The sequence below is a fragment of the Oncorhynchus kisutch genome, linkage group LG15 (genome assembly GCF_002021735.2).
Source record: "Oncorhynchus kisutch isolate 150728-3 linkage group LG15, Okis_V2, whole genome shotgun sequence".
Classification (NCBI taxonomy): domain Eukaryota; kingdom Metazoa; phylum Chordata; class Actinopteri; order Salmoniformes; family Salmonidae; genus Oncorhynchus; species Oncorhynchus kisutch.
Genome location: NC_034188.2, coordinates 60,297,213 through 60,407,602, shown reverse-complemented (window position 1 = coordinate 60,407,602; position 110,390 = coordinate 60,297,213). Strand labels below are relative to the sequence as shown.

At 44.5% G+C, this 110,390-nt stretch overlaps 5 protein-coding genes across 9 annotated transcripts; 4 read left to right on the top strand and 1 right to left on the bottom strand.

Annotated features, from left to right (window-relative positions):
- Positions 1-4,253: 4,253 nt before the first annotated feature.
- LOC109905617 (ADP-ribosylation factor-like protein 14) lies at positions 4,254-5,600 on the top strand. Its single transcript, XM_020503097.2, has 2 exons — positions 4,254-4,836; positions 5,005-5,600. The coding sequence occupies exons 1-2, from the start codon at positions 4,522-4,524 to the stop codon at positions 5,317-5,319; spliced, it is 630 nt and encodes a 209-aa protein (XP_020358686.1). The 5' UTR covers positions 4,254-4,521; the 3' UTR covers positions 5,320-5,600.
- A 962-nt stretch (positions 5,601-6,562) lies between these two features.
- kpna4 (karyopherin alpha 4 (importin alpha 3)) lies at positions 6,563-21,360 on the top strand. The gene is made up of 17 exons (XM_020503096.2): positions 6,563-6,951; positions 9,150-9,194; positions 9,537-9,626; positions 10,075-10,104; positions 10,189-10,241; positions 10,580-10,675; positions 10,987-11,072; positions 11,260-11,346; positions 11,479-11,648; positions 15,642-15,686; positions 15,861-15,992; positions 17,436-17,564; positions 18,273-18,377; positions 18,492-18,563; positions 18,686-18,848; positions 18,984-19,078; positions 19,186-21,360. Exons 1-17 carry the CDS (start codon positions 6,883-6,885, stop codon positions 19,282-19,284), a joined length of 1,566 nt encoding a protein of 521 aa, XP_020358685.1. The 5' UTR covers positions 6,563-6,882; the 3' UTR covers positions 19,285-21,360.
- Positions 21,361-21,750: 390 nt separating this feature from the next.
- trim59 (tripartite motif containing 59) lies at positions 21,751-25,822 on the top strand. Of its 2 annotated transcripts, none has more exons than XM_020503724.2 (5): positions 21,751-21,842; positions 23,781-24,109; positions 24,230-24,451; positions 24,536-24,745; positions 24,830-25,822. In XM_020503724.2, exons 2-5 carry the CDS (start codon positions 23,798-23,800, stop codon positions 25,439-25,441), a joined length of 1,356 nt encoding a protein of 451 aa, XP_020359313.1. In that variant the 5' UTR covers positions 21,751-21,842; positions 23,781-23,797; the 3' UTR covers positions 25,442-25,822. The 2 variants fall into 2 exon arrangements, with proteins under 2 accessions (XP_020359313.1, XP_020359312.1); XM_020503723.2 differs by having other exon boundaries at positions 21,752-21,854.
- A 1,991-nt stretch (positions 25,823-27,813) lies between these two features.
- Positions 27,814-49,152, bottom strand: smc4 (structural maintenance of chromosomes 4). Of its 3 annotated transcripts, none has more exons than XM_020503088.2 (23): positions 48,971-49,152; positions 47,277-47,436; positions 46,125-46,315; positions 45,362-45,553; positions 44,220-44,396; positions 42,151-42,315; positions 39,458-39,585; positions 39,160-39,300; positions 38,779-38,929; positions 37,373-37,537; positions 36,985-37,218; positions 36,646-36,831; positions 35,702-35,863; positions 33,762-33,987; positions 33,581-33,660; positions 33,319-33,471; positions 32,047-32,173; positions 30,423-30,612; positions 29,978-30,296; positions 29,482-29,664; positions 28,868-29,100; positions 28,517-28,700; positions 27,814-28,148 (listed from the first exon to the last, which is right to left on the bottom strand). In XM_020503088.2, exons 2-23 carry the CDS (start codon positions 47,416-47,418, stop codon positions 27,990-27,992), a joined length of 3,888 nt encoding a protein of 1,295 aa, XP_020358677.1. In that variant the 5' UTR covers positions 47,419-47,436; positions 48,971-49,152; the 3' UTR covers positions 27,814-27,989. The 3 variants fall into 3 exon arrangements, with proteins under 3 accessions (XP_020358677.1, XP_020358678.1, XP_020358679.1); XM_020503089.2 differs by lacking the exon at positions 48,971-49,152 and adding an exon at positions 47,933-48,056; XM_020503090.2 differs by lacking the exons at positions 47,277-47,436; positions 48,971-49,152 and adding an exon at positions 47,027-47,264.
- Positions 49,153-50,421: 1,269 nt separating this feature from the next.
- Positions 50,422-104,752, top strand: ift80 (intraflagellar transport 80 homolog (Chlamydomonas)). Of its 2 annotated transcripts, none has more exons than XM_020503095.2 (19): positions 50,422-50,652; positions 51,005-51,088; positions 51,832-52,053; positions 55,736-55,846; positions 55,962-56,030; positions 59,555-59,664; positions 62,449-62,538; positions 62,672-62,809; positions 93,110-93,289; positions 95,143-95,336; positions 96,797-96,960; positions 97,238-97,302; positions 98,402-98,537; positions 98,712-98,859; positions 99,435-99,606; positions 103,669-103,758; positions 103,877-104,049; positions 104,149-104,272; positions 104,440-104,752. In XM_020503095.2, exons 2-19 carry the CDS (start codon positions 51,052-51,054, stop codon positions 104,548-104,550), a joined length of 2,334 nt encoding a protein of 777 aa, XP_020358684.2. In that variant the 5' UTR covers positions 50,422-50,652; positions 51,005-51,051; the 3' UTR covers positions 104,551-104,752. The 2 variants fall into 2 exon arrangements, with proteins under 2 accessions (XP_020358684.2, XP_031646546.1); XM_031790686.1 differs by lacking the exon at positions 50,422-50,652 and adding an exon at positions 50,672-50,690.
- Positions 104,753-110,390: the final 5,638 nt, after the last annotated feature.

Sequence of the window (110,390 nt, the reverse complement as noted above, 5' to 3'; positions counted from 1 at the left end):
GTTGACTGGGTAAATCCAGGTTACACTTTACGTTAAATTGATTTATAATGGTAAGTAGTTTATGAACTTAATTATTTGTTTTATTAATCTAATAAACTGTTAGAATACATTGATTCGTTTTTTTTAATCTAACAATTCACGTGCCCTGTTTTCAGCACTTCGAACTGCATTATCTATATTAAACAAAAATATAAACGCAACAATTTCAAAGATTTTGCTGAGTTACAGTTCATGTAAGGAAATCGGTCAATTGAAATAAATTAATTAGGCCCTAATCTATGGATTTCATATGACTGGGCAAGGGAGCAGCCATGGATGGGCCTGGGAGGGCATAGGCCCACCCACTTGGGAGCAAGGCCCAGCCAACCAGAATGAGTTTTCCCAACAAAAGGGCTTTATTACAGACAGAAATATTCTTCTGCAAACCACCCCCACTTTGACGTCCTGCAGGTGAAAAAGCCAGATGTTGAGGTCCTGGGCTGGATTGGATACATGTGGTCTGCGGTTGTGAGGCCGGTTGGACGTACTGCCAAATGATCTAAAACGATATTGGAGTTGGCTTATGGTAGAGAAATGAACTCATATCAAACATATCCAATCTAAAATCAAATCTAGAGTCGGCTTTCTATTCCGCAACAACGCCTCCTTCACTCACGCCGCTAAACTTACCCTAGTAAAACTGACTATCCTACCGATCCTCGACTTCGGCGATGTCATCTACAAAATAGCTTCCAATACTCGACTCAGCAAACTGGATGCAGTTTATCACAGTGCCATCCGTTTTGTTACTAAAGCACCTTATACCTAAAGCCAACACCTCATTTGGCCGCCTTTCGTTCCAGTTCTCTGCTGCCTGTGACTGGAACGAATTGCAAAAATCGCTGAAGTTAGAAGTCTCCATCTCCCTCACCAACTTCAAACATCTGCTATCTGAGCAGCTAACCGATCGCTGCAGCTGTACATAGTCTATCGGTAAATAGTCCACCCAATTTACCTACCTCATCCCCATACTGTTTATATTGATTTACTTTTCTGCTCTTTTGCACACCAGTATCTCTACCTGTACATCACCATCTGATCATGTATCACTCCAGTGTTAATCTGCAAAATTGTAATATTTCGCCTACCTCCTCATGCCTTTTGCACACAATGTATATAGATGTGTGTATATATATATATATATTTTCTACTGTGTTATTGACTTGTTAATTGTTTACTCCATGTGTAACTCTGTGTTGTCTGTTCACACTGCTATGCTTTATCTTGGCCAGGTCGCAGTTGTAAATGAGAACTTGTTCTCAACTAGCCTACCTGGTTAAATAAAGGTACAATTTAAAAATATATATCGTTTTTTTTATTATCTGGCAACAGCTCTGGTGGACGTTCCTGCAGTCAGCATGCCATTTGCAAACTCCTTTAACTTGAGACATCTGTGGCATTGTGTTGTGTGACAAAACTGCACATTTTAGAATGTCCTTTTATTGTTTAAAATGACACTGTTTAATCAGCTTCTTGATATGACATGCCTATCAGGTGGATGAATTATCTTGACAAAGCTTAAAATCCTCACCAACAGGTATGTAAACAAATTTGTGCGCAAAATTTGAGGGAAATAAGCTTATGGAAAATTTTGGTGATCTTTTATTTCGGCTCATGAAACATGGGACCAGCACTTTACACGTTGTGTTTATATTTTTGTTCAGTGTAGATAAATGGGTGTAGCCAAAACCGAAAATATATATGATTTATTATTCCCAAACCAGAAGTCGTGGATGGCAGTATTCCTGCGAAACTGAAAGCGAACCACTGCTTTTAACCAGGGCAAGGTGACCGGAAACATGACCGAATACAAACAGTGTAGCTATTCCCTCCACAAGGCAATCAAACAAGCTAAGCGTCAGTATAGAGACAAAGTAGAGTCGCAATTCAACAGCTCAGACACAAGAGGTATGTGGCAGGGTCTACAGTCAATCACAGATTACAAAAAGAAAACCAGCCCCATCGCGGACCAGGATGTCTTGCTCCCAGACAGATTAAACAACTTCTTTGCTTGCTTTGAGGACAATACAGTGCCACTGACACGGCCCGCTACCAAAACCTGCGGGCTCTCCTTCACTGCAAAACATTTAAACGTGAACCCTCTCAAGGCTGCAGGCCCATACGGCATCCCCAGCCACGTCCTCAGAGCATGCGCAGACCAGCTGGCTGGTGTGTTTACGGACATATTCAATCACTCCTTATCCCAGTCTGCTGTTCCCACATACTTTGAAGAGAGCCACCATTGATCCTGTTCCCAAGAAAGCTAAGGTAACTGAGCGAAACGACTACCGCCCTGTAGCATTCACTTCCGTCATCATGAAGTGCTTTGAGAGACTAGTCAAGGACCATATCACCTCCACCCTACCTGACACCCTAGACCCACTCCAATTTGCTTACCGCCCCAATAGGTCCACAGACGACGCAATTGCAACCACACTGCACACTGCCCTAACCCATCTGGACAAGAGGAATACCTATGTGAGAATGCTGTTCATCGACTACAGCTCACCATTTAACACCATAGTACCCTCCAAACTCGTCATCAAGCTCGAGACCCCGCCCTGGGTACTGGACTTCCTGTCGGGCCGCCCCCAGGTGGTGAGGGTAGGTAACAACATCTCCACTCCGCTGATCCTCAACACTGGGGCCCCAAAAGGGTGCGTTCTGAGCCCTCTCCTGTACTTCCTGTTCACCCATGACTGCGTGGCCATGCACACCTCCAACTTAATCATCAAGTTTGCAGACGACACTACAGTGGTAGGCTTGATTACCAACAACGAAGATGTTGGTGTGTGGTGTCAGGAAAATAACCTCACACTCAACATCAACAAAACAAAGGAGATGATCGTGGACTTCAGAAAACAGCAGAGGGAGCACCCCCCTATCCACATCGACGGGACAGTAGTGGAAAGGGTAGAAAGCTTTAAGTTCCTCGGCGTACACATCACAGATAAACTGAATTGGTCCACCCACACAGACAGCGTGGTGAAGAAGGCGCAGCAGCACCTCTTCAACCTCAGGAGGCTGAAGAAATTTGGCTTGTCACCAAAAGCACTCACAAACCTCTACAGATGCACAATCGAGAGCATCCTGTCGGGCTGTATCACCACCTGGTACGGCAGCTGCTCCGCCCACAACCGTAAGGCTCTCCAGTGGGTTGTGAGGTCTGCACAACGCATTACCGGGGGCAAACTACCTGCCCTCCAGGACACCTACACCAACCGATGTCACAGGAAGGCCATAAAGATCGTCAAGGACAACAACCACCCGAGCCACTGCCTGTTCACCCCGCTATCATCCAGATGGCGAGGTCAGTACAGGTGCATCAAAGCAGGGACCAAGAGACTGATAAACAGCTTCTATCTCAAGGCCATCAGACTGTTAAATAGCCACCACTAACATTGAGTGGCTGCTGCCATACATGTAAAAAATGTATCACTAGCCACTTTAAACAATGCCACTTAATATAATGTTTACATACCCTACATTACTCATATCATATGTATATACTGTACTCGATACCATCTACTACATCTTGCCAATGCCGTTCTGTACCATTACTCATTCATATATATTTATGTACATATTCTTCATCCCTTTACACTTGTATGTATAAGATAGCTGTTGTGAAATTGTTAGGTTAGATTACTCTTTGGTCATTACTGCATTGTCGGAACTAGAAGCACAAGCATTTCGCTACACTCACCTTAACATCTGCTAACCATGTGTATGTGACAAATAAAATTAGATTTGTAAATGGTGTAGCCTAAGCCGAAAATATATATGATTTATTATATGATTTATACTGGTGATACTAATAATGATGTTTATGTTTGAACAATAGACCGGCCTATTTATATGGGGAACTATGAAAGTTATCTCATGCTATGGTGCCTGGAATCTACACCCTCAGCCAACTTTCCCAAATGGTTTTGTTGTGATGGAGTGCTGGTCTGGCATGTTGTGGCTTCAAAGATAACTGTATGATGTAATCCACTAACCTTACAGGCTAGATAAGTACCCATGACCTACTGGTCTAAAACTGTCACTCTGACGCCATTTCCAGGAGACAGTCACTCAGGAAGGAACACAAACCCCCCTACACCCTAAAAAGGACTTCCTGCTAAGTGTGATGGTCTGAAGCAGGTGACTCTTTCAGCAGTGCAATAGTAATATAAGTCACAGAGGCTCTAACCTGAACCATCACCAGAGACATAAAAAGCTTTACCGAAAGCTGTGTAATGACTTGGGCATCTTACAACAACAGGGGGAGTGGTCTTGCTGCCTCCTCGGTGAACATAAGCCATTCTGATTTGCACCCTGCCTTTATAAGAGGGGATTCATCACAGCCTGAGCTCAGAAAAAGACAGAGCAGAGCACAAAGTAACTGTGGGCAGGGCATTGCTGCACAGAGCTGAGGCAGCAACCACAACACAAGCCAGCCTTCTTCTCCAGACAACAGGACCTGTGTTTGGGTTGAGCATGGGACTGCATGGGTCTAAACACCCTCATCAGGCTCAGATTGTGATGCTGGGCCTGGACGGCTCGGGGAAGTCCACCCTGCTCTACAAGCTCAAGTACAACGAGTCTGTCATCACCGTGCCCACCGTGGGCTTCAACGTGGAGATGCTGGAGACGGAGGCGAGGGGTCCGGGGTTGACCGTGTGGGACGTGGGAGGCCAGCAGAGGATGAGGCCCCACTGGAAGCACCACTACCCGGGCACGGAGGCCCTGGTGTTTGTGGTGGACAGCTGGGACCGCAGGCGTTTGGATGAGGCAAAGAAAGAGCTTCATCAGGTCATTATTTATTCATAAAAAAAACAACGTTTTATACAATTCAGCCTTATCCTGATGCATGAATGTCAATAAATTACAGGTCATATCCAGATCTATTTCTTGTCATATTAGGCCATGTTGTTATGGGGTATAATAATGTGTATACTGATCTTTTACATCACACAACAGGTGCTGAGGAGCGGGAGTCTAAAAAGCCTTCCTCTGGTGGTGCTGGCCAATAAGCAGGACCTCCCCGGGGCAGCAAGCCCACAGGAGATCACCCACAGGTTGGACCTGAGAAGAGTATGTGGAAATAGGGATTGGTTTGTCCAGCCGTGCTCTGGGAGGACTGGTGTGGACCTGGAGGAAGGCTTCAGAAGGGTTGCCTATATGTTGAAGACTTCACTAAAGCAGACTAAGGCAGATATAAAGAACACAGTAAAACAACTGAAACCCAAAGCCATTACGATGATGACCAAGACACAAGGCCTGGGCTGCAGCTAAGACCATTGATTATAAAACCCTATCGATGGGTGTAATAATCTCCCTTGGATTATTTTGTATTCTTCTTCTGGATTATTTTGAGCAGAGTACCTGATTTAGAATGCCCTGTGTTGGATCATTCTGACCCACTCATTCTTGAATATGGGAACAAGACTCTCCAGAACAAACTTGAGATCCCAACGTATCTAACGCTGAAAGCTATCATTTTGCACGTGTGTTGTATCAAAAACACTTTTGAACAATGTGAATTCCTGCATTTCCTTGTGAATTTTTTATTATAAATTAAAAACCACTCATTGATATTGAAGATGTTACTTTTTAAGGCAGAAATATAAACTATTGAATATTTTACATAGTCATGACCAGAATCAGATGCAATGCATTTAGCCTGCACAGTTATTTTGTAGACTAATTTATCTGGAGCAAACGGGAATCATGCAAGTATTCAAATCACAAACCCCTAATGAGAGAGCAATATACAACATTTACAGACTTCTTTGGTTTAGAAATTACAAGTTTAGACACAGGCTTATACCAAATACACTGATTGAGAGATCTCAAAAGAGTGTGTGATATCTGTGGATTAGAATGTAAACAGGTCCCAAAACAGTGCTTCCAATAATGAAAGCATGTCCCAAATATTCCATTAAAAAAGGTAGAGTTCCATTGGAATTGGCTCTGTAACATCAAATTAAATTTCAGTTCCATGTTCCACATTATAGAATCTAAGGCAGTGAGTGTTATTTAAGGGACACAACAAATTTGTAGATGAAACTTGAGAACTTTGCACTTTAGACAACTTAGTATTGCCCTGGAAATATTAAGTGTTAACTAAATGGACCTCGAGGTATGTATGCCTATACACAATGAAGCTCACTATAATGCACAACATTAAAAATAACATATTTGATGGTGTCTATCTTACTTTCGCCAATTGTAACAGTCATAGCTAACGTTAACGACCAACGTTGACTTACTGTTTTAACGTTACTAGCTATGTGCTTACAGACTATTTTGGAGGGGAAAACTATTCTGGGCATCGTTAATGTATTATTTAAATAAGTTAAATAACAGTTTTGACACCTGACTTCGGCAGTTGGTACCTAGCTACATTTCTGATTGTTGTCATAGTGACTACTGTAGATAGTTTCAGGGTCCAGAAGGCAACACAACTGGTTATTTATTAATGATGGGCAGCCCCGATATAGATAAATATATCAGTATATGACTAGTAACTGTTTAGGCCTACTAACACGTTACCAAAATGCACTGATTGACAGATCATAAAAGTGTGGGGGTCTGAACTAGCTGCGAACCACAGAGCGACCTCGTGAGGAATAATAACCTATTTCGCGAGACCAACGAGTGAGCAATAACGGGAATTCCCCGCCCTTCCACCCAGAGCGAGGCTGTGTCTCTACCACCGGCATTCCCAGTATGCACCGCGGACAGACCAACAAAAAATAGTCCGGTAACTGAAAGGCCTGAGAAAAATAACTCGAAAGGAGTAGCGGCTAGAAGATTCATTTCAAACCTTGTTAAAACATAGCTAAGATTGCTAACATGTCTGACAACGAGAAACTAGACAACCAGCGACTGAAGAATTTCAAGAACAAGGGTCGCGACTTGGAGGTGAAGTATCTGATTCCGTCGAGGGGTCCCTTTTCATATGCGCTATTTTGGGGCTGCGCTGTGTGACGTCGTTCGTAATTTTCATGGTCTGGAACTTTGCACCCAGACCAAACCAGGCCTTATCTGATCGTCAAATAGACCAAGGCCTTTCTATCAATCCATCCGATTTTCTGAACCAGAATAAAAGTAATCCACAGCACGTGAAACGACTCCCAGTTCCATCTAAACTGAACTGGTAGCTAGCTAGTCTACAGGCCGTGATAGCAATGGTACACTAACAAACACGCTGTTCTAGCTAGCTATATTTGCTATTCGACAGTCATCTGAAATGTAGTTAGGTAGCTGTCTCAGACAACCCATCCAGTTTGGAGTTGACATAGTTAACCACATGTTTTCGAGGGGATAATGTGGTTCTCTAAACGAGATTCGTATCCCCTTCGAACGACTGCGCTAGTCAGCCACCTCCGTGGTTTGGATTAGCTAACGTTAGCTAGCTAAGTATGTAGTTAGCTAGCCAGCTATAATGTACCACTCCTCCCCGGCTACAGCTTGCTAGATATGTAATGTAGTTAGCTAGCCAACCAATTTACACGCAATTATCAGATGGTATATATCATTGTAGCCCGCAAGATTTTAAAACTGGTACCGTTGGCTAGCTAACTAATGACCTCAAATAAAAAAATTACGCAGTAAAAAAACTCAACTATACTAGCTAACGATAGCTAGCTAAGTTGATCTAGCTAACGTTAGCCACCCAACTGAGTTTGTCAATTTAACTTTAGCTTCGTAGTTAGTTGTTACAAGTTGCAAATTTAATGGTAAATGTTAGCCGCTTACTAGTTGGCAGCTTCTTTAACTACAAATATTGAATTATGTTTAGTTAGCCAGTACCCGCTGTTGGTAGCTAGCTAGGTTACTAGCTAACCTGCTAGCGTAGCTCATCAAAACAATGGCGGAATGTAGCTGGTCAGGGTCCCTTTGCAGGCCTTGGCAGACCCATAACGAAAGTTATAGCCATTGTGAGGTAGACGTTAACATTACATTATACTAATCAGTGTTTACCCTAGCTTTGGAACACAACATCGGGGGGCTGTGTTTGGTTGGACTCCCAGAGTTGTGAATCCTTCTGATGGGTGGCGACGGAAAATAAACCTAACACAATATGTAGAGTTCCTAGAGATTATACACATGCCTTTATTGGCAGGAAACGTTTTTTTGGGGGGTGAAGCCCGCTATATTGTGGTAGGGTTATTTTACATCAGAATGATGCACAACTCGGGGAGTCCAACCAATATACAGACTCCCGATGTTGTCCCAAAGCTATTTCCCCCCCAGACCGTTCCGGACTTCTTCAACTTAACTACATTTTCAGTTCAAACTAGTGGAAGCTAAATTATTATAGGCAGCCGGAACAGATGATAGAGGAACACGTATCATTCTGCATCATTCTGACTAGCTAGTATTATGTTTCAGCTAGATGAGAAGAAGTGCCTGCCTCTTTTTAACGATGTAATATGGCTAGTCAATGTCAGGGGCCTTGTTTGCAGTGTAAACAAGAATATTGCTTGCATAACAACTAACATGCATAACTAGGCTATATTGCACCACCACATGATGATAGAAGTGCTGATCATATTTGAGTGATGCACTGTCTGCCACTTCACTGTGGAGTGGGAGTATAAGAAGGAAATGGGTATGGCCCTTCTAGGCAGAAAGAAGAATTTAACTTTGTACTTTCACTATATCATCAAATTATGACAAATGGCCAAAGGCCAGTATTTTATGACAGCAAATTACTTAATTTGTCCTTATAAGAAATGTAATGTCTGTCAATCAGGTGCTTGAAAATGGTCCCTCGTATTACCACCCATTATTAACATGAGCCCTTACATACAAAACACCAGTAGTTGAGATCTGTGTTAAGTCAGTCTATGTAAATGAGGTCCGTGTTGTGTGAGCTGGTGATTTCAAGCAGTGGTATGGCAGGCTTGTTCTATCACTGTGCCATCAAAGCTGTGGATGAACAATCTGACTGAACAGCTCTCACAAATACACATGATGCCGTCATCTTATCATATTGGGAGGATAAACATCTCATTTATGTTTTGCGTGTGGATCGTGGAAGTATCAACAAATAATCTGGCATACATACAGTGTATATTTGTGCTAGGCTAATGTATGGGTTTTCTCCGCTATAGACGATGAGAAGACAGAGGACAGAGGTGGTGGTGGAACTCCGCAAGGTAATTGTTCAACTTCTTTCCTTTAGTCTATGTCAGACGAGATACAAATGCATTTCAATCAGGGTATCAAAGATGAGTTTAAAGGGATACTTCGGGATTTTGGCAATAAGGCCCTTTATCTACTTACCCAGAGTCAGATGAACTTGTGGGGACCATTTTTATTTCTGTCCTGTCTGATGGTAGTTTGAAGCCAATGCTAAGTAGTGTTAGCGCAATGATTGGAAGTCTATGGGTATCTGCTAACATCTCGAAGTATCCCTTTAAATGCTTGTTTAATAGTTGAGCCTGTTGTCATGCTGATGCATGTACATTAAGACCGCTTTCTTGCCCTGCTCTCTGCAGAACAAAAGGGACGAACACCTGCTGAAGAGGCGAAACGTGCCCCACGAGGACACCTGCGAAGACTCTGATGCCGACGGAGACTTCAGATCGGTACGTTCTGATTGGCCCTCTGTCATTTTCCTCAGTGATCCTCCAGAGAGCATGGCTTTCTTTCCTTCCTTGAAGTAGTCACTGGTGTGATAGTGATTAACAGGTGATTTAGATATATGGTGAAGACCGAGTTCCTAGAACTGTTAGCTAAAAAGATATCCACATGCAATCCAAAACAAATGGGAGGGGACCTCTTGTTGCAATAAAATAGGAGGACTATTAACTGTACTGTATTCTTTTATGGTATTTTTTTTTTTAGGATTTGTAATGTACAATGTTTGGCCCGTGTTGACATTCCTCTCGGACTGATTAGTGTCTCCAGGCACTGCCTGACTAATCACCCTGAGGTGTGTCCACAATGCAAACAAACCATTCCGTTTCCCCTTGCCGTGTTTGACACAGGCAAAATAAATTGTTCCCTTACCAAGTACCTCCTTTTATCTTGCAGCAAAACACTTCTCTTGAAGCAATAGTACAAGTAAGTGCACTTCCAATTTTGAAACATTTCTTAGACATGGATTTGCTTCCACAGTATGTGATTCCCTGTGTGCTGTTGTTGCAGAATGCCACAAGTGATAACCAGGGAGTTCAGCTGAGTGCCGTGCAGGCTGCAAGGTAGGAACTCTATCCTCCTACACCCGGCTCTGCTGGTTGCCATGGTGATTCACACTCAAACATGGTTCCAAAACCAATCTCTAGAATGTTGTGGCGTGGCATGTTCTGGAGCATAGCCTTCAAATTATTTCATGGCTTCCGGCGAACATGCTAGACTTAGTTCTGTGGCATTGTCGCTGGTCTTGTGTAATCATTGTGAGATTGCGTTGTCATGCCTGGAGTCAACAGCACCGGTGTTGTGCAACAACTCAGATGTTTACATTTCACATTCCTTTTATTTTATGTTTAGCTGTGTCTTAAGTGCAAATGTGTGAATAATGGACATTTTCACCCTGCAGGAAGCTGTTGTCTAGTGACCGTAACCCTCCCATAGATGACCTGATCAAGTCAGGCATTCTCCCCATTCTGGTGCACTGTCTGGACAGAGATGACAAGTAAGCAGGGCTTTACTTTGTGTTATAATTACTCTGTGTGTTATATAATAGAAGTGGTTGTGACCTAAGCAGTGCTGCAGTGAATGTAAGCTAAGCGTCACTCCACTGAGATTGGATCTCTTTGGATGATGAAAGTATGTTGCAATGCAAATGTTTTCATAAACAGATATGAGGATTGTCAGAACCACTGACGGATGGAATAAGAACCCTTTCCATCGCACTCATTTTCCCCCTCTCTCTATCCCTCCCCTCTCTCCACCCTTTCTCTTTCTACCTCCTCCATCTCATTTCACATCTGCCTCTGTCTCCAGTCCATCTCTACAGTTTGAAGCTGCCTGGGCTTTGACCAACATTGCATCAGGAACCTCAGAGCAGACCCAGGCAGTGGTCCAGTCCAGTAAGTACCAGCTTACAATATCAGTGCCACCACTGCCAGAACATTCTGGGGGCTAAGTGGGATTTTCTATCATCATGCCTACCAGATGTTGGATTTGTAGTTTGTGCCCCTGAATGACAGATTATTTGTAGTCTTTGGTGATGGAGTTAGCTATTAAATATTAATTACAGCATTTCTTCTCCTGCAGATGCTGTGCCACTGTTCCTGAGGCTGCTGCACTCTCCTCACCAGAATGTGTGTGAGCAGGCGGTCTGGGCCCTGGGAAACATCATAGGTGAGTCTGGATCCTTCTCTGTGTGTCTGGGACCCTCTAACAATAGCGGCTGATTGTGGGAATGGCTCAGGGATTCTCTGTTTGTCTCAAGGCATCATCGGTGAGAGTTTCACAAACAATCTCTGTTCCTAGGCGACGGCCCCCAGTGCAGGGACTATGTGATCAGTCTGGGCGTGGTGAAGCCCCTGCTCTCCTTCATCAGCCCCTCTATCCCCATCACCTTCCTCCGTAACGTCACCTGGGTCATGGTCAACCTCTGCCGCCACAAGGACCCACCGCCACCCATGGAGACCATCCAGGAGGTAAGAGAACTTTCTCATCCTTCAGTCTCTTGACTGTTGATCAACTCATGATGATGATTATTTGTTTTTAGTTGTTGCCTTACATCCCTTTGCGATTTCTTTATATAATGAATTACGCTATATAAGTTGAATGAATAAAGTTGTGTAATTATTAAAGGTAGACTCAGCAACATGCTGAGAAATTTATGAAAGAACGAGATTATGCTCTAAAAATAGCCCTAAGATCCAAATTAGAGCATTAGAGGTAGGTTTACCATGTTGAGAAATAAGGTGATGAAAGAAATCAGACAGGCCAAGGCAAACTTTTTTTATTAACATAATTGGTGAAGCAAAGGGAAATTCTAAACTGATCTTGGAGAATCTAAAAAGGTTAATGGAAAAACCAGAGTAACACTGCAAAAAGACTAGAAATCATGGTGTATAACAATCTAACGCAGGATGCAGTCGACATAGCAATATCCTTCAATTCCTACTTTATTGACTCTGTCAGGATACTGACACAGAACCTCTTCACTGGTTTCTTGGGCTCAGTGCTAGTGAATGACGCTCAACCTGCCTTCATCATAAGGGAGGTTACTGAGTCAAAGGTGAACAAGGTGATTAGCTCACTAAAGAACTCTAAAGCCAAATATGTGTTTTGGTTGGACTCCACCTTTCTTAAAAACTACAAAGAGTCACTCATTGGCCCAAATTACTGAGGTCACCAACACATTTATTGGTCTCAGGGTGTTTCCAAGCGTATGGAAGTCAGCCATAATAACCGCCATCTTTAAATTGGGTGACCCTGCTGACGTGAGTAACTACAGGCCCATTAGTATACTACCTGTGCTGTCAAAGTGTGTAGCAGAACAACTGATTGCCCACCTCAACAACAGCCCCTTCACATTACACTCTTTGCAGTTTGGCTTCAGAGCTAAACACTCCACAGAAACGGCCAACTGCTTTCTTCTGTAAAATGTGAAGTCCAAGATGGACAAAGGGGGCGTTGTTGGGGCTGTGTTTCTGGACCTAAGGAAGGCTTTTGATATGGTTAACCATGAGATTCTCATCACAAAATTATCCAAGTTCAACTTTTCCCCCCGATGCCTTGAGATGGATGAAATCATACCTTGAAGGCAGAACTCAGTGTGTCAGAGTGAGCAATGAGCTGTCGCCCACTCTTAGCTATGATGTGGGTGTGCCACAAGGGTCCATACTGGGGCACCTCCTGCTCAGCCTGTACATTAATGATCTGCCTTCGGTCTGTACTGGGTCTGAAGTTCAAATGTATGCAGATGATACAGTGATATATGTGCATGCAAAGAGCAAACAACAAGCTGCACAAGAACTCACTACTGTAATGGTCCAGGTTACAAAGTGGCTCAGTGACTCGTGTTTGCATCTCAATGTGAAAAAAACTGTTTGCATGTTCTTCACAAATAGGGTCACCCAATTTAAAGATGGCGGTTATTATGGCTGACTTCCATACGCTTGGATGCTGTCCGGTCCTCTGGCAGTCTCTATGGGGGTGCCACAGGGTTCAATTCTCGGGCCGACTCTTTTCTCTGTGTATATCAATGATGTTGCTCTTGCTGCGGGCGATTCCCTGATCCACCTCTACGCAGACGACACCATTCTATATACTTTCGGCCCGTCTTTGGACACTGTGCTATCTAACCTCCAAACAAGCTTCAATGCCATACAACACTCCTTCCGTGGCCTCCAACTGCTCTTAAACGCTAGTAAGACCAAATGCATGCTTTTCAACCGGTCGCTGCCTGCACCTGCATGCCCGACTAGCATCACCACCCTGGATGGTTCCGACCTAGAATATGTGGACGTCTATAAGTACCTAGGTGTCTGGCTAGACTGCAAACTCTCCTTCCAGACTCATATCAAACATCTCCAATCGAAAATCAAATCAAGAGTCGGCTTTCTATTCCGCAACAAAGCCTCCTTCACTCAAGCCGCCAAGCTTACCCTAGTAAAACTGACTATCCTACCGATCCTCGACTTCGGCGATGTCATCTACAAAATGGCTTCCAACACTACTCAGCAAACTGGATGCAGTCTATCACAGTGCCATCCGTTTTGTCACTAAAGCACCTTATACTACCCACCACTGCGACTTGTATGCTCTAGTCGGCTGGCCCTCGCTACATATTCGTCGCCAGACCCACTGGCTCCAGGTCATCTACAAGTCTATGCTAGGTAAAGCTCCGCCTTATCTCAGCTCACTGGTCACGATGGCAACACCCATCCGTAGCACGCGCTCCAGCAGGTGTATCTCACTGATCATCCCTAAAGCCAACACCTCATTTGGCCGCCTTTCGTTCCAGTACTCTGCTGCCTGTGACTGGAACGAATTGCAAAAATCGCTGAAGTTGGAGACTTTTATCTCCCTCACCAACTTCAAACATCAGCTATCTGAGCAGCTAACCGATCGCTGCAGCTGTACATAGTCTATTGGTAAATAGCCCACCCTTTTCACCTACCTCATCCCCGTACTGTTTCTATTTATTTACTTTTCTGCTCTTCTGCACACCAATATCTCTACCTGTACATGACCATCTGATCTTTTATCACTCCAGTGTTAATCTGCAAAATTGTAATTATTTGCCTACCTCCTCATGCCTTTTGCACACATTGTATATAGACCCCCCCTTCGTTTTCTACTGTGTTATTGACTTGTTAATTGTTTACTCCATGTGTAACTCTTTGTTGTATGCTCACACTGCTATGCTTTATCTTGGCCAGGTCGCAGTTGCAAATGAGAACTTGTTCTCAACTAGCCTACCTGGTTAAATAAAGGTGAAATAAAAAAAATAAAAAAAAGATGCTACTGAGCCAGATGTCTATGTGTCAGGGGAGAAGCTCCAGGTGGTATCTGATTTTAAGTACCTTGGCATCATACTTGATTCCAACCTCTCTTTTAAAAAGCATGTGAAAAAGGTCATTCAAATAACCAAATTCAACCTAGCTAATTTCCGATTTATATGAAATTGTTTGACTACAGGAGGTATCAAAACTGTACTTCAAATGTATGATACTCTCCCACTTAACATACTGCTTGACTAGTTGGGCCCAAGCTTGCTGTACAACATTTAAACCTATTCAGTCTGTCTACAAACAGGCTCTCAAAGTGCTTGATAGGAAGCCCAATAGCCATCACTGTTACATCCTCAGAAAGCATGAGCTCCTGAGTTGGGAAAATCTTGTGCAATACACCGATGCATGTCTTGTATTCAAGATCCTAAATGGCCTGGCTCCCCCTCCACTCAGTATTTTTGTTAAACAGAAAACCCAAACATATGGCAGCAGATCCACAAGGTCTGCCATGAGGTGCCTGTATAGTTCCCTTAAGGAAAAGCACCTTTAGTAAATCTGCTTTCTCTATGAGAGCTTCCCATGTCTGGAATACACTGCCATCAGACACACACAACTGCACCACCTATCACACTTACACAAAATGCTTGAAGACATGGCTAAAGGTCAATCAGATTTGTGATCATAATCCCTAGCTGTGTGTTGCCGCTTTCCATGTTGTCTGTAGCTTGTGAGGTGTGGAAACACTTTGTTGCTTTTATGAATTTTGTTTTGCTGCTTTTTTGTTCTATGTTGCTCTGGCTGTATGCTATGTCTTGCTTGTCCTATGTTGCTCTGCGTGTGCTCACTGCTCAATGATAGTCTGTATTGTAATTGTTTTTAATAACCTGCCCTTGAAAATTAGCCGGCTGGCTAAAACCGTCACTTTTACTGAAACGTTGATTAATGTGCACTGTCCCTGTAAAAATAAAATTACCTCAAACTCCGATGCAGAAAGGTAACAGCATAGGTCAATTTCCGCAACAACTCAGCTCGACTTTTTCTCAGCCCCCCCCCCCCCCACCAAATGGCTGTTTAAACATAAATATTGTCCATTTGACACATCTCCAGTGGGAATATCCTATTCCTGTCATTTTGTTGGCATCTCTCTCACTGACTCTCTTGCTCTCTCCCTATTTTCTCCCTCAGATTCTTCCAGCTCTCTGTGTGCTGATCCACCACACTGATGTTAATGTGAGTTCCTCAATCACTGATTGTATTCAGAAAGACAACCCGATTTAGTAAAAGTTTACATTGATTTGCCCCTTTTTAATAACCACAAGCAGATATGAATGCATGATCTGTATGTTGATGAATTAGTGAATGTTTTGTTTTTGGACCTGTGACCCTGTGTGTTGACCCCTGTAGATCCTGGTGGACACGGTGTGGGCTCTGTCCTACCTGACAGACGCGGGCAACGAGCAGATTCAGATGGTCATCGACTCAGGCATTGTGCCCAACCTAGTGCCCCTGCTTAGCCACCAGGAGGTCAAAGTCCAGGTACGGAGACACAGAGATGCCTGTGGAGAAACAGATCTAGGATCAGCTTAGCCCCCCAAGTCTCATCTTCAACGAGAACTGTCCGTAGATCACCGTCTAGGATCAGCTCCATTCAACTCAGTGGGGCTCAGGAAGACAGACGCCAACCAAATGGAATGGTTGCTTTTGTAAGGAATGAGCCGTGCCAGACCATAGCTGTGTTTGCAGATGTGATTGAATCAGATAGGTGTGTAAGCAATATGGCGGTGACTTCTCTATGCTCATTAGAAGGATAGGTAGAGCCATCACCACATCACTTACCCATATCAGTTACCTTCAGGTCTGCAAACACTGAAGGGGGTGGGGCAGGGGGTTGTTTTCAGTCAGGTACTTGAAGACCTGTGCACTGCGGTGGTTAGGGTTTGGAGAAGAGCTCTTGTCCTGAGCTGCAGTGTTTTGATCTGAGATGGGTTCCTGTCTGGCCGGGTGGGTCCGTTGGGCGTCTGTAAGTCAGTTACTAGGGTTCTTTATGAGTAGTGAGTGATCCTAGGGTGGCAACACATATATTCTAAGTGATTTCAATGGGTCTTTCTCCATTCTGATTGTTTTATACTGTTCAATTCAACATCATTTCAGCATTTTCTGTATTACCTGCACTCATAATTTCCACGCTGCCAAGTAGGGCTGCACAATATGGGCAAACAATCTAGGCCTTATTTTTAACCAAATGTTGCAATTGTGATTTGACTTTCGATTTAGAGAAAGTTGGAATCGTGGAAATAGATTATTCTAATTAGAATATTAATAGTGGGCACTATAAATACAGTATTTGACGTGACATCGAATTAAATTGCCAGGGAGGAGTTATTATGACAGGGTAGGACCCAAAGTGTTTTGTTTCCTAGGGGACCCTATAATCTTTAGCTATGTTGAATGTTTTCGCTTAGTGTCTTCATGCTTTGCGTATTCCTTCTTAATTTAGAAGATACTGTTGCACAAACATGATGATTTAAGTCTACTCAGTCACTGGTAATGTCAGGCTGTATAGCTAATTACGTTTGCTCTGACTCAACTTTTTGGAAAGTGGCGCCAATTGGGATGACTCAAATAGCGAAGTAAACTATAAAAATGGACGTTAAACACGGCGTATCACATTAAACAAACAAAACATTTAAATATCGTGAAAACCCAAACCAGTCCGTGCATCAATACCAGTATATTGTAAAATGTGGTATACCGCCCAGCCCTAGCTGACCCTAGGGATCATACTGCTCAGGACTTGAATGGGTCTTACTCCTGGCCCTGATGCCTTGTCTGGTGGTCACTGTGCTAATATTCATACTCTAAACATTCTTTGGGTGGTGGTTGGTTTGCTTACTTTAGTTAGTTGCATGAATGTTTGTTGATGCTTGGAGTTGTTTGTATTGACTGCTATGTGGAACTTGATTGTGTGTTTCTCTCTAGACTGCTGCACTGCGGGCGGTGGGCAACATAGTGACTGGAACAGATGAACAGACCCAGGTGGTGCTCAACTGTGACGCCCTGGGACACTTCCCCTCTCTCCTTACACACCCCAAGGAGAAGATCAATAAGGTAACAAACACACCATAATACATACACTCTGCACCGCTTCACCTTGCCACAGCACAGCAGCTGTGTCAGTGTGACTGATCATGCTAGAAGTGATGAAATCAGAGACCTGGTGCTAGTGTGAATGCTATATGAATGACAGTGAATGGGGATATAACTATTAGTTAGGTACTCGCATCATGGAAGAGCCGGATCAAGGAGACTTCAAGAAGCTGATGGAAATTGCAGAGTTTGAGTAGATTTTGGGGTGGTCTGGGACGGTGGGTAGAGTGTGAGATGTGAGTGCGTTTGTGTGTGTAGTGTTTGTGGGTGAAGGGTAGTGGGTGCAGAAGACCCATGGGTCTCTGCTGATATCGGAGTGCATCTGAGGCCTGTCACTCAAACAGAGGCCCCTCCCTCCGTGACTGAGCCAATGATTAGGGCCTCACGACCGCCCCTACCCTGTCCCCAGCACCCCATCTCGACCAGGGGCCACAGCTCTGAGCCGGCCCCTGGAGTCTGATCTAGCTCAGTCCACACACCTTTGAATTCCATGTGTGAACTCACCATTTCTGCAGTCCTCCTGACACGCATGCATACACTCTAGCGCACACACTGACTGCTTATTCAGTCTCTGTAAGCCCTGTCTCTCGCACACTAGTAATCACACTGGAGTTGTGAGTAGAAGGAGTAGTCACACTGAGTGCTGCTGTTTCTTCTCCCATCCTGCAGGAGGCAGTGTGGTTCCTGTCCAACATCACAGCAGGCAACCAGCAGCAGGTGCAGGCTGTCATTGATGCCAACCTGGTACCCATGATCATCCACCTTCTGGACAAGGTCTGTTTTATCACTTTCACTGCTTCATTCATCTCTTCATCAGAGCTTTCTCTCGCAAAAAATGAAGCAGTGATGACTCATATTGGGGAAATATTCATTCAATTGTTTTTGCAGGGAGACTTTGGAACACAGAAAGAAGCAGCCTGGGCCATCAGCAATCTGACAATTAGCGGGAGGAAGGACCAGGTGAGCTCAACTGAGGCCTACCCACTTTACCACATACCTCACCTGACATCCATACACTCGAATAATAATATATAATGTATTTTGTAAAGCCCCAAGCTGACCCTTCTCCTCCGGTCCTGTAGGTGGCATACCTGATCCAGCAGCAGGTGATCCCTCCCTTCTGTAACCTGCTGACAGTGAAGGATGCTCAGGTGGTGCAGGTGGTCCTGGACGGCCTCAGCAACATCCTCAAGATGGCTGACGACGAGGCCGAGACCATCGCCAACCTCATCGAGGAGTGTGGAGGTCAGAGCCCAGCCCACTCAGTTACCCCTCAAGCGTCATTGTTCCTCCCAACTGTTTATGTTGAAGTATAGTGTTTGTATCTCCGTGGCTGTGTAGATTTGACTGCTTGAACCATCTCTCTTCCCTGCCCCTCAGGTCTGGAGAAGGTGGAGCAGCTCCAGAATCATGAGAATGAAGACATCTATAAACTGGCCTATGAAATTATTGATCAGTTCTTCTCATCTGATGATGTAAGTCAGAGCTCTAATATGGCCATGTCTTGGTTGGGGAAGGTACTGCATACTACATTGTGGGGGATGTCTTATTGGTATGGATTGAGTTATTGTCTCATGTTCAGATTGATGAAGACTCCAGCCTGGTTCCGGAGGCGATCCAGGGGGGAACATACGGCTTCAATTCCTCCACCAACGTGCCAACAGAGGGGTTCCAGTTCTAGAAGGCATCTCAGGAGTCTGGAGTTTTGTTTGCGATGCAGCACTCTGTTCAACATAAAACAAATTAGGAGAGAAAGAGAGCGAAAGAGTGTGAGAGAAATTAGATCCATTGTGCTTGGCTCGTGGGATCCGTGGCTGCATCTTATCTGAGAGAAAATGTGTTGATTTCGTTTGGCATTCCAGGGGAACCAGCCCAAATGAAGTTTGAGATGGCGAGTGGGTGTGAGTGAGTGGCTACATGTTGCAAAAAACAAACATCTACATCGAATGCGTTGAGACGCCAAGTAACTTCCATGTTATTGGAGCTGTCGAAAAAAAACGGAAAACTACTACAATGACGACAAAAACGCGATGTCAGCCCGGGGAGAATCAAATACTTCAAAATCAAGACATTGAGGCAACAAACACAAAAGGAAAACCAACAAAACAAGCGTAAGATGAACCATATGACAATTCTGCGGTCCTCCGACCGGAGGGGGCGCCACCTCCTGTGCGCCCATCCCCCAATCGGCCACGCCATCAGACGTGTGTGTGAATGGACCCATTGTGTATGAATGTCTGGACTCAGTGCTGAGGAGCCAGGTTCATCTCCTCCAACCAGAGGCCCTCGATGGGGCATCTCCCCCCCCCCCCCCCCGCGGCGGTGGGCAGGGCTAGAGTCCAGCGGGCGTGTGCAAGAGAATGGACGAGTGCCGTGTGTGCGTGTCTGGAGTGTGCAAGAAGACTGGATGTGAACGCATGCAGAGAGAAACAAAATACATACAACATAAGAGTAACAAAACCGAGAAGCGCAAACGAAGGAAAATACGAGAAGAAATTCTGCCTTCTAATGAGGCAGATACAAATCCCTGAAAGGAAGAACTTTGGAAATGAAAAAACATGTAATCACAAGGGTTTTGTTGTTTTTAATTTGTATTAATTGACACTGGACACCGCTAGGTGGAGCAGCGGGTGCATTGTAGTAAGATGCATTTGGTGGCTTTTCTTTTTGCATCCAGTGTGTACTTTTTTTATTTTCTGCTTTTACTTTCATTGCTTATGTGAGGTGATTAATAAGGATCATAATTCCACCTCCCCACATTAACCATACCTTTGCACCAGATCTGGGTTTGATGCTGTGAAATTCTGACATCATCATTATTGTCAACCAAATGACTTGTGTACTCCCCTAGCATGATTTAATGTTTTTTCTTTCTCTTGATGCAAAAATCACTGCTTTTGCGGTATTGTTGCCATAGCTTTGACTTATCACAAGGGGAAATTAAAAATTGCCATTTTATGTAACTTTGATTCATAACCTTTGCATGTACTAAGCTATAGCACAGTTCATTTGAGGGGTTTTTAGTTTCTTTAGGCTGTGTACACAGTGTAATTATTATTTTTTTTTTAACTGTGCTGTTTAAATGTTACCTGTCTCCCCCTACTGACTTAAGTTTCTGATTTGAAGATAAATCTGAACAGTTTTGCACATGTACTGCAGAGTGAGGGGCCTGAAGTGGTTCAAAAGGTGTGGTTAGACTCATCAGACCTGCTAACACCTTCAACGATATGCATCATCCAACCACAAGCTTTGTTTTATATTCAGTAGTAGCCATAATCAACTCACGTTGAGACATTTTTAGGGAATTTGGAGGAAAACATTTATTTTTATTTTTTAGTAGGGGAAATAATTATTCTGCCTGAGGCACCCCTGAATTGGGGAAAGGTAAGTATCGGTGATTGGACCCCCTAGCCTCGACAGGGTGGCTCAATGATACATGTTGAGCCTTATTCCTTGACTTAAGAGAACTCATGAACAAGTTTGCTGTACCTCCCAACCCCTTGCTCCTGCCCTGTTTTCCATTTAGGTACCCAATTTTCCCCCATTTTTCTTTGTGTTAATTTTTTAAAAAGACTGTAGAAATTGATTACACTTTGTGGTCATCATAACCTTCTGTTGAACATAGTTTTTTTTTTTTTTTCAGCATTCCTTGTTAGCAAATATGTGGTTTCAAAAAAATAAAAATGAAATGGTGGTTAACCTGTTGAGTTGGATCTACAGGCTAGATTGTCTTCAAGAAAATAAATAGTGAAACCCACAGGTATGGTCTGTTTTTCTTGTCTTTTAATGGTTCATGTATACTGTAGTAGGCTTATGCCTGTTGCCTCTGCAGTTTCATTGAGGATGTTCTGTCATTTGCAGCATTTCATTCTTCTTTTAATGCTGTGCTATGGTGAAAGAAGTATTGCTTTGATATGGACTTTGAAAAAAATATATAATACAAACACCAAACAATGACTACCTACATCTCATCTGCCCAGACCCGCATGCTCACGCCCCCATCCCTTTTTGTCTCCAAGCTGAGTGATGAGAAGAGAATCGTCCATCCATTGGGTGTCTCGCAACACCCCCATCGTCAGTTACTTTGTAACAGTGCACTTGATTTAAATTTGAGGCACATGATAGGAAAAAGGCTGTAAATCGCATGCGCACTGGGATAATATAGTCCGGGACCAGACCGAGGACAGGACGCGAGCAAGAGGAGGATCTTCGGCACGTATTTTCGAAGTCCGGGCATCGGTGAGCGTTTCGGTGAGCGTTTTGAAAATAAAACACACTGTACTTTGTGAAATTAAAAAGCTATGCTTTATCAATCGTGTCTATCATAAAGTTTGCAACAGTGAGTTTTTGATTTGGAAATAACAAGCGCAGTAGCCTTGCTGAAATGCAGCCCGACTAACCATCTGTCAGGCAGACTGGTATCACGGTTGTTTTCTTTCAAACGTAAACACTTCCGGCAGCATTTTTACAGTGTCTTCGGGGTTTTGTTTAAGATATTATTCATGGAAGAATTGAGTGTGCCCGAAGTCCATGTTATAGGCTATGTCTATTGTTGTACATTGTCAACAGTGCCGCACAAACAGGAAGGTAAAAAAAACACGTTTAGCCTAAATTGGGATAAATCCAAATTAATCTCAAAACACCTTTAGGCGAAATATCATTCTGGGCAGACAGCTGTCATTATCACGTTATTATTTCAGCAAGAATAGTGTCACTCCGGTGTTTGGGAGGATCACGTGAGCATCTACCTGTCTGCAATCTAACCTGAAGTGCCAGGTCTTGTACAGTTACAGTTTAGTGCAGCCTGCCACCAAAATGAGTGGGCTCTTGCAAGCCCCCACATTATCAATGTAATACATTACTAGTAGTCTTGACCTCTGGTAGGTGGAGCTGTTAGTGTTTCCAATACTTATGTTACAATTCAGGCAATTGCACTACACTAGCCAAACCGACTGTATTGTACTGTAGTTGGGCAACCTGTCCCAGGAAAACCACTCTAGTCGTTATGTAACCAGGGCTGGCTTTCAACATAAGCGGTTGCTTAGGGCCCTCTTTTTTTAGGAACTGTCTGGTTGGCAATTTACTGTTGAGAGTTAGAATAGTAGAATACACAAGGTGCATGTACGAAATGTGGTTTTGAATCCGCAGTTTAATTGTTTTGTCAGTCATTCAATAAGCCAAACAGCTAACAATTTTTAGATTAGTAAATTAGCCTAGCCAGTAATCTAAACTTGTAATAATCATTGCCGAATATTGACCGGGCACACAGGGCACATGCCCAGGGCCCCTGACCTGCAGGGAGCTCCCATTGATTTAGCTAGTCACTCTCACTCAGATATTATGGTATATGTCATGGAAAAATGTGTAGAATTGCAGGAAATTGCTTAAAACTGCAAAAATATCTCTGCCCCATTGCAAACCAAATAGAATTGCATGACATTTGTTAGAAAACTGGTCAGTTTTCTCTCAGCCCCAATGGCAAACTGTGTAGAATTGCAGGAAATGAACTTAAAAATGTAAATGTTTCTTTGCTATAAATAGGGGAGGACACTTATTTTTGCCCACTTGGTCGGGGCCTCCCAACAAAATCTTGCTTAGGACCCCCAAAAGGCTAGAGCCGGCCCTGTATATTACACTAACCATATTGCATCACCATTTGAATGAATTATTGTTCTGAAACAATTCTCATGTGGCTCTCAATGTTGTTTATCTCAGTCAACCAGCGTTATTCATTATGTGTGATGTATGCAGCAGAGCAATGTGCAAGTGGCAATAATTGTAGTGCCCTACAAACCTATACATGGGTTAGACTGAGACAGTAGAAACTGCTGATCATCCGGTCAGACTGAAATAGCTTCTAGCGGTGAGGTGGGAGTCATCCGGTGTGAAGTCGTAATCCGCTGCTGTCCAGGTTTGGAGGTACTGTTTTGGCACTCTTGTGTAAATATGCTAGAAGGCCACATAAGTATCGACCACTAAACTTTGCAGGTTGTCAGGAAGTGATTCCACCCGTGTGTAACTGTTGATGAATCATTATGATGAACTTAATACTCATCACCAGCAATTAGATTGCAAATATTAAGCCAAGTGGGTTTGGAGTCTTTGTCAGGACAAATCAAACCTTTGATCTTCACTTGATTTAGAACACTCAAGTGTTTTCCTCTCTTCCAATTACAGGCTAAACGATGCATTAAATGACAAGGGCAGCAACAAGCCAGGTACACAGAGCCTCATTGTCCCATCACCCCACCATGGATAACCTAGAAGAGGACCTGACATGTTCTGTGTGCTATTCCCTCTTTGCTGATCCTCGGGTCCTGCCCTGCTCCCACACCTTCTGTAAGTCCTGCCTGGACAACGTACTCCAAGTCTCTGCCGTCTATTCAATCTGGCGTCCGCTGCGGCTCCCACTCAAGTGCCCCAACTGCCGCAGTGTGGTAGAGCTCCCGCCAACAGGTGTTGATGCATTGCCCATAAATGTCTCCCTCCGCGCCATCATTGAGAAGGTAACCATTTGTTTAATACTTTTTGATCTTAGGGGACAGTCACAATCGGGGCATATCTTAATAGGGTACAGTATAATGAAGGGGTATATCATTTATTTTAATCCCATCGTTACCTGTCAGTTCCAGAAGGACAGCCAACCACAGCCCCCCTCCTGCCCTGAGCACCACCGACAGCCCCTCAACATCTACTGTGTCCAGGACCGCCAGCTCATCTGTGGCTTCTGCCTAACAGTGGGCCAGCACCAGGGACACCCCATCGATGACCTGCAGGCAGCCTTCATCCGGGAAAGGCAGGCACCCGCTCACCTACTGGGGAGGCTCTCAGACCACCGCTGGGCAGAGGTGATTTGTCAGTAATAATGGATTTAATGCATTTGAGCAAATGACCATTTCTGGGTAGGTAACCTAAAGTGTTATTTCCTGAAGGTGTGTGAGCTGGGGGAGCAGTTGGAGCAGGAGAAGGCCAGCTGCGAGGGCCTAGTGAGGCAGGACCGGCAGGCCGTGGAACAGTACTTCCAGGGGCTGGAGCTGGTGCTTGCCAGGAAGAAAGAGGCATTCATGGGGGCCCTGGACACCGCAAGCATGGAGGTGTCGCTGGCCTACAATCCACTCATCCAGAGGCTGAAGGAGCTGCAGGTAAGTATAGCCTGGGGTTGGGTGTTGTCATGACATCACTTCCTCAGCTTTGATTTTCTATTATGGTGCCACCCTTCCCCACAGGAGGAGCAGCTGGACTTGTTGTCTCTGGGCTCAGCTGTGGAGGATGAAGACTCCCCCCTGGTGTTCCTGGAGAAGGTGTATCTGTTCCGGGAGAGGGTGGAGGCACTGGTGAATGCCACCCTGCCCGAAGTCACATCCCTCGCTATCACCCCCCGTGCTGCTGAGTACCTGGAGCAGCACTGGGTGGGGGTGACCATCGGAGGGCTGGAGGAAGGGCCGGTGCCTCGGGTCTGCTGCTGTGCCAAGCCCACCATTCTGGAGATGGTTCTTAGGACAGAGACAGGGAGTCAACCTGGAGGCTGGGTCCATGATCTGTGGCAGCAGCTCCATCCCACTCCCCCAGTGGTGCTCCTGGGGATGCTGCTGCTGCTCCTGGCGGCAGTGTGGGTGAATCCTGTTGGCGGAGCATCTCTGGGATTCTCCTTGCTGTCCCAGCTCAGTCAGATGGTGCACGGCCTGAGTAGCGAACTGACCACCTCACTATGGGAGACAACAGGCTTCCTGTATGCACAGACAGGGGAGGTGGTGTGGAGGTACAGCTCTGCCCTCTCCACACTGGGGGAGAACACCTACCAGCAGCTGGCATCCCTCTACAAGACCCTCAGCTCCTGACTCTTCACTTCAGGAAGGACCCCAGCTCCTTGTGACATAAGGTCTTAATGTCACCTGTTACACTCCTTTGGTTGGGAATTGACACCAACTGTGCCTAGCGATTAGAACTTTCCTGATGCAGCAGGATACAGTTGACAGAAAACACAGGCGTTACTTCTGGGACTAACCCTGACCCCAGCTAAAGCTTATCACAGGAAGATACTGCCTCATGTACCAGAAAATGAAAAACCATGATATGCATTCAGAAGATTGAAAACAGTTATTTACATTTTCATTGGTTCTGGTCCCCCATGGGAATTGAATCCACAACCCTGGCATTGCAAGTGCCATGTTCTACCAACTAAGCCAGACAGGTTTGTATACACTGCTCAAAAAAATAAAGGGAACACTTAAACACAATGTAACTCCAAGTCAATCACACTTCTGTGAAATCAAACTGTCCACTTAGGAAGCAACACTGATTGACAATACATTTCACATGCTGTTGTGCAAATGGAATAGACAACAGGTGGAAATTATAGGCAATTAGCAAGACACCCCCAATAAAGGAGTGGTTCTGCAGGTGGTGACCACAGACCACTTCTCAGTTCCTATGCTTCCTGGCTGATGTTTTGGTCACTTTTGAATGCTGGCGGTGCTTTCACTCTAGTGGTAGCATGAGACGGAGTCTACAACCCACACAAGTGGCTCAGGTAGTGCAGCTCATCCAGGATGGCACATCAATGCGAGCTGTGGCAAGGTTTGCTGTGTCTGTCAGCGTAGTGTCCAGAGCATGGATGCGCTACCAGGAGACAGGCCAGTACATCAGGAGACGTGGAGGAGGCCGTAGGAGGGCAACAACCCAGCAGCAGGACTGCTACCTCCGCCTTTGTGCAAGGAGGAGCAGGAAGAGGCCTGCCAGAGCCCTGAAAAATGACCTCCAGCAGGCCACAAATGTGCATGTGTCTGCTCAAACGGTCAGAAACAGACTCCATGAGGGTGGTATGAGGGCCCGATGTCCACAGGTGGGGGTTGTGCTTACAGCCCAACACCGTGCAGGACGTTTGGCATTTGCCAGAGAAGATTGGTTCGCCACTGGCACCCTGTGCTCTTCACAGATGAAAGCAGGTTCACACTGAGCACATGTGACAGTCTGGAGACGCCTTGGAGAATATTCTGCTGCCTGCAACATCCTCCAGCATGACTGGTTTGGCGGTGGGTCAGTCATGGTGTGGGGTGGCATTTCTTTGTGGGGCCACACAGCCCTCCATGTGCTCACCAGAGGTAGCCTGACTGCCATTAGGTACCGAGATGAGATCCTCAGACCCCTCGTGAGACCTTATGCTGGTGCGGTTGGCCCTAGGTTCCTCCTAATGCAAGACCTCGTGGCTGGAGTGTGTCAGCAGTTCCTGCAAGAGGAAGGCATTGATGCTATGGACTGGCCTGCCCGTTCCCCAGACCTGAATCCAATTGAGCACATCTGGGACATCATGTCTCGCTCCATCCACCACAGACTGTCCAGGAGTTGGCCCAGGAGCATGCCCAGGCGTTGTAGGGAGGTCATACAGACACGTGGAGGCCACACACACTACTGAGCCTCATTTTGACTTGTTTTAAGGACATTACAGGCTGATCCAACTTTGATGTAGTGTGGTTTTCCACTTTAATTTTGAGTGACTCCAAATCCAGACCTCCATGGGTTGATCAATTTGATTTCCATTGATAATTGTTGTCAGCACATTCAACTATGTAAAGAAGAAAGTATTTAATAAGAATATTTCATTCATTCATTCGGATCTAGGATGTGTTATTTTAATGTTCCCTTTTTTTTTTGAGCTGTGTATAACCACGAGCCTTAAAAATACGTAAGTCAATATACCTTAACAAATGTAACATTTTCATAACCTTATGCACAGCTTTTAAGACATTCTATAGCTCTACATGAAGTTTACTGTAATAAATACTACAGGACTTACATTTTACTCCAGCTATTTAACCTTCACCAGAATATCCTTCTGTTAAATCAAGTACTGGCTTTCTGTAAGTAAACTACAATAATCGTGATACCTGTTAGAATTAAATAAAAGTGGGAGGACGGGATGAGTGGATTGAGTGTTGCTCCAGAGATACCAATTGTAGTGCATTAGCGCTTGTGAGGAAGTGGTTCAGTAGGTTCGTTGCATAACCAGTGCTTGCAAGAATTGTCAATGAGGTGCGAAATTCATATTTCTCTCTCAGCTCCTCGCTGTTGACCATATAGCCAGTCTTCATGTTTTCAAGATGGAAGACCTATAGCTCATTGTGATAGTACTTCCCCTCAAGTCTTCCAGTGCAACATGTCCCATTTAGGGTTACAGAATATTTCATTAATGAGTCAAGTTATAGTATTCAAAGACTGGTTATAAAAGATTTATTAGCTTCATCAGTAAAAAAAAGACAGCAGTGTGATAGAATAGATTAAAGCCATGGTTTTATATACATGGCGTGAAAGAACAGTAAACCGGAAAGAGAAATGCATGTTTATACATCTTACTAGGAGTGGCTAAGGGAGAAACCAGTCACTGCTGTTCTAAACTGAGATTGGCTCTTTGAAGACAATGGTTTTAGGGTTGATTCCCACGCTTTTGGTGGTGTTGTGGGTTTTGTAGATGCCGATCAGACGGTCAGCAATCTCAAACATGTTGTTCCTCAGGGAGATGATGATAAACTGAGCGTTCTTGGTTTGCTCCTGGAGAGAGAGGGAGTAGGGACATAAATTAACATTCAATCATCAAATGATAAATCAAAGGCTGTAAATCTCAAATATGTTTTTCCTGTGGTTATGTGAGTCAAGCTCTTAAAAAAGTGGCCTGGGAAGAATTAACCACCAACCGCCTAGACAGGAAAAAAAACAATGGACAAACATGCTGCCAACAGAGGGCTTTGCAAAACAGGGGATTTGTCACAATAGGCTGTACACCTTAGCACAGCTCCTTCAATCTCCCATTACACAACACTAATGATTAACATAGATGGGTTGGCCCCATGTCCCTCACTGAGTCAACTAGGAGTAGAATGGCAATTACTATTCAAAGCTGTTGCATGTGAAATACTCACATAAATGTAACAGGCCACGATGGAGACGTTCTTGAAGTCCAGGGCTGCATCAATCTCATCCATGAAGTAGAGAGGCGTGGGCTTGAAGTGGTGCAGCGCAAACACCAGGGCCAGAGAGCTCAGGGTCTTCTCTCCTCCAGACAGGTTGAAAATCTTCTTCCAGCTCTTCTTAGGGGGACGCACACTGTGGCCATGGACAGAGACAAGAGGATGAGCAAGGGTCATTCATACATTTAATGAATACAACAATAAAATTAGGAGAAAGGGGAAACCAGGTTGGAAATAGGTCAATTTCATATAGCATGGATACAAATATGTTAGAAACAATAGGATGGGCCAGTGTCTGCTGACCTGAACATGATGCCCTCAGAGAAGGGGTCCAGGCTGTCGACTAGCTCCAGCTCAGCGTCACCCCCTAGCGTCAGCATCTGGTAGTTCTCCTTCAGCTTGTTGGTGATGATGTTGAAGCCAGCCATGAACTCGTTGAGTCTCTGCTTGCGCAGGTCCTCACAGCCACGCTTGAAGTTGTCTCTCTCTGTGGTGATCTCATCCAACTCAGCCACACGCTTCAGGTACAGTTCCTCCTACAGAAGATTTTAAACAGTTATTTTCATTTCATTTGTACGGGTACATCATTGTGTTTACTTGATAGCTACCTAAACAAATAGCTAGCTAGAACAAAGTGTTAAGGTAAATTCATTAAAAAGATTAAAAGCAATACAAATAAAAGTTCTCCAGTAGGCATCTACATGACTCACAATGATTACTTTTCTCTTAGAGGGAAAGAAACTTGAGCAGACAAGAGTAAAAACATGGTGGCAAGGTGCTTGGTTAGACCTACATCTGCATTACTTTTTGGGGGGGTTTTAGGCTGGGTTTCTGTACAGCACTTTGACATCAGCTGATGTAAAAAGGGCTTTATAAATACATTTGATTGATTGACCAAGAGAGAGCTGGGTGTGTACCTTCTTCTTGTACTCTGCGATGGCTCCCAGGTTGGGCTTCATCTGGGCACAGCGGGCCTCCATTAGGGAGATCTGGTTGGTGATGACGTCAGGCCCCTTGATGGCTGCCAGGTCAGCAGGGGTCAGCGCGGGCAGCGCCTCCACTGGTTTGTCCTCAATGGCATGAAGGGAAAGCTTAGAGGCCTGGGGAGGACAGGACACGGATGGTCAGTCCTAGCTCTGAATTTGCCGATAGCTACTTGATGAAAAATGTACTTACTATGACTGATATGTGGCTGTCCCACATAACTATCTTAAGATGAATGGACCAACTAAGTCACCCTGGATAAGAACATCTAAATGACTAAAATATAAATAGCAGAAGAGGAAAAACTATGGGTCTGTCTGTCAGATGATACCAGGTAATGCAACTAACAGGATGGTTGGTAGACCTCTAGACACACCAAACCAAGCGTGAATCTCACATGCACACAAAACACAAGGCCCTGCCACCCACCTCTCTCTGCCAGTGTTTGATCTTGTTGGTGTGTTCGGTGATGGAGGTGTCTATCTGCTCCACTCGGAGGCGGACGCCGAGGGACTCCTCCTGCAGAGCGTGCTCTTGCTCCTGCAGGACCTTGATCTCCCTCACCACCCCTTGGTGCTGCTCCTGCACCTCCGGCAGTGCCGCCTCAGCCTCCTGGCAGGCTTTCATGATCTCCCCAGCCTCCTCCTCCAGCCTCGTCAGATGCTCCGTCAGGTCTACCAGGCTCTTCTCATTTTCCACCAGCTCCCCCTCCAGGCGACTTACACCCTCTTCACACTTCTTCAGGTTACTGTGGGGAGGGAGGGTACAGCAGCCATTAGGGAAAAGCTCAGATAAGCCCCAGTAGCAGAGTCACAACCAGAAGCCTTTGCCTGATGGGAGCTGAATGTGCGCGCACACGTGTATAAACACTTACCGCCCTGCGGTCTTGATGGCCACCTGGGCCTTGGTGATGGCTGAGGAGCAGTCGTCCAGCTCCTTGTTGACCTTGTCCAGTTTGTCCTGCTGGGCCTTAAGCTTGTGGCTGTTGATGTCCACAATGAGGGTGTGGAGCCTCTTCACCTCAGCCTCCACCTTCCCTGCCTTACTTGAGGCTGCCTCAAAGTCTGAGAGAGAGGAGGGGCAGAGGGAAAGTGGGAGAGAGGCGGGAAAGAACTCATTTATATGCAAGACAGGAGCGGGGTTAAGCCTCAAAGGTCTAGTGGGGGGGGGGGGCAAGTGTAAATTAGGGGTGTGCTGAGTAATCAGACAAAATCAGTATCGTAACACATATAGAGAATCTTCTGAATATGACATGACCATTTTTTGTAATTATACGTGATCGGGGAAAAGTCATTTTCAGCTGCCTGCACACATCTCACCATCACTCAGTGTGGAGAAGGGTGCAACTGCATTTGGGAATACCTGCATCTACAGGAATTTTTCTTTATACTTCTATTGGTCCATTTTTAAACTATGACTCCAGTACATAGGCGGGAGACAGTGGCGCTCCAGTACAGTTTGGTAGGCGCGTGCGAAGGACACTGCCAGCTAGTCCAAAAGGAGGACTCCAGTACACAGCAAGTGGGAACGTCACTGTGCTAGATGGCTAACAAGCAAGCTAGCACAGCGTCACCCCCACCGGCTGTGTACCGGAGTAGACACAGGTAGGGCTGTGTACCGGAGTAGACACAGGTAGGGCTGTGTACCGGAGTAGACACAGGTAGGGCTGTGTACCGGAGTAGACACAGGTAGGGCTGTGTACCGGAGTAGACACAGGTAGGGCTGTGTACCGGAGTAGACACAGGTAGGGCTGTGTCCTTCACCCCCACCTGTCGGGCACTGTTTTCCCACAGTTCTGTTATCGACGGTGAGGGCAGGTGTCCAGCAGGCGGGAGCGAAGGACCTTGTCTACTGGTACACAACAGGCAGGGACGGGGTGTACATGAAGGAACCAATGGGATGCTTGAGAGGGGCGTTCCTGCAGATACATAACTCTATTGGCGAGTTCGGCTGTCTAAAGAAATCTGTGGGGTGTAGGTTGAGCAGTGTCAGGAGAGAAAGGTTTTGCTCTTTTCGAAGGTGAAACAATACATGGGGGTAAGCAAATACCCTAAATCTGCCTGGAATAAATGCAGGCAGCAGTAGCCAGCATTTTCAGCAGTTGGGATAATTGATTTGAACAACGTGTCAATGAGTGAAGGAGTATAGCGATGCACTGAGTGATAGCGCAGTAAAGAGTACTTGGGGTACAGGCTTAACCGGCATTTAAAGTGCAAGTCCGGGTTTTCCGATCACAAGTAAATACAATTACGAGTATCAAGTGTGATAAAACAGATACAAGTATGATGAGATGTGCACACCCCTAGTTGTATGTACCAGTTGTCTCCGCAGCAAACCCATGAGAGAGAATTCCTAGTGGAGTCCGACTGGGGTTCACTGTAGCAAAGCTCAAATTGAGCCAGATCATTGTCCTGAAGACTGGAACTGACACAGAGTGTAGCCTGCAATTTCTAAGTAACTTCAACTTCATAAAGTTAGTTGTGTTTCAAAGTTCTCACCTTTCTGGAAGTCCTTCAGGCGCTTCTCCAACTGTTTCTGTTGTTTCTTGTCAGGGGCAGCTGCCTGGACATTGGCCTCCAGCTCTTTAATCTGAGGCTTCAGGTGAGCCTCCTGCTCTGCCAAGCTCTGAGCAAAGAAACAGACACGGTCAACCACAGCCTCACCTGCAATCACCAGCCTCCAGTGTTGTAGTACTCTCAACTCAAGTCCTGATTTTCATGACTTGATGTGGACTCGCCTTCCCGTGACATGTATTTGCACGTGGACTCGATAGGCTACTATGATAAGCAGAATATTAGCAGCATTGGGTGCACAGAGCAGTGAGGGTTTGGTTGTCTAGGTGAAGGGAGCAAGCGATGAGTGTGGGCGACAGGCAGGCTCCACCTCCAATCATAAGCTACACATCGCGCAAGAGACTATTGCTTCCCTGTAACCACTAGTCACCAGCCTACTATTTAGCTTTGCCTGGTTAAGAAATAAACTGCTTTACGAAAATGAAAACTAAAGCATTGAGTTTAAAAGTAAAACAGTCTTTCCCCTGCATCTCATGGCCAGGTTCAGTCTCCCTTCACTTTTCACTCTAAAAGAAAAGAAAAGAAAAACTACACAAATATCAGTCAATTACAAAAAGTACCTGAGCGCCTGTTACAATTATTGCAAATAATAATCTGGTCAATCTGACAGGAGCAATAGACAATTCCATCTAGAGAACATTTACCCCATCAAAACATTACTGATTTGACAACTATTGAACATTAGGCCTAAAAATCTAATAAAATGTGTATGAGCCTGTGTATGAAGGACTTCTGGGTTTCATAGACTATTGCATATGGCAGGCAATTATGACCATTAGGCAACAGGAGAAATCTTTGCATTACTTTCATTCTCACATTAAAATCTTCCGCCAATCCGCCAATAGTTGTTGCTGGGCACATTTCTTCTACCAAATCAAGAGGGGCTCATCTGGTAAGACGAAATACCAAATATGTCCAAATCACTAGTTTTGCTTTCCAAAGTTTCCCTGCAGATAGCGCAGTGAGTGGCACAATGTCAAATATGTAAGAGAAAAATAAAGACGGGAACTAACTGCAAAGTAAATATTTATAAAAAATGACTTCAGCCATAGGGACTCGTGACTCGACTCAGGCGTTTAGTTGCTTGACTACAACACTGCCAGCCTTACATACATTCAGCTTTACTTAAACAAGTCTGATGAACAAGAATTACACCAACGTCGAATACATTTCATATCTGTATTGTGTGTGTATAACCTGCATGCTGTTGGTGTATTTCTCCAGGGTGTTCTTCATGTCTCTGAGCTGCTGTCTGAGTCGCTGGACTTTCTCCTCCAGCTGCAGCTTCCTCTCCTGGCAGCCCTGCAGCTGCACCACCTTCTCATTCAGCTTGCTCTCCATACGGTCCAGCTGACACAAAAAGACAGTAGGTCATTAACCACAACAGAGCTTAAAGTGAGCCATAGCAGTGATTGGAGGCCAGAGAAAGCTCTAGAAGAGTGTCCAGAAGATCGCCCACCTCCTGCTGGGTGACCTCAGTGCCGATGGAGGAGCCCATCCTGCCCCGCATCACTCTCCCTCCACCTCCAGTCATGGTGCCTGAGACAGGACAGAGCATAGTGTCAGACATGTCACCCATATAAACCATCTATAGAGAAACACTGAGAAGAGATGAGCTCCAGCTCACTCGGTCTACCCACCAGCCATCTCTATGATCTGTCCCTGCATGGTGACCACCCTCCAGCGCTTGTCCTTCTGGAAGGCAAGCCGTGTTGCCTGCTCCAGGTCCTTGGCCACCAGGGTGTCCCTCAGGGCAAAGTAGAAGGCTGGCTTCATACTCTCATCCTGCACCCGCACCATGTCAAACAGACGGGGGATGTTCTCTGGGGTGGAGATGGGCCCCATCTTATTCTCCCACACCTTCATCTGAGACAGGAAGAGATTGGATGGTCCAAGTGTTAGCTACAATGTGGGACATACAAAACTCTTGGGGCAAAAAAAAAAAAAACTATTGTAGGGTGTTACATTTGAGTGTAAAGGCTTTGTATCAGTTGTCTCTGCAGCAAACCCATGACAGAGAATGCCTGGTGGACTCAAACTGGGGTTCACTTGACCAAACCTCAAATTGAGCCAAATCATTGTCCTGAAGAATTGAACTGACAGAGTGAAAAACCTCCTTTATCAACCATGCATTAGCACAAATCTATGAGTAAACCATGCGTGGGATCATTTACACACAATATGAATATTTGCTTGACAGTGTGTGTTAATTGATGCACAGCCATGACCATCTGTAAGCCAAGTGATGGAAAAATGGTCAAACATTGAACAGGGAAAATGTTGAAAATGTGAGTAATAATTCAATAATTGTTCAATTTCATTATATTTCTATTGTGAATTCATGCAACATATCTTGACAGGCTAGCTATAATCATAATATGACCACAGTGTATTTGTTAGCATAATAAATCCATATAAAGTGAAGTTACAGGCATGTGTGAAAGTGACACCATTGTTGAAATACTATAGAAGACTGAGATAACAGGAAATTGAATGAGAGAAGGCTGATATTGCTCGGTTAGAAAAATTCACACGCTGCACTCTGCAGAGTGCATTTTTAGAGATAGGTTGGATTTAAAAATAAAAACAAATTGACAGTCCAGATTGGCTTATCAGATCACATTTCCCAAAACCACATTTTTTTTTTTCGAGGATTTGAGACCTGCTTTAAAAAGGAAAACGAAGGCCATTCCGGTGCAGATCTAAGCACTATCCACCCTCAGGGTTTTGGCAACGGGAGCTTGCCAATCGGCATCACAGCCCTGGATGAGCCCATGTTTTGGATGCAATCGTCAGCAAAACACACCATCGCACCAGAGGTTGAAGTCAAGAGGGGTTTCTTTGACATGATGCCATCAATGGGTTCCCAAATACGAACGGAGCAGTAGATGGCCCACATGGGCATAAAAATAAACCATCCCAAAATGATTTCACCTATGTGAACAGAAGTTTCGACACTTAAAGGGCAGGTAATAGGTTACGCAGAAGCTGCTGCGGCCAGGTGGAACACACATCTCGTTCATTCTGCAGAACAGAAATGTTGGTCTAAACACTTCCAGGAGGGAGCTGTTGATGATGGATGGCATATTGGTGAGTATTACCTATATTTGCCATTGCCAAAGCAACTTCATTGTCGTAATGGTCCTTTATAGCCAAGTCTTCATTTTTACTGGTTAAACTGAACGAGCCAAAGAAAGCTTGTTTGTTGTACTCTGACACTAGCACCTCCATTCCAGTCTCTGAAAAATACCAATCTAAACTTTTTGTTTGTGTGGTTGCGCTGTTGTATTTTAAGGTACGACATTGTATATTCCCCACAGGCATTAAAGGATTGACCATATATGGTTAATTACGGGCTTTTCGAAATGCAAATAGCCAAGGTTGTGTACAATTACTGAGAACAATTGGTATTTATCAGTGGTTCTCTCCCATCGGTGTGCATATGATGCTTGTAGGATTGTTTGATAAATCACACTTTCTATGCGTACGAACATTCTAAATTCTGTTCGTAAGTAGTATTTTAGAATAGTTTCTACGCAATATTGATAAAGGAGGGCGCAGGTGTTTGAGTTGTCCTCACCTTGTCCAGGCCGATAAAGGTGGCCACACCGATATTCTGGGCCTTGAGGAAGTTGACACATTTCTGGGCCGTGTCGATGCTGTCCACCAGGATGTTGTCCAGAGAGCCACAGCTTGATGAGATGGCGATGTCATACTTCTCATCGATGGCCCCAAGGTCACCCTGAAGGGACAAGAACAGTCTCACTGAGTGTATAGAAGGGTGTGTGCATCTCTCAGCTGCCACATGTGTAGCCCATGTGTCAAACTCATTCCACAGAGTGCCTAGTGTCTGCCGGTTTTTGCCCCTCCCTTGTACTTGATTGATGAATTAAGGTCATTGATCAGTAAGGAACTCCCCTCACCTGGTTGTCTATGTCAGAGGTTCCCAAACTTTTATACTCAGGCCCCCCCTTCCAGCATTTGGGAAAATCCACCCCGGCACACCACGTCTATTTCTATGAGCACTTCTCATGACACAAACTGTTCACGCCCCTCTTGTTGGCGGAGTGAACTTTTTGCAGGTTTAAAGCTTATTTCATGCAATTCCACACATTGTCATGCGGTGCAGAAAAAATGTGTCCGTTTTAAAGCACATTTTCTTGCAATTCTATAAAATGTTGCCATGTCTAATGTTAAGTCATGTGATATTTGAGTGACAAACATTACAACAAAATCTATGGGCTAAAACATCTAGCCAAAAAGCTTTAGCTGACATGAGCTAGTTGATCTGGACATTTCGGACAAGTTACAGTATAAATAGTGCTACGGTCTGCAATAACAAGAGGAAAACTGCTGATGCACTACCCAATTTCAAAATTGCATACCCCCCACTAGGGGATATGACCCACAGTTTGAGAACCACTGGTCTAGGTCTTAATTGAATGTAAAAAAAACAAAACCAGCAAACATTATGGAATGAGGTCGACACCGCTGGTGTAGTCTATACATGCACATGGTCCTCACTAGTCGTCCCAGGATGCCGGAGATCTTGCCGCTCCTCTTCTGCTGCATGAGGGCGTCCAGCACCTTCCCCCGGCTGCGGTTAGAGGACAGGGAGCTCTTGGCTTCCTCCACCTTCTGCCTCAAGTCCCTCACCAGCTCCCTGGCCTGTCCGTCTGCTTGCAGCAGCTGCTCCAGCTCCGCCTCATCCTGGAACACAGAAATATATGGTCAACACTGGTAGCACACGGTTATCCAGAAACCTGAAATGCATACATCTTACTGCGACAAATCCCATAGTCCACCCCTAACCTTATGAACCCACTCAACGCTCGAGACCCTCCCACACACACACCAACGTACCTTCTTGAGCTCCTGCTCACACTGGGGTATATTGACCTGCAGCTCTTTGATGGCGGTGCGGCGGTCTCGCAGCGTGTCGGTGGTGGTCTGCAGGGACTGCTTGGCCGTGTTTAGCTGGGTCACAGCGGTGTTGTGGCGACTCAGGTAGATGTCCAGCTCAGACTGGGCCACATCCTGACAGGAGCGTGTCTCGTTCACAGCCTTACTCAGCTCCATCAGCTCCTTTTCCTTAGTCTGGGGACAGAGTCAGAGGAATAATAGCCACTCTTATGTGATCAGAAATCATAGAATACCAGGGGGAAAGGGATATCAGTCAAATCCAATTAATCAGGAATAGTGTTTCCTACTTCAAATGAGTAAGCAATTCCTGATCATGAAAGACACCCACCTCCTTCTCCTGCTGCAGGCCGCTGGTCTCCTCCTTCAGACTCGCCATCACTTCCTTCAGTTTCTCCTCCTCCTTCACCTTCTGTTTCTCCAACTCCTCCCTGCGCGCAGACGCCTCAGAGATGGTCTTCTCACTGCTGGCCGGCACGTTACGCACCTCCTCCAGCTGACCGAGAGGAAAGATGATACGCTAGGTGAGATACAACCTTAAGCCAGGAAAGACCAAAATATACAACTAGCAAACAGTTAGGAGCACCTCCATCAGACTGGAAGGCAGTCTGACCCGCACCCCTCTCCAGTGGGCAGGGTGGTGAGCGGGAGTAGGAGGCCAAGCTAGCAGGGTTAACTGTTGGTGAAGAGTGAATGTGGCTGCTGGTAGTGTTACAGAAGGCCATACTTCACTACCACACTGCAGAACACAGCTCCCCAGAGACCTGCTCTGCTCTACCTGGCCTCCACAACCCAACACCACACTGCCAAATCACAGCCACTGGTGCTGTATCATACAGGCTGCAGAACAGGGGGAGAAAAGACAGACTTGGAGCATATTGAGTGTGTGAGTGGAGAGAGCAAAAAGGGAGCCCATGGAGAGAAAAGAGCAAAAAGGGAGCCCATGGAGAGAAAAGAGCATGGGAGAAAGCAAGAGAGGCAGCAGAGCGCCAAGCAGTCATGCCTTGGAGGGTTTCGTGTTTTGAATTCACAACCCCCTAGTGGCCAACTGGAGGAGTTTCTCTTATTAAATAAATCAGGTATACCAGAAACTTCATCAATCCATTTTAATCTCAGCAATGTAACAATATTTTTTTTCTAGGGGGACCTCATGACAGAAAATCTATTTAAAAAAATCTATTCAATAGTGTGATGCACACCCTCGCCCACCCAGAGCCAATCCCAAGCAAGTTACTGGAATAAAAATGAACACGCTTGTTTTTGTGACATTGATGCAAGTAAAAATAAAATGTGTAATTACACAATATGGCAATTACTAATAAGGTCATCTGTAAATCCCTGCGCAATGCCTTCTCCGGGTCTCAGCACAACAGGCCTTGTGTTTGTATAGAGGGAAATTGTATTACGAGTGGCCGTGTTTCGCTTTGGCCAGGTGACAAAATAAACAGAATAAAAGTGAAGTGTCAGGTCATTGGTGCTGGCCTGTCTTGAGAGGACAGAGCACCATTGTGTTTGTTTAAGAGTATGACCTGTAAGTTATGTAGCACATTCGCCACAACCACAGCCTCCTAACGTATCGATTTGGAGAGCCGCCATAAGCTACACCTACACACAGAGATGGCCTAATATGATAAATGGTAAACGTTACAATAACCCCCCCCGCCCCCAAATGGAATTACTGAAGCCTCAATTACAGAGACCTGAATTATGTTCACAGCAAAAGGGACACATGCACACCTTCTCCTTGTCCTTCTCCAGTTGTTTCTGTAGTTTCTTGGTCTTACTCTTGGTGTGCTTCAGTTTCTCTCGGACCTCCACATCCTGCAGGTCCAGCTGGGTAAACTTCTCCTTCTGGCCCTCAATGTACTTGGTCAGCTTGCCTTGTTTCCTGAGAGAAATCACACAACATGGACATTATGGCAATCAAACAAATTACAGCTAATTTTGCTTTTCTGTATTGCTGGTCACCAGCAGGTCTATGAACATTCTCCATTTCATAACATTATTGCACTGAAGACTGTCACTTTACGACTATTGTGTTCATCAATGTCTTTTTGGTATCAATTTCCATGTAAGCAACAAAAGCCATGAATAACAAATGAAAAATACAAAGCCTACTTCTCCACGTTTTTCAGGTCTTGGTTCTTCTTCTCCATTTCCTCAGCGATGTTGTTGTTTTTCTCTGTGAGTTCCTTGGTGTCATCTTGGATCCTCTGCTTCTCCTCCTCTTTGTTTGCCACTCTCTTCTGGAGGTCATGGCTGACAACAAACAAACAATCACACTCTGGTCAACCAGGACATGGTTTTAACCGCATCCAACTATAGCAAACCTTCCTCCCAGATTCTTTCAAACCTGATTTCTTGTTAGTAAAAAAACACTAAATATAGCAAGCCTCTGTGTGGTTGTAATACTCACACATAGTACTGGCAGAGCTGGCTCTTTTGTTTGAAAATATCATTCTCCAGAGTGAGGAACTCCACGGCTGTGTTCTTCTCTCCCTCCAGAGCAGTCTTCTCCTTCTCCACCATTTTGACCCTGTTTAGCTGGAAAACAAACACAGTCTGTAAAATGATACAACAGGAAGACAGAGGCTATAGCACTTTGACTTAAACATTCATGCTGAATTGTCATAAGATCAATCCCTGAATACATAGGAGTTTACTTTTATTCCTTCTCAGGTGTGCTTACAATTTTGTTTTGTACTGATTGACCATGCCTGACATTCATTGATAAATTAAAGCTAAATCCTGAGCTTTCCCAACAAGTACAATTTTACTCCAGTCTAAGGTTAATTTGGCTTCAGTACCAAAATGATGCCCTTTTTATTCAGTCAAATGGCATGTGATTTGGTCAAATGTGGACAAATACAGAGTAAAAGGAAAAGATATAACTTGAATAAAGGCAGTAGTGTGATAGAATCCTAAACTGCACAATACCATCCGTAGTCTAATAAGATGAGGACAGTCAACTGGTCATGCCTCAACACAGCATTTGACCCTGTGTATGTGGTATTGCCATTATTGTTTTTTACTGTGATATCTACTGCAGGTGTTGCGTTAACAAAGGATACTACGTTTTTCACAGAGAAAAGGAAAGCTGCAAAGCATATTTTATTTATCTTGCTGCGTTTGGAAACGCAGATCTAAAATGCTTCTTATTGTAAATTCTGCTCTGCTTCGTTCCAAATCATGAATGTAAAAGGACTGAGCATTAAAGGAAGAAATTTGGGCTCCAGTTTCACTTCACCACTTGGATGAAATATCTTTGCTTTCATCTTGCTCAATCAAATTCCACCATTCACAAACCGACATTGGATCACCAGACAGCACTGAGTGATGTGTACTTTTCTCTGGTAGTTTTAGCCAATTAAGGAAGACCAAGACTAACTAGGAAATGTAGATGGCTATATCCTTTTTATGATAAACATCTGAAATGATGGCTATGCATTGTTTTTGCAAAAAACACCTTGCTTTTCCATTGTAAAGTCATTTATTTATTTTCGGCTGAATGTGTTGCACTAATGTATTTTGTGTAAAGAAAAATGACTAGTTGCACCCCCCCCCCCCCCCCCAAAAAGCACCTGGCTTTCAATTTAAAATGTCAGGTGATATGGTTTAAAAATGCAGATTTTTTTTGATGGTCTTCATTATGAAAATGCAGATTTCTGAACACTAAAGAGACCTCAGACTCAGTGGTGGACAAAGTACCCAATTGTCATACTTGAGTAAAAGTAAAGATACCGTAATAGAAAATTACTCAAGTAAAAGACACCCAGTAAAATACCATTTGAGTAAAAGTATGTTTTTAAATATACTTTAAGTATCAAAAGTAAATGTAATTACTAAAATGTGCTTAAGTATCAAAAGTATGATTCATTTCTAAATTACTTATATTAAGCAAACCATTAGGCACAATCTTTTTTTATTTTTTTTCAGATAGCTAGGGGTACACTCCCAACACTCAGACATAATTTACAAACGAAGCATTTGTGTTTAGTGAGTCCGCAAGATCAGAGGCAGTAGGGGTGACCTCTTCATAATTATGGGAATTGGACCATTTTCTGTCCTGCAAAGCATTCAAAATGGAACGAGTACTTTTGGGTGTCAGGGAAAGTGTACAGAGTAAAAAGCACAATTTTCTTTAGGAATATAACTGTCAAAAATATTAATCGTAAAGATAGCCGCCGCCGCCCCAAAACAACTTAAGTACTTTAAAGTATTTTTACACCACTGCTCTGACAACTGTAAAGCTGCATGAACCAAAAAGTCTAAATGGAAAATAATTAAATATGTTCAAGTAATAAAAACAATCACAAGACTGATCAATTAGTTAATACATTACTGTACAGGGAGAAACATGTTTTTTTTTTTGCAAACAGGCCTAATTAGTGATGTGATATTAGTGTAGCCTGCAAGAGATTTACTGAACCGGCTGGCTTCAACCGACATCCAGTATTTCACTTCAAATGAATTGCTACCCTGTTAACCTGGCTGGCACACTGTAGCTCCAACACCATACCCAAATAACAATATGTCACTAGTACTGCAATACAAATAAATATACTAACAAAATCTGGTAATTATCAGACAAACTTCACCCCCTGCTCACATAATTACTAACACATTTCTAATAAAATCTAATTCAGGGCTGTTCATCAAATGCCTTCGATTTGAAGAAAAAAAACACAAAAAAACTATCACTCTTGCATCCTGTTCTTATTTCTTCGCTCACCCCCCTATTAAAAATAATAATTAAATGACTGATTACATTGCAATCGTTTTTGGCACAACAATCAAAAATGTAACAAACAAGCATGAGGGATTAGCCTAGACACAGCGATCTCTGAGTAGAGGGTTGTGTGTGTGTGAGTGAGGGGTGGAGGGATAATTTGCTGCCTTGTAAGGAGAGGCAGGTGTCAGGCCAGGGGCATTCAGCTTGGCCAAGACACAGCATACCTCACAGTGAAACAGCCCCCTAACACACCCTATACACCCCCACAGCAGAAACCATCAATTTCAAAAACTAAAAACATGTATAAATGTATGCTTTTTTTTTTTTTTCAAGTACAACAAATGGACCAATGTCTTGTAACTGGGGTTGTTTCTCACCTTCTCTCCCCTCTGCTCGTTGAGGAGCTCCACGCGGCGGCTCAGGGTGTGGATGGGCTGCTTCAGACGGCAGGAGCCAATGATGTCCTCAAGGTATTCCAGCATGCCCTCGTCATGCTCAGTCTGCCCCTTGGGCTTCATCATGGCTATCTGCTCCACCTCACCCTGACCAATGCACAGGGAGGGAGGGACGCAAGCAAGGACACACAGTATATTATAATACTGTAGAATTTATGGTGGGAAGAAGCTATAACAACCACACACCTTGGATCAATTTCGTGTTCGAGACCACCTGATTCCCATCCTAGAATTGACATGGGTAGATGGGTGGTTTGTCCTTGAAAAGCAATGAGAGGAAAAATACACCCTCCCGCAAGCAAGTTAAAATGCAATTCAAACTAACCTGGGCTAAAACCAGAAAGAGAGCAACTTCTGTGTGAATGTCAAACAGCAATTTTGTTCTTGATGATTTGAAATAAAATGCTTGCTCTGCTCACTAAAGCATTGAGGAAACTTTGCTGGTGTTATGATAGCCCCTCATAAAAACACTGTTTTTCAACCTCTCCTTTATGATAATATATCCCGAAAGTTTATGGGCAGCCAGTCATATGGGCTTTTTGCAGTACATTTTGGAGTTGTGTATACTGTACTTCTCACACACCTTCCCAACCCACACACACCAGAGCCTCAAATAATAACTTTCACTGCACATAACTGTACCCATAACACAGACAAACCACTAGCCTACATAAAATGTTTGTCCATATCCATTACAAAATAATGCAAGGCAAAAAGGGAACAACAATCACTTAAACAACATCAATTGGAACCACTCCAATAAAAGTTTGACATTTTATGAGGTCAAGAAAGAAATACATCTGGCAAATGTAACCGGTGCCTGTGTTTTAATAACATTATTAATTTCCTCTCCATGTCATAGACAAGATGTAGTCCTTGACTTAACGGTTCTTGAAACATTTCTGAAAAACACAAGCCTAAATATTAAGATTGACCAATCTTGTTTTAATCCTGTGTTGTGTGTTGAGATCCCCCCCCCCCCCCCCCCACACACACACAATAAAAAATAAACTATACATGGGGGGAAAAAAGCTGACCAGTGCACTAAATAGGCAGCTTCCCCTGAGTGACTTTGGAGAACAAACTAAAGCTTCTTGCCTAAGTCAGAACAACCCTGTCATATTCAATGAGCTCAAAATCACTTAACATTTCAGCAGAGAGATTAAGAAAACAGCACAAATCAAGACAGGACCTACATCTTCTCACAAAATATATATCAGATATAGCACAACAACTAGTGGTTACCCAATACTCACTAGTCAATAAAAACGAGTAATCTAATTGAGCCAAGAGTTGATAGGTACTAGAAAACCAAAAGTGAATTGTGCAACAAGTAGACTGGCTTGTTCTTCAAACAACCCCTGAACACCACAGGATGTTCCAAAAATGTATTATTAAATTAAAATATAAATTTGAAAATGTATTAGTTTGGACCATGACAGACAAAAGCAGCAAATATGACCCAACACAAACAATAAAATGTAATGTCTTTGAAATACACATTGACATTGGCATTACATTCCATGAAAGGTAATTCCAACAAAACCCAAACTGAAGACCTAATCATGCACTCAAATTATAGAAATGAAGAGTGGATGCTTGATCCTGCCACACTGAAGCAGCACAGCTAATATTGGGGTCTATTCTCACACCAATATTTACGTGCTGCTATAGCGTGGCAGGTAAAGGGGGCCCAAACTGACCCGAGTCTCTACTAGACAAATCCAGGAATGTTGGATTTTTCTTAAAATACTAAAGCAGCAAATGATGGTTCGCACCTTTTCAACATTGTTTCAAACCATGATGCGCTGCTATAGCAGTCCAAGTCTTTTTCACGCTTTAACAGATCACTCAGGCATAATACCTGCTTTCCCCTGAGTGAAAGGCTGAGCAGTAAAGCTTTTACAGGATGGGATGTGTGACACAGGAGGGATCAAAGACAAGCTGAAAGGAAAACTAAAAATGAAATATAAAATAAACTACTTAATTACCTGTAAAATCAGAAATCTGTTGTGGTCCAGGTCAATGCCATGGCCACGCAGCAGCATTCCCACATCTTTAAAAGTGGCCTTCTTGCCATTGATGTGGTAGGATGAGGAATTGTCTTTGCTGGCAGTTCTGGAAACATAGAACTTGCTGTTGGGGATGACTTCGTAGTCATCTCCTTCCTGACTCGGGGTGGGGGGGGGGGGGGGCAAGAAACATCAGCTTAGACCCAGTCTTCAGAACACACTCAGGACAAAAAATGCTTAGCAATACACCCCCCCCAAAGACAGGTAAGTATCCATCTAAAAACACACACATATATATGAAAGTGAAGCCTCAACCACAGAAATGTTGCTGTTAACAAATAATGGGGGTGATAACAAGTAATAATTTAAGATGTATTTAACTTGCACATTTATCAAAACGTAAGATTCATGCGGTTTATTAACTTCAAGTAATTTTGAGACAATAGAAAATAAATTGTTGTCAAGATATGAAGGGAGGCAAAAACAGAATAGCTATAACCCCCCCCACGTTTTTAATAGAGAAATAAATACTATGCGTATAGGCTTAAAGCTGCAGTGTTAGGAGATTGTTATATTGAATTGACTGGGCTCAAAAAACTGCTGGGCTGCAAAGAGATTATTTTACATTAAATGTCAATTATGTAGTTAATTACCTTACTACACCCCCTGTGGTAGTACAATATGTTTTTAAAATCTGGAAAAGTATTTTCCTACCACTGCATGTTAATATATACAGGATTCTAGGTTTGTACAGAAACGTAGAAACAATTGTCCATCAACATTCATTTAACCACCATTAAACGAAAAAAGAAGAAAAAAAACATCCTTCCCTTTGAAGTTCTTATCAACATAAAATCACAAATAAAGAAACAATGATGGCAAAGTTTCTAATTTACTTGACTTTCAGCTTTAACTTCAAATGGCTATTCTGAGTCTTTGTTGCAGTCATTAGTGTGAAAACACTAAGCCGAATGCATACAAGACATTTATAGCGAAACCCTAAAAAAACATAGATTATTTTATCAACGACAAAACAATTATGCCCCTTTACCCAAATCGCTTTATAAAATGTAATCGTTTTGGTACAGCTGACCAAGCATAAGTGTGTGTGTGTGTGTTACCTTGTCAATAATTTTCTGAAAATGCACTTCCACAGTGCAGCTCTGCACATCCTTGTGTAGGTCAGAGCTGTGAATCAGCACAGAGAGTTTTTTGGATCTGATTTTTTGAGCCCTATAGCCGAACACAAAGAGCATTGAATCTATCACGTTGGACTTCCCACTGCCATTTGGACCAATGATACAGGAAAAGCGCTAGGGAAGGGAGAGAAAGAGAGAAATTAAGAGGGTGGGGGTAAAAATGTATTCACAATCTGTTCAAATCAAACTAAAACCATATTCACAATCCAATTTTAGACCGCTTTGACCATGTAGAAAATGCTGCTGGATTAAAATGGTGGCCCTCTAACCTCAGTGGGTGTATTTAAGAATATATGTTATTTTGCTGCACCTGTGTCCATGATGCAATAAAGAGAGCAACCATCAGATACAATTTGTTAGGGGGGGGAAGTTAGCAGAAAATCTATTTGCAGCAGACAAGACACAGCTAGATCACCACTAGTGTGAAAGACACAAGCACAAAGCAAAATGGAGTGCGAGATGCTGCAAACTAGGGAGACAACTTTATCTGGTAAATCTGATCAAATAAAAATAATCAATTAAATTACAACTATCCAAGTACTACTATCACTGAAGATAAAACCAATACAAATAAAAGTTGAGGAAATGGACAACAACCCATACTGATACAATGATTTAATCATAAAAACAATTCCTAGTGTCGTAAAAGAGCCAAAACGGGGAGTTGGTATGTTTTTTTCCGTACCTTATGGAAAGGGCCCAGAATCTGCTCGCCAGCGTAAGATTTGAAGTTCTGATTAACTATATGTGTTATCATCAAGCGAGGAGAGCCTGGTTCATTGGTCATTGCTGGGGGCGGGGGTGGAGGGATGCTACCAAGAATCTCCTCCAAACTTCGATTATCAACAGCATCGGCACCCTCCCTGGGAGCCGGATCTAGGGCAAAGAGTTGAACTTTTATTCCACAGTGCGATTCATTTCAGGTGGGGACACTGGTGTATGGGGGAGGGGTAGTGAAGCAAAAAAAACAAACAAACATATAAGCATTATAGAGCTAGTCACAGTGGAGGCATAAAGTCTCCAGAAGAAGATCGGATTCTAACTTGCACATTTAATATCTCTGTTCACAAAACTAAATTCTAACAAGAATAACTGAATCATACACGAAGGCTTGAAGTGACCCCTTTCACAAACGCTCACATTGAAACGTAAATACACAATATGCACTCACCAACGACAAATAATTCTCATAATATTTCGAACATCTGATTCCAAGTAGTTTCCCCCACACCATAACCTACTTTCCAATCCAAACAAATGAATAAAAATCTAGCTTTGCTACAAATGCACACCGATTACGGTACCATATCACAATGACAAAACGCTTGGTCTCAAGTCCATTGTTGTGCCCAGTAAAAAAATACAAATAAGCAGTAAAATATGACCATGACAATAGTTTTCGGCCAACAAACGCTCCAACCATAATACTTGCTAAATCGAGAGTAGACATGTCAAATATGGTTGTTTTCGGACAAAAATCTCTTGACAAACCATTCACCAACGTTAAATAAACCGAAAGATATAGAATCATGGTTATGATTTTCTAACAGAATCGTTCAAAAGCATTAATATCCAAAAATAAATTACCTTGCAAGTTGCGCAGGCTGGAGACAAAAGCACACACGCTACCATTATAATAATCTCAAAAATCACAAGAGACGTTTATTAATGCCTTGCTTACGTTTGAAAAACTAACCAGCAAGCTTCGTGTTATGAATAACACAACTGTGCCAGTTGGACTCAACCATCACGCACTAACATTCAACAAAACACGTTGCCATTGAGTAGACGCGCAACTTATTTAGATGCAGACACCAAAACACCCTTTGTTACTTACAATTTGTCGGCGGTGCCTCTTGGCCATTGGAGTTCGCTTCTTTAAGGGGTACGTCCAACTCGTCTTCGGAGTCATCCCGAGGCTGCGACCCTTTCCCTCTAGACTTGGAAGCAGTTGAACTTTTCGACGTTTTGGCTGGCATGATTTAGAATCTAAAGATCTAATTCAAATCACAGGAGTAAAAGTTAAATCCAGTAGGTGTTCTCTTGTCAATCACCTCTCCACAATTGATAGTCAACGTGAAGCACCGCGTTACCCCCCTTCCGTCATTTCCCCATCACAATCGGCCATTTGATCCAACCTATATTCTTTGCTATACTGAGTTACACCGTCAATTATAAAGTTGCAAATAAATGGCCAGTCTGCTGTCTGATAAGACCACAGATCTAACATCGTTTGTTTTAGTTTCTTTGCTAAATATGTATCGTTTTAAACAAATGCTATTAGTGGATATACACGAGGGTCAGAGATGCAACCATATTCTCTAATCGGAAATAGAGAATATTTGACAACTGCAATTTAACCCCCCGACGAATAAAAATGAATGAGCTGTCTAACTCGAATCTCTTCTAGTCAAATAACTTGATTATATTGGTCTAAACTGACAACATTCACCAAATTTCACTTCATTATAGAGAAATGAACTGATAAGTTACCGGACAAGTCAAGTGCGTGTAACTAAAAGACAAAAATGGTGACGTTACAGGCTGTCAGTAACGCCAACGGAGCTCAAAAGCAAAGGAAGCGGTACGGCGAACTAGTTAGCAAAAGATGGAGTTAAATGTGCAAAATAAAGTCATAGCACTGAAGTAGCCAATCAGAGTCAGAGTTACTTTATCATTAGCGCCATGTAGGCTGCACTCAGTAGTCCAAGATGACCAGCTTCAGTTGAAAGTGTAATGTTTAGTTTATTTGACAGATCGATAGTTATGTCACTACTAATCTACGATAAGGTAGCTACAATATGGCTCGCTAAATAGCAATATCACTAACGTCACTGTGTGAATAAATGTCACCTGCTGTGTATAAAAACATTTAACTGACTTAACAGTAGTCTTGTGGGGGGGTTTTCGGTAACGTTAGTGCTTCAGTTGTCCACTTGCAATCTAGTTAGTTAACGTTACCGTTATACATGGCAAATATTCATCTAGCGAACGTTTACCCTAAACTGGGAAAACGTGGAAATAGCCATCTACTGTATCGTTAGTTAGCTAACACACTATAGCTCGTTATAGACTAATGTCTGGTAATAGCTAGCTAGCGTTAGTCGGGTTAGAACACTTCGTGATTGGTTAACTAGTTAATTGTAACTAGCCAGTTGGGCTTTGTTAGCCATGATTTTCACGTCAACTGTTAGCCACGAACAAATTAACTACTAGATAGCCAACACACAATTAAGAGCACAGATGAATAGGGGAAACCGGTACTTTGCATACAAGTTAGATAGCTAGTTAGCTAACGTTACTTTGCACTGGCTCGCAAAGTTAAATAATGTTTGCTGTCGTCTGATCACTTCAAGTTATCCAATTAGCTAACTAACTCAACAACCACATGCATAACCGGCTAAAACTGCCCACAAACCTGCTGGCAAGTTACTGTAGCTAGTTAACGTTAGTTATGGTTTGATAAACTAGCGAGCTTACTAGCTGTCTTTTAGCTAACTCCTTCGTGTTCAGTTACAATGTCAGTTTTACCTTGCGGACGAAGTTCTTGTTGTAACAATTCCCTCTGTATCACCCAATATTTTCAAAAGGTTATTGGAAAACGGTTCTCGATATCTCGAAGCTAAAAAATAAAGTGATTAAAAGTCAACCCTGTGTCAAATCGTTAGCTCGCTGCAAACTCTCTCTCGTAAATGGCGCCTAAACTCTGTTGTCGAACCAAAATTCGTTACAAACTGATGCAAGGAACCATGGATCCTCATTGGTCAAAAAACAAGAAATTCAAAAATAATCTAGTTTTGAGTATCCATGAATTTAAACTTAAAACAGGTTTTTGCATTCAAGTTAACATTGTGAAGAATATAAGTAATATTTTGGTAATGATTTGGGATATTTTCATAAAATAATTTTTGAAAATAGAACGCGCCGTGACGTTTGGGCACTGTTGCCTAGTGACGACGGAAGGGTGTTGTTTACGGTACTGGTACATGTTTTGTATTTTGATTGTATTGGTTGAAGAGTCGAAAATATGTAAGGGTAATAAACAAGGGGTTATGCGTCCTATGGAAAATAATGCACTAGGTGGAAGGTGTGTGCCACGAAGCATTAGCGGAGTGGCACTCACCTTCCACGGAGTTGCATTATTTTCCAGAGAACCCATAAGAAAGTTAAAGCCCCGAGTTTATTATACCACGGCTATAATTTAACACAGACTTGCTAGTTCAGTTAACCAAACCATCAGTCCTAGCTTGCTATTTTGAAAATCGAATTAAACAATAGCAATCATTTTTTCAATTCGACTTTTGCTTTTAAAAGCAGCTCAAACATTCGTAAATGTATTTTGGCTATCTACTCGGATTTCAGAGCAATCTCGTTTGTGTGTCAGAGCGCAGAATAACTGGATAATTTACGAACGTGCAAACACCCGTTGAATATGACAGGTGTCAGTAAATGTTGGCCAAAAAATGAATTCAATTGTTGCTAGCAGCACAGTTACAGTCACTAACGCTCTAGATAACATGAAAACAGCCTAACTAGCCCTGCTCGGGCGAGTAATGTGGCCAAAGTGAGGTGTTCTCTCATTTGTGTCTGGAAGTAGCTAGCCAACGTTAGCCAGTTGGCTTGGGCGCTGACTGCCGTTGTGAGATCAGAACTCTCGGCTCAACCCTCCTCCTCCGCCAACGCTTTGAATTTACGAACGGACAATCTGACAACGCACTCAGACACACTAGAGGCAATTTACGAACGCACCCGTAGAATATGTAAGAATTAATTTCATAGCCATTTAATTATACCGTCCCTTACAGGGAACAATATACTCTCTAGAATGCCCTTCAAGTTAATCAGAAACAAGTATTAAACAATACTTGAACAAATTATTCCTTTGTAACATGACATCAAGACCTAGCAACGTAAGCCTTAGAATCTCTAGAGTTTGTTGCCAAGGAACTCTCGCGATAGTAATTTACACAGCCCTGGTACGTCAGCGAAATTAGAAAATGAGTATCTCTGCCTACGTTTCAGACCATTGCTTGCTAGCTGCATTGCTATCAGTCTATTTTTCTGGTTTTGTCGATTAGTATAATTGTTGAGGAATATATAACCGTATATGCATTAACTATTAGCGGTGGAACTACTATGGCAACTGGACATGATTAGTTGTCTGCTATCAATTGTGATAACCGTGAAGACTCAGCACGTTAGCTACAGTGAAGGTACCGTAGCAACGACAGACGCTTGTTTGACTAGAGAGGTAGCTAATTTAGCTAGCGTAGCAGCTATTCAAGTAACTATCAACTACCTAATAGTTGCTATACACGGTCAGTGCTAGCAATATGGCTTCTGCACTCCAAATAAAACATATGCAGGCATAACTTAGCTAACTAGACAACTGTGTTTTTATTTTTTGATCAGCCAGTGTTACTAGCAAACTGAGTACTGTTAGCTATGAATAGCTAGCTACTTAGCTACTCACTTTGCTAATTGTATAGCAAGCTAATACATTCTGTTTGGTAACTAACTGTTATGTCCAATTTGAATGATCGATGACAACCCTTCTGTTTACAGTGAGTGCCTAGTACCTATTTTCTGAAGACTTCACATTAGCCACCACAATGAGATTAAAGACATCATTACTCAAGGAACCAAAACATATCCTTTTCAGTTTTGTGAAAGAGAACGATACAACAGTGCTTTGACCTGATTGTTCGTTTTTTCTATTGAAAAAAAATATGGACAGTCAGCAATCATTAATGAAAAATCTGTTATGAAGTTGTGCCTCTAACATACTTGGCCTCCTTTGCTCTGGTCTAGGGGGTATGTGTCAGTTCCTCCAACTCGCTCTAACGTCATGGACCAAAGCCAAGGCTGCCTGAGACAAATGTGATATTCAGTGCACCTTGCACCACCAGACCTGGGTTCAAATACTATTTGAAAACTTTTAAATATTTTGAGTGTTTGCTCTAGCCTGTCCGGAGTGGCAGATGGGCTGGGTTTGCAGTTTTGGGACTATTTGAATGGTCCATTTGAATAGTTAATCAAGCACAGATAACCCAGGTCTGCCTGGCTCCTTTCTAAAGGCATGCTTATTGCAACCTGTATGTAGGTGAAAATGTTTTTATATGCTAATTGCTCAGACTTGTGTGTGGATCTGCCCTACCTAAATACAAAGAAAGGTTAATACAGGATCTGTGTTGATTAATTCACCTGAAAAGCAACCACTGTGGTTGAGTCTGTTGTGGTCATCAACCCTGGACCCAGAGAGTTAGGCTACAGGGTGTGAGAACGTTTGTTCCAGTTTAACGCTAACACACCTGGTTCAAGTAATTTAGATATTTTGCAGCAAGCTCTGATCTATTTCCACCTAACCATTGTCCTCCTTAACATCTGGACACATAAAGAGCTTGTGAGCTGTGTGGGCTGGACCACTGCAGATGAGCTGTACTCATGCAGTGAGGACCACCAGATCCTGAGATGGAACCTGCTGACCAGTGAGACCAGCCTGGTGGTGAAGCTGCAGGAGGACCTCTTCCCCATTGACCTGCACTGGTTCCCCAAGACGGTGGGAGGCAAGAAGCAGGCCCAGGCTGAGATCTTTGTGCTCACCAGCACTGATGGCAAGTCACCAAAGGGCTCAATAATGATGAGGAATAATAAGAGATTTTCTCGTAACAGGCTTTGATAATTTGTTTCGATAACTTTATTTATGAAGCACCTTTCATACCTAAAAGAGCTATCTGAAACACGTTTTTGGCACCGCTAACAAAGAAAATGAATGTTGCATTTTAAAGCAATGGTAGTTTCTCACATTATTCAACAAGACAGATTGATATTGAATTAGGTAGGTGATAGAGGATATGAGTCCCAAGGTACATAACCGCATTGTCTGTTTGAAATGTCTCTCATTGACCAGAGTGGTATACTACGAAGCAAGCTTCCGTTAGCTGCACATTTTAGGTCAGGCTTCATTCGTACCACAACCGTGGATATTGCCCGTCTGCCTGCATAGCAGGCGTGTAACTTGTTGCACGTGGCTCGTTGAACGCCGAGCTCTTCGTTGAGGCAATGCTGAAACATCAATCCATGGCCAAGTCGGTGCCACATTTTCAGTTGTGCCGAAATCAAAATGAAAGAAAATGTATCTTGCAAATCCAGCAGGCTTTGGTGTGAAATGGGCTTTTCGAAGTGCCATCTTTATTTTATTACTTATTGTTAATGCTGTCTTTGATGTGCTTATCAATGAACAAGCACCTTTTTCCGACTCCTGTCACTCCTTCTGTCTGTGGAACAGCTTTTTGTGTTGTGGCTATATACACTGCTCAAAAAAATAAAGGGAACACTTAAACAACACAATGTAACTTCAAGTCAATCACACTTCTGTGAAATCAAACTGTCCACTTAGGAAGCAACACTGTGACAATAAATTTCACATGCTGTTGTGCAAATGGAATAGACAACAGGTGGAAATTATAGGCAATTAGCAAGACACCCCCCAATAAAGGAGTGGTTCTGCAGGTGGTGACCACAGACCACTTCTCAGTTCCTATGCTTCCTGGCTGATGTTTTGGTCACTTTTGAATGCTGGCGGTGCTTTCACTCTAGTGGTAGCATGATACGGAGTCTACAACCCACACAAGTGGCTCAGGTAGTGCAGCTCATCCAGGATGGCACATCAATGCGAGCTGTGGCAAGGTTTGCTGTGTCTGTCAGCGTAGTGTCCAGAGCATGGAGGCGCTACCAGGAAACAGGCCAGTACATCAGGAGACGTGGAGGAGGCCGTAGGAGGGCAACAACCCAGCAGCAGGACCGCTACCTCCGCCTTTAAAGCAAAGAGGAGCACTGCCAGAGCCCTCAAATGACCGCCAGCAGGCCACAAATGTGCATGTGTCTGCTCAAACCGTCAGAAACAGACTCCATGAGGGTGGTATGAGGGCCCGACGTCCACAGGTGGGGGTTGTGCTTACAGCCCAACACCATGCAGGATGTTTGGCATTTGCCAGAGAACACCAAGATTGGCAAATTTGCCACTGACGCCCTGTGCTCTTCACAGATGAAAGCGGGTTCACACTGAGCACATGTGACAGACGTGACAGAGTCTGGAGACGCTGTGGAGAACGTTCTGGCGGATGCTTTAGTCCAGGTCTGGGAGGAGATCCCTCAGGAGACCATCCGCCACCTCATCAGGAGCATGCCCAGGCGTTGTAGGGAGGTCATACAGGCACGTGGAGTAACACACACTACTGAGCCTCATTTTGACTTGTTTTAAGGACATTACATCAAAGTTGGATCAAACTGTAGTGTGGTTTTCCACTTCAATTTTGAGTGTGACTCCAAATCCAGACCTCCATGAGTTGATAAATTTGATTTCCATTGCTAATTTTTGTGTGATTTTGTTGTCAGCACATTCAACTATGTAAAGAAAAAAGTATTTAATAAGAATATTTCATTCATTCAGATCTAGGATGTGTTATTTTAATGTTCCCTTTATTTTTTTGAGCAGTGTTCTTATAATCCATAGAAAGGTTTTGTCCCTGGCAATTTGACTGTTAAAGTCATTGGTACACTAGCAATGGCTGTTAGTTTGTGTTTCAAATGTCAAAATACTATCACGTGAAAAAAAGTATTTTGGAAGGCAAATGCGGTCTACTAAATGTGTAACGTGATAGGTACTTTAGTTTCAGTTAATATACATTTTTTTAGGGGGGATGAATAACATTTAATCAGTCATCTTCCTCAAATGAAGAGGACGCCGTCACAAGTGGGATGGTATCTGATTTAATTTGTCTTCAATTCAATGTTCAGAAACATTATTCAGGGTAAATGGAGTTAGCCTGGAGTTAGCCTGCCTGGAGCAGGATAGTTCTGAAGGATTCGTTGCCATAGAAATGTACCAGTCTAAAAGGTGAGCCACTTTCGTGGTACCAGTTATCCCGAGTTGAACTCAAGTTGACAGAAGTTACCTCGCTAACTCCTCAAAGCTGATTCAGAGCACAGGACTCTTGTTGTTCTCCTGTGTCTATATCAGCTCTAAACACACAGAGTGGAGATGTACGGCGATGGCAGGCGACGTGTGGTCACAATGTTAATGGCAGTGTAGAGTTGCATAAACACACCCACAAACTGAAGCAGCAATTTTCCCTGGCAGATCATGTAGTCATGAAAACGTTTGCATCTGTCTTTCTGGTACATAATGATTATAGTCATCATATCGGTAATATTATCACAATTGACTGCTTTTTAGAACAAGTCATTGGTTTCCTTTATGGAGAGGCAGTGTTTAAGTTTTGAATGTACTAGTCCTATATCTTAACGTACAGCAACTTCAACATTTTTGGGGGAGGGGAGGGGGGGATTGCGCAATAGTCCATTGCAGCTTGTAACGGCACATTTTTCTGGTTTCTGTTTTTAATGTCAGTGAAATTTCACATGGCTATGAAATGGTTAAATAGAAACCACAGATGTATAGCTTTGGTGTGTGTGGGGAAAATCTATAGTAACTTTTGTGGCTTTCTCCAACCTCATTTGCTGCGTGGGCCTCTGAGGCGATATGTCAAAAATGGGTTTGGTTCGTAGTACTGACAGACAGAGCAAATTCTGTGAGCAGTTTGAATGTGGCGTTTAACAGTCAGGTCGTTAATAGAAATGACATTTTTAAAAGCCTATTTTAATTCTGAGCGTCCTTTAATACAGCAGCCATGGTCGTATACACACTACCTGTTTTTCTGGGTCTGCGACATTCACATTTGTTAGGACATCCAAATATAGAAACTGGAGAGAGAAGCATCATGCTGATTTGCAGTTTTAGGCAACCAGAAATTTCATAGAACACTCTGTATTTTTTAATACGCACCGCCACAAAGTATATGGTAGGCTAGTGTCTTTGATAACTGTCTCCATGCCTGAACTCTCCCCGTCTCTAGCAGATAGGAAACTGTTTCATTTAAGCAGCAGAGAGACATCGCTTTCATTCTTCAGTTTTGTGTAAGAAATGTGTCTTCAGAAGGTTGCTACCAACCAGGACAGTGGAACAAAATACATTATGTATGAGAACCTGACTCCATTGGTTACAGTTCTTTATGTTTATCTATTTGTTTGTTTCTGTGTGTGGCCGAGTGCCCATATTCTTTGTATTTATGAACTCTCCTGACATCATGTGTTATGCTTTTAGCGTGCGTTTTGACTGTTTGTTGCATCTCAAGTGAGATTTAGAACTGGAGAGACAGTTTATACAGTATATTTCCTTCATATCTAATGGACTGTACCCGTCTTCAACCTGTCTGTTCTTTTGTCTGTCTGTAGGCAAGTTCCACCTGGCCTCTAAGATGGGCCGTATTGAGAAGAGTGTGGAGGCCCACAAAGGAGCTGTATTAGCCGGGAGATGGAACTACGACGGGACTGCTCTCATCACAGGTGAGGGGGACACAGGGTAATAAACACACACAAGAAAATGTAATACGCTGCTCAGTAACAAGTTTGTTATAACTGCTGTAGGTTGTAACTCAGATTGTTGACGTTGTTTCCTCAGCTGGGGAGGACGGACAGATCAAGATCTGGTCTAAGAGTGGCATGCTGAGGTCCACCTTGGCCCAGCAAGGTAAAATGTTTCAAACTATTCTTTCAACCACTCAGCTCAGCACTTACTGTATTTGAAAATGAATTTGCGCAGCAGACTCGCAGTGCATAGCCACAATTTGTTTTGAAACAAATGCAGCCACCAATATTGTCCCTTTTTAACAATTTCCTGTTTTGTCAGCATGGGGCCCTGTAGTTTTTGTGGTGCAGTTGCTCCACGGTGTAGTGACAACATTGCACTCTCTCTGTGTGAAGAGGTGTATGTCAGTGTGTGTGTGCTGTAGTCTTCCAGCCCAGTGTCGTCAGCATGCTTCTGTTAGACTGGCGCTTAGCTGAACTGATCAAGTGTGCTCGCATACTCCCTTAAAAGACCTTCGCTTGAAAAACTACAAAATTCGGCAATAGTTCTGTTAGTCCTTCTTGAGATGTCAAAGGTTGCAAGTTCAAATCCCCGAGCTGACAAGGTACAAATCTGTCATTCTGCCCCTGAACAGGCAGTTAACCCACTGTTCCTAGGCCGTCATTGAAAATAAGAATTTGTTCTTAACTGACTTGCCTAGTTAAATAAAGGTAAAAAAAATCAATAATAATATGTTTGGACACAGCCTACTCATTCCAGGGTTTTTCTTTATTTGACTATTTTCTACATTGTGGAATAATAGTGAAGACATCAAAACTATGAAATAACACATATGGAATCATGTAGTAACCGAAATAATGTTAAACAAATCAAAATGCCTGTGGGAACTCCTTCAAACTCCTTGGAAAAGCATTCCAGGTGAAGCTGATTGAGTGAATGCCAGGAGTGTGCAAAGCTGTCATCAAGGCAAAGGGTGGCTAAATATAAAAAGTATTATGATTTGTTTAAGACTTTTTTGTTGGTTACTACATGATTCTATATGTGTTATTTCATAGTTTTGATGTCTTCACTATTATTCTACAATGTAGAAAATAGTCCAAATAAAGGAAAACTGTTGAATGAGTAGGTGTGTCCAAACTTTTGACTGGTTCTGTATCTGCCAAGAAGAACAATTTGACATCTAACTAAGATGTTTGTGGCAGTATATCTCAAGTGAAACAATGTGCATGAAAACGAGTCGTCTCTCGTTGAATAATGACAAACATATAATTGAAGAATCCCTACTGTTGACCAATCATCAACGAAGGGGTGTGGACTTCGGGTACCGACTTCGGCTTGACTTGAGGAAAAAAAAATCACTACCCATGTGTGAATGAGGATGCACTGTGTTAATCATAGGGGGTGAGTGTGTCAGCCTGGTGCTTTTTCAAGCCGCCTGTAGGTCTCTCACACTCTGTGCCCAGGCAGAGGACCTGCTGGGGCCGGGCCAGGGACAGTTGTAATGAGGTCAAACCCATGAACACAGCCACGTGAGTTACAGAGAGAGAGAGACGGCGCTAGCGGAAATTTTGTAAACATAAGGCAACACACAGCCACCAATTAAAGTCTCACACACAGACCGCTGTGTTCATTAAGGCCCCTTCTGCTTTTTAGGGCACCTCACTGGATGAAAGAAAGAGCGAGAGCGAGAGGGATTTGATGAAAAGAGAAAGGCTTGTCACAGAGCGGTACAATACTGTTCATGTGTATTCTCTGTGCCGTGTCAGAAAAGTTTCTCCACTTAAACTGAGCTTTTGGTTGAGGACAAGCGGCATGATGCGCTGCCATTATACAGCTCTGAGAATGGTGGTTATATAGTAACCTAGATAATGTCATCACAGTACATATAGAAAGACTAGTACAGTTTGAAGCTCTACAGGATATGCCTCATGTTCTGACAATTTTTAGGCTTTCACATTTACTTCCACAGTTGGGATTTGTGTGTGTGTGTGTGTACAGTGTCTTTACAGTGTGTGTGTGTACAGTGTGTCTGTCTGTGTGTATTTAAAACTGCTGTAAACGATGCCGGTGCGACGATCTGAAAGATGGCCTTTGTGTTAATAGTGTTTAGTCCAGCCAGATGATTTAAGATGACAACCATGGAGGATTTAAGATGACAATCTGGCAGACAGAGAGAAGTGTGTGTGTGTGTGTGTTGAACTATTAGGGTGTAATGCTGCTGGATACAGTTGAAAATGCAGCCAATGCTCCAGTTCCATTTTTATTAAAGGCACCGTAAAGTTTCAAAGGTTTATTGGAGTGGAGTTTTATTAAAATCCATAAAAAAAGACTCCTAATGATCCATTTCTCTAACCAGTACTCGCATACAGATGGTTTACTTATTAATTGATTCATTGTGCCATTTTGAAATATCTTCTCAGAAGTGGCCCCCAAAAAATGTTGCCGTTGATGGTCAAACCTGGCCATCCGGATGACATGGATGCATTCTCCTGAATGAATGGGCTCTTTGCTTCCATAGAAAACTGGGCAGAGGCAGGAGCAGTTTCGCCACACGATGCACATTCTCCCTCAGTCCTCTATTTAATTTGTCTGTCTGTGTTGTTGTGAACCATGGCATTGACTGGACAGGCTTGAGAGGGAGTGAGCTGCACAGCCGCTGTTGCACGTACAGATTTGTAGAGCGCATGGAGGAACTGGTGGTGTCTCCTAACAGGTGTGGACACATCATCCACACTGCAGATGCATCTGTGCAGGTGCTGCGCCCCCTTATGCACACACACACTGCAGGAGTCACGGGTACAGCTGGGGGCCGTTGTTGTGAGTCTTGAGTGCGATGATGTAACCGTGTCCCATTTGTGTGGGGGAGGAAGAGCGAGGGAGGAGAGGACGTGTGTAGAAGAGGAGGAGGGGGGCAGAGGGAACTCGTCTCAGCCGTCTCTCATTGTCAGCCCGCGATCATGTGACCTCTTGGCATTTGAGAAACCACAAGCAGGGTTAAATGTCAGCCTGCCTCTTTCTCTCTCACACACACACACACACACACACACACACACACACACACACACACGGTTTAGGCAGGTTTCTCTTAACGCTCAGCTGTCTTGGTGTGATACACAGCCAGGTCTGCAGGATTCCAGCAAGCTTTGCACGCAAAACCCCATTCCTACAGGCTGCACGAGGTGAACCTTAAGAGTAAATATGACACTGCTGTGGTGTGGAAATTAGAAATGCAATCTCCTCCAGCTGCTGCAGTGTCTCTGTGTTTGTAAGGAACACCAAGCACTTCTCCCTCTTTGATAAGGACTGCCTCGAGGTAAACTGTGTGATAGCTAATCAATGCTCTGATGAAACCAGAGTCAACTAACTAGTGGATCTTCTACTGACAGAATGACTTTATTATATGTCATGCTGTCTGAGAAGGAGATGCAACTGGGAAACGGCCTTAAACAAGTTTCAGTTGTCATAATTTTCTGATGTTAATGGATGTGTTATGAAAATAGTATTATAAAAGTTATTGTTTAAGCACATGGACATTGTTAAGTAGTGTGATTCCTCACCTCCTGCTGTGTCTCTCTCTCTCTCTCACTCTCTCTCTCTCTCTTTCTCTTTCTCTTTCTCTCTCTCTCTCTCTCTCTCTCTCTCTCTCTCTCTCTCTCTCTCTCTCTCTCTCTCTCTCTCTTTCTCAGGGTCTCCTGTGTACTCGGTGGCCTGGGGCCCGGACTCTGATAGGATCCTGTACACGTCAGGCAGACTGCTGATAATCAAGCCCCTGCAACCTAGCGCCAAGCTCCTACAGGTACTGTGTGTGTGTGGGGGGGAGGGGGGGGCTTGAAGACCTCGCACTCCGGTGAGTATTCTTCTTGTTCATGTACATTTGTTTATTGTTTTTGGCACTGAATTGTGCCTGGGACCCTGAGTAAACACCAGAGGGTTTAGTGTGCACCCCCCTCCCCCCACCTCTTCCCTCCCTCTGAGCAGAGCAACAGCTGGCAGTGTATGGAGAAACCCCCTGCACAACTCTGTGAGCCCTACAACCCTCCCCAAACCCCCTCACCCCATCCCCCTGCTCCCTTTGGGGAGAGACAGAGTCGTGGGAGAGAGAGGGGTTTGGGGAGGCGGGGGGGGGGTGGAGATCAGGAGTTGTAGTGATAACCTTCACATGGCAGGAGGAGAAAGGAGACCATGACTGAGTTGACTCCTCCTCTCATCCTCCTTTTATGGCACGTGCCTCTGGTTATCTGTTGGTCGATACATCTCATGAGTATTGACCTACAGTGCCTTCGGAAAGTATTCAGACCTTTGACTTTTTCCACATTTTGTTACGTTCTAATTCTAAAATGGATTAAATGGGGCGTCTGGTTGCCTAGGGGTTAGAGTGTTGGGCCAGTTACCGAAAGGTTGCTGGATCGAATCCCCGAGTTGACAAGGTAAAAATCTTTCGTTCTGCCCCTGGACAAGGCAGTTAACCCACTGTTCCTAGGCCGTCATTGTAAATAAGAACTGGTTCTTAACTGACTTGCCTAGTTAAATAAAGGTAACATTTCTTTTTTTCTCATCAATCTACACACAATACCCCATAATGACAAAGCAAAAACAGGTGTTTAGTTTAAAAAAAATTAAGTATTTAAAAAAATAAATTCACATTTACATAAGTATTCAGACCCTTTACTCAGTACTTTGTTAAAGCACCTTTGGCAACGATTACAGCCTTGAGTCTTCTTGGGTATGATGCTACAAGCTTGGCACACCTGTATTTGTGGAGTTTCTCACATTCCTCTCTGCAGATCCTCTCAAGCTCTTGTCAGGTTGGATGGGGAGCGTCGCTGCACAGCTTTTATCAGGTCTCTCCACAGATGTTCAGAGACTTGTCCCGAAGTCACTCTTGCGTTGTCTTGGCTGTGTGCTTAGGGTCGTTGTACTGTTGGAAGGTGAACCTTCGCCCCAGTCTGAGCAGATTTTCATCAAGAATCTCTCTGTACTTTGCTCTGTTCATCTTTCCCTCTATCCTGACTAGTCTCCCAGTCCTTGCCGCTGAAAAACATCCCCACAGCATGATGCTGTCACCACCATGTTTCACCGTAGGGATGGTGCCAGGTTTCCTCCAGACGTGACACTTGGCATTCAGGCCAAAGAGTTCAATCTTGTTTTCAACAGACCAGAGAATCTTGTTTCTCATGGTCAGAGTCCTTTAGGTGGGCTGTCATGTTCCTTTTACTGAGGAGTGGCTTCCGTCTGGCCACTCTACCATAAAGGCCTGATTGGTGGAGTGATACAGCGATGGTTATCCTTCTAGAAGGTTCTCCCATCTCCACAGAGGAACTCTGGAACTCTGTCAGAGTGACCATCGTGTTCCTCGTCACCTCCCTGACCAAGGCCCTTCTCCCCCGATTGCTCAGTTTGGCTGGGCAGCCAGCTTGGTGGTTCCAAACTTCTTCCATTTAAGAATAATGAAGAACTTCAATGCTGCAGACATTTTTTGGTACCCTTCCCCAGGTCGACACAATCCTGTCTTGGAGCTCCAAGGAAAATTCCTTCGACCTCATGACTTTGTTTTTGATCTGACATGCACTGTCAACTGTGGGACCTTTATATAGACAGGTGTGTGCCTTTCCAAATCATGTTCAATCAATTGAATGTACCACAGGTGGACTCCAATCAAGTTGTAGAAACATCTCAAGGATGATCAATGGAAACAGGATGCACCTGAGCTCAATTTCGAGGATCTGAATACTTGTGTAAATAAAGTATTTATGTTTTTTAGTTTTAATACATTTGCAAAAATGACAACCTGTTTTCTCTTTGCCATTATGGGGTACTGTGTAGATGGAGGGGGGGGAATGATTTAATCCATTTTAGAATAAGGCTGTAGCGTAACAATGTGGAGGAAGTCAGGTCTGAATACTTTCTGAATGCACTGTGTGACTGTCCAACCTTTCCTTACTTTTTTGAAGGGGAAACTATTCTGACGATTTTTCCCAGTCCCATTCAGTATGCTGAACAATAAGCAGCACATCAGGATGTGTCAGTAAAAGTCACTTGGCTAATGTTGGGGTGTGTGAGTTAGTGTGTGTGTGTATTACAGACATGTAATGGGGTCTCTGACGGGGTCGTGTGTGTGATCTCGCACCCGTGGCGACCTGTGAAGGCTCTGCCCTGTTTCCAATTAGAGCCAAGTCCAAGCTATTACATTAACACAGAGCAGACTGGGAGGCTGTCAGAGAGAGCACCTCGCTCGACCTATAGCTCTCTCTCTCTCCTTGTCTACTAGGCTCCTTTTGATAAGAACGCTCTCCTCCCTGTATCTGCTTTGTCTTGTCTCCCTGCAGACTTCTCCTGCTTGTCCTTGACAAGAAAACCTGAGTCATATTAGCCTTCAGCCCAGCGTGTAGTATATCGATATGGACCTGCGCCCCCCCCCCCCCTTTCCTTTCCTCTCTTTCCTTCCCTGGGACTGGTTAACTGAGGTGTGATCCTGAATGTATTGGTTGGGTATGGAGAATATCACTGCTCTCGCATAAACATCTGTTCTTTCTCTGCTCCCTCATCTTTTCCTTGTCCCTCGTTCCCTTTCTCTCCCCAGTGGAAGGCCCATGATGGGATCATTCTGAAGGTGGACTGGAACTCGGTGAATGACCTGATACTGTCGAGTGGAGAGGACTGTAAATACAAGGTCAAGTGTGTCCCGTGATCCAAAAATGAACTGTGTATCATGCAGTCGCAATACTGTCTAATTGACCCTGTTCCTTCTCTCTCTCTATCTCTCTCCCACTCCTTCCCGTCATCTCCCTCCTTCCCCCTCTCAGGTGTGGGACAGCTATGGTCGTCTGCTATACACATCCTCGTCACATGACTACCCTGTGACCTCAGTGTCCTGGTCTCCGGATGGGGAGGTGTTCGCCGTGGGCTCCTTCAACACCCTGCGCCTCTGTGACAAGACCGGGGTAAGGGCTCCCCTCACCCCACCACACGTCCACTGCCAACCCCTCACACACCTCTGTGCACTGTCACTGTGTGTGTTTCAGTGTGACAAACCTGGTTCTGTAAGAGGTCCTCCATCTCTTCCCTAGTGTGTGGACGTAGATGGTGAATGCATGGTGTCTCTCTCTGTACACTTAGCTCATTAGTCTCTGTCACATGTCAGTATTAATATCTGGGGCTGATAGTGCTGTTGATGGTAAGTGGACTTGTAGTGAGCGAGTGATGGATGGCAGGTAGCCCAGATAGCCTAGTGGTTAGAGCGTTGGACTATTAAGAAGGTTGCAAGATCGAATCCCCGAGCTGGCAAGTTAAAAATCTGTCGTTCTGCCCCTGAACAAGGCAACTAAACAACTGTTCCTAGGCCGTCATTGAAAATAAGAATTTGTTCTTAACTGACTTGATTAGTTAAATAAAGGTAAAAAATGTTGTTTTATTATTCTTCAACGTATGGCCAGAAACAATAAATCTTAGCTGGATTCCTTGTTTAGTTAGAATAGAAATGTCAGTGTATTGCTCTATGAGACGTGGCCTAATGAAAACAAACAGCACAGGGCTCTGGTCCTCTGCACTGATCACCACTCATTTCATGCTACATTTTAATCTAATTAGAATCAAATGGCTTTTTTTTGTTGCACCAAAACAAATGGAGAGAGACTCAACGCAGATGTCTACACAACACCGAGGTTATGAAAGAGGTTGTGTGTGTGCGCTTGTAAACACTGTGTATTTTAGTTTGTGCATGCATGTGTGTATTCAAGGGTATTAGCTTTCACTTGTCTAGTTGTTACAGATCAGTGTGGATGAAGGAAAGTAGATGTGGAGAGGAAGGAAGCCATCTTGTTCTTCTGAGTTGAACCCTCAGTAGGACGCTATTCCATTCAAGCCTGTTACTAGCTTTTAGGGATTACGAGTCAGAAAAAAGTTAGCAGCAAGAGTACAGTAATAAGCACTATCTTCTTTTCACACTGTAAATTTTGCTTAATTTTTTTATTGAGTACACAAATCCGATAGGATTATTTGGACTAGTGAGACCACAAACTCTCTGAGCGGGTGTAATTGTGTCGAATAATGAACCTAAATCACCTTTCTTCACAATGACAATCGTGTCTCTGTGTTGTGAGTTTGTTTACGTTGTGGGTCTGTTCCATTGTTTGTCATTGCGCCACTCTGTCTTGTGGTGGGTTTGACTGTGGCACTCTCTCTCTTTCTGATGATGCGTACAGTAACTCTAACTGGAGTAAGGGTCTGTTTGCCTTCACCTCCTCCCAGGCCACAGAGGGAGAGTGTGGTGTATACTGTAGCCCGGCCCGGCCCTGGCCCGCCGTGGGAGGGTTGCTCAACACCAGGGAGAAGAAGAGAAACAAAGAGAGAGAGAAGGCCACTCAAAAGTCACTTCATAACTGCTCCTTGATAAGTTGATGAATCTGATCCCGTGTTCTGTCGGCCCAGCGGCCCTTGCTTTCAGTCTCCTGCACATTTGGTGTGTAGGCTGTGTTCCAGTACGTGCAGGGTAACTGTTGCATCCCTGCCTGTATCTGGGCTGTAGTTGGGCTGCGGTGCAGAAGGAGTTAAGCACAGTGAGGAATCTTTGCTGTTACTACCGTGACTAATGGGCAGGAGTTTCATTCTGTATCTGGTACAATGAAACCTTGCACTTTACAGAGCGCTGCCTCAGCAGGAACGGCCAAGCACGTTTAACCCCTAACCTCCAGCAGGACTTCTCTCCTCCTCTCGATCTATCTCTCTGTCACTTTTTCTTTTTTTCTTTCTCTCTATCTCGCTCTCTTTCACTCTCTCTATCCCTCCATGGGACAGATGAAGTGCATTACCCTCCTCATTATCGCAGGGCTGAGAGGAGGGGGGATACCCCATTACACGCACACACACAGATACTGAGGCACACATTAACAAAGATGCACAGATACAGACACACACATGTTGGGGCTAGTCTCAACGTCAGCCCAGGACTGAACTTGATACATTTTTCTCATGTTTTTTATTTTTATGGATAGTTGATTATCTTGATATATGTCTCTCTATTGACTTGAATAAGGGAGCAACTGTTAGGGTCTTGTCCTCAGCCCCTCTCCTCTTTAGGCATGGCAGATCTTAGATTCTCTATTAAGCACAAAGCAGTACACTGTCACTTTTTTTTTACTGGATTTGAGCACAAGAAGTGAGTGTGTGTGTGTGCCTGCGTGTGTGTGTGCCTGCGTGCGTGCGTGCATCCGTGCATGCACTCCAATGGGCCTGCGAGACAACAGTCTATTTACGAGGCACTGCAGCTGGTGTCTAGCGTCTGGACTCTGTCACGATCCCTGACACTGTGACACTCACTAACAAGTGTGACTCATTGTGCCCTCTCTCCTTCCCTCTCTGTCTTTCTCTTGCCTTCCCTTCCCACCCCCCCTTTCTCAAATCAAATCAAATGTATTCATATAGCCCTTCGTACATCAGCTGATATCTCAAAGTGCTGTACAGAAACCCAGCCTAAAACCCCAAACAGCAAGCAATGCAGGTGTAGAAGCACGGTGGCTAGAAAAAACTCCCTAGAAAGGCAAAACCTAGGAAGAAACCTAGAGAGGAACCAGGCTATGAGGGGTGGCCAGTCCTCTTCTGGCTGTGCCGGGTGGAGATTATAACAGAACATGGCCAAGATGTTCAAATTTCTCTCTCTCTCTCTTCCCCTTTCTCTCTCTCTCTCTCTCTCTCCCCCGTTCTCTCTCTCGTCTGCAGATCGGTACACAGACACTATCATAGACCCTGTTAGTGTGTGTGTGTTAGACTAATTTGTCAGAATAACAAATACAGTCTGATGATGACGCTATGCTATGATGCTATGACATCACGGTAAGATGGTAGATTGTTTTTCTGTCTTCAACGTTCCTCTCTACCATGAAGACCTCTGCAGACTCTTCCAGACAGAAACCCCCACTCCAGCTCACTGATAACCTAACGCACGCCAGACGGCGTGTTCTGTCCCATGTTGGGTCTTGTTTCAGGCCTTAATTGAAATGTTCAGAACAATCATTGGGCTATTAATACCTGCTGTTCCCAGGATGTGGTTGGGACTGAAGACGTGGCCCAGCTCTGGCCCAGTCCAGGAACCGAGAACCAGGAACCCTTCACTCCACTAATTAGCCAAAACCAATGTGCAATGGCTGTCCTGCTTCAGAAAGCCTGTACTCAATCAGGAGCGGCTGATGGCTTCTTAAAGCTGCTATTTGCCCATCTATTTGACCTCATCTGAAACAGCACTATGACATGAAGTCAGAAATGTGTTCTAAATCTGGGTTTCCTACCACCCGACACACACACACACACACATTGGAAGTGGAAAGTCTGAGGCTCCCTCTCCACTCCCATAACATCTGCCTGCCCCACTCACACAGCCATAGGAGATAAGTCGTCATAAATTGTCAAATGTATAGCTGACAGTTGCAGCGTTGTTCTGAAGGGGAGGGGGTCATGATTTGGAGTATAAAACCACTGGTATCTGGTGTAATGCAGATATTATTTTGCGCGACACGTAAAATGTCCCGAATCAATGCAAATGATGATTTAATGATTTATCGTCTCCAGCTGTGATTTTTCTGCCTGATACAATGTCAGTCTGTTGGCTCACATAGCTACACAGAAAATACGCCGTACAATGGGTTCTGATAGCGTTTGGAAACACTGTAGGAGCGTTTTTTTAGTGTAACATGGTATGATGTGGAGAATCCTATGAGGTCAGTCTGGTCTGACCTATGTCCCATTCTCTCTCTCTGTCTCTCTCTGTGTGTGTGTGTGTGTGTGTGTGTGTGTGTGTGTGTGTGTTTAATAGTCACATGTACAGGGTTGCAGGTGTGATTACTGGGTACCGTGAACGTCTTAGGCTCCAACATGCAGTACTAAGTGAAATACAATGATATAAATGGTAATAAAACAATATATAGAAGTATAAATAATACTACATACATCATAACTGTAGCAGTGATGAATAAAGACATATCTTTGGGGTGGAGGCAGAGTAAAGACTGTTGGGGGGTGGGGGAGTGTCCATAGAGGGAGCAGCATGACCATTGAAGGGGTGCGAGGAGTGAAGCAGCTTGATGGTCTGAGGGTAGAAAGTCTTGCTGTTTTTTAAATCAAATCAAATCAAATTGTATTTGTCACATACCATGTGTATGTGACAAATAACATTTGATTTGATTTGATTGTTAGCAGATGTTAATGCGAGTGTAGCGAAATGCTTGTGCTTCTAGTTCCGACAATGCAGTAATAACCAACAAGTAATCTAGCTAACAATTCCAAAACTACTACCTTATAGACACAAGTGTAAGGGGATAAAGAATATGTACATAAAGATATATGAATGAGTGATGGTACAGAGCGGCATAGGCAAGATACAGTAGATGGTATTGAGTGCAGTATATACATATGAGATGAGTATGTAAATAAAGTGGCATAGTTAAAGTGGCTAGTGATACATGTATTACATAAAGATGCAGTAGATGATATAGAGTACAGTATATACATATCCATATGAGATGAATAATGTAGGGTATGTAAACATTATATTCGAGCACAATGTTTTTGCCATAATGCTCATGTAATGCTCACAACTTAGTAATTGAAACGGGGAGAACAGGGCAGGGCTTGGGTGGCTGGGAGTCCCTGATGATCTTCTTTGCCTTCCTGAGACACCTGCTGTTGTAGGTGAAGGCAGGCAGTGTGCACCCAATGGTGCGTTTGGCTGCATGTATCACCCTCTGAACAGCCTTGCGGTCTGTGGTGGTGAAGTTTCCGTACCAGGCTGTGATGCAGCCTGACAGTATGCTCTCGATGGTGCTCCCGTAGAACACTGTGAGGGCCCTCGGGACAGGCCAAATTTCTTCAGCATCCTGAGGGTGAAGAGTCGCTGTCGTGCCTTCACCACGTTGTCCGTGTGGTTAGACCATTTCATCTTCTCTGAGATGTGTACGTCGAGGAATTTGATGTTATTGACCGTCTCCATGGTGGCCCTGTTGATGAGGATGGGGGTGTCCAGCCTGGTTCCTCCTGATATCCACAATCACAATATTTGTTTTGCTAACATTAAGGGGGAGGTTGTTTACTTGGCACCACGGTATCAGAGTGCCTCGTCATCAGCGAACTTGATGAAGGAGTTGGAACTGTGTGAGGCCACGCAATCGTGGGTATACAGGAGGGGACTAAGGATGCACCCTTGTGGGGCCCCCTTGTTGAGAATCAGTGTCAAGGAGGTAATGTTACGTACCGTCACAACCTGTGGGCGGCCCATCAGGAAGTCCAGGACCGAGTTACATAGGGAGACATTCAGACCCAGGGCCGTGAGCTTTGTATTGAGTTTATAGGGCACTATGTTATTGTAGGCCGAGCTGAAGTCGATGAACAGCATCCTCACATATGCATTCCTTTTGTCCAGGTGGGTAAGGGCAGTTTGCAGTGCAATTGCTTCGTCCGTGGATCTGTCAGGGCGGTAGGTTTGATTAGCCTCTCAAAGCACTTCATGTTGACGGAAGTGAGTGCTACTGGTTGGTAGTCGTTCAGTTTCTTTCCCCAGGTGGGCATAGCAACCGGAGCTAGGGAGAGGTTGAAAATGTCAGAGAACATAACAGCCAACTGGTCTGCACATGCTCTGAGGGCACGGCTAGGGATGCTGTCTGGGCCGGCAACCTTGAGGGTTAACACGTTTGAATGACTTACATGTGTAGCCCACGTTGTCATTGGGGGCTCTCTTCGGCAGCTCAGTGTCATTGTGCTCGAATCGTGACTAAAAGGTGTTTAACTCCTCCGGTAGGTTGGCGTTGGTGTTGTGGCTGGCTTTTCTTCTCGTAATCCGTGATAGTTAGGAGCCTCTGCCACATTCGCCTTGTGTCCAACCCGCTGAATTGCTCCTCCACTTTGTCACTTTACATGTTTAGGTCGTATTTGTACTGTTTAACCATATTTTTACCCCCAGTCACCTTGCCCTGTTTATAAGCAGCATCTCTCTTTTCCAGTTTTGATATAAGGCTGCTATCAATCCATGTTTTTTGATTCCTCATTCCCACCCCTGGGTCGCTCTCTTTTCTCTTGTCTATTTGCCATGGCCTCTGTCTTTCTCCTAACTGACTTCTTATCCCACCACTCATATTTCCTCAGTTTTATCTAGCTTGTCCTTCTTTCTCTCTAGGGAAGGTACTGTATGTGACTTTAGGTTCCCTGTGAGGTCCCTTCACTTAGACTTTTGTAAGGCTGGGATCAGTGTGTCTCCCTTCCTTTCTATAAAGTATCAGTTTCTTTTCTCCAGGCTGTACCACTCCAGTGTGCCCAGCTTGGCTGCCAGCCTCTGGCCAACGGCTGGCCTGGAAACGCTCCCTGCCGCTGGAGCGATATAAAAGGCCTCTGAACTAAACGCTGGTTTGAGTCCTGAAGCGCTCTTAGTGGAGCATGAAAAGGGCAGAGAAAACGATTGTAGATTTATTAGTCTTTTCTGCTTTATCTGTTTTCATCACATTAGCTACGATGGTTAGCGCAATGCAGATGGCGAACATGTCACTGTAAAAGTGAGAGGGCAGGCTGCACGAGTTGGACAGGGGGAAAGAAAGGGAGAGGAGAGCTGCGTGGAAAAACAGCAGATGTGGAGGGGGTTACACACTAGAGAGGGAGAGAGAGAGCGCAGTGAAACAAAGAGAGTCCTGAGTCAGCAACGGCAGAGCAGTTTTCTCCCCAGGCAACTGGGCTGGGCTCCTCCTCTCTCTCTCTCTCCCTCCCTCTTTCTGCCTGACACACTCCACATGCTCCTACTTTGTCTCCTCGATCTCCTTCTTCTCTTGCTCTCTCTCTTTCAAAAAGTCATATGCTTTATTGCCATGGCGTTTACAGGTACAACAATCTTGTTAAAGACAGTTAATTAGATAAAGTATTAAGATCACTATCAAATGAACTAAATGAGAAACAGAAAAATAGGTGAACTTACCCTCACTACACACTTTTTCTCTACCTTTCTCTTCCCCTTATGAGCCAAACTCTCTACTTTACATGTGCTCTCACTCGCTCGCTCGCTCTTTCTCTCTCTTTCTCTCTTTCTCTCTTTCTCTCTCTCTCTCTCTCTCTCTCTCGCTCTCTCGCTCTCTCGCTCTCTCTCTGTGTCTCTCTCTGTGTCTCTCTCTCTGTGTCTCTGTCTCTGTGTGTGTGCAACCAGCTGCAGTTTAGAGAGGGAGAGTTTAAGCAGTGAAATTGGCACTTTGGGTCTATCTTTACCACTAAGTCAAGACTCTCTTCCTTCACACATTTTCTCTGTTTTCTTTTAAATAATTTTTACTTCTCCTTTTAACACGTCTGGGTGAGGTTGCCTATGAAATGTTTTTGAACAAGTGGACACATTCTGGTTTTAACAGCCTCTACTTCTCAGCCAGTTAAAACAGCCATCAAATGTATGTCTCTTCAGTTTGCGTGGTAATAACACAGGCTGGCACTGCAGGCAGGTTCAAGTCCTGGTCTTAAATGAGCAGTGCAGGACAGTGGAATGCTCCATCAACCTGCATCCATGAAAAAGCAGCCTCCTATTTTCTCTTTTATAACAGCTCTCTTCGGTCACGTGTGTCTTCAGGTAAGGAGGTGGAGGGACTGGCATTACCAGGTGTTGGTTTGCTGTGCTTGGATTTTTGTTGTCACGGCTGATGGAAAAGTGTGTGTTTCAGGATCTTTTTTCAGATGATTGACTGCACTTCCGGTGTGTGTGTGTGATCGGTCAGAGTGAGAGGCACTTGTTGACATGGTATTAATCTCTTGAGTTTGGCATCAAGCTTGCCATGTTGAAAAGTGAACAGAGAGAGAGCTTGAAAAATAGTAAAAATAAGAGGGGGAGCAGCTGATGGTTTGACAAATGTAGTGTGGAACTGTCCAATATATCCTGTGAAGTTGGCTGGAGAGTGGGGCTGGGAGAATTGGTCTCCATAAACGATGGTGGTTACCCCCCTTTTCTCCTTTCTCCCATCTCCTCCCCTTTCTCCCACCCCTCCCCCTCTCTGGTGTAGGGTGAGATGTATGACATACTGAGACAGTGCCATGCCAGGCCCTCTGATAGTCATCACTCCCCACACCACTAAATTACTACCTCCACACACAAGGCAAACATGTCACACACAGAGAGAGTGGGTAGAGAGGGAAAGGGGATGTACTGGGAGGCAAGATGAGGGTAACTCGAAGGAGTGAGATGTTTTAAAAGAGAAATTAGGTATAAAAAGTTGGGAGATGCAAAGAGAAAGTGAGTGATATGTATGTATGTATGTATCTTATAGTTTGTTAGAGTGGAAGATTGAAACATTTAAGAAGTGTTATTAATATCAATGTCAATAAAAGGACCTACATTCAGCTGAATTATTAACTTGACCCTGAAAGCACATAAAGCAGCCTCCACATTTCTCCCAAGGTTTGGTGTGTACGGGTGTGAGAGATGTTGTAATTATTTGGTGCATGCTTCCGTGTGTGTGCTGAAGGCGACTGTTTATTGGTGTATCACTTAATTTTCACCCGCTTATTTACATGGCCCAGGCTCAGTGACGTAACAAGCTATTACTGGGGACCAGGGGGGGATGGAGGAGTGAGGTAAGGAAACGGGTAGGAGTGGGGGTCAATATTTCGGCTCCTCCCCAATGTTTCTCTCCTGTACTTGCATGTGTGTTTATTAGTAGGGCTGTGACGGGTTTGGAAATGTGAGATTATAGTATATTTGCCAGGCCAATGTACACGGTTACCGACAAAACAATTCTGTTTGTACACTTGTTTACATGGATATGTTTCTTTAATAAAACCTATTATAAACCAGCCATTACACTTCGTTATTATCATGGCATTTCATATTATTATTCAGGTTATTACTTATTAATACACAAATTAAGAAATGCCAGGTTGGAGAGGATCTGTCACATTTTCGTATTGACACAACATTAACGGAGTCAAAATAAAGATATGCCTACCTTGTCTATTGGCTTTTCTGCATATTGTTTTTAATACAGAAGCTATTTTGATGCACAAAACCATTCAAACAAAGTCTGAATGGAAAGCACCCGTCAATCAAAGCCACCAGCGTATGTCAGACAAACAAATATTTCTCCTTTCCTTTAAAACGTATTATTGAAACCAGAAGGGGGAAAAAAACACCTTACTGTCAAACGAGACTGAAGAGACACAGCCATTTTATGTGTCTTGTGTCTTGTGTTGTAATTTACACTGTACTATGTATTAGACCTAGATATTGTGTGTTGTACAGATATGTAAGCTATGTGTGACATTTTACATGTATGTAGTTGTGTCATTGACCAGTAATGTTCTGTATTGTTTCATGTGGACCCCAGGAAGAGTACCTTATACTTTTGCAGTGGCTAATGGGGATCCTAATAAATATCATATACCAAAGTTTATCTACATAAAAACAAGGTTAATAAAATTAAAAAATCCTAAAATTAATCTTGGCCTATTTAAACATTTGTTTTATTTTCATGATTGCCTTCATACACAGCCATTAGTTACACGGTTATTCAATTACATCACAGTCCTATTTATTAATGTGGATGCCTGTTAGTGTGTGCAGGAAAAGTATTAGGTAAAAAAGTAAGAGCCAGACATTTTATCCTTTGACAGCAGTAAATATAAAAGTGTTAGTGCTTCTCCAAGTCCTCTCCTGCCCTGCTCCCCAATATAAACATAGTGTGTGTACTAAACCAGGGTCAGTTTGGGACTGATTTCCATAGAGGGCTGCTATCAGCTGCTTTCTACACACACACACACACCTCAGTGTTACGGGGGTAATACCAGCCTGTTGGCTCCCATCTCTACCCTAAGATGGGGGATCTAATTAGAAACTGCCACGAGTGCCGCTGCTCAGGACAATTAATAACCTCTCTTGCTCTCTCTCAACAGTCTCCCAACACACACACATACACACTTTTCACACACTCATCGATGGAGTACTACACACACACACTGTATTTCACACACGAACATAATACACACACTCTGCACTTATGGGAGATGTTTCATCACCTCACCTCTGTCCTCTGCCCCCCCCCCCCCCCCCCCCAGTTCTCCAATGACTGGCCATAACTCACTCTGCTGCTGTTACTGTTGGCCGCAGGAGACTCTCAGCTGAGTGCTGCTAAATGCATAGTCAGTACTGCTGCCACTAGCTGAGTACTGCTAAACGTATATAGTCAGTAGTGCTGCTGAGTGCTGCTAAATTTATAGTCAGTACTGCTAAATGTAAATCAGTACTGCTCCCCGTAGCTGAGTGCTGCTACAGGTATATTCAGAACTGCTAAAGGTATAGTCAGTACTGCTGCCCCAAGCTGAGTGCTGCTAAAGGTATAGTCAGTACTGCTGCCCCTAGCTGAGTGCTGCTAAAGGTATAGTCAGTACTGCTGCCCCTAGCTGAGTGCTGCTAAAGGTATAGTCAGTAATGCTGCCCCTACAGTGCATTCGGAAAGTATACAGACCCCTTGACTTTTTCCACATTTTGTTACGCTACAGTCTTATTCAATTGACACACACAATTACCCCATAATAACTAAGCAAAAACAGGTTTTCTAAATGTCAAAATCTGATATCACATATGGAATCATTTAGTAACCAAGAAAGTGTTAAACAAATCAAAATATTTGAGATTCTTCAAAGTAGTCACACTTTGCCTAGATGGCAGCTTTGCACACTCTTGGCATTCTCACAACCAGCTTCATGAGGTAGTCACCTGGAATGCATTTCAATTAACAGGTGTGCTTTGTTAAAAGGTCATGTTAATATGTGGAATTGAGCCAATCAGTTTTGTTGTGACAAGGTAGGGGTGGTATACAGAAGATAGCCTTATTTGGTAAGCTTGGACACCTACTTATTCAAGGGTTTTTCTTTTCTTTTTACTATTTTCTGCATTGTAGAATAATAGGGAAGACATCAAAACTATGAAATGACACATGGAATCATGTAGTAACCAGAAAAAGTGTTAAACAAATAAAAATATATATTATATTACAACTCCAGGCTGTGTAAGGGCTATTTGACCAAGGAGAGTGATGGAGTGTTGCATCAGATGATCTGGCCTCAACCATCACCCGACCTCAACCCAATGAGGTGGTTTGGGATGAGTTGGACCGCAGAGTGAAGGAAAAGCAGCCAAGTGCTCAGCATATGTGGCAACTCCTTCAAGACTGTTGGGAAAGCATTCCAGGTGAAGCTGGTTGAGGAGAATGCCAAGAGTGTGCAAAGCTGTCATCAAGGCAAAGGGTGGCTACATTGAAGAATCTCAAATATAAAATATATTTTGATTTGTTTAATACATTTTTGGTTACTACATGATTCCATATGTGTTATTTCATAGTTGTGATGTCTTCACTATTATTTTACAATGTAGAAAATAGTCAAAATAAAGAAAAACCCTTGTATGAGTACGTGTGTCCAAACTGTATGTCCAATCAATTAAATTTACAACAGGTGGACTCCAATCAAGTTATAGAAACATCTCAAGGATGATAAATGAAAACAGGATGCAGCTGAGCTCAATTTCAAGTCTCAGCAATGGGTCTGAAGACTTATGTAAATAAGGTATTTCTGTTTTTTATTTCAATAATCCATACAAAGGATTCCAAAAAGTTACCAGCAAACCATCCAAACAAGTCAAACAATGTTTTTATTAATCCTCAGGTTGTCTAATATCTAAATAAACGATAATATTTCATACGGAGAATACTATGTTCAATAGCAAAGGAAAAGAACGAAGAGCGCGCCCTCGTTCACCCGTGCAAAAATACTACTTTTGCCTCGGCGCTCACCTTGGAAAGACTGCAAATACTTCTTCATAAAAAAAAAAAACAAGCCTAAAACCTTGTATAAAGACTGACTTCTACTGGAAGCCATAAGAACTGCAGTCTGGGAGGCAGAAATTAGATCTTTCAATAGCATTGCATTGGAAGTCATTGGGAGCTCAAAAAAAAAGAATTCCGGATGGATTATCCTCGGGTTTTCGCCTGCCATATCAGTTCGGTTATACTGAAAGACATTATTTTAACAATTTTTGAAACTTCAGAGGGTTTTCTATCCAATTAAACCAATTATATGCATATCCTAGCCTCTGGGCCTGAGTAACAGGCAGTTTACTTTGGGCACGTCAGACAGGCTGAAATTCAGGAAACTAGGCCATGTGCTGAGAGGTTAATAAATGTGCAAAAAAAATGTAAAACTGATTTTGGTTTGTCATTATGGGGTATTTTGTGTAGATTGATGAAAATGATTCATTTTAGAATTAGGCTGTACCGTAACAAAATTGGGAAAAAGTCAAGGGGTCTGAATACTTTCCGAATGCACTGTAGCTGACTACTGCTAAATGCATAGTCTGTAATGCTGCCCCTAGCTGAGTAGTGTCCCTAGCTGTGTAGTGTCCCTAGCCGAGTGGTGCTAATTGAATTCTGCTGGCGGGCACACAGCTGTGTCCTGCTGATGAGTCCCAGGAGGCCCCAGCATGTGTCTATGGTTACTGTGTTGAGGCTCCAGCATGAAACCATGTGTATATCATTACCCTCTCCCTTCCTGCCAAATATCTGACTTGTGCCACTCGATACAACCCCCAGGCCAAGGCTCTGTGTCTTTGGGAGCCAAGCCTATATTACAATGCAGAGAGATGGCCTGCTTTTCACCAGCCTATGTTTATCTCCAGCTTTCACTTCTATATACAGACTATTGTGTGTTATTATAGACCGTTTCTAAGAATGGCTTAATTTTTCACATTTAGGGGAGACTGAGAGATGGTCTCTAGGTACACAGCAGTTTGAGGCTTTATTGGGTCATTTCTTTTGACATACGGAAACGTTAGTCGGGATGTGTTATGGATGCAGTGCTATTAAGGCATTGAATTTCACTGAGGGGACGCAATCCTGGCTCCCTCTAGAATACACTGCATCACACACACTTGCTCTCTCCTTTCTTTCTTTTTCTCTCGCTCTCGCTCTCTCTCTCTTTCTCACACACACAAGCCGGGCTTCTGAATTTTTTTAACCGCGGAATACCCTCACTTTGACGATAAAGTGCCAAAGCAAAGAGCGGCAGAGAGAAAGTCATGTGAAAGGGATTCTGTGGAGACCTCTTCCAGTGATGATGAACTCTGCCAACCTGACTACTAGTTTATTTTACACAGGTCCTTCTTTATTATCTTTTTATTTATTGAACTATATGCTATCTAACTAACTACCCAACGTTTATTGTCTTGATTATTCACGTCATTCTTCGCTTAGCTACGTGGTACAGTCATTGTGCGTTCTCAATGGACATTGCTAATTCGGGGTGTTCGTAAATTCGCTCCGGCCATCTACTCCGATTTCAGAGCCCTCTCGTCTGAGTTAAAAAAAATAATAATTCACCTTTATTTAACCAGGTAGGCCAGTTGAGAACAAGTTCTCATTTACAACTGCGACCTGGCCAAGATAAAGCAAAGCAGTGCGACAAAAACAACAACACAGAGTTACACATGGAATAAACAAACATAGTCAATAACACAATAGGAAAATATATGTACAGTGTGTGTGCAAATGTAGAAGATTAGGAAGGTAAGGCAATAAATAGGCCATAGTAGCGAAATAATTACAATTTAGCGTTAACACTAGTGATGTGCAGATGATGATGTGCAAGTAGAGATACTGGGGTGCAAAAGAGAAAGAAGATCATATGAGAATGAGGTAGTCGGGTGGGCTATTTACAGATGGGCTGTGTACAGGTACAGTGATCGGTAAGCTGCTCTGACAGCTCATGCTTAAAGTTAGAGAGGGAGATATAAGTCTCCAGCTTCAGTGATTTTTGCAATTCATTCCAGTCATTGGCAGCAGAGAACTGGAAGGAAAGGCAGCCAAAGGGGGTGTTGGGTTTGGGGATGACCAGTGAAATATACCTGCTGGAGCGCATGCTACGGTTGGGTAATGCTATGGTGACCAGTGAGCTGAGATAAGACGGGGCTTTACCTAGCAATGACTTATAGATCACCTGGAGCCAGTGGGTTTGGCGACGAATATGTAGCGAGAGCCAGCTAACGAGAGCATACAGGTCACAGTGGGTGGTAGTATATGGAGCTTTGGTGACAAAACGGATGGCAGTGTGATAGACTACATCCAAATTGCTGAGTAAGTGTGTTGGAGGCTATTTGGAAATGACATCGCCATAGTCGAATATCAGTAGGATAGTCAATTTTACGAGGGTATGTTTGGCAGCATGAGTGAAGGAGGCTTTGTTGTGAAATAGGAAGCCGATTCTAGATTTAATTTTGGATTGGAGATGCTTAATGTGATTCTGGAAGGAGAGTTTACAGTCTAACCAGACACACCCTAGGTATTTGTAGTTGTCCACATATTCGAAGTCAGAACCGTCCAGAGTAGTGATGCTAGTCAGGCGGGCGGCAATCGGTTGAAGAGCATGCATTTAGTTTTACTAGCATTCTGTTATAATTTCCACCCGGCACAGGCAGAAGAGGACTGGCCACCCCTCATAGCCTGGTTCCTCTCTAGGTTTCTTCCTAGGTTTTGGCCTATCTAGGGAGTTTTTCTTAGCCACTGTGCTTCTATACCTGCATTGCTTGCTGTTTGGGGTGTTAGGCTGGGTTTCTGTACAGAACTTTGATATATCAGCTGATGTAAGAAGGGCTATAGCCAGGTGGAAAGCATGGCCAGCCGTAGAAAAATGCTTATTGAAATAATCGATTATTGTAGATTTACCGGTGGGTATGATGTTTCCTAGCCTCAGTGCAGTGGGTAGCTGGGTGGAGGTGCTCTTATTCTCCATGGACTTTACAGTGTCCCAAAAACATTTTGGAATTAATGCTACAGGATGCAAATTTCTGTTTAAAACTTCTTAAGGCTAGGCAGTATTTTGACGTCCGGATGAAAAGCGTGCCCAAAGTAATCTTCCTGTTACTCAGGCCCAGAAGCTAGGATATGCATATAATTGGTAGATTTGAATAGAAAACACTATAACGTTTTAAAACTGTTAAATTAATGTCTGTGAGTATAACAGAACTGATTTGGCAGGCGAAACCCCTAGGACAAACCATCCAGGGGAAAAAATAATTGAGGTCATAGGATTTCCCAATGGGTTTCTATGGGAAACCCTATTTAAGAGGAACCTGGTTGCAGTTCCTATGGCTTCCACTAGATGTCAACAGTCTTTAGAAATTGGTCGATGTTTTTCTTTTGAGAAATGAAGAAGTAGTGCTATTCATTCCATGTGTCACTCTGAAGGTCCCGACTATTTTGGTGCGCGTGAACAGGAACGCACTCCGTGTTAAGATAATCCCATCTTAAATTTGATCGATTATTTACATTTTAGGATACCTGAGGTTGGATAAGGAACGTTGTTTGAAATGTTTGGACCAAGTTTACAGGTAATTTATTTGATACTTTGTAGTCATGTTGGGCGAGTTGGAATAAATGAACATTTTGGGGATATAAAGAAGGAATTTATCGAACAAAACGACCATTCATTGTGTCACTGAGACATGTGGGATTGCAAAAAGAAGGTGATCTTCAAAGGTAAGGCATTTATTATATTGTTATTTCTGACTTTTGTGTTGCACCTGCCTGGTTGAAAAATGATTTTCATGTGTTTGTATGCGGGGCGCTGTCCTCAGATAATCGCATGGTCTGCTTTCGCCGTAAAGCCCTGCATTTTTAAAATCTGACACAGTGGCTGGATTAAGAAGAAGTTAAGCTTTATTTTGATGTATAACACTTATATTTCGTGAATGTTGAATATTGATATTCCTGTAGTTTAAATTTGGCTCTCTGCAATTTCACTGGATGTTGTCAAATCGATCCCGCTAAAGGGATTTGTGCGTGAAGGGATCACTAAGAGGTTACAAAAGCTAGCCTTAGCTTTCCTAACCGACTGTGTATATTGGTTCCTGACTTCCCTGAAAAGTTGCATATCGCGGGGGCTATTCGATACTAATGCAGAACGCCACAGATGTTTTTGTGCTGGTCAAGGGCAGTCAAGTCTGGGGTGAACTGCATTGGTTGACATGACTGATCAGTGGCTCAATGCTATGGATAATGGCAAATTTGTAGGTGTACTATTTTTAGATTTCAGTGCAGCATTTGATTTAGTGGATCATTAAATAATTTTGACAAAATTAATGCATTATGGTTTTAAGGAGGTAGCATTGAATTGGGTACAGTCATATCTAACTGACAGGAAACAGTCCACCTATATCTATGGTTCCTTTTCTTCCCCTAATGTGTTAAACTGTGGAATACCGCAGGGCAGCTGCCTTGGGCCACTTCTTTATTTAATATTTACCAACGACCTTCCCTATGCCTTGGTTGAAACTCTATCTACTATATTTGCAGGTGATACTACAATTTATGCAGCAAGACAATCGGTTCAACAGGTACAGCAGGCTTTACAAGGAGATTTGGAGAATGTCAGGAAGTGGGTTTGCCAAAACAAAAAACTTGTTTTAAACACCAAGAAAACCAAAGTTATGTTGGTCTGTTCAACTAGGAAAAGGCCAAAACAGCATGGGATACAATTAAGTATGGGAGGAGTACAAATTGAAGAAGTGGCAGAAACCAAACTATTGGGAGTGCAGTTAAACAACTGCTTATCATGGTCGTCTCAAATAACTAATCTATGTAATAAAAAATAAAAAATTAAAACAGCATGCATAATCAGAAGATTAGCTAAATATTTACCAGGAAAAATTCTTCAGCAAATAACACAAGCATTAATTGAGAGTCAGGTGAACTACTGTTCGGTGGTCTGGGGAAATGCATCATCAAGTGAAGTTAGGAGACTGCAGAATGCACAGAATAAAGCAGCAAGGATTGTTTTAAGGTGAAGATATGGTTCTTCTGTTGCAGTCATGCGCAGTGTCCTTGGTTGGTCATCAATCGACAAGTTAATTGAAAAAAACGTGCTTATTTTATAATATACATAATTTAAAACGGCCAAGTTCTATTCACAACGGTATTCAGTTGGTAAGAGACACATTCTGTAAATACTAGGAATAGATTGGCCACCATCTATGCGTTATCCAGACAGAAAAGAGGAATAGGAAAAAGAACAATTTCGATTTAGAGCAATACAGAAATGGAATAAATTAACTGAGCAAACTAGAAATCTTTCAATATATAAATTTAAACATTATTTTAAAACAATTTAAATGTAGTATATAGAAATATTGTGGGATTATAGTAGATGAAGAATCAATATTTTTTTAGATTGAGTATTTATTGGGTCATTATGCTAGTATTATGTATGTCAGGCATCCTCTAATGACGGGATGAGGTCAATATCCTTCCAGGATACCCGGCCCAGGTTGATTAGAAAGGCCTGCTCGCTGAAGTGTTTTAGGGAGCGTTTGACAGTGATGAGGGGTGGTCGTTTGACCGCGGACCCATTACGGAAGGGCAATGAGGCAGTCTTTTCTGAGATCCTGGTTGAAGACAGCAGAGGTGTATTTAGAGGGCAAATTGGTCAGGATTTTATCTAAGACGGTGCCCATGGTTACGGATTTAAGGTTGTATCTGGTAGGTTCCTTGATCATTTGTGTGAGATTGAGGGCTTCTAGCTTAGATTGTAGGATGGCTGGGGTGTTAAGCATATCCCAGTTTAGGTCATCTAACCGTACGAACTCTGAAGATAGATGGGGGCCAATTAATTCACATATGGTGTCCAGGGCACAGCTGGGGGCTGAGGGGGGTCTATAACAAGCGGCAATGGAGAGAGAATTGTTTCTAGAAAGGTGGATTTTTAAAGTAGAAGCTCAAATTGTTTGGGCACAGACCTGGATTGTATGACAGAACTCTGCAGGCGATCTCTGCAGTAAATTGAAACTCCACCCCCTTTGGCAATTCTATCTTGTTGGAAAATGTTGTAGTTGGGGATGGAAATTTCAGGATTTTTGGTGACCTTCCTAAGCCAGGATTCAGACACGGCTAGGACATCAGGGTTGGCGGAGTATGCTAAATCAGTGAATAAAACAACTTAGGGAGGAGGCTTCTGATGTTAAAATGCATGAAACCAAGGCTTTTACGGTTACAGAAGTCAACAAATGAGAGTGCCTGGGGAATGGGAGTGGTGCGGTGGGCTGCAGGGCCTGGGTTAACCTCTACATCACCAGAGGAACAGAGGAGTAGTAGGAAAAGTTACTGTTAAAGGCTGTAAAAACTGGTTGTCTTGTGCGTTCGGAACAGAGAGTAAAAGGAGCAGATTTCTGGGCGTGGAAGAATATGCAAGGCATAATGTACAGACAAGGGTATGGTACCATGTGAGTTGGGCAGGGCTGGATGCTCTACAGTGAAATAAGACAATAGTCACTAACCAAAACAGCAATAGACAAGGCATATTGACATTAGGGAGAGACGTATGTAGCCGAGTGATCATAGGGTCCAATGAGTAGCAATAGGTGAGTCAGGGAGCCGATTCAGTAGTCGCTACTACGCTAGGCGAGCTGGAGACATGGCGATTCAGACAGCTAGCAGGCCGGGGCTAGCAGATGGGCCTTCGGCAACGGAAGAGCCTGTTGAAACCAGCTCCGATGATTACGTTTGCGGGCCAGTTGTGATGGATCGGCGGGGCTCCATGTCGGCAGTAAATGGTCGAGGCCAATTGGCAAAAGAGGTATTGTAGCCCAAGAATTAGCTGGTGGACCTCTTCGGCTAGCCAGAAGATAGGCCTAGCTCAAGGCTAACAGGTGCTTGCTTCGGGACAGAGACGTTAGCCAGGAGTAGCCAGTCGGAATGCAGCTAGCTAGCTGCGATGATCCAGTGTAAAAGTTCAGAGCTTGTTGTAGGAATCCGGAGATGCGGTAGAGAAAAAGTAGTCCGATATGTTCTGGGTTGATATCGCGCTGTGTAGACTGGCAGGTATTGACCGAGCTGAGGCTGGCTAGAGTCCGAGTTAACTGTGAAGACCGCTAGCAGTGGCTAACTGACTACTACCTAGTAGCTGGCTTGCTGCTGATGGGGGTTCCTGTTCTAACGTATAAATATAGCAGATCCGTACCACATTGGGTGAGGCGGGTTGCAGGAGAGTATATTGAGTCCGTAGATGGAAAGTGAGATTAAAATGTATACAAAAAGAGAACAATATTTTACATGGGACAGGACGGGAAAAGACAAAACACACGTCCGACTGCTACGCCATCTTGGTTATTGTCTTACTGAATAGTTTCCTATTGCCAGGGTAAAAAGACAGAAGCAGCGTATTAAAAGACACCCATTCCTTATGTAGTGCACTAGTTTTTACCAAATGCTGAGAATAAGGTGACACTTGAGTTTTACACACAGAGATACTCTCCCCACAGGTGACTGGTTACACAAAACAACAGTGAAAAGTGGATCAGTGTGCTTGTGTGAATGTGCATTCATGCAAGCGTGTGTGTTTGTGTGTGTGTGTCTCTCTCGCTCTCTGAGACAGTGGGCAGACAGAGGGTCTGAGCGTGAGTGTGATTAAGGAAGCTCAGACTGTGCGGTGCCATGGGACATTTCAAAGCAGCTCTTTAATGGGCCTGACTCTTGGTTCTGTTTAATAGCGTGTAATTTAATGCAGTGGGCCAGGCTTTATTATAAAGAGATGTACATCATTTTACTCCCAAAGAGCCCTTGACATTTTTCCTCTCCCTCTTAAAGATTGTTTTATCTTCAGATATTGTTTTAGGTTTGGCAGACTGTTGTATGTGTGTGTTTTGTATGATGGATTGCCCTTGGAGAGGGGTGGCCAAGGGAGGGTTGGTCTGTATGGTGTCAACACCCAGCCCGCTCCCCCTTGGCGAGGTGTTCTAAAAGGGGTCAGCTCGTCCCTACGGCTCCTCTCCATAGCTGGGAGTTCCAGCTTAGATCCTCAACCCCAGCTCCTTACCTCCTCGCCCCCAGCACGACAAAGTACATCTCAGAACGCGCTGCCCTGCTCAGCCATGCCATTTCAACACAGCCCAGCACAGTCCAACCTACCAACCCAGATCACAAAACCCAACACAGCCCAATGACTACAGCCCCATCTCCAACCCCCTGTGAGGGGGGCCTGGATCACTGCAGAACGATGTTTACAACTATTCCTAATCTGCTGAGAGATTGATGGGCCCCCCTCCACCTCTCCCTCTTCCTCCTCCCCAACACATGGATTACTTTTAGCCTCTCTTTCTATTACACTACTTACAAGAATAATGACACAGCTGTGACACTAGATACAGTAATAATAACAGTGGAAAATGTGAGCATCTTTCTCCTTGTTTGTGGATGTCTGCAGAGAACAGGGCATGAGTGCTGGATTCCACGGATGTCTGTGTCTTCACACACACTTTATTGTGCTTGCTGTTTGTTTGGTGCTCCTTGCGACTGGCAGAGTTTGGGGAATAGAGAGAGAGTGTGTACAGGAAATGCTCTATGGGTCTTCTAATGGTCCGACTCCCTCAGAGTGCGTGAATCAGACGGAGATGCTATGCTGCTATTTATTAACCTCTCTCATCAACCCTGTCCAGTGGATCGACAAAATATGCTTGAGTTATGATGCCATCAAGAGTGTGTGTGTCAAATCTCATCTAATTTTATTGGTCACACACATATTTAGCAGATGTTATTGTGCATGTAGCGAAATTCTTGTGTTCCTAACTCCAACAGTGCAGTAATATCTAGCCATTCACAACAATACACACGCATCTAAAAGTAAAATAATGGATTTAAGAAATATAGAAATATTAGGACAAGCAATGTCAGAGTGGCAGTGATCATCGAATCCCTGAGCTGACAAAGTAAAAATCTGTCGTTCTGCCCATGATCAGTTAACCCAGTTCCCCAGGCGCAGAAGATGTGGATGTTGATTTAAGGCAGCCCCCCCCCACACCTGTCTGATTCAGAGGGGTTGGGTTAAATGCAGAAGACACATTTCAGTTGAATACATTCAGTTGTATTGAAGAGGTATCTGCTTTTCCCTAATGTATAATTGACTAAAATAGAGTAGAATAGTATGCAGTATATACATATTAGATGAGTAAAGGAGTATGTAAACATATATTTTTTCTTACCTTTATTTAACCAGGTAGGCTAGTTGAGAACAAGTTGTCATTTACAACTGCGACCTGACCAAGATAAAGTAAAGCAGTGCGACACAAATAACAACACAGAGTTACACATGGAATAAACAAACGTACAGTCAATAACACAATAGAAAAAAAGAAAGTGTGTATACAGTGTGTGCAAATGGCGTGAGGAGGTAAGGCAATAAATAGGCCATGGTAGCGAAGTAATTACAGTTTAGCGAATTAACACTGGAGTGATAGATGAGCAGATGATGATGTGCAAGTAGAAATACTGGTGTGCAAAAGAGCAGAAAAGTAAATTAAAACAATATGGGGATGAGGTAGGTAGATTGGGTGGGCTATTTACAGATGGGCTATGTACAGCTGCAGCGATTGGTTAGCTGCTCAGATAGCTGATGTTTAAAGTTAGTGAGGGAAATATGTCTCCAGCTTCAGCGATTTATTTTTTATTTTTTTGCAATTCGTTCCAGTCATTGGCAGCAAAGAACTGGAAGGAAAGGTGGCCAAAGTGGGTGTTGGCTTTGGGGACGACCAGTGAAATATACCTGCTGGAGTGCGTGCTACGGGTGGGTGTTGTTATCGTGACCAGTGAGCTGAGATAAGGCAGCGCTTTACCTGGCATAGACTTATAGATGACCTGGAGCAAGTGGGTCTGGTGACGAATATGTACCGAGGCCAGCCAACTAGAGAATACAGGTCTCAGTGGTGGGTGGTATGAGGGGCTTTGGTGACAAAGCGGATGGCACTGTGATCGACTGCATCCATTTGCTGAGTAGAGTATTGGAAGCCGAAGTCGAGGATCGGTAGGATAGTTTTTACGAGGGTATGTTTGGCGGCGTGAATGAAGGAGGCTTTGTTGCGTAATAGGAACCCGATTCTAGATGTAATTTTGGATTGGAGATGTTTAATATGAGTCTGGAAAGAGAGTTTACAGTCTAGCCAGACACCTAGGTATTTGTTGTCAGAACCGTCCAGAGTAGTGATGCTAGTCGGGCGGGCAGCAAACGGTTATTAAAGTGACTAGTGTTCCATTATTAAAGTGACCAGTGATTCCATGTCTATCTATGTAGTGCAGCAGCCTCTAAGGTGCAGGCTTGAGTAACCGGGTGGTATCCGGCTAGTGATGGCTGTTTAACAGTCTGATGGCCTTGAGCTAGAAGCTGTTTTTCAGTCTCTCGGTCCCAGCTTTGATGCACCTGTACTGACCTCACCTTCTGGATTGTAGCGGGGTGAACAGGCAGTGGCTCGGGTGGTTGATGTCCTTGATGATCTTTTTGGCCTTACTGTGACATCGGTGGTGTAGGTGTCTTGAAGGGCAGTCAGTGTGCCCCCGGTGATGTGTTGGGCAGACCTCACCACCCTCTGGAGAGCCCTGCAGTTGCGGGCAGTGTTGTTGTCGTACCAGGCGGTGATTCAGCCCGACAAGATGCTCTTAATTGTGAATCTGTAAAAGTTATAGGGTCTTAGGGGCCAAGGTGAATTTCTTCAGCCTCCTGAGGTGGAAGAGGCGCTGTTGCGCCTTCTTCACCACACTGTCTGTGTGGGAGGACCATTTCAGTTTGTCCGTGATGTGTACACCAAGGAACTTTAAGCTTTTCACCTTCTCCACTGCGGTCCCGTCGATGTGGATAGGGGCGTGCTCCCCCTGCTGTTTCCTGAAGTCCACGTACGCACGTTCGTGCTTGTGTGTGCACGTGTGTGTCTGTTCATGTGTATGTTGATGTGGGGGGAGTGTGTAGGGATTTACACCCCATACCTGCCCTGCCAGGTCGTCTCTCAGGAACACTGAGGCTAACTGAAGCCAGCTGGGCTCGTCAAGCAGCCAGCTAGCCAGTAGCCACACTGATTTATCATGTTAGCCAAGCTATAGGCTAGCCACAATGGGTAGCTAATAGCTATAGGTTAGCCAAATGCTAGCCACGTTGATTTATAGAATTAGCCACTCTGGCAATGTTAGACCCAAGCTAATGATAGCCTAGTGTTGGCTTAACTTAGACTTTATTATCTTCAGAGAAAGACAGCGGGTTTAAACTATGATTTAAAGAAAAACCACACGTGCACTTGCTCTCTCCCTCTTTCTCACTCTGTCCCCCTCCTTTATTCTCTCTCTCTCTTCAGAGGGCGGGAGGGCTTCAGAGGGGGAGGGCTTGGGAGATGGGGGACATGCCACCCTGCCGAAAGCGTGTTGTGAGGAGAAGCAGACCTGTCTGCAGCAGTCAGTGCAGACATATTTAATGTGCCTGATGTAATGGGGCTGAATCAGCAGATAGCTCCGCTGGGAGCCATTAGCCCAAACGTGTCATTAACCCCTTCCAGGCCCCAGCCCAGTCCCCTCTGCAGTCCCAGCCCCAAGTACTGCTCCAGGTGGAGAGGACACAGGGTAGGGGTGAATGGAGGACCAATCTCTCTCTCTTTCGATTTTTCTCTTTGTCTCTTCCTTTCTAGGTATCCCCCTTTCCTCCAACCTGCCAAAAAACTGAGGGAGAGGGTGAGGGAAGGAAAGAGAGAGAGAGAGAGAGAGAGAGAGAAGTTTGCCTCTCTGGCTGCTGCTGTAGTGAGGATGGGGGTTTGAGGAGTTACCGCCTCCTTGCCTTTCAGATCAGTTTGAAGTATTTTTTTCCCTGCAGCTCGCTGTAGCCCGTTACAGCAGTTGGGAGAAGCAGCAGGCTCACAACACCTGCCAATCTTAATGCCAAACGTATGTGCAGTGAAACGGAGAGGGAGGGAGAGACGGGGGGAGGGGAGCAGGGAGCAAATGTTCCCTAAAGAGGGTGGCGGTGTTGTCTGACTGGTCTGTTGTCTGTGTGTGGAAGAGAGAGAGGGCTTGTGTTTTAGTGAGTGACTGAGTTTATCTTCTTGTTTGTCTGTGTTAGTGTATGTATGTATGTATGCCTGCATGTGTAGGTTGTTGCGTATAGTTTGTGTTACTTTCACAAATTGTACTTGGTAGTAACACCATCCCACAGTCTTTTCTCCTCATTACAGTGCAGCTAACCCATGACCATAAGAGGCTGAAGAGTGTGTGGGTTTGTGATTTATTTGAACACACACATGTTAAATCTCTAGACAGGTGTGTATCCCTTACTCCTCTGAATGATCAAGTGTATCTGATTGGGTTGCCACCTGTGTGTGTGTGTGTGTGTGTGTGTGTGGTCAGTAGGAGGCTCTGTCTATATCTCAGGTCCACATGTGTATACATAGCAGTGTGTGTGGGGTGTATAGTGTTATTCAGCAGTGTGTGTGTATAGTGCTATGGAGCAGTGCTATACACCATACTGCTTGAATGAATGTTTACCGCCTGCTTCTGCCTACCACCGCTTAGTCAGATACTTAGATGCTTGTATGCTCAGTCAGATTATATGTAACGCAGGACACGCTAGATAATATCTAGTAATATCATCAACCATGTGTAGTTAACTAGTGACTATGATTGATTGTTTTTTATAAGGTAAGTTTAATGCTAGCTAGCAACTTACCTTGGCTTACTGCATTCGTGTAACATGCAGTCTCCTTGTGGAGTGCAACGAGAAAGAGGCAGGTCGTTATTGCGTTGGACTAGTTAACTGTAAGGGTGCAAGATTGGATCCCCCGAGCTGACAAGGTGAAAATCTGTCGTTCTGCCCCTGAACGATGCAGTTAACCCACTGTTCCTAGGCTGTCATTGAAAATAAGAATGTGTTCTTAACTGACTTGCCTAGTTAAATAAAGGTATAATTTTTTTTTTGTATATTTAAAATAAAATTAAAATCTGCAAATCGATTTCCAATTGTTATGAAAACTTGAAATCGGCCCTAATTAATCGGCAATTCCGATTAATCGGTCGACCTCTAGTGTGTGGTGTATAGTGCTATGGAGCAGTGTGTGTGTATAGTGCTATGGAGCAGTGTGTGTGTATAGTGCTATGGCACAGTGTGTGTAGGGTGTATAGTGCTATGGAGCAGTGTGTGTGTATGGTGTATAGTGCTATGCAGCAGTGTGTGTATAGAGCTATGGATCAGTGTGTGTGTAGGATGTATAGTGCTATGGATCAGTGTGTGTGTAGGGTGTATAGTGCTATGGAGCAGTGTGTGTGTATGGTGTATAGTGCTATGGAGCAGTGTGTGTGTATGTATGGTGTATAGTGCTATGGAGCAGTGTGTGTGTGTGTGTGTGTATAGTGCTATGGAGCAGTGTGTGTATGTATGGTGTATAGTGCTATGGAGCAGTGTGTGTGTATGTATGGTGTATAGTGCTATGGAGCAGTGTGTGTGTGGTGTATAGTGCTATGGAGCAGTGTGTGTGTATGTATGGTGTATAGTGCTATGGGGCAGTGTGTGTGTATGTATGGTGTATAGTGCTATGGAGCAGTGTGTGTATAGTGCTATGCAGCAGTGTGTATGTATGGTGTATAGTGCTATGGAGCAGTGTGTGTGTGTATGGTGTATAGTGCTATGGAGCAGTGTGTGTGTATGGTGTATAGTGCTATGGAGCAGTGTGTGTGTATGGTGTATAGTGCTATGCAGCAGTGTGTGTGTATAGTGCTATGGAGCAGTGTGTGTGTATAGTGCTATGGAGCAGTGTGTATGGTGTATAGTGCTATGGAGCAGTGTGTGTAGGGTGTATAGTGCTATGGAGCAGTGTGTGTGTATGGTGTATAGTGCTATGGAGCAGTGTGTGTGTGTGTGTGTGTGTATAGTGTTATGCTGCTGTGTGCTGCCTGTGTGTAAGAGCCAGGGGTCTCTACCTCTCTCTTTCCCCCCAGACCTCAGCAGAGCTTCACGTCATGTCTGTCACCTTTCCTCTGGCCACAAAGCTGCCCATTATAGACTGGGCTCAGTGACCAGAGCAGACACTTACCAGCACCCCTCCGCCTTTCTCCTTCACAGAGCTCTACCCTTCTCCTGCTACCCCCCCCCCCCCATGTTTCCAGTGTGATTGTGAATATGTCCTAGGTGGTCCAGTGTTCTCCAGGAGAGAGCAGAGTGGTTGGAGCAGGGCCAGGATCATCCCTTTTGGCTCCTATAAAACTAGTCAGCAAATCTGCTGCTGACTGATCCGCCTCCATCGCTCCTCTCATCCCCTTTCAGCCCTTATATCCCTCCTCTCATCCTTCTCTCCCTTTCCCTCGCTCCTCTCTCACCCCTTTCACTCATCTCCCTATGGCTGAAGCTCTCTGGTTGTCTATGGCTGAAGCGCTCTTTGGTCGTCTATGGCTGAAGCTCTCTTTGGTCGTCTATGGCTGAAGCTCTCTTTGGTCGTCTATGGCTGAAGCTCTCTTTGGTCGTCCATGGCTGAAGCTCTCTGGTCTTCTATGGCTGAAGCTCTCTTTGGTCGTCTATGACTGACGTGCTTGATGGTTTTCTATGGCTCCCTTTGGTCGTCAATGGCTGATGCGCTCGACGGTTGAATATGGATGAGGCTCTATGTCTATGGCTGCAGGTCTCTATGGTTGTCTATGGCTGCAGGTCTCTATGGTTGTCTATGGCTGCAGGTCTCTATGGTTGTCTATGGCTGCAGGTCTCTATGGTTGTCTATGGCTGCAGGTCTCTATGGTTGTCTATGGCTGCAGGTCTCTATGGTTGTCTATGGCTGCAGGTCTCTATGGTTGTCTATGGCTGCAGGTCTCTATGGTTGTCTATGGCTGCAGGTCTCTATGGCTGTCTATGGCGGCAGGTCTCTATGGCTGTCTATGGCTGAGGCCTTCCTGACACTGAACTCTGGTTGAGAGCAGAGAGTCCTGGAGTGGAGCTCTGTGGCCCAGAGGTGAACCAGCACTGCTCCAGGTCTGGACAGGTCCTGATTTACTCCTGCAGTCTGGAGACAGTATGTCGACAGAGCTGTGCTGTGGAGTGGACCCCTGGATCTTAAAGAGGGCCATAATTGGACTGTGCTTTTGGGAAACGCTTGCTACAGTACTACCTAATGCTGACACCTTTTGGGAGAGGGAGTTACGAAAGAGAGAGAGAGATAGTGGGTTTAATTCTGGGGAAAGATAAAGTTAGAGAGAGGAGAGTGAAAGGGAGGTTTTTCATGGTGTGGGGGAGGCAGGTAGGAAGAGGTAGAGTAGCCTCTTCTCTCAGGACAGCTACAGGACTCCCCCCAGTGTCCCATACTTACTCATTGCCTGACACTGAGAGCCCAGGGATTTTCACCTTTTAGGCACACACATAGCTGCACTCAGAAACTCACACTCTGCATTTACACACCCCACCACATGTTTTATTCACGTTTAAATCTACACCCGTGTTCTCTCTTTCTCACACACAAACATACACAAATGTACACTTGCTGCAGCAGGAGTCAAATGGACCAATGTGTTAAAAGCATTAGGTAAGCACAAATCCAAAAGTGCTTCTCGGGCCGATATCAAGTGTCTTGCTTCATTACAGTGTGGTGTATACATTCAGCTGCATCTCTGTCCCCCTCTCCTCCACCTCCTCTCCACCTCCTCTCCTCCACCTCCTCTCCCCCCTCCTCCACCTCCTCTCCCCCCTCCTCCACCTCCTCTCACCCCTCCTCTCAACTCCTCTCCTCCACCTCCTCTCCCCCCCCCCTCCACCCCCCTTCCACCTCCTCTCCTCCACCTCCTCCCCCCCCCCCCCCCTCCACCTCCTCTCCCCCCTCCTCCACCTCCTCCACCCCCCCCCCCCTTCCACCCCCCCTCCACCCCCCCTTCCACCTCCTCTCCTCCACCTCCTCTCCACCTCCTCCACCTCCTCTCCCCCCCCCTCCACCGCCTCTCCCCCCCCCTCCACCTCCTCTCCCCCCCTCCACCTCCTCTCACCCCCCCCTCCACCTCCTCCACCTCCTCTCACCCCTCCTCTACCTCCTCTCCCCCCTCCTCCACCTCCTCTCCCCCCTCCTCTCCTCCACCCCCTCTCCCCCTCCTCCACCTCCTCTCACCCCTCCTCCACCTCCTCTCCCTCCACCTCCTCTCCCCCTCCTCCACCTCCACCTCCTCTCCCCCTCCTCCACCTCCTCTCCCTCCACCTCCTCTCCCCCAGGGGAGCTCTAAAAGGGAGCGGGATGTTTACTGAAGAGTAGATGGGGTATTATTATTTTAAGCGTGTAGGCTTTCGTTGGCGGTAGAGCCTGTCCAATCATAGTGCTGATGTTTGGATGAAAGGTATATAAAAGTACACTTCAAAGCCTTGCAGCGGCCTTAATACGGCCGGACGCTGTTTATCTTTGTGGCACACACGCATATGCACACACACACACCCCAAAAAATAAGGAAAGTAATTTCTATCGCAGGATTTAAGAGGAAGGAGAGCGAGCGCGGTAGAGGTAAAAGTGCCACCTTTGATATGAGTTTAACAAGAAATCTCTTGTCCAGATTGGTAAAGAGGGGCTATTTTTTCTTTGGCTATTTTGGGTCCTGATACAGTATTACAGGGGAGGAAGCTGACCAAGGAAATCTTCTGTGTTGACCGTTCTGTGAGAGAGAGAGAGAGAGAGAGAGATCAAACAGGGTGGGCTCCAACCTGCCGACTGAGACCGTATACAAAGCCACACCTCAGCACGTGAAGCCAACACAGACCTTTTCTGTGCAGCACAGCACTTGGCGTACCGTTCAGTCTCTAACAGGCAGCGCTAGGATAATGTTAGCGTTAGTCGTTTCTCACACTGTAAGCAGCCTCAGCCTTGTCAGCCACCTGCACACAGGAAAGAGCTGAGGCATAGAGGTCAGGGGTCACATACTAGACCAGAGGAGAAGGGTGAGATAGAAAATAGGGATGGCTGTTAAAGCTGGTGAGCCCTGCCAGCCACCTGCACACTGGAACGGGCTGAGGCAGAGTGGTCAGGGGTTAAAGGTCATCAAGGGATGACTGTCTTTGGCTGCCCATGTAGGAATCTCTAATGTAGACTGTGGACAACGAGAGGAGAGTGGGAAGGGGTGAAAGGAGGTGGGGAGGAGTAAAAGAGCGGTGGGTTAGATAGGGGTACAGAGACAGGGTAGTGAGGGGTAAAGAGAGAGAGGGTGGAGAAAGTAGGGTAAAGAGCGAAGGTCGAGACTGAGTGGGGAAGCAGGAGAGTTCCCTTTCACACTCGAGTCCTGGTTCTTGTGTAGCAAACTGTTTAAGTGTGGCATTGCTAATCTGGCCTCTCCATTAGTCAAGCCCCAAATCATCCATCAACACGGAGATCTCTCTCACACACACATACCCCAACAGGTTGAGAAAACAACTGTAAGCCCAAACTATCTCAACTCAATCATAAGCCCTCTGACAGGCTGGATTTCTAAACCAGAAGCCAAATAACAGAATAGGCTTTGTGTGATACTCTGCAGAATGCTAAGAGAGAGGAGAGAGAGCAGTGAGAGGAGCAAAGGGATATCTTGGAGAGAGAGAGCGGGGGGAGAACATTGGAAAAGCCACGGAGGAGTGTTTTTCTAGTGGCCTTTGTGAGTAACGTCCTGTGTTGTCGCGGTGGTGTGTTCCAAACGGCAGGCTGGGGAATTGGTAGGAGCTGCAGCCTCTTCTCAGCTGTCTCGATGGGTGTCATTGACTCCCACCGACACACCAGAAAAAAAAACACAACACCCCCAAGACACACACACACACAGCAACCCCCCATCACCTCCCTCCCCTAAAACAGAAAAGGAAAATGGAACTTTAAAAGTGAAGGAAAAGTTTTGGGTAATCACTCTTCGGCTCTTGGTTGTGTGCTCATGCGACCCCCCCCCCCCCCCCCCCCAATAACTCTGGCTGGTTGTAATAGATGAGGATAGCAGAGTGCATGTTTACGAGCGCGAGTGCTGGACTTGGCAGGCCTGAGTGCTCCTTCAGTGTCTCACAGTTCATCACAGCTCAGTGACTGGGCCCTGACTCAACCCGTGTCTCTTACACACAGTTTACATGGGGGGGAGGCTGTCATGCACCCAACCAAACCCCCCACTACCCCATACTGCACCTATCCCTGTACACCCCCAGCCCTCTCTATCCCTAACCTCCCTGGTTTACTGTACCCCTACCTCGTATACCCATTTGTGGCTGCACAGTATCTGTCTAATTCTTTGAAATTGCGCATTAAGTACAGTCCTACCATATTTTTATTGTTGCCATTTACTCAACAATCTGTCTCTCTCTGTCTGTCTTTCTCTGTCTTTCTCTCTCTCTCTTGTCTGTCTTTCTCTGTCTTTCTCTCTCTCTCTGTCTGTCTTTCTCTGTCTTTCTCTCTCTCTCTTGTCTGTCTTTCTCTGTCTTGCGCTCTCTCTCTTTGTCTCTCTCTCTAGTGGTCGTATGTGTTGGAGAAGCCTAACACTGGCAGTGTGTTCAGCCTGGCCTGGTCGGCAGACGGGACACAGCTCGCGGGGGCTTGTGGGAACGGACACGTCATCTTCGCCCACGTGGTGGAGCAGCGCTGGGAGTGGAGGAGCTTCGAGATCACCCTCACCAAGAGGAGGACCATGCAGGTAGAACACACAGATCACCCTCACCAAGAGGAGGACCATGCAGATAGAATACACAGATCACCCTCACCAAGAGGAGGACCATGCAGGTAGAACACACAGATCACCCTCACCAAGAGGAGGACCATGCAAGTAGAACACACAGATCACCCTCACCAAGAGGAGGACCATGCAGGTAGAACACACAGATCACCCTCACCAAGAGGAGGACCTTGCAGGTAGAACACACAGATCACCCTCACCAAGAGGAGGACCATGCAGGTAGAACACACAGATCACCCTCACCAAGAGGAGGACCATGCAGGTAGAACACACAGATCACCCTCACCAAGAGGAGGACCATGCAGGTAGAACACACAGATCACCCTCACCAAGAGGAGGACCATGCAGGTAGAACACACAGATCACCCTCACCAAGAGGAGGACCATGCAGGTAGAACACACAGATCACCCTCACCAAGAGGAGGACCATGCAGGTAGAACACACAGATCACCCTCACCAAGAGGAGGACCATGCAGGTAGAACACACAGATCACCCTCACCAAGAGGAGGACCATGCAGGTAGAACACACAGATCACCCTCACCAAGAGGAGGACCATGCAGGTAGAACACACAGATCACCCTCACCAAGAGGAGGACCTTGCAGGTGTAAAGTGTTAATATTTTCTTCTCTTAAGAAGCCAAACAGTCCCCGAGCCTAAATGAATTAATGAGACAGCTAACTGAGGGTGAATGGGCCGGTGTGAGAGGCAGACGCTAGTGAGGCTATTTTAAAGGGCCAGACTATTCCCCAGGCCTGGGTACTTGTGTCTATACATTATGATATAAGCCTCCCAGTGTGGACCAGTGACAATGGCCAGCCTGTATAGCAGCCTCCATCACGGAGTGTGTTTAAACTTCAGAAACCACCAGGTTGCGTTTACACGCGGTCGACACACCCCCGCGCACACACACACAGAAACGGACACACACACATACGTGGCTAAACGCATACGTGCACACTCTCCATAGACAACCCTCACTGAGCACTGTTTGCGTTAACCAAACAAACCTGTGTCTTCAGCCATTTATTTTCAGCCTTACAGGGTTTCTTCTCTCCCTCTCTTTTTTAAAAGTGCACATCTGCCAATGGTTTGTGAATCAGGCGGCTAAATTTACCACCTCGCGGTTAAACATTTTTATTCCTGGTTGTTTGGTGAGTAAATTTGGGTTGTTAGTGGGGGTTAAAGAAGGATGATGTTTAAACCCTTAAATAAATACCCACCACACCTTTTACCTGCTGGTGGAAAACCATATTCAATTCATTCATTCATTCATTCATTCATTCACTCACTCACAGGGAAATGTGGAAGACATTTTGTTTATCCTAACAGGTGAAAAAAGTAGAAAGGCACATATGTTTACACACCAGGCATTTCTGTCCCCTCCTGTCCTATGCTTAGACATGGGCTGATTCCTTGTATATATCAAAAGTAAATACTCTCTTGAGTTTACGTGAGTGCATCCATGCCTACTATACATCGATGAGTGTCTCAGAAAACATGTCCTGTGTGTGTAAGCTATAGTTTGTTTGTTAGTATTTCAAATGATTTGTTACTCAATGTCTGTATCTGTTTATGCATGTCAAGATCTGAGCTACATCTGCATGTTTGTGTGTATGTCTGTGTCTGTGTTCCTAAACAGTCTCTCTCTCTCTCTCTCTCTCTCTCTCTCTCTCTCTCTCTCTCTCTCTCTCTCTCTCTCTCTCTATCTATCTATCTATCTATCTATCTATCTATCTATATATCTAATATATATCTATCTATATATCTATCTAATATATATCTATCTATCTAATATATATCTATCACCCAGGTGAGGAACGTGGTGAATGATGCGGGGGATGTGCTGGAGTTCAGGGACCGGGTCATCAAAGCCTCTCTGGCCCACGGTCACCTCGTGGTCACCACCTCTCTCCAGTGCTATGTCTACAGTGCTACGAACTGGAACACCCCTCTCATCTTTGACCTGAAGGAGGGGACTGTCAGCCTCATTGTACAGGCTGAGAAGTAAGTCTCTCTTTATCCTTCGGTCTCGCTCTTGTTATGTCACTCCTCCCTCTCTTAGTTTTTCCCGTCTCATCTATCTCTGCTACGTGTATCTCTCTGTGGCGTGTATCTCTCTGTTGCGCCGATCTCTGTACCCCGTCCTTTTCATTCCCTCCCCCTCTTTCTCCTGCCCAACGTGTGTGTGTGTGTCCAATTGCCAGAGCAAGTCTGACTGAGGAAGTCTGACTGCAGTGGGAAACAGAGAGAGAGACTTCTAATCATTCTCTCTAATGAGTTGTTCCACCTCACAAAGCAAAATAGAGAGGATTTCAACTCCCACCATCTCAGATTGTTCTGAAATTGTTTCTGTTAGAAACAGATAAGATGCAACATGATTTTGTTGAAATATAATTTGATCTCTGAGAAATTAAGATAATTTATTGCACCCAAATTGGCCATTTTAATTTATAGGATTCATATAATATTAAATTAATATAGTACCTAACATCCTATTTGGACCAAACCTTTTTTTCAAACATTGAGTAAGACATGAGGAGTACAAAGACATGATCAAAAGACACACATGGACCACCCACACCACACACCCTACTCCAATCCCACCCCAACAACAACTATATAGTATCTGTTCTGTATGTCTGACAAGTAGTATGTGGCTCTGAGTAATGTTTCTTCATGCTATGTAATGTATTCCCAGTGAATTTGGTGGTGGCTTGTGTTCCCTGTTCAGAGAAATTAGTCATTGCATTTGTATTATCTTGGCTCCATCTTGCAGTTTATGCTCTCCTCTCTACCATTCCCACTCTCCTCTTTGTTGCTCCCTCCTGCTTCTATCACCCCTCTCCATCTCTGTCCCTAACCCTGCTTTCTATCACCCCTCTCCATCTCTGCCCCTAACCCTGCTTTCTATCACCCCTCTCCATCTCTGCCCCTAACCCTGCTTTCTATCACCCCTCTCCATCTCTGTCCCTAACCCTGCTTTCTATCACCCCTCTCCATCTCTGTCCCTAACCCTGCTTTCTATCACCCCTCTCCATCTCTGCCCCTAACCCTGCTTTCTATCACCCCTCTCCATCTCTGTCCCTAACCCTGCTTTCTATCACCCCTCTCCATCTCTGTCCCTAACCCTGCTTTCTATCACCCCTCTCCATCTCTGCCCCTAACCCTGCTTTCTATCACCCCTCTCCATCTCTGCCCCTAACCCTGCTTTCTATCACCCCTCTCCATCTCTGCCCCTAACCCTGCTTTCTATCACCCCTCTCCATCTCTGTCCCTAACCCTGCTTTCTATCACCCCTCTCCATCTCTGTCCCTAACCCTGCTTTCTATCACCCCTCTCCATCTCTGTCCCTAACCCTGCTTTCTATCACCCATCTCTGTCCCTAACCCTGCTTTCTATCACTCCCCCTTGTCTTTATCTCTCCATCTCTCCCCTTCTCCTCTTTATGTTGGCTCCTTCCTCAGACACTTCCTGTTGGTGGATGGGACGGGGGTGTATGTGTTCTCCTACGAGGGCCGTCTCATCTCCACGCCCAGATTCCCCGGCATGAGAACAGACATCCTCAACGCCCAGTCCGTTTCCCTTAGCAACGACACCATCGCCATCCGGGACAAGAGCGATGAGAAGGGTGAGTGGAACGCCAGTCGAGCTGTCCCTTCACTACCACAATACCAAACTTCATTGTCCACACAGTGGGGAGAGATTTGCGCTTGGCCTCTTCCCTCAAATGACATTTACAGCCGTTAAACACATTGAAACATCAGGAGCACTTTGTCAACAAGAGGATTACACTTCACCAGGAGATAAAAACGCTGGAGAAATAACTCTAGCAGGACTGGAACAATGACCGTTTGTAATCAGACTCTCTCTCTCCTTCCTCCCCTGCCTCTTTTCTTTTCCTCCAGTCATCTTTCTGTTTGATGCCCTGACGGGGAAAGCCCTGGGTGACGGGAAGCCCCTGACTCACAAGGTGGGTGATTCACCAACCAACACACACCAACAGTCAGTCACTGCACACACTACACTCTCCTGTTAGTGTGCACACACCGACCTGAGACGTGTCTACGTCTTAATCCCTACTGTTACATTGAGCAACCTGTTAGGATTGGGGGAGGGTAAGCTGATCCTTGATCTGTGCCTCAGGGTAGCTGTGGGACAGTGTGAGAGTACGTGTGGTGGGTTCCAGCGACACCAACAGGCCAGGGTGAAAAGGTCAGGGAGCCAAGGGGAGAAGGCAGAGAGAAGAATTAATGGTGTTGAGGAAAAAACAAGAAACTTGATAGTTAAGAGGGACACGTACAGATTGTGAGGAAACTGGAGTGAGTGCATGTGTGTGAGAAAGAGATGGAGGATGGAGAGAAAGGGGGAGGGTTATGGAGTGAGAATAGGATTGAAAGGGATAAAGAGAGAGGGAGGGAATTAGAGAGGGAGAAAAGGAGGAGAAGTAGCCAGGATCAGTAGTTACTGTTTGTCAGCATGGCTGTCTCTGCCAGCACTCCACAGCTCCAAGACAGAGGAGCACTGCACTGAAGCCAGCTGGCTCTGACACACGCACACACACACACACACACACACACACACAGACACAGTCACACATACAGTCACACACTCCTGTTGGGGAGTATGGGCCAGGAGCTGTGGGGTCAGACTGCTGGCACCCCCCCACTTGCCTCCCCCATTTCTCCCTCCTGGCTCCTCTCTCCCTCTTACCTCTTTCCTCCACATCTTCCCTCTGAGTCGAGTCTCTTCCCTCTGATCTGGGCTCAATTGTTCCCTCCTAGTCCTCCTGTGTACTCAGGGCTGTACTGGGGACTAGAGAGTGTGGAGGAGGAGAGGAGGGGGCCTGTGATTTGGGTGATCATGTGTTGAGAAGAGATGTGTATCAAAAGACACTATTGTAAGTGTATGTGTTATGGGGACTGGTGGGGTTTGACACTGGTGGTTCAGTTAGCCCTGTTAATGTGAACCAGGTCTCTCCCACACAACGTTCTGCCTCCCATTTCTGTGTGTGTGTGTGTGTGTGTGTGTGTGTGTGTGTGTGTGTGTGTGTGTGTGTGTGTGTGTTCCAGATGGAGGTGATGGAGATAGCTCTGGACCAGTGTGGCCCGTCCAGCGATAGGAAGATTGCGGTCATAGACAAGAACCGTGACCTGTATCTGACCGCTGTCCATCGCCTCTACAGAGAACACAACATCTGCAAGATAGGTAGGGGAGGGGAATAGATTTCAAGCTGCTTTGTGTTGTTAAGCACCTAAAGCCTACCAGATAGATAACGTCATCCTTCTTACCATAACCCACATGCCCTATGGTCTACACACCATGTGTTAGAGGTTATAGTTAGTTATTCTGAGTGTTGTCTGTCTCTATTCTGTCCTATAGGCACTATGGTCCACACTATGGCCTGGAACGACTCTGCTAACATCCTGTGTGGTATTCAGGACACACAGTTCACCGTGTGGCACTATCCCAGTGCTGTCTTCACTGACAAGGACCTGCTGCCTAAAACACTCTACATGAAGGACGCCAGGTAACGTGCACGCAAACACGCACACACAAAACACTTCCCCATTATCGGAAATAAAAGGTCATGGATCGTCTTCATGTCAGATGTGTTCATGTTGTGTAAAAGCCGTTGATGAATCACTGAAGAGATTCCTGAGTGGCTCTGCCCTTAGGCTCAGTGGCTGCCCTTAGGCTCAGTGGCTGCCCTTAGGCTCAGTGGCTCTGCCCTTAGGCTCAGTGGCTCTGCCCTTAGGCTCAGTGGCTGCCCTTAGGCTCAGTGGCTCTGCCCTTAGGCTCAGTGGCTGCCCTTAGGCTCAGTGGCTGCCCTTAGGCTCAGTGGCTGCCCTTAGGCTCAGTGGCTGCCCTTAGGCTCAGTGGCTGCCCTTAGGCTCAGTGGCTGCCCTTAGGCTCAGTGGCTGCCCTTAGGCTCAGTGGCTGCCCTTAGGCTCAGTGGCTGCCCTTAGGCTCAGTGGCTGCCCTTAGGCTCAGTGGCTGCCCTTAGGCTCAGTGGCTGCCCTTAGGCTCAGTGGCTGCCCTTAGGCTCAGTGGCTGGCTGTCTGTACAGAATGTATTTATGTGTCTATCTGTCCCCCTCCACAGTGAGTTCAGCCGTGCGCCCCACATCCTGAACTACGTGGGGACCCAGGTGACGGTGCGTCGCTGTGACGGCTCGTTGGTGTACAGCAGCGTGTCTCCCTACCCTGCCCTGCTGCACGAGTACAGCGCCTCCTCTCGCTGGGAGGATGCACTGCGCCTCTGCCGCTTTGCCAAGGTAACACACACCTGACAGGAGTGGCAACTGATAGGGGACATTCCCTGGTGACTCCCTGGTCCTGTGTAGCACAGAGCACACATCATATTCAACTCCAAATTTTGTACAAAACACATCTTTAAAAAACTCTTTACATTATGCTGACAATGGAATAATGGTCTGGAATATGCCAGTGTCAAGCAATGTGTAACACCAGGCCTGCTGTCTCCCTGGCCCTGCTCCTACCCTACCCAGGAGAGGGGGCTGATCTGTGCCCTGAGCCCTTCTCTTAAAGCCAGTTATTTAGAATAAATGGTGTAATTAGCGGCCTGTAATTGCTAGCACATTGTGGGCTGCAGCAGAGCAGTGCAGGGCAAGAGGGACCAGAGAACCAGAGCCCGGGTCCCAGGGGAAACACTCAACCCCGAGAGGGGCCACAGGTCTGGGTCCTGGGGGTGTTGGTGTTAGGGGCCTGAGGGAATATTGAATGGGATTCCTCCAGGGTTCTAGTGTTCTGATAGACCTTATGGCTTCCCCCCACTATAGTGTGGGAACAACAGTCAGCCTGGGGACTCACTGCCACTCTTTGACAGTGGGGTGTGTGTGTGTTTGTCTCAATGTCTTGTCTCAGTGTCGGTGTGTCAAATTTCTGTACTCATGTCTGTCTGATTGTTTCATATCTTTGTCCGTGATGTTCCTCTGTTGGTGTCTCGCACCCCCTCACTGAGTCTCTGTGTACTAGACCTCTGAGGAAGAGGTGAGTCTCTCTCTCATTTACATCTTTCCACGTCTCCCTTTTACCCCTGTTCTCGTCTTTGTCAATCTCCTCTTGTCTTCTTCCTCTTCCTCCTATCCCTTACTTTAGTTCTGGTTTCTCTCCTCATCTGCTAACTACTCCACCGTATACAGTATGGACCATATACACACATGAAGATATTGACTGGAGACTTCAAGAGAACGTAGTCCTTCAGTGTGTGTTTGTTGGTTGGGGTTGATGTCTGTGTGCGTGCCATGAATGAGTGTGTGTGCCCACTGCCCATGTGTGTTTACTTTCTAGTTGGTGTGTGTTTGTCTGTAAGATGGTGTATGTAAATTACGTGTCCTGCAGCCCTGGGCCTTGGCATGGTGAAGGGTCCATGACGGAGCCACTGGAGTGGAGCTTTTAACGAGACACGGCCAGCAGCTTTTAATTAGTTTCTAATTAGCTTGGGTGACACCATTTACCGTATTTAACCTCCCCAACACACACACACACACACACGCAGCCAATCCCTGAACCCCAACCCCAGTGAGAGCATTCACAGTGTGCGCTGCATGGGTTAGGATGCAATAAATACAATCCTGGAGAGGGATGGCTAGAGGGGACAGGGGAGGGGAGAGGAGGGTGAAGTGGGTAAATGCAATACCTTCAGAAAGTATTCATACCCCTTAACTTATTCCACATTTTGTTGTTACATCCTGTATTAAAAATGTATGTAATTTTTTTGTTTTTCTCACCAATCTACACACAATATCCCAGAATGGCAAAGTGTTTTTTTGTTGTGTGCAAATGTATTGAAAATGAAAAGCATAAATATCTCATTTACATAAGTATTCACGCCACTGAGCCAGTACATGTTATAATCAACTTTGTCTTTCTGGGTAAGAAAAGTCTTTCTGGGGAAGTCTCTTAGAGCTTTGCACTTCTGGATTGTACAATATTAAAAAAACAATAATAATAATGATTCTTCAAGTTCTGTCAAGTTGGTTGTTGATCGTTGCTGGTCACCCGTTTTCAAGTCTTGCCTTAGCTTTTCATGCTGATTTAAGACAACTGTAACTAAGCCACTCAGGAACAATGTTTTGTCTTGGTAGGCAGCTCCAGTGTATATTTGGCCTTGTGTTGTAGGTTATTGTCCTGCTGAAAGGTGAATTTGTCTCCCAGTATCTGATGGAAAGCAGACAGAACCAGGTTTTCCTCTAGGATTTTGCCTATGATTAGCTCTATTATGTTTCCTTTTATCCTAAAGAAAACTCTAGTCCTTGCCGTAACCAATAACATCACTATGCTTAAAAATGTGAAGAGTGGTACTCAGTGATGAGTTGTATTGAATTTGCCCCAAATAACGCTTTGTATTCAGAACTTAAAGTGAATTTCTTTGTCACATTTTTTGCAGTTTTAATTTATTACCTTATTGCAAACAGGACGCATGTTTTGAAATATTTTATTCTGTACAGGCTTCCTTCATTATCATTTAGGTTAGTATAGTGGAGTAACTACAATGTTGTTGATCCATCCTCAGTTGTATCCTATCACAGCCATCAAACTCTGTAACTGTTTTAAAGTCACCCTTGGCCTCATGGTTAAATCCCTGAGGGGTTTTCCTTCCTCTTTGGCAACTGAGTTAGGAAGGACACCTGTACCTTTTGTAGTGACTGGGTGTATTGACATAACATCCAAAGTGTAATGAATAATTTCACCATGATCAAAGGGCTATTTAATGTCTGCTTTTAGTTTATTTTGACCCATCTACCAATAGGTGTCCTTTGCGAGGCATTGGAAAATGTCCTTGGTCTTTGTGGTTGAATCTCTGTTTGAAATTCACTGCTTGACTGAGGGAGCTTACAATTATCTGTATGTGTGAGGTACGGAGATGAGGTAGTCATTCAGAAATCATGTTAAACACTATTATTGCACACAGAGTCCATGAAACTTATTATGTGACTTGTTAAGCACATTTTTACTCCTGAACTTATTTAGGGTTGCCATGACAAAGGGTTGAATACTTATTACATTTTTATACATTTGTAAAAATGTCTAATAACATAATTCCACTTTGACATTATGGGATATTGTGTGTAGGCCAGGGACACAAAATCCAAATGTAATCCATTTTAAATTCAGGTTGTAACACAACAAAATGTGGAAAAAGTCAAGGGGTGTGAAAACTTCCTGAAGGCACTGTATGGAAGAAGGAGCGTCACCCCTTTTAATAGCCACCCCTCCTCCTTCCTCCCCCCATTTCTGGTAAGGGTTTGGTCTTTCGTGGCCGTGTGGTTTTTCCCGGAGTGGGAGGAGTTTTGTGGGGAAATCCTGTTAGCCAGGTATGGGGGATTAGCCCGTTGTGGATACTTTCATGGCACTGAATTGTTGTTAACAGACACGCGTATACACACACACACTTGCGTAAAGATTGACACAAGCATGCACACATGCTTAAACACACACACAGATACACACATGCTGATAGGCCTGTACACAAACAACCATGCTGTACACAGTCACACAAACATGGGCAGCCCAGCAGTGTGACTAAATCCCAAGGCAGGCTCTAACAGTGAGCCAACACCACAATGGACCACATCTCTCCTCTGATTGGAGGAAACTGTCCCATCTCTCTCTGACCAGCATTTAGAGGCTTTAGCAAAGGATGATTTCGTTGTTGTTGTCTTCACGGTTTTATGACCAATGTTTGTCTTAATGAAGGATTCAGATGAGATGACAGGATGCATGAGGATGTTGTTCTGGGCTTTGCTTTCAGCGATACTGTTGAGTGTGACTGTAAGAGTGAATGGGTGTAACATTATGTCTGTGTGCGTCTAAGTACATCTGCGTGTCCTGAATGAGTATGATATCAGAATCACACACGGAAGTCAGATTACAGGGTGTGTGTGAGTGTGTTCTGTGACACTAACGAGGCCTGTGTTGTGAGGATGAGCAGACTGGTAATGGGAAGAGTGTCCCTGTAGAGACGCCAGTGCAATGTCCCTCCCGTCTCTCTAATAACACACAGCCCTCTTCTCTCTCAGTGCCCTGTCCCTTTTAATGACCTAGGGGAGCAGGGCTAGACTAGCCCCGCTATGCAGGGTCTGTGGTCAGGGCTGGGCCACACGCTACGCCCCGGCGCCACCACCAGACTGTCAGGCTGAACAGCAGTTCCACCCCACCACCCCATATACCCTTGCTCTATGGCACTTTTTAAAATATATTTAACCCTTATTTTACCAGGCTAGTGTGTGTGCTCGTGTTTATTTATGCTAAGACAATGTGTGTATGGCAAATGTAATTTCCTATTTTCTTAATGTCTGTCTCCGTTCCTATAGGACCAGTCACTGTGGGCGTGTCTCGCTGGCATGGCAATGGCCAATAGGGAGTTGACGACAGCAGAGGTGGCCTACGCTGCCATTGGAGAGGTAATCCATCAATCACTCAAATCTCACTCTTTCCTTTTCTCCTCCACATGTATACAGGAATGGAAGTAAATGTAATTCTGTTTTTCCATATTTCTCTCCCCTCTGTCGCTCTCTCCAGGTGGATAAGGTGCAGTATATTAACTCTATAAAGGATCTGCCATCTAAGGAATCTTCAGTGGCCCACATGTTACTGTTCAGTGGTCATGTCCAGGAGGCTGAGGCCACTCTGCTACAGGCTGGCCTGGTCTACCAAACCATACAGGTCCACATCAACCTCTACAACTGGGACAGGTCTGTTTGTCTCTGAATGTCTGTCTGTCTGACTTGTCTTTCTGCCCGTCTGTCTATGTATACTTACATATGCGTTACATATGCGTCATCTGCCCTCAGGGCGTTGGAGCTGGCAGTAAAACATAAGACCCATGTGGACACAGTGCTGGCCTACAGACTCAAGTTCCTGCAGGACTTTAGCAAGAAAGAGACCAACAAGAGGTTCATGCAGTACGCTGACGGGGTAGGATATGTCATTGCTTTTGATATAGTGACCACTGAGCAGCAGTAGTTGTAAAGACTTCTTCTCTTCGAACCCAGACAGTATTTTGTTACAAGAGGCAATGTGCCCTTTCTGTCATACTATGCCTCATTAGACTGACCCACTTCTCTAATCTCTTTCTCCATCAGGTGGAGGTGGACTGGGAGAAGATCCAGGCAAAGGTAGAGATGGAGCTGGTTAAGGAGAGAGAGAAGGCTGCCACCACCTCTGTCAGGAGCAGCCTGGCCTCTCGACGCTGAGCCTCAACCCTACACCTCTGACTTCATCCAGGGACCAATTGTACATAATATTTTCAAATGTTCATTTATCAAACATGGTTAGTGTTATTTTTGTGTTTGCGTTTTTTTATATTGATATTTCTTTTCTTCAATTAACTTACATGCCTGATTCTCTGAGAATGTACATATGTAGATGTTTAATAAATAGATATTATCAGATCGGTCAACTCTCCTGACATATTTCTATCTCCTCAACTGCTATTTCAATTCAATGCAGTCAGCCCCAGGACAGTCCATTTGAACTAGTAATCATAGATGTTTAGTGTGTGTTTGTTAAGTATTACAGCTTTAACGAATATTCTCTGGCGGTGTGAAACTGCTTGTCAAGCAGCTTCCTCCCCTGACAGAGGTCCAGCCCATCATTATGCCATTAGACCCTATCAATCTCCACTCCCAGCACACACTCTACCCCAGCACACACTCTACCCCAACACGCACTCTACCCCAGCGCGCGCACTCTACCCCAGCGCGCGCACTCTACCCCAGCGCGCGCACTCTACCCCAGCGTGCGCACTCAAACACCGCCCCAGCAGGGAAGCCAGGAGCATCAGGATGGATTCTTGATTACAGAGCAAGACTGAATCATTAAGTTCAGCCTCTCTGACACCCCCTTCTCTTCGTGTCCTCTTGTTCTCTCTTGCTCTCTGTTTTTCCATGCTATAAACTCCTGGTCACTCAGGTATTATCAGATGTACAGGCTAGAATGACCTCCCTCCATCCTTCCCCAGTTAACTGGCCGTTCTTGTCTAGAGTAAAGTTAGAGGGGGAAGGGTAGCTATGATGCCAGTGGTAGTGTGGAAGCTCTCCAGTCATCTCTGACCCAACTCTGTATCAGCCAGGAGTCAGGTTTCACATGTGTTACCACCAGAATACACACACCTCAACGCACGTTTTCCTTGGACTCTTACACAGGTATGATCAGACACACAGCACACAGGTAAAACACACAGACACTTCAACAAATACATACAGACCTAAAACACAAACCCAGTCATACACACGGACTTGAAAACCCCATGTCCAAACCAAGCTGCTATTACTAAAGCTCAGACACTGACGGAGCATAATGTAGGATTTATCAGGAGCTTAATGCACATTGATCTGGCCTTGGTTTCTCAGCTTTTTTTTTACCCACTAAGGCATTGAATAACTGCTCCATTGGCATAATCTGTTGTTAGATACCCAGAATTACCGTATATTGTCTACTTTTCTCACTTTCAGGTTGGGCAGTTATAAACACCCCATAACAATGGTCTGGGTTTCCAAAACATCCCAAACATTTCAATACTTATGAGGTGTCTTGTCATGATTGTGGACACAACTACACAATACTTTTACCTCAAGCCAGAGCAATGTACTCTAACCAGTACTCCATGGGCTCTGGTGCCACTAAGTTAAATATGGTGGCAGCAAGTCATCTCTGCAACCTGTCTCGTTATTGTATTCAGATCCCCATTGAGGGACTCCTCAAAGTGCAGGATTTTAGAGTTTTACTTCATCTGATGAAACATTAATGTTGGAATTTCTAGAGGATTGGAGCGTGCCCTAGGCCCCTGAACCCACAGCCTGAGTGCAGAGGACTTGTAGAGTCTGCCTCCACTGCTTGGAGAGAGCGAGTGCCTCAGAGCCAAAAATGTGATCTCTACTGTTAAATCACAAATTCCAGTAATGCCATATCTGTATTGTGTCACTAAAACATACTGTAATGTGTCTGCATCTTGTGTCATTCCCTCCATCCATCCATCAGTGGATTTAATGCTTTTTTTGTGTGTATCCACCAATTTCCTCTGAAGGAAGTCCATCAGTGTCCAACACAATAGGCCGACCCTGTCTGGACGGTATAGGATTACGCTACAGTCAGACAAACTAGCTTTCCCATTATGGTGATCCATAACGGTCATGGCCAGAATCCCTGTTGAAAATGATGGAATTATTGAGACAAGGAAGTCTGGCTGAAGCGCATACAGTATTTAACATACAGTACAAGTGTGCTGACATCGCTCCTGTAACCCAAACTCCTAACGAGTATCCTTTAGTTTCTCATTGCTTGTCCACTCTTATGCACTTCAGATAAACCAGTTAGCTCAAGTGATTGGTCTCTTGGAGGGTTGGTGCATCTCAACGGCCCACTGTTCCACAGAAAGACTAATGATAAATGTTCTCGCCCATCCTACTCTGGATCGGCTATCTCAGTCTGCAGCTCCAGCTGCCAGCCTCTTTATTCTCGCCCATCCTATTCTGGATCGGCTATCTCAGTCTGCAGCTCCAGCTGCCAGCCTCTTTATTTACTGCTGTCTATACAATAATTCTGTATTGTCTATCAGTCATCTTCCTGCCTGTTTACATGCAGGGCATGTCTGTATTAAAGTGCTCTAATGCTGATGATGTCGGAAGTTTTGTCATTCATCAATGGCCGCTACGTCAAAGACAAACTATCAGAGCTGGTCTCTGCTCACTGATCACTACATGGTAACTCAACCTTGGACCAGTGTTTAGGGACATCATCTCTCAGAGAGGAGGGAGGGATGAGATGTGTTCATGCTGCAGTATGTGTGAGCTGAGCTCTCTGATACATTGGATAAAAGAACTTGCTGATGTAACAAAATGTGAGGCATAACCTGTATAGGTGTGTTGGAGAGAGTGTTTGTTTTCATACCATGGTGTGACTATTACTTTTGAATCCCCACTAGGCCACTGAAAACGGCACTAGGTGATTATCCCAGACCCTGCCCATGACCCCACTCTCTTAGGGTGTCGCAGGGAGAATTAGGATATGAAGGGAAAATTCACACATAAATATTAATAATACACAGTTGTATATGTGTGAAATGGGACAAGTATAAGCACCCACCAAGTTATTATTGTTATGACATTATGCACATTTCTAGGCTGTAGATATAACAATGAATAGAAGTCTTTCAGGCCCAGCAGAATCAAAAACTCATTCTCTGCCTGTTCATCTCATTAAAAAAAAAATGAAAATAAAGAATAAGATGGAGAAAGCCAACTGTCTCACGGTGCCTTTGGAAATTGAACCTTTGAAGCGAAACTTCAAGTGATTGTACCGGGGCCAAATGTGCAGCCTGTCAATACACAAAAGAGCGCAAATTTCACCAGCCATCTCCTTTTTATTATCAAATTTTCTCATACCACGTCTTAATTTGCATACGAAAGGGGAATCATCTGCCCAATCGTATAAAACTCTCGTCATTGACCAAATTGCCAGTTCCTATTATTTTCAGCATTAATTGCTACAAATTGGAATTACACTTAAGTTATTATATAGCATGTAAGTCTCTCCTTTAGTTCATACTAAAATAAAAATGATTTAATTTTATAGTCCATCACATTGTCAGACAGAATTCTGTGAGGCGCTTGTGTTGTGTCCTGAAGTGCCCTGTTGCTCTTCTCTGGGTATCGGTCCTCCCCTCGTCCCTCCGTCCGCAGCAGGCTCCTCCGAACTGACCAGTAAATTATCATCCGACCGGTCTCTGTGCACCTGCTGCATGGTCTCCTCATAGGTCGGCAGGTACTTCACCTCGTCATATGCGGGGAGCAGCACTGGCGAGGTGAAGTCCCCAAAACTGTATTCGGGGTACCGGTCCAGTAGGGTGTCCTGTGACACGGTTGCGTGTCCGTGGAAGAGGGAGGGCTCCTCGGGGTGGAGGTGACCGCGCGGCCGCGGGCAGATGATGCGCTGAATGAAGTAGCCCATTGCGAAGAGGAGCAGCAGGATCAGGATGCCCGATAGCTTGCGCGTCACCCAGCCCACGTTGTCAAAGAATATATGCAGCGGGATCTTGCAGCAGCGCACCGCGGAGCTCGTGCTACTGTTGCCCGTAACGGTAGGGGGGCAGCACTGCTGGCCCTCGACGCACTGGACCTCTCCACAGCTGCGGAGCAAGTGGCAGTAGGAAATCATGACCGCGGACAGAAAGGTGACGCTGCACATGCACGTCCTGCTGCTGGTGGATAGACGAAACATTATTTAAATATACTAGTCGGTTCGTCAGGTTAGGATAGACCTGTGCGCGTGCGTCCCCGCCGTCGGGTTTCTCTTTTGGTGAGAAAGAGTGCACAGCAGTTTTAGCTCCTACGTCTGCTGCCTGTTTGTTCCAATCCTCTTCCTTCATCTGCTCTCCGGAGAAGGCTACTGCAGAGTGAGGATAGTCACCCGCTCCCCCGGTTCTGCGAGTGAGATGAGTATCCTCTTCTACGGTTTGTCAGAGCGGGGGAGAAGACCCTCAGTAAAAAAAAAAAAAACGTATTTTCCAGACGTTGAAGTCAGGTGCATTTTAGGTGCTGAATGAAAGGTGAAAATATGTTTTTCCGGACGTCGAGAATATGTATTTTATAAACGTTGAAATCAGGTGCGTTTCAAGTGTTGTAAAGAAAGGTGAAAATATGTGTTTTTGGTCTTTTCCGCATGTCAATATGTATTTTTCGGATTTTATATCAGTAAAAATCTGTATTTTTCAGTCATTGATTCTATATCCAAATGTCAACTGCAAATAGAGTGTATTCGGAAAGTATTCAGACCCCTTGACTTTTTCCATATTTTGTTACTTTACAGCCTTATACTAAATGTATTAAATAAATACAAAATGCTCATCAATCTACACATAATACCCCATAATGACAAAGTGAAAACAGGTTTTTAGAATGGTTGCAAATGTATTAAATGTAAAAAACAGAAATACCTTATTCAGACCCTTTGCTATGAGACTCGAAATATACCTCAGGTGCATCCTGTTTCCATTGATCATCATTGAGATGTTCAACAACTTGATTGGAGTCCACCTGTGGTAAATTCAGTTGATTGGACATGATTTGGAAAGGCACACAAATCAAATACAATTTTATTGGTCACATACACATGGTTAGCAGATGTTATTGCAGTGTAGCGAAATGCTTGGCTTCTAGTTTCTAACAGTGCAGTAAAATCTAACAAGTAATCTAACAATTCCACAACAACTACCTAATACACACACTTAAGTAAAGGGATGGATTAAGAATATGTACATATAAATATATGGATGAGCAACGACCGACCAGCATAGGCAAGATGCAATAGATGGTATAAAATACAATATATACTTACGAGATGAGTAATGCAAGATATGTAAACATCCTTATTAAAGTGGCATTAATAAAGTGAGAGTGAACCATTAGTTAGATTGGCCAGCGATTTCAAGTCTGTATGTATGTTTAACAGTCTGATGGCCTTGAGATAGAAGCTTTTTTTCAGTCTCTCAGTCCCTGTTTTGATGCACCTGTACTGACTTCGCCTTCTGGGTGGTAGCGGGGTGAACAGGCAGTGGCTCAGGTGGTTGTTGTCCTTGATTATCTTTTTGGCCTTCCTGTGACATCGGGTGCTGTAGGTGTCCTGGAGGGCAGGTAGTTTGCCCCCGGTGATGCATTGTGCAGGCCGCACCACCATCTGGAGAGCCCTGAGGTTGTGGGCGGTGCAGTTGCTGTACCAGGCAGTGATACAGCCCGACAGGATGCCCTCAATTGTGCATCTGTAAAAGTTTGTGAGGGTTTTAGGTGATAAGCCAAATTTCGAGGCGCTGTTGCGCCTTCTTCACCATACTGTCTGTGTGGGTGGACCTTTTTAGTTTGTCTCCCATGTCTATGCTGGGGAACTTTAAACTTTCCATCTTCTCCACTGCTGTCCCATCGATGTGCTGCTGTTTCCTGAAGTCCACAATCATCTCCTTTGTTTTCTGGACGTTGAGTGAGAGGTTGTTTTCCTGACACCACACTCAGAGTGCCCTCACCTCCTCCCTATAGGTTGTCTC

What these genes read in the sequence shown, in the direction of transcription:
- ift80 (XM_020503095.2), top strand. Translation starts at nt 51,052, where the DNA reads ATGAGATTAAAGACATCATTACTCAAGGAACCAAAAC. An exon ending in TGTGCTCACCAGCACTGATG is followed by an intron (nt 52,054 to 55,735) that starts GCAAGTCACCAA and finishes GTCTGTCTGTAG; the next exon opens with GCAAGTTCCACCTGGCCTCT. An exon ending in CGGGACTGCTCTCATCACAG is followed by an intron (nt 55,847 to 55,961) that starts GTGAGGGGGACA and finishes TTGTTTCCTCAG; the next exon opens with CTGGGGAGGACGGACAGATC.
- trim59 (XM_020503724.2), top strand. Translation starts at nt 23,798, where the DNA reads ATGACAAGGGCAGCAACAAGCCAGGTACACAGAGCCTCATTGTCCCAT. An exon ending in CAGACCACCGCTGGGCAGAG is followed by an intron (nt 24,452 to 24,535) that starts GTGATTTGTCAG and finishes TATTTCCTGAAG; the next exon opens with GTGTGTGAGCTGGGGGAGCA. An exon ending in AGAGGCTGAAGGAGCTGCAG is followed by an intron (nt 24,746 to 24,829) that starts GTAAGTATAGCC and finishes CCTTCCCCACAG; the next exon opens with GAGGAGCAGCTGGACTTGTT.
- kpna4 (XM_020503096.2), top strand. Translation starts at nt 6,883, where the DNA reads ATGTCTGACAACGAGAAACTAGACAACCAGCGACTGAAGAATTTCAAG. An exon ending in TGGTGGTGGAACTCCGCAAG is followed by an intron (nt 9,195 to 9,536) that starts GTAATTGTTCAA and finishes TGCTCTCTGCAG; the next exon opens with AACAAAAGGGACGAACACCT. An exon ending in CCATGGAGACCATCCAGGAG is followed by an intron (nt 11,649 to 15,641) that starts GTAAGAGAACTT and finishes TTTCTCCCTCAG; the next exon opens with ATTCTTCCAGCTCTCTGTGT.
- LOC109905617 (XM_020503097.2), top strand. Translation starts at nt 4,522, where the DNA reads ATGGGACTGCATGGGTCTAAACACCCTCATCAGGCTCAGATTGTGATG. An exon ending in CAAAGAAAGAGCTTCATCAG is followed by an intron (nt 4,837 to 5,004) that starts GTCATTATTTAT and finishes ATCACACAACAG; the next exon opens with GTGCTGAGGAGCGGGAGTCT.
- smc4 (XM_020503088.2), bottom strand. Translation starts at nt 47,418, where the DNA reads ATGCCAGCCAAAACGTCGAAAAGTTCAACTGCTTCCAAGTCTAGAGGG. An exon ending in CAGCTCTGCCAGTACTATGT is followed by an intron (nt 39,301 to 39,457) that starts GTGAGTATTACA and finishes GTTTGTTGTCAG; the next exon opens with CCATGACCTCCAGAAGAGAG. An exon ending in ACAGATCATAGAGATGGCTG is followed by an intron (nt 33,661 to 33,761) that starts GTGGGTAGACCG and finishes GTCCTGTCTCAG; the next exon opens with GCACCATGACTGGAGGTGGA.